Raw genomic sequence first — 131,788 nt, 5'->3', positions numbered from 1 at the left:
ATTTTCATTTTAACTTTCTTACTTTTTTTAATAAAAATCATGTTTGTATCACTACACTTCTAAGGCACAACATGGGTAAAAAATTATCCGTATTATTTCCTATGTTATTCTTTCACACACACATACGGGTTTTGGGCCGAGGGCGACACCGTACTTCCGGTATCCACCATTTCACACGAGGTGCAAGCAGAATATCATAGTCTATTGCCTTAATCAATATCTAGTCAACTCTAAAATACCACATATATGCATTGGCATGATAATATTATTGTGACAAGTGGGGTATTCACCTGGTGTTTCCAGAAGATAGACGTAGATGCTGCCAAAATCGACCGAAGGCCACTTTCGAGAGTCGTTTTTCCATACATCTGCAGGCAGTCTGTAAGGGCAATCGGACAACCCACACAGCTCTAGTTTACGCTGGTAACGACCTAGAGCACACCCCTCAAGTCCAGAGACGTAATCCGAAGACATGCAGCGATTTCTTCGGTCGTTAATTCAGAAAAAAAACCTAGTGCGCTCTGCCTGGCTACTTTACTTAGCTGTTTATATTAGCACCTCCAGGATATTAGCACCTCCAGGAAAATGGCGTATTTATATATATATGGCGTGCGTTGCATTGTGGGTAGCTCGTGACGTCACTGTGTGTGAAAGAATTCCTAGTGTTTCTTTAAATACATTGTTTTTGATTACCACAAATCATTATTTTTTAATTCTCCAGTTCTAATTGATTAACTAAAAAATAGTGTATGCCAAGTGTGATACAAATGCAAAAAAATAAAGATACTTTAATGATAATTTTGTTAAAAATAATAATTTTAGCAGAGATTTGGACCAAGCATGTATGATGTAGTAATACAACAACTATTTTTAGTTCACAGTGTGACATTAGCTAGTCATGTTAGCTTGTAATATATAGAGCAGAGCTAACTAGCAAGTTAGCCAAACGTTAGTGGTTAGCAGTTTATGCTATGATAGCTGTTGGCTACTGAACATTAACAAACTGGATTCCATAGTAAAAAAGCTGTGAAACTTTACAATAAGATTGGCGACAACACTGTGACACCCTGCTGCACGTTTATGTGTAATCGTCCCGCGTTGGAGACGAGAGGATGGCGGCAGTAGTGATGTGTCGGTCGCGAACGAGCCGGCTCAAAGAGCCGGCTCTTTTAAGTGAACGACGGGAGCCGGCTCTCGCCCGCGAACGAGCCATTTTTGCGGAGGGATCTAGATCGGCATGAAGGCACATTATGCAATGTGCAATGTGCACATTATCCCGCTTATTACATGGCCACATTCTCAACAAAGTAACGACATGACTCCCAATATTAATGGAAATGCTTTTATGGATTTAGAAAATGATTTTAGTGATTTAAAAAATAGTTTTATGTATTGATTTAAATTGACATGCATCCGCTAAGAAAATTAGTCCGTTGTTACTGTTTGAACTAACGTAGCAACGGCAGGAACTGCTTCGATAGTGTTTTTGAGGAGCTTTTTGATTACAGATTTGAAAACATCGTTGCTTGCTTTAAAAGTAGCACAATTCATTATGGCAAACCTTGGAAAGTATCTAGATATCCCTGCCCTAATGCCAAAGTAACTGGCAACTAAATATGTGTCGCCGTTTGATGTCTATGTCTGGACCGCTGCGTAAAAAGGAGGGTTTCTGCCCCATTACTTCTCTTCTTACTTCTATAAAAATAAAACACGGAGGACGGAGATTCTCCCCCTCTTCTGACCGCCCAGCAGCTGATCTCAGAGCATGCTCCCCTCTCCTGCAGGGGGGCGTGGTCAGCTGCAGCTCACAGAATCAGCCCTCTGCAAAAACAGCTCTGGAAAGAGCAAATGGAGCGAAATGAGGCATGGCTAAAATGCAGGATCTTTTTGGTATTTTGAAAAAATATATATATTTATATACTTTATATAGGTCGATACAGTAGCCCCTTTTTAAAAATAGTTTTATAGGTGTTGCTATCTGTTTTGTGTAGCGTGGTTCTACAAGCAAGTCAATGCATTCATTGGGTGGTATCAGAGAGTTGCACGTGTCTGTAAATGCAATGAAAACAATTGGCCACAGCAAATCATTTATATTAAACATGTATTTTTACTTTTGAATACTTCAGTACAAAGGATGTATTGAATAATTTAAGTGATATATGTGTACACATATAAATCATTAGTCAAAACAGGGCTACATTTGATTTAATTAAAAGGTATAATAAGTGGTAAACTGAAGAGCCGTTTGGGAGCCTTTTTTTTGGGAGCTCTTCTTGGTGAGCCGAGCCAAATGATCCGGCTCACCAAGAAGAGCCGGAATTCCCATCACTAGGCGGCAGCACTGCAATAAGCTGTAAGCTAACGTTAGCAGCCACATTGTTAACCTGTATAGCCCGATTGTCCCGCCGGTGGGACATCTTGCAAGAAACAGCATCTCAGGACTTCTTAAAATGTAACAACCTATTAATGATGCTTACCCACTTAATGGGAAGAAACTCAGCTAACTGACGATATTAACCATTTTTAACTAAACAAAACACAAGTCTAACAGCTAACGGGGCTAACGCTACTTTAGCACATAACTGGCAAAAGCGATCTTTTTTGCTTCATGCTATCTGCACAAACGTATCATATGAAAGCTAAGATTCCACAGATTCCCTTAAAATATATGTCTCATCACTCAAAACTCACTGAACTAGAAGAAGAAACGTAACCTTAAATACACAATTAAAACATTCACAAACTAAGGATTATCTAAATACATGTTTAACTCCATTACAGTTGCAGGACTCACCAGATCTCAAGTCTTCTGTTCTCTGTTGACGTCCCGATGCTCATATTTAACGTGTAGATGTAAAACTATCCCGATATTAGTCCATAAACTCGTGAGCAGACATACAGACAGCTGTAGCTCCGCAGGAGAGCCGCTCAAACTGACGTGGAAGTTTCAAATTGGATTGAAAGGCGCCGACAGTGCCATTGGCAGGTTTTTTCGATGACGTTTATATCAACCAATCAGGAGTGTTGTGGACTCATTCCAATCCTGCTTGTCTTGTCTGCCGTTGTATGGCTGGATTCCATTTCAAGTGCCGTAGATTTTTACATACATTTTACGTTTTTTTTATTTGACACTTTTTTTTTTTACTATTTTAGTATACTATGAAAACTACTTTATTTACACAAAATCATTTTTGGGTATTTCTGCAATATATTACCTTTTTTGTGAAGATGAATACATTTATTTAACATTTTAGAGATGTTTTATAATAAGATTTATTTTTATTCTACAACAGTACAGAATACAGTTATTTTTATTTTTTTTACATTTTGTTACATTCAATTTAAGGTTTTACTGCAACAAAAAAAAGAAAGTTGCCTTCATTTTACATGCAGTAACATTATGTGTATTTTATGTGTTTTTACATAGAATTCAATGTAATTTAACATTCAAGACAATTAAACAATGGAATTATCCTGTAAAAAAACGATAATTTCTCATAAAACCAATTTACAGAATAAAACCTTTATTTATTTTTAAATAAAAGTAATTTACTGTATTTTTATGGTATTTACACGTAATATAGAAAAACAAGAAAGGTCTGTAATATAATACAGTACATTTCTGTGAATTTTTTTTTTACAGTGCACGCTTATTATTAGATGAAGATTTTATTAAGTATACTTCCACGCACATCGATACCTTTCTTGAAATAAACCGTCAACCAGAGATGAGTATAGGCACTGTATGGGAGGCCATGAAGGCTTATCTTCGTGGGCAAATAATATCATATTCAATCAGTATTAGCAGGAAAAATACAAAGCGAATGACAGAACTTGCTAATCGGATCAGAGACATTGATAGAATACACTCAACAAAGCCCTCTGCTGAACTGTATAAGGAACGCATTACAGTGCAGGTGGAATATGACTCTCTGGCATCCACCTACATAGAGGACCTTCATCTGAGATCTAGGCAGACCCATTATGAACATGGGGAGCGGGTCAGTAAACTACTCTCCCATCAACTAAGGCAGTCGGCTGCAGACAGTTTCATTGCGGAAATTGGAATGGTAAATGGAGACACCATTTCAGATCAAAGGGGCATTAATGATCAATTTAAGAGTTTCTATGAAGATCTTTATTCATCAGAAGTCTCGGATGACTCTCTGACAACTAACTTTCTAATGGACCTTAAGCTTCCAACACTAGATCCTAACGGTGCCTCTGCTTTGGAGGGGGACATTTCTAATGAGGAGATAAATTGCGCTATTAAAAGTATGAAAAGTGGAAAAGCCCCCGGACTGGACCGCTACCCTATTGAATTCTATAAAAAATGTGCCGGCAAACTGATGCCTGTGCTGCGCGAAGTATATGCAGAGGCACTCCAGCAGGGTTCACTGCCCCCCACATTAGCCCAGGCGGTGATAACAGTCATCCTTAAAAAGGGCAAAGATCCAGCGAAATGCGACTCCTATAGACCAGTAAGTCTAGTCTGTTGTGATAACAAAATTCTCTCCAAAGCTTTAGCTCTGCGCCTTGAGACTGTTCTGCAATCATCCACCCGGACCAAACAGGGTTTGTAAAAGGCCGACAATCTTTTGGGAATCTTCGGCGCCTATATAATATAATTTACTCAAATCCAGGACTCTCTCCAGAGGCCCTCATCTGTCTAGACGCACACAAAGCCTTTGATCGCATTGAATTTGACTACCTATTTGCAACTCTTGCTAAATTTGGCTTTGGCCCATGCTTTATCTCCTGGATAAAGGTCCTCTACTCTGCACCTCAGGCAGCAGTTCGCACTAATAATATAATTTCGAAATACTTCCGGCTTCAATGGGGCACAAGGCAGGGATGCCCCCTGTCCCCCCTCTTGTTTGATATAGCCATATAACCGTTAGCAGCTGCTCTCAGGAATAGGTCAAATTTTACAGGCATTCAGCGGGAGGCTATACGCATAAGCTGTCTTTGTATGCAGACGATGTTTTACTGTACTGCTCCGATCCGCTTAGATCCATTCCGGCTGCACTCGATGTAATCACCTCTTTCGGCAAGGCTTCTGGGTATAAGATCAACATGACCAAGAGTATACTCTTCCCCATCAATGAGGCTGCGGCCAAGCTTTCATTTAGCGAACTCCCCTTTAAAGTGGTCATTGACTCTTTCACCTACCTGGGAGTGTGTGTGACACAGGACTTTAAAACCCTGTTTAAAAAGAACCTGCAGCCAGCTCTGGACAAGGTTAAGGAGGACCTGAAGCGCTGGGTGTCGCTCCCTATTTCGTTGGCGGGCAGGGTGAACACCATTAAAATGGTTATTATGCCACGTATGCTGTATTATTTTCAGTCAATTCCTGTTTTTCTCCCTAAAAGGTTTTTTAAAGACCTGGACAAATATATTTCCACTTTTATCTGGAATAAGAAAATTCCCCGTCTGCGTAAGGCATTTGGTCTAGCATGGAACAACACTCATGTGAACCACTGGCCCCTGCCTCCCTGATGTGTGCTCCTTTACCACTTAGTAGAAAATAGCACTCGAACAACCCTGTGGTCAATAGCTCTCTTAGGATATGGTCACAGTTCAGAAGGCATTTTGGATATAGACAAACTATCTCCTCCATCCCCATAGTTCGCAATCCGGCTTTCAAACCAGCCCTGATAGACTCCGCTTTCCACCTGTGATCCCGGAAGGAACTTAAGTGTGTTGCTGATCTGTTCTACGAAGGGGTATTCACATCCTTTGAACATTTAGTCAAATAATATGACATCCCAAGGAATCATTATTTTAGATATTTACAAATTCGTGATTATACAAGAAAACAATTTCCCTCCTTCCCGGCCGCCCCACCTGGTGGATGGATGGAAGACTGCCTTGGCCTCAAACCTTGTCAGGGAGGCTATATCTCAAAGCTATATAATATTATTCAAGAAATCTCTAGCCCTTCCCTAAAACACCTTAAGGGTGCCTGGGAAGAAGAAATGGGCATAGAACTAACCGATGAGACCTGGCGGTCTGCCACTGAGAACATACATAAATCCTCCATCTGTGTGAGACATGGAGTACTTCAATTTAAAGTGTTCCATCGATTACATCTGTGCAGGAGCAGGCTTGCCAGGCTGTACCCTGAGGTGGATCCCACATGCCAGAGGTGTCATTGTGCCACGGCTACCCTATATTGCACATGTTTTTCTCCTGTCAGTCCATTGCCCCATTTTGGTCTTCTATATTTGAAACGTTTTCATTTATGTATGGCCAGAACATACAACCAAATCCCATAATAGCTGTGTATGGAGTAGCCCCTGAGGGGGTCTCCCTCTCTAATTGCCAGTCACACTCACTTGCGTTTGCAACCCTTCTTGCCCGCCGTCTAATCCTCCTCAAATGGAAAGACCGGACTCCACCATCTCACGCCCACCGGGTGAGGGATGTGATGGCACATTTGCAGCTGGAGGAGCTGAGGTATCGTAGCCAGGGATGTGTTAACAAATACTACAAGCTCTGGCAGCCTTTCCTTGACTATTTTAACAAACTCCCCTGTGCAAATCTGACCCCCCCCCCCCCCCCCAACCTTCCTTTTTAATTTACTGTTTATTTTAGTGGATTGTATTATTTATTTTGTTTATTTTATTATTTTATTTCTTTAAGTGCATCTGTGGGTGTGTATGAATATGTGTATGTGCGTGTATATATATATATATATATATATATATATTAATGCTGTCAAAATTATACGCCCCATACATCCCACCAGTGGCAGCGCCAGGGTATGACTGGGGTAGGCTACACCATGGATGTATAATAAGAACTGGATACAGCGTGGGAGGCGGGGCCTCATTCATTCCTATGAGAGTTGCTCAATGGCGCATTATGACAAAATGGCCCAACTTTTGAGAGAGCGAAACGTCACAGATTACCCGGCATGCCTGAGAAGTACCCGTATGTGCACTCATAGAGCATGCGCAACTTTAACCACGCCGCCCAAAAGGCTCGTTCACATTAAGCACGTGAATTTGCGTACACGTAACAGCACCGCGCGTTCATGACAGCATGGTACTGGATTTATATTAACGAGGCGGCAGTTAGCAGCTAGCGGCTAGCTAGTCAATTATGCTAAGTTAACATCAATCATCATGTACTTTTATATTACGCTGACATCAGGATCTAGTGATATCCAAGCAACAAAGCTTCATTTAGCATACTTGTGTGGGTTGTATGAAACCACTTGGTAATATATACAAATGTATATGTTGAAGCCTGTTATGATCAATTGTGAGTTAAAACTGTATCTAAAAAGTAAAGCTGATGATGGATTACTGTGGTGGAGTTAAAATAACAATAGCCTATTTCTTTTTGAAATGTGATGGAGTAAAAGGATAGTAACTGTGATTATTCATGTTAAGTAGCCCACAAGTAACTAAAACAATTCCAAGTGCAATAAGAAGCTACAGGAACGTTAATCTACGTCGGTAATATTAACTTTATTTAATACAACATTTACGGTACAAGATTTACATCATACAGCCCATGTAGTATAATATTTTACAAATGATTAATAACAGCAAACATGTGCAATATATCCATTATTATAGCTCCGTGGGATGGCAGTAAGGCGATATGGTCCGTTGTTATTGTGCATACATGGGTAAAGAGAAACTCATGTAGTACTGAACACGTAACATGAACGTGCCGGGCGGCGCGGTCCCGTGGGTTAGATGCGCGTTCATAATGCAGAGGGAAATAACTCTCAGAATAACGTTATTAGCACATTTTTACAACTTGAGGAACGAATGTTTTTAATAAGGGCTATACAAACGTTCATACTGGGTAGTTTATTTAGTTTAAAAACAATTATCCAACGAGTTACAGACCACTCTTTCCCCATGTAAGTCAATGGGAAAAAGTGTTTCCGGGCCCAGCAACCTAAAGGAAGTGTAGTACCGCCGTTTGACCAGCACGAATATTCTCCATGGATGTATAATAAGAACTGGATACAGCGTGGGAGGCGGGGCCTCATTCATTCCTATGAGAGTTGCTCAATGGCGCATTATGACAAAATGGCCCAACTTTTGAGAGAGCGAAACGTCACAGATTACCCGGCATGCCTGAGAAGTACCCGTATGTGCACTCATAGAGCATGCGCAACTTTAACCACGCCGCCCAAAAGGCTCGTTCACATTAAGCACGTGAATTTGCGTACACGTAACAGCACCGCGCGTTCATGACAGCATGGTACTGGATTTATATTAACGAGGCGGCAGTTAGCAGCTAGCGGCTAGCTAGTCAATTATGCTAAGTTAACATCAATCATCATGTACTTTTATATTACGTTGCAACACATCCTCACTCCCAGGTCGGCCAATGTTGACGTTATGTCAAGTCCTGTGTCGGCTTTTTCCAACGCAAGGGGGGGGGGCCTTAGCGTCCATTTACAACGCAAGGGGGGGGGCCCTTAGCGTCCATTTTCAGCTTTCCGGGATGTCCATATGCTTCTATGGACGCTCATGGAAGCACGGCATTCGTTTGTGTCGGCTGCCCTTAAAGGCAATGTGAGCGTCCATTCTCATTGGATAACGGAGAATTGTATACCCGGAAGTAAGTATTCCCCTTACTGTCGATTAATTTTACAGTGATATCTGCACTACTCATCGACTAAAAAACACCAGATTATCCTTGTTAATTACACAACATTGATTGGTTTAAATTGTGTGCAATGCTTTTGTATTTTTCCCAAGCGGCAAACTGTGGGGTTGAGCCGGGAAGCCAATACGGAAGTGCCACACACACTGCAGTTCATATATTGGCCGATAGGCGATGGCTGCAGAAAGGAGCAATTTCCATAGACCCCCATGTTAAAATGCCCAACTTTACAGCAGAAAAAAACATGTTTCTACCCCTGGCTCCATACATTTTATTATCGATATAGTTAGATTCCACCTGCATGATTATGGATCTGTGAGTGAATTGTTTTCTAACGCGACCATTTTATTTATATTAGGTCTTAAAGTTTGTGCATAAATTAGGGCGTGGTCACATTGAGTGACGGCTCTGTCAAGTGCCTGCCGCTGTTAGCTTCTTGTCTCTCTGCTAGCTGCTCCGTGAAGCTAGCTACAGGGACTCTGCCTGCTCAGCTCATCCAGGAAACACAACTTGTAGCCGGCCGTGGTTGTTTGTTCTTCATGCTTATATATCGGACTATTGTGACTCGCTCTGCGGTTAAAACAGACGGTGCATGAATGCGGTTTTGCGGTAAGTGAAATTCTAGTGCTTTATTTATGTGTTAATGATTTTAATCAGCTACGTAATGAATGGTAAGGCTTGGGTTAGCATGTAAGCTAGTGGTAGCTACATCGGTGCTAACGATTGTAATCGTAGCCTCCAAGTTAAAATCATAGACTGTATATATAAAGGTTACAACTAAATAGACAAGTGTTAAGTGGGATAATACTGTTGAACAAACGGCTTCTGTTTGAGGTTGATAAAATAAGGTTACATCCTTGTAACTTAGAGATATTTTATTATGTAGGTAGAACTGTATGCATCTAAGGTTAATTTAAATTGGCTATGCTCAAGTATGTAGACAAGCTAATGTCGAAGTAGTGTATGTGAAATCAACCTCACGATAAGATGTGTGTATATTACAATTATTAATGTCATATTTCAAGATGATTACTTAGATATTACAATATGGTTGGTTGAGCTGGAGTTCATTATCGAGCTTACACGTTAACGTCACAGTCATCTAAAGAACGAACCCAAACCTTGTTGTTTTTATTAATTGCATTACCAAATGGGTATCAAATAAACAGTAAGCATTGGTAACACAACTTCCAAAGTTACAGTAAAATAAAAAGGACCCTGACTGATGGTACCATAGCACCTCCAAGGCGCTAAAAATAAAACTTCAAACATCGCAAAATAAACTGGTCAGACTACTGCTTGACCTTTCATCTAGAACCCACCTCACCTCTGCCCACTTTGACAACCTAGGATGGCTTAGAGTAGACGACAGAGTACAGCTACTTGCAATGGGCCTGGTCTACAAGATCCACTACACCTTTATGGTACCCATGTACATGTCAAAATTCTTCCCAAAGGTCAAGGAATACCATGATCATAACACCAGAGGGAGCTCCACAAATCATGTGAAACCCAGATTTGGCACAAAAAAGGGGGAATACACGTTTCGCAATTATGCCACATCAAGGTGGAACGCTCTTCCCACAACTGTAAAGGAAAGTAAAACTATACTTACCTTCAAAACCTCTCTTAAAGAGCACCTTCGGGGGAGAGCATTGCAAAACTGGCCCCGGTAATGGTACAAATCTCAACCTGTCGTACAATGGACAGCTTCCCCCCCCCCCCCCATCTATGTATATACTCGCATTTTAGACTCTGTTACTAACTGTACATCTGTAGACTTGGTATGTCTTAAATGTCCGGTTAGGATGTATTAGAACGAAATCTAAAATGAAAATTGTAAATAAGCAATCTGTATGTAAAAAACCACCTGTATGTAAATTGTTTAAATAAGCCATCTGTATGTCTTATATGTCTTATATGTCTTAAATTATATGATGAATTGGAAACGGGGGACCCTGATGTATACAAGACGAAAGTCTTTCTCTGGTCTGCATCCCCTTAACAATTGTATATTTTGAGCTGTACTGTACTGTACCCAATATACAAGCTGTTAATAAACTTTTCAATCAATCAATCAAAACTCGGACAATACACAATCCAACATGTTCAACAGAAGAGAATCAGTTATATTGTTTGTACACATGGTACTTTACATATATATATATATATATATATATATATATATATATCTGTTTGTTTAAGGTGTCCAGGTGATGCAGACAGGCTGGACCAGAGAGTGAGAGACAGAACTGGACTCCTCACAGCAGTGAACTTCAGCACAGGTACAAAGACTCTTTTTTCATACTGTACAAAGAATCAAGAAAGATATTGGTTTAAATGAATGAAGTATTGACTTTAATACACTGACAGTGTGCGAAAAAGTACACGTCCCACCGTCCGGGACGTGCTATTTACAATATCGGACAAGTAGATCTTTCAATTGACTTGTCCGGCGGACAAGTGACGTTTTTCGGCCTGATTTATTGACAAATTATTGATACATTCAGTTTACAAAAGGCAGAACTCATTCGCAAATTGTACGTGTCCGCCATTGTTCGTTTAGAAGTGTTAGTTTCGGTTCTGCTTGTCGATTCCTAAGGAAATGCATATCGCCGCTTTCTGTACTGTTAGACGGGGGCGGGGCGGAGCGTGGTGAGAAGTGTAGCACTATGGCAAGGTTGGGAAGCAAAACTCGGTTCCGAGTAGGAAAAAATAACAATTGTCCAGTACAGGGATTAATAAGAGTTGTGAGGACAGGAGGCGAGGCCGAGCCCCGCGGACTGCAGCTCTCTCTATGCTCCGTATCAGCTGATCGCTGCATGGTGCAGCCGTGCAGCTCAGCGTCTCTCTCTCTCTCTCTCTCTCTCTCTTTCTACATACAGCGGATCCGCTGCCCGTTTAACAGCCTCATCTTTGTCAAACTTTCTTATGTTCTTTCTCTAACACATAATGAAGGTTATTAAGCGTTTTAACTCCTATGTTGTTAATATTGACCACCATTTCCTTTATGAAGTAAAGCAAGCGTCTTTGAGTTGTAGAAAAACGCTAGGCCTATAGGCTATACATCTAATGTGTCATTATTATTAGGCCTATGTGTTGGACATGTGTGGTTGGACTCTGTCTCACAGGCAGGTTGCAGTGTAACATCAGAGGAGACTGGGCCAATTGTACATTCTCAAACTGCACCACTTATGCCCCGGCCACACGAGGACGAAAACGGCCGTTTGCGTTACTGTTTAGTGTCATATAGACCATTCGGCCACACGAGGACGACCGCATACGGCACTAAACGACTGAGGAAACGACAACGGGTCCCAAGGTGGATAGAACGGCATACGCAACGCTCTGGGGGGTCAAACGGCTCTGTGTGTACGCCCTATACGAACATGTTCTGATAGTGATTGCGCAATAGCAATAGCCCCGCCTCTCCCCACCTCTGCTGCTCACCTCCGCGTACCCCGCGCCATTGCTGATGTGTTTCGCCACCAACAACAACAACAATGGCGGATCGCAGAGTTGCTATCGTGCTCCGGACGCTACTGACCATGCTACAGTTCTTTGTGCAACATCTACAGCAGACTTACACATCCGGGGGGATCTTACTCGCTGCTTTTGTGGATATGTACTGCAGCTTCAGCGATCATTTTCTGATAATGATTGCGCAATAGCCCCGCCTCTCCCCACCTCTGCTGCTCACCCCGCGTCAAAGTAAACTGCACACTGAATTCAGATTATTTATCTTTCTCTCCATATGGACATAAACGCGAGTGAAGTCTAATCTGACAGGACGGAGACACCTCTCAAACTACCTAGTTATAAATATGTTTATTTTTACTGTCGGCCGGGTCACTCATTACTGGATCAGCTGCTGCATGAAACAGACACTGACGCTGTCCAAAGAGAGGGTGGAAAAAGAGAGGCTCCGTGTATTTTTATTATTATATTATATAGAGTCGTTATTCATTTGTTTTAAAGCTCAATAAATAACAAAGAAGACCTTTGACCGGCACTTTTATAATTTTGTCGGAAGGTTTAAACTTTAATACACGTTGACTGGCGAAAAACTCTGCCCGGTTCCCTCGGCCCCCACCGCGGAGAATAAACAGAAGGGCAACCATGACAACCATGCTTCTTCGCTGCTTTTGTGGAGGAAGTTACAGCGCCACGTACAGGCTCCTGCATATGTACTGCAGCTTCTCCAGCGGTTGGAGCTAAACGGAGCGGTCTCGTGTGAGCAGACACTATCCGGATAACTATTGCGTGTGGACGGAAGCTTGTTTGCAATTGCGTTTGCGTTAATCCTATGCGTTTAGCCGTTTTCGTCCTCGTGTGGTCGTGTGGTCTTAGAACTAACTAAACAATGCAGAGATTATTTTTATATAATTGTATTCAATAACCGTAAGAAATTCAACAGTATGAAGTGATTTGTAAATAGGAATACAGATTTGACTTAATGTTTTCATAAATATATTTTTCTCCCAGTTTGTCATGGGACTTATTTTTACCCTCTCAAAGAACCGGAATCGAGAACCGAAAATAACCGGAATCGAAAAGCAGAACCGGAATCGTTAAAATCCAAATGATACCCAACCCTGTGTGATGCAGTAAAATCTTACCGCTCACTTACGTTAGCGGTGTCGTAAAAACCGTGGGAAAATGTAAAATATGATGACGAAGAAGAAGATTCCAGTGGCCCCACATTTTTGTCCATTCTGGACAAGTGAAAAATGTATTCGGACAAGTAAATTGCCAAACTCACTTGTCCATGGACAAGTACTCTCTAAAAACTTTTTCTCACACTGACTGATATACATTCCATTAAACAATACTAAATACTAGATCACCTACACATCAGTTAAGTTGAGGGTTTTTTCCATGCAAAAAGTTACATTTAGATGATAACAAGCAATATGACTTTGTCAGCTTTCTAATTTAATGTATTGAAGGCAAAGATATTTAACGCATAGTGAGAACTGCTACTATTTTTTACATTTTTACATTACATGTTACTTGTTAGACGCTTTTATCCAAAGCGACTTACATACTCCAATACTGTGCAATCCCCACAGGAGCAATTTGGGGTGAAGTGTCTCAGGGACACAACGACATGCTGACTGCAGTGGGGTTTGAACCTGTGCTCCCCTGATCCGAACACCAACGCTCAACCCACTGCACCACACGCCTATTTATCTCTCAATAGTGTCTGTAAAAAACGTGGTAAAAGTTATTCTTTCAGTGAGACAACAGAGCAAGCTTCTACAGTTGCACTACGTTTTGATAACAGTTAAATATTATTTTGATAATAACATATATTTCAATGTTGATGAACTTCATACTGTTCATTCATAATCTGATTGTCTTTGTAGCTTATTGTTGAAATAAAAAAAAAATATTACAATTACAAAATAATGATATCTACAGCCCCTAAACACACAAACACACCGCTTTCATAAATAACACACTTGTTCTGCAATAATATGTTTTATGTTTCTTGTCATTTTTGTTAGGAAAGGACATGCCTGAAAGACACGACATTGTCTCCTTCTCTGAGGGTCAAGAAGAACATCCAAGAGGAACATTAAAAGCTGATGTTATGAGATTTTAAGACCAGTACAGGACATTCACTAAGAAACTACTTTTATTGTAAAAACAGTCAGCTGATCGAATGCAGCTATTTCCACATCTACACTCCATCAGCTGATTATTTCTATTTGCCTCACTTTATGAGCTTCACAACATGTACCTTGTTTTGCAACGTCACAAATAAATGGGGCCAATCTTCAGTCAGATGTGAATGTGTAATCTAACATTTTCAGTAAGAATAATGGACAAAAGGAGTGCAAATACAAATACAATTTATTGAAATGTGAACCAAAAGTTAATCAAATGTTTTAAATAAAAAGCACATATGGACAGAAGGTGTAAACCTATTAAATGTATTAAACACATTTAGTCAAATAAAGTGACCGACTAGGCCTGTGCAGTTGGTATCAGCTTTGCCCAGCATGGGCTCCTTCATCAGCCCTGGTCCTCCTCGCAGAGGAAAGACCCTCAGTCCTCCTCGCTGATGAAAGACCCTCAGTCCTCTCCAAACCAACAGACAGGACGTCCATCACATGGAGGTTTCTCCCTGAAGTCTCTGCAGCTCTCTGGACACCATGCTGTCTCAATCCGTCCACACTGAATATGAGATTGGGAAAATGAAAATAATAAATGCTTTAGACAATAAGAAACATAAAGTTGACTGTTGAGTTGCTCAGTTTTTTTAGATTGTCAATACTATTACTGTATAACTAATATCTCAGGTTAAGAGGCACATTCAAATACAGATTGGTCTTTAAATACATTTTGTCTTTTGAATTGTTTGTCTAAAGTCAAGGATCTATAACTGGTACTTAGTTTTAATGATACAGTCTGGTTATTATGCTGTTTGGAGGAGGCCTCACAGGTAAGAGCGCTAACTAGCTACCATCACATGTAACTTAGCTTGACTTAAATGTATTAAACGTATAGTTAAGTGATATCAAAATATAAATAACTAATGTCATGCAAACATATTAATATTTGCTTGATTCCAGTGTTGAATTTAGCACAATTGCATACAAACGTTAAGGGGTTTTAAGATTCTGAAGTATTATGCTAAAAACTCAATAACTTAGATTATTATTTATAGTTTTGCTGAATAGTTTCATGTCCGCTTACCTTAGAAACGTAAAATGCGACGGCAGTGTGCAGATGGAGAGCATGTTAGCTTAGCTTGGTAGCTTCAGCTAGCTCTGGAGCTTCCAGCTCGGTGGCAGCAGGCGGCAGCAGGCTCCGCCTCGGCTCCGCCTCTTTGCCCTTATTTAGAGCAGGCTGGAGAAGGCGGGAGTTGAACTCTGGCGTCACTGTCGAGCCGTTAGTGGCCGACTCCGCCTACTAAGGGCTTCACGGCAACTCTGCAGAATCCTATGGGTGACGTCACGGACCCTACGTCCATTTATATATACAGTCTATGATTTTTCCCCTTCGATTCGGAGAAACAAATGTTTTTTCGGAGTAAAGGATGGCAGAAGCAGTGGCGTGCACAGACATTTATAGGGGCAGGTGCTCAAGAGAAAAAAAAGGGGCACCTTCTGAGTCGTTGTGGCGGTCGCGCCGAAATTGTGCGCTCCGAAATTGTGCGCAAAAATTTGCCGGATAATGGCGGATTTTGTTAAGTTTCTTTTTGGTTTTTGGTTACTTTATTTTGGGGTTAGGGTTAGGGTTATGTTATTTAATTCTTATTTTTGCCTGATTTTACTGATTTATTATCAATTTTTTTATTATTTTAACATTTATTTGTATTATTCTAAATGACTTAGGGGGGTCCAATCTGAAGCTAGGGGGGGATGAACCCCCCCCCGGGATTGACGCCCCTGGTGGAACCGCCGGCTGCCTTAGTAGTGTGAGATTTATTAAAGGCACATCTTGTATGTCGTAATTGCATATATATTTATTTCAATAACCATATGCTGTCTGATGCAGATGCCTATCTAAAACAAATCAAATAGTAGGCTTACTAGCTTCTACACGCTAAAGCAACTATAGTCAGGGATGCAAACTCATCAGGTATGAAAAAGGTGACAAGGATCCGAGCCCCCGACCCCACGTAATATCGGCTTTAAAATGAGGAATAACAGAGGATTTTAGCCAAAGAGTTACATCTAATAGAAATATATAAAAGCATTTATTTGAATTGTGTAGCAGTCAGTTTATAATTTTGGCAGCACTGTTGAGCATTTTGAAAATGTATTTTCATGCCTCTTAGTATTTTTATAATACTTTTCTACTTTCACTTGAGGAACATTTTGAATGCAGGACTTTTACTGTAACAGAGTATTCCTACACTCTGGTACTTCTACTTTTACTCAAGTACAATATCTGAGTACTTCTACTTTTATTAAGTACAAGATCTGAGTACTTCTACTAAAGTACAAGATCTGAGTACTTCTACTTTTACTCAAGTACAAGATCTGAGTACTTCTACTTTTACTCAAGTACAAGATCTGAGTACTTCTACTTTTATTAAGTACAAGATCTGAGTACTTCTACTAAAGTACAAGATCTGAGTACTTCTACTTTTACTCTAGTACAATCTCTATACTTATACCACCTCTGTTTATAGCCTATGAAAAAAACTATTAGAAAACGAAGGCTAAAGCTAACGTTAGCAGATAGTGACAATGATATTGCGACAGAAAAACTTTTCAGTTCACATCACGCTCTGTCGCTCTGCTCTGAACACCTGAACGGCCCGTTCTAACAGCTGTTCACCAGCGGTGCAGTCTGTGCCACAGTGACTCCGCACAGTTAACGAACGCACCGTAGCTAATATAGCTGACCCTCATCCCGGAGCAGCAGAGTTCAGCCGGCCCGACAGGCAAGAAGACTCGAGCACACAGCTCGCGCTTCATATATTAAAAAATAACACCATGCGCGTCATGATGGCACATAACAGCTCGCGACCGCAGATTATTTCGGCGATTAGATAGAATGTAAATTATATTTGACGCAATTTTAGTTACATTTCCATGACTTTTCCATAACTTTTCCAGGGCCTGGAATTTGCATTTTGAATTTCCATGACTTTTCCAGGTTTTCAATGACCGTACGGTACGAACCCTGTATAGTTTAGTTTGGCATCTGATTTAGGGGATTAAACAATACACTCGTTGTATTTGTTACCTGGTGGTTACTTACTTGGTCGTCACTAGGGCACTTTTAATCGTGTTGCTGCGTGCTGCTGCACCACACACCCGCCGTGGCCTGTCTGACTGAGTGACTGACTGTCAGCTCTGCGCGCTGCGCGTTCACGTTGAGAGCAGGGAAGGGAGGGGCTGCAGCCAGGGCACGTACGGGAGTGCCGCGGGGCACGCGTGGGGATGTCTGACAAAATTACAACGCGCATTTGGGGCATTGTTGTATATATTAGAAGCTTTTAATCCAGAATTGATCGATGTTACCATGAGCCACATACAGTACACTGTAATCTTTTTTTTTTTTTAAACTGTAAAAAACGAACTTTCAAAAGGGCACATTGCTGTCCAGAGGGCAAAACGGGCAGGTGCTCAAGCACTACCTAGAGTCTATGTGTGCACGTCTCTGGGAAAGAGTGGTCTGTAACTCGTTGGATAATTTTTTTTAAACTAAACTACCCAGTATGAACACTTGTATAGCCCTTATTAAAAACATTCGTTCCTCAAGTTGTAATAATGTGCTAATAACGTTATTCTGAGAGTTATTTCCCTCTGTATTATGAACGCGCATCTAGCCCACAGGACCGCGCCGCCCGGCACGTTCATGTTACGTGTCCCGACCAATCAGAGCACACTGTGCTCACAAGGAGGGTGGGGGCTGAAGCTATTGGAGCTACAACGAGCCGTTAAAGGCAGAGAGTGAAATTCAGTGAATACACGTAGTTTACAGAGATGCTGTATGAGAAACCAATGTGAGTTGCGTTTATCTTTACCCATGGATGTGTTACGCCCCTGATAAAAGGGAAGAATTTTGACAAGAGTCAAAGTTAGGTTTCATTCTCCGGTACTTTACTCGAGTGAGTCAACAAATGCAACACCTTTCAATAGCACATACAACTTGGCTATTAACACTGTATTTCAATCATGAAACTTCTTAATTACAACAATATCATTGATAAGATTATATGATTAACAACATATTACATATAACTGTGTGCATACACAATACACAAGATGGCGGCAAATGCGCGCTACGCAGTGTTTGTTCATATAACCATGTAGACGTTACTACACACATTATCGGCTATCACACACATCAGCCCAAGCTGATCAAACGTAATAACACACTCAATATTTCACACAACCGCTTTAAAACACTCCTTACACATGTTATGTTATAGTTTGGCCCAATTTGTTATGATTTTGTACTATCTACATACCTGATAAAAGGGAAGTATTTTGACAAGAGTCAAAGTTAGGTTTCATTCTCCGGTACCTTAGTCGAGTGAGGAAAGTACCGCGAAACCCCCAAGATATGTGGGCGGAGACAAGAGCAATCGATCTCCGTCTCCCAGATCAAGGCCATCTAGTCGATCACAGTTTAACAGATCACACGTCTCCAAAACAAACACAAACAAGCGCAGACAGAATACCTTCTCATCCTTTCCAAACATCCTACAATTAAACTACATTAACAAAGGTCAAAGGTAACAGTTAAAATACTGTCAATGTTACAAAAACAATCTATTACACACTCCCCTGCTAAATTTGATGTCGTCCCGACATCTCAAAATCTATAAACTAAAGGTTTTAAACCTGAAATGTTCAATTTGGTCTTGAGGTGTGTCAATAAAGTGATTAATTTTGGCATGAACACAATAAATCTACTGAACTACTGTTTCTGTTTGTGTCAAACGGTCTCAGTCCTACCATTCTCTATAATACACTGTCCATGTCTGTTTTATGCCTAGTATCCCTGCACATATAATGTTTGGGCAACTTGAAATGGATTTGTCCACATTGTCACTAGTTGACCTTCCCTAAATAAACTTGGTTGATACTGGCAAAGCATTCCATTAGCATGTGCTGCGCTATAGCATGTTGGAGTCCCAAGTTGATCATAAGTGAAGAATCTAGGGGCTCGCCTTTCCCTCCTTGGTAGATCATCTCTTTGCTCCCTTTCATCTCCACCTGAATCTGAGTATGGGGATGTTGGGTTCTCATTCTGTGCTTCCTCAACAGGTTGAACATCTCCACACTCACAATCTTCCTCTGGCAGCACATCTTCTTGTGCGTTTGTTATAGGCATCTCTTTAACCACAGGCTCATCTGTACTCAACACTGGTGTGTTCTGTTCAGCACCATCTTGTGTGTTAGACTGCTCCGTGGTTACAAAGGGCCTTTGAGAATGTTCTATTGGCTTGTAGTAGTACTCAAACTCCTCTTCGTCATCTTCCTGTTCCCGAGCTGTGTCTTCAGCAGCTGTCTCTGTCATCCTTCTTTCATTCTTTTGCTTGGACACTGTCTTTGGCTGAATTTCCAGCGGTAAGTGATCACAAGGTAGCAACAGATTGCGATGCATTATTCTCGATCTTCCTCTTCCCTGCTCAGGTCTGATTTCATAAACTGGAATGTCTTCTCCGACCTGGCGGATTACATAGTGGATGTTCTCTTCCCAATGGTTACGAAGCTTTCCAGTGCCTCCTCTCGGTGTCAGGTTTCGAACAAGGACACGATCACCGGGGTACAGCATGGAGCTTCTCACTTTTCCATCATAATGTATTTTACTGCTTTCTCTTGACTTCTTTGCATTCTCCTGCACTATTTCGTACGCGTCTTGCATCTCCCTTTTCCATTTCTCCATGTATGTTCGATGGTCTGTTGTTCCTGTTTCAGATGTTAGACCAAACAGTAGGTCAATGGGTAACCTTGGGGATCTTCCAAACAGAAGGTAAAAAGGGGAGAAGCCTGTTACCTCACAACGTGTGCAGTTGTATGCATAGATCAGCTTGTTTAACGATTCCTTCCAGTTTGTCTTCTGTTTATCAGTAAGTGTCTTTAACATCTGTAGCAGTGTTCGATTGAAACGCTCAACTTGCCCATTTCCTTGAGGATGATATGGTGTTGTTCGCGACCCAAGTACACCACAGTTCTTTTTCAGCTGGGCAAAAAGCTGGTTCTCAAATTTGCCGCCTTGGTCGTGATGTATACGTGTTGGTAGACCAAACTTGAGAGCATAATCATTAAATATGCGATCAACAACAGTTTTTCCAGACTTGGAAGTGGTGGCGTAAGCCTGGACGAAATGAGTGAAATGGTCAACGATTATCAAAATGTACTCATAGCCGCCGCTGCATTTGTCCAAATGAAGAAAGTCTATTGACACCAGTTCAAAGGGTTGAGTAGTGACAATGCTTGTGAGAGGTGCACGTGATTCTTTGCATGGTGTTTTTTGCTTAAGGCAAGTACAAGTCCTCGCTACATAGTGTTCAATTTCTTTTTGCATGTATGGCCAAAAGAATCTGTCTCTAATCAGTGATGTTGTACGATCAATGCCTTGATGGCCCATCTCATCATGCAACTCTTTCAGTACAGTGATTGTATGCCTCTCAGGTAATACAAGCTGTGTTCTGTTAACTGTCTTCCTGCGAAGAATGCCATCGTCATCGATATGGAGTCTTTCCCATTCGCGGAGAAGGCACTTGCTTTGTTTACTCAATGCATGAAATGCATGTCTATCTGGCTTGTTGTCCCTCAGTTTACACTGCATCACTGGACCAATGTTTTTGTCGTCTTCCTGTGCTTTTCTTATTTCAGGAACTGAAAATGATTTATACATTGCTTCACTCACTGATGAACATTGGAGAGTGATAAGTCCTGGGCAGACCAACGATGAGCTTGAGTCTTGAGTCTCGACTGCTTGAGCTGTAGCTGCCACACAGTCTGATGGGAGCTCTTCAGTACATTTGTTCAACATCTCTTCAACATTTACAGGCATCCTTGATAGACTGTCAGTGTAGGAGCCATTTTGTGGGTGATGTTGGTGTGTCAGTTTATTTAAGTTATATGTATAGTGCAATATTATTTATGAACACTGGGTGGCGGGGTTTAGCTGCACCGGGTGTATATAAGGAGGTCATAGGTGACAGGAGATGGGGGGACACAGTAGGAGAAGAGCATACCGATTCCACCAGCCCGGCAGATGCTCATAGAATCACTAGAACGCTAGATTAACCCTGGTATGTAAAGACGAATAAACATCATCATAAACCACAACTAAGGACCGGAAAATCATCTGTTTGTGTCTGCGTCTGGATCACTTTTCAACCCTTCTGTGAAAGTAACGGCAAAAATATATAGGACATAGGAAAAGGAAATTGCCATTACATTAAGTGGAATCGTACTTTTGAGTGAAACTGGACAATTGGATTCACTTCAAATTGGATTAAGGATCGTTTTCGGGGAAAACAAATAATTGGATTATTGCACCATCGACTTCTCATCACGGATCAGCTGCACACGCCACAATCAGCTGGAGATTGTTCCCACCTGCGAGGACCGAAGAGGCTGAGAGAGGACTGGGAAAGCGGCCGGGTATGTGCACCGTGCAGCGTGATAAGTAGATTGTAAAAGAGATATTAAGCTGTATTGGACAATGGCTTAGTAAATGGATGTGGTGCTGCAACATTGTCAGCTGTTTGAAACAGCGCGCTGTCAGCTAACGGACAATTCCTGAGAACGAAACTTAAAGGGAAAGTGAACATTAATCATGTCTGTGACATCTCACGTCACGTCACAAGATGGCGCTGTTGGACTGCAATCTGTGAGAGAAAAAAGGATTATCACTCACACTGCCAAAGGATTGGAATTGTTTATTGCAAACTGCCAAAAAGCAAGAAACTTCAGTTACAAACAAGTAAAGAAGTTAATGGAAGTACTGAAAGAGCTTATGAGCTCAGAAGACAATGCAAAGGAAATACAGTTGAAACTGGTTGAATTTAAGAAGTTGTGTGATGAACTAAAAGAAAATCACAAATCATTAACTGACCTTCAACTGCCTGAAGAAGAAATGGGAAAGCAAAGGCAGTGGCTGCAAGAAAAGATGCATATATTTGATGGATTTATACAAGATGCAAATGTGTGGTTATCTGAGAGTGGACAGGCAATTAGACTCTATTGTGGGAAGTGCCATAGAACAAAGTGTCAGCTCAGATGACATCGGACCTGATGACAGCATTTCAAAGGCATCACACCCTCAGTCAAAATACAAACCTGGTTCATCACACGCATCATCTACCTCTTCTGCTCGAATTAAAGCCCAGGCAGAAAGGGCGGCTTTAATCGAAAGGGCGGCAGCACTGAACAAACAACATGAGCTTGATGTAGAAGGGGAACAATTAAAACACCAGAAACAACAGTTGGAACAACAGAAACAACAACAGGAACAACAGTTGGAACAACAACAGAAACAACAGTTGGAACAACAGGAAGAACAGGTGAAACGGAAAAAGGAACAACTGGATATACAAACTAAGCTGGCAGAAGCCAATGCCAGGCTAAACGTGCTCAGCATGGGATCAAGACACACCTCTAGAGCATCAGATGGGATGAGCTCTTACTACAGAAACCCTACAGCAAGATTTAACCTACAGGCCACTGAATTCTTGCCTCATCAAGCCCAAACCTCTATTCCCAGACAAAGTATACAGACCAGAGTCCTGCATCGGGTCGGGTACCCGCGGGTACCCGACGGGTGACCCGCAAAAAAGGTGATTCGCGGGTGGTATTTTTTCAAACGCTTTTTTCCGGGTTCGGTTCTGGGTAAAACAAAGATGATGCGGGTCGGGTCGCGGGTATTGCATAATAAATATATTAAAATAATAATAAATTAGTTTAATGTTTAAAATCCTCAGACCTCTCCCCCGCGGGACCGCGCATAATCATAACCTCTGCAGCGCATCAATCTGCTGCTGTGCGCGCCACATTCGAAATGGCTGAGGTGAAGCTCTCTAGCGGAGAATACAGCATTTTCAATAAGACTTCCTCAAGAGCGAAATCCAACGTCTGGGAGGCTTTTGGTTTCATCCTAGATGGAGAAAATAACTAACATCCCACGCTTTCTGAGACAAATATGAAACTGCGTGTGTTAATAATTGCACGTTTTCACTGCTCATAGGCTATGCGGGTTCGGGTCGGTTTGCGGATCTTGTGCCGACGGGTCGGGTCGGGTTGCGGAACTAATTGGCAATATGTGCGGGTAGCGGGGCGGGTTCGGTATTGCACGTCGCGGGTGCGGGGCGGGGAGCGGGTCTTGAAAATCAGACCCGTGCAGGACTCTGATACAGACACATGTGCGGGGACATGTTGACATCACACCACCTGTAATCAACAATGGTAATCAAGGTGACATCTATAACCTAATCCAGAGGCAAAATGACAACACTGCTATGCTGGCTCAACAACATCTCACTTCTACTTTACCTCCAAGAGACATTCCTGTTTATGACGGTGACCCATTGCAGTTTGAAGCTTTCATCCGTGCATTTGAAAGAGGAGTAGAGCGGAAAACTAATGATGAAAGTGACTGCCTGCATTACCTAGAGCAATACACTAGAGGGCAACCACAGGACCTAGTGCGCAGCTGCCAACATCTGCCTCCAGCTCAAGGTTATCAAAGGGCAAAACAGCTGCTTAAAGAGCACTTTGGTAATGAACATAAGATCGCCACTGCATACATGAACAAAGCATTTACCTGGACAATGATCAAAGCCGAAGATGTGAAAGCACTGCAAGCCTTCTCTTTGTTCCTAAGAGGTTGTTGCAATGCAATGGAACATCTCACCTATATGGATGAAATGAATGTTGTTTCAAACATGAAACACATACTTCAGAAACTACCCTACAAATTCAGAGACAAGTGGAGGAATAGAGCATGTCAGCTACAGGAAGAGCGTGGGCATCGAGCTACATTTCCTGACCTTGTTAGCTTCATAGAGAGGCAAGTGAAGATACTGTCAGATCCTCTGTTTGGAAGCATCCAGGACGATAAACCAACTGCAGCTATCAAAACTGTTATCTCTACCTTTTCAAAGGGAAAACCAAGCCTAAGAGCAAGTAGTTTTGCAACAATTATTACCTGCCCAAGAACACCAGTGCTAGAACATGTAACAACGAATGGAATGAAAATACCTCCATCAAGCCACAACTCCCTACATTTGTGTTTGTTCTGCAGAAGAAGTGGTCACTCATTGGAGCAGTGTCCACACATCCTGAAGAAAACACACAGAGAAAAAATTGACTTTTTGAAAGGAAAAGGGGTGTGTTTTGGATGCCTAAAAATAGGACACATGAGCAAACACTGCCACAGTCGTTTGACATGTTATGTGTGCAATCAAAGTCATCCTGAAATACTCCACATTGAACAAAAAGGCAAAAGAGAGGAAGCAGAACACACAAAACAGAATGGGAAGCCAATGGAAAGTAATAGTGTCATCTCACCTCATACATGTGGTCACATTGGGGCCGGTGATGAAAACTCCATCTTCTCCATTGTACAAGTAAAGAGCCACAAAGGGGACAAAGTGTTACAAACTTATGCATTTCTGGACCATGGAAGTTCATCCACCTTTTGCACAGAAAGTTTAATGAGGAGGCTAAACCTTACAGGACAAAGGACTAACATTCTCCTAAAGACAATGAATCAGAGAAAGATTGTGTCTAGTCATCATATCTCAGGTTTGGAAATATCCAGTCTGGACGAAAACAATTTCCTTCAACTATCCGATGTGTTTACACATAAAACCATGCCTGTTTCCAAGCACAATATTCCTCTACAAGAAGTTCTGAAAAAATGGCCTTACTTTAAGGACATCAAAATTAATGAAATTGCTTCTGGCATAGACCTACTCATTGGGACAAATTCTCCTAAGGTATTGGAACCTTGGGAGCTGATCAATAGCCAAGGAGAAGGACCGTACGCTGTAAAGACCCTACTGGGGTGGGTCTTCTATGGTCCCCTAAAAGGAAGCAACGACAGCAGAGATGCTAATGGCCACCCTGTTGCTACTGTCAATCGGATATCCATTGTACACCTAGAGGAGCTATTGGTCAAACAATACAATCATGACTTCAATGAAAATACAAGTAAGGAAACAGAGGAAATGTCCAGAGAAGACAAACAATTCCTGAACATTATGAATCACTCTGCAAAAACCACAGATTGACACTACTGCCTAGACTTACCATTTAGACAAGAAAATCCTAGCATGCCAAATAACCGATGCGTCGCTGAGCAGCGTATCCAAGGCCTGAAACGCAAGTCTGGAAAAAATGAGAAATTTCACAATGAATACACTTCCTTTCTGACGGAAATGATCAACAACGATTATGCTGAAATGGTACCGGTAAACCAGCTAAAGCCAAGTGATAACAAGCGTTGGTATATACCTCACCATGGGGTATATCACTCGAAGAAAGGAACATTAAGGGTGGTCTTTGACTGTGGTGCTGTCTTCAAAGGAACATCACTTAACTGCCAACTGCTTCAGGGTCCACATCTAACAAACTCACTCATTGGAGTCCTTATCAGATTTAGACAAGAACCAGTTGCCTTAATGGCTGACATCAAAGAAATGTTTCATCAGGTTAAGGTGTCAAAGGGGCATATTGACTATCTGCGATTCCTGTGGTGGCCCAACGGTGATGTGCAACGGGATCTTGCTGAATACCGGATGAAGGTACATCTTTTTGGAGCAGTATCATCACCCAGTTGTGCAAACTTCACATTGAGAAAGACTGCTGAGGACAACAAAGATAACTTTACAGCAGATGTGGTAGACACAGTTAAAAATAACTTCTACGTGGACGATTGCCTAAAATCCATGCCCTCTGAGTCAGAAGCAGTAAAAATGGTAGGAGACCTGATTGCTCTCTGTCGAAAGGGAGGATTTATGCTGTCAAAGTGGATCAGCAACAGCCGTGCAGTATTAGCATCCATTCCACAACAAAGCAGAACCAAAGAGACCAAGGACTTGGACTTGGATAGGGACAAGCTACCAATGGAAAGAGCACTGGGATTGCACTGGTGTGTTGAAACGGATGTGTTCAAGTTCAAAATTGCTGCACAAGAACGACCATATACAAGACGTGGCATCTTGTCTGTTGTCGGCTCTATATACGACCCCTTGGGATTTCTGGCACCATTCACCCTACCAGCCAAACTGATCATGCAGGAGCTTTGTAGGAAGAAACTTGGATGGGATGAAAACATACCACAAGCTTTAGTTCAGCAATGGTCAGGATGGCTAGCAGACATCAATAAGATGGCAGAGTTTCAAGTGGACCGGTGCATGAAGCCAACAAGCTTTGGTCATGTCAGACATGCACAACTGCACCACTTTTCTGATGCTAGTGAAAGCGGCTACGGCACTGTTTCATATCTAAGACTGGAGAATGATAACAAAGAAGTGCATGTTTCATTCATAACAGGAAAATCCAGAGTGTCACCATTGAAACAAGTTACAATTCCCAGAATGGAACTTACAGCAGCAGTCCTGGCTGTCAAAATCGACACAATGCTGAAGAACGAATTACAGCTGCAACTGGACCAATCCGTCTTCTGGACTGATAGCACTACCGTGCTAAAATACATAAAAAACGAAAACAAACGCTTTCAAACATTTGTAGCAAACAGGAGCTCTCTTATAAGGGATGCCACGGATGTATCACAATGGAGGTATATTGGAACAAAGGAAAATCCTTCAGATGAAGCCTCTAGAGGACTAAAGGCAGACAATTCTTAAACTGTAGGAGATGGATCAAGGGACCTGAGTTTCTCTCCAAGCCAGACAGAGAATGGACAAACTCTCATGTGGATTCAGATATCCCTGGCAATGATCCAGAAATCAAGCAGGACATCACAATGAACGTCATTGTCAAAGATTCATTGAGCCCCACAAACTCTCTGATAAACCACTTCTCATCATGGAGAAAACTGAAGACTGCTGTAGCCTGGCTTCTTAAAGTAAAAACGACACTCTTGAAGCTGATTCAAAGGAGAAAGGAGATTCAGACTACTGTGAATGGCTCTGAAAAGGATCCTAGAAGATTAAAGGAAAAGGTCGAAAGGAAGATACAGGCCTTTAAAGGAACACTCCGCAGACAATGTTTATGTCCTGAAGATCTTGTTCAAGCAGAAAAGGCAGTCATTTATTTTAGTCAAAGGCAACGGTTCAAAGAAGAACTATCTTTACTAGAAGCTGGTAAACATAATGTGAAAGGAAGCAGTTGCTTGTACAAACTGGATCCAATATTAGATCATGGACTCCTGAGACTGGGTGGTCGCTTGAAACGACTAGCAATGCCTGAAGAGCCCAAACATCCGATCATTCTCTCAAAGGATCTTCACATATCCACACTATTGTTACGAGATATTCATGAAGACCTTGGACATGGAGGAAGGAATCAGATGCTGTCTCGACTCCGTAAAAAGTACTGGATAATCAAAGCTAACTCTGCGGCAAGAAAGATTATATCAAACTGTACTGTGTGTAAACGGCATCGTGGAAAACTTGGAGAACAAAAAATGGCAGACTTGCCCTTGGAAAGGATTCTACCAGATACACCTCCCTTCACAAATACAGGAGTAGACTACTTTGGTCCTATTGAGATCAAGAGAGGACGAAGTCTTGTCAAAAGATATGGCGTAATCTTCACTTGCATGGCAAGCAGAGCAGTACATCTTGAAGTTGCATACGCACTTGACACAGACTCCTGCATCCATGCACTACGACGATTTATTTGTCGACGAGGTCAAGTTTCCTCTTTAAGGTCAGACAATGGCACAAATTTTGTCGGCGCAAATAGAGAGCTAAAGGAATCACTCAATGGTTTGAATCAAGACAGAATTCAGAGTGCTATGCTTCAGCGAGGGATAAGGTGGTATTTTAACCCCCCAGCAGGAAGCCATCACGGCGGTGTTTGGGAACGATTGATCCGTATGGTTCGAAATGTGCTGTGTTCTGTTCTAAAGCAACAAGTTCTGGACGACGAAGGATTGCAAACCTTTCTTTGTGAAGTCGAAGCGATTCTGAATGATCGACCAATTACAAAATCTTCTGACGATCCGATGGACCTAGAGGCCCTCACGCCTAACCATCTTCTTCTGATGAAAACCAAGCCAAAACTACCACCTGGACTCTTTGTAAAGGAAGACTTGTACATCAAACGCAGATGGAGACAAGTGCAATATATGGCAGATCTCTTTTGGAAAAGGTGGACACAGGAATACCTGCCTCTAATCCAAAATAGACAACGGTGGTTAAAGGAAAAAAGAAGCTTTGCTCCAGGTGACATTGTTGTAGTGGCTGATTCCACTGCTCCACGTGGCTCCTGGTTAATGGGCAGAATACTGGAGACAAAACCAGACGCACAAGGTATTGTGCGCACAGTTCGACTTCAAACCAAGAGCAACATCTTAGTGAGACCAATAACAAAGATATGTCTGCTCCAGGAAGCTGAGACATAAAGAACAGCAAAGACCGATGACCCTTAAAATAAGGGAGAAGAAGAGAAGAAAATAAACTACAAATACTTTAAGAATTACATGCTAACACATACACACCTTTTGTATAGCTCCTTTATTATTTATTGGTAATTGTCTTTTTTCCCATACTAAAGCCAATTAGGGGCCGGTGTGTTGGAGCCATTTTGTGGGTGATGTTGGTGTGTCAGTTTATTTAAGTTATATGTATAGTGCAATATTATTTATGAACACTGGATGGCAGGGTTTAGCTGCACCGGGTGTATATAAGGAGGTCATAGGTGACAGGAGATGGGGGGACACAGTAGGAGAAGAGCATACCGATTCCACCAGCCCGGCAGATGCTCATAGAATCACTAGAACGCTAAATTAACCCTGGTATGTAAAGACGAATAAACATCATCATAAACCACAACTAAGGACCGGAAAATCATCTGTTTGTGTCTGCGTCTGGATCACTTTTCAACCCTTCTGTGAAAGTAACGGCAAAAATATATAGGACATAGGAAAAGGAAATTGCCATTACAGTCAGCATCCACATTCTTTTTCCCTGGACGGTATCGAATGGTAAAGTGAAAGTCGGCAAGCTCTGCTACCCATCTATATCCAGTTGCATTAAGCTTGGCACTCGACAGGACATAGGTAAGTGGATTATTATCACTGTATACAGTAAATGTAGGCGCATAGTACAGATAGTCTCTGAATTTTTCTGTTACTGCCCACTTTAATGCAAGAAATTCCAATTTTCCTGAGTGGAGATGGTAATTTCGTTCAGAGGCTGTCAGTGTCCGGGAACCGTATAGGCGATCAAACGGAGTTTACCATCCTGTTGTTGGTATAGGACTGCGCCAAGGCCTTGGTTTGACGCATCTATATGGAGGGCAAAGGGCAGTGAGAAGTCAGGGAACCCGAGGACTGGGGGCTCAACCAGACAGTCTATTAGCCGTTCCAGGATGCATTGATGTTCTTCAGTCCACACCATTGGTTTGTGTGACGGCACTCCTTTCTTTTTTTCTGTGACTCGTCTTGTTTTTCTCCTGCTTTCTGTTACATTGTTGTCTTCTGCTGTACCTTTCAACAAGTCATAAAGTGGTCCAGCAATTCGGGAAAAGTTCTGTATATATTGTCTGTAGTAGCTTAGCAAGCCCATGATAGCTCGAAGCTCTCCCACATTTTTCGGTCTCTTATCTTTCAATGCTCTCACAGCGATGGTGTCAGCTGGATAAATTTTGCCACCTTCGGCAGAAACAACTCTTCCCAAATATCGAACCTCACGCTTGAAAATCTATTACAGATGCACAATAAGAACGGATCCATATCGTCTTACTGCCATCCCACGGAGCTGTAATAATGGATATATTGCACATGTTTGCTGTAATTCATTATCATACTACATGGGCTGTATGATTAAATCTTGTACCGTAAATGTTGTATTAAATAAAGTTAATATTACCGACATTATTAACGTCCCTGTAGCTTCGTATTGCACTAAGAAGCTTATTGCACTGTAGGCCTATATAAATATATATATACAGTGCAATAATTATTTCATGCTAAATGAAGCTCTGTTGGATATCACTAGATCCTGTTACAGCGTAATATAAGTACATAACGATTGATGTGTACATTAGCATCATTACTAGCTAGCCGCTAGCTGCTAACTGCCGCCTCGTTCATATCAAATCCATGATAACAACAATCCATTACCATGCTGTCATGAACGCGCGGTGCTGTTACGTGTACGCAAATTGACGTGCTTGATGTGAACGAGCATTTTGGTTAAAGTTGCGCATGCTCTATGAGCGCACATACGGGTACTTCTCAGGCATGCTGGGTAATCTGTGACGTTTCACTCTCTCAAAAGGTGGGCCATTTTATCATCATGCGCTAATGAGCAGCTCTCATAGGAATGAATGAGGCCCCGCCTCCCACGCTGTATCCAGTTCTTATTATACATGCTTCTATCATCCCTAAATAACAGGAACATTTCAGGATATATAATTAAACAGTTAACATTTATTAGATCTGTTTAAACATTAACCTGTTAAGCAACATTTTCACAAAACTGTGTCTCAGGGCTTCTTAACATTTGACAACCTATTAATGTACCCACTTAACGGGAAGAAACTCAGCTAACTGACGATATGAACCATTTATACCGAAACAAAACACAACTCTAACACCAAGCGTATGAATTAGCACTAAGCGAAAGAGTGCTAACGCACTTAACTCACGGTAGAAATATGTTATACTTCATTGAATCTGCACAAACATATCATAAACTGAGATTCCAATGGTATAAGTATCATCACTGTGTATGAGAGCTTCCGGTTTTGGACAAGCTGGCTGCGCATCACTCTCATTCACCAATGGTAATGTTTAGATGGATTTAGGAACTTCCTCTCGATTCTATTGGCTCTAACGGTTCAAAAGAGGTGTCAATCACCAACATCGACCAATGGGTTCCAGAGATATGGCAAATACACCCAAATGACCCCATACTGTAGGTGGGTTTTCTTTTTCTAAAACTCTCTAAAAAGGTCACATTTCACTTGTTTTGCATCAATCTTGATACAGGGTACTTATTATATGTTATAGTCTGGATTCCTAAAGCTTTTTGTCTTCAATCCCATAATTCAAGGGTGGTTTTCACCCCCTTCTACCTCACACAATTACTGCAACTTCGCACACCCCCGAAGCACAACACCCGGTCAGCTACAAGCATCCTGTTAAAGATCCCCAAAGCCCATACATCCTTTGGCCGCTCCACCTTTCAATTTGCAGCAGCAGATAGCTGGAATGTCATTCAAAAAACGTTGAAAATGAAAACCTTTGTCTCCCCCCGCCCCGCACCTTCAATGTCACTATTATTGACACCCTGGTACACACATGTAGCTGCTTTGCCTGATGCTGATTTTAATGACTGATTGAACCACAGCAATATTGTTTTAGAATTTTTATATGTTTAACTGCTATGCCTGTCATCTTTGCTCTATGTCTTTGTGTTGTCTCCTGTGTTCTGTAGTGCCCGGAGTCTGTCTTTTTATTTGTTTTCCTCCCAAACCCCATCCCCTCAGGAAGCCTTTGCCTCCTGTCAGGTCATCATTGTAAATAAGAATGTGTTCTTAATTGATTTTCCTGGATAAATAAAGGTTCTACTACTACTACTAATGACGGAAACTATAATTTACTTTTGTTTTTACTATGTTCAATCTGAATTTACTTTAAAATAAAAACATCTATATTGATTATGACTTTTCTACATCAAACTCACAGGTTTACCATTGCTTTGAGAACAAAGATATTAATGTACCCCTTTTAGAAGTGAAGATATAGTCATTTGTTCTGGGCATGTCATTTTCGAGCCTGAGATCTGAAAAACAGGCTTGGGGCTTAACAATTAACAGCTTGTTGTTACCAAACCTGAATCCTGATCTTGTAAGCACGAATACAACTGTCTACTGCACACAATATGTGTCATGTGTAACAAACAACTTATCCTTTAAATGTAATAATAGTTCACATATGACAACCTATAATCGATAGATGTGCCATTAAGTTTGTGATTTTCTTTTAGCAACTATCTCACCCCGTCTGATCTCATAGAGTATTTCCTCCATTAATAATTACTGATCCTAAAGCTTTTAAAGTCTAGACAAAGACAACACATTATCTACACCGCGCTGCCCTCTTTGAATTAAGGTAAAGAGGTGAGGCAAGATAGTTTGATATTACTGCAGCTTTAATTGAATGCCCTTTAATTGTTCTCGCTATTATGAAGCTGATCCTACAATCTTAACATTACAAGGTTCATGTATAGATTCATTTCGTACAAAAAACACGTTCCATTTAAAAATGCTTTTCCTTGGACCCACAAAGAAAACACTCTTTGTCTTTATTAGGATCCCCATTAGCACTAGCATGAGCATTGGCTATTCTTCTATGAACTCTTAATTTCTGTATAAGACTATGGCAATGTGATTAACATGTATGCAACTTTATCATTACTTCCTGACACTACATTCTGCATTTCACACTGCAGAACGTTAAAAAAAAATACCTACCCTCACAATTTATTTTAACAATCTTATCACTTGGAGCAGATAACTGCCCGTGTTGCTGTTTAATGTCAATACATTGTTAGGTAAACTATTTATATCTCCAGCCTTTTATCCTTTCACACCAGCAAATGCAGTACTAGATCTTCTCATTGAATTCTTTTAAAAGTCCCTAGGGTGTGCTCTGAGCGGTAAGACTACTTTGTCTTTTCATGCTGCCTGGGCATGGACTGAGTTGCAAAATATCATTACCTTAAGAGCACTGCCTTCTTTAAATACCTCTAAACTTTTACAAAATGCCTTAAACAATCTCCTAAAAGCTGTTGAGTTCTGCTATATGAAGGACAAACAGCCTGACTACATCGTTTGTGATTGTTACAAACACAGTTTAGTTATGCCTGTAAGCAGTGGCGTTTTTATATGTACAAAAGTGGTGGGGCACAAAAAACTTAGATGTCTATATATAAGCTTCTGAGGTTCATGGCTGGTGAGGCTCTGACTCTTCAGGTTTACAAATATTATATTTTGACCTAAATCAAAATATAATATTATTTTCAAAAGCTTTTTTTGTCTGATGCTTCAATTAATTTTAAACAGACAGTTCAACAAAAGGATACCCAAAAAATGTAATTTTATCATTTAAATATTGAATTGTTCTCTCTTAGTAAGATCCCATTTTCAATACAATTGCAGTCTTACCTTGACATGAAGATGAAGTCCATTTGCCTATCCTTCTGGACAAAAATCTCTATTACTTTTTTGTAAAAGTCCTCCTTATATTCTTGTAGTTTCAAAAGTCTATCATAAATCTGATCTAATCAATAGATTTATGATTCGAAAATTATAAAAGTAGGGTAGACATGTGGATATTATCCGGCTGAACAAAACGTGCATTTATCTAACAGGTTTGTTTCCCACAGATCTTATTTGGAGCTATTTTCTAAAATTCTATGGAGAAATATCATTGCTTTTTTGTGGAGGGAAGCCATGCGCAGCTTACTTCCGGGTTTTAGGATGCGTCACTGCAGCTCTCTCTCCTCCCCTTCACACACCACACTTTTCGCGGCACACGTACTTACAGCCAATCAGCTCTGAATTATGTGAGATGACGTATGGTGGGGATGGCAGCACTATGCCCCTATGGTCATTATTTTTTTGCCACACATATTAAATAGGACAATACTCTGAGCATGCGCAGTGTAGTTTTTACAGTCACCATTGACTTAAACAGGGAGAGGGAGGGGCAGGATCGGGTTTTGTCCCACATGGCTCTAAACAGCTCAATAGGCACACACTGTAGACACTAATTAGAAGAACACAGACTAAAACAGCAATGTACAGACAAATCAGATGATTAAACATGATCTTAAAATATATTTTATATAATTTTTAATTTAATTTTTGCATTTTTTTGTAATCATTACTTTTAATACTTTCTGCTGACACTAGGTGGGGCTGTGCCCCACCTGCCCCTAATGACCAGTCACCACTGCCTGTAAGTTACTCAGCAAATGTTAATATATTCATCATGCTACTAATATTAACTACGGGGGTCCCTCAGGGCTCTGTTCTTGGTCCCCTCCTCTTCTCCTTGTACACAAACTCGCTCGGATCAGTCATTAGCCCGCATGGTTTTTCTTACCACTGCTACGCTGATGACACCCAATTAATTCTGTCCTTTCCCCGCTCAGAGACCCAGGTCGTCGCACGCATCTCTGCTTGTCTAGCTGACATCTCTCAGTGGATGTCTGCTCACCACCTCAAGCTCAACCTTGACAAGACTGAGCTGCTCTTCCTCCCGGGAAAAGATTGTCCAACTCTTGACCTGACAATCAACATCGGCACCTCAGTTGTTTCCCCGACTCAGACTGCAAGGAATCTGGGTGTGACCCTAGATAACAACCTGTCCTTCACTGCAAACATCGCTGCTACAACCCGCTGCTGCAGATACACGCTTTACAACATCAGGAAGATACGTCCCCAGCTGACTCAGAAAGCGACTCAGGTTCTGGTCCAGGCTCTCGTCATCTCACGCCTAGACTACTGCAACTCCCTCCTGGCTGGTCTACCTGCATGTGCCATCCGACCTCTGCAGCTCATCCAGAATGCAGCGGCTCGTCTGGTTTTCAACCTTCCTAAATTCTCCCACACCACTCCGCTCCTCCGCTCCCTTCACTGGCTTCCGGTAACTGCTAGAATCCACTTCAAGACACTGGTACTTGCTTACCGTGCTGCGAATGGATCTGGCCCTTCCTACATCCAGGACATGGTTAAACCGTACACCCCAGCGCGTGCACTACGCTCTGCATCAGCCAAACGACTCGTTGCGCCCTCGCTGCGAGGGGGACCCAAGTTCCCATCGGCGAAAACACGTGGGTTTGCTATCCTGGCTCCAAGATGGTGGAATGAGCTCCCCATTGACATCAGGACGGCAGATAGCTTGCACATCTTCCGGCGCAAACTGAAAACTCATCTCTTTCGACTCCACTTCGAGCGTTAGAACGATTAACGAAGCACTTTTATACCAATAAAGGACTGGATTACCTAAAGCCAGTTGAGTAGCACTTGAAATGTTTGGCTCTATGAAACCTGATATACTTATATGATTCTGTTTTCTTCAAGGTTGTGTCTTCCTGGTCGAATGTACTTATTGTAAGTCGCTTTGGATAAAAGCGTCAGCTAAATGCAATGTAATGTAATGTAATGTAATATATGTTAAAACGAAAAATAAAAAGTGTGAGGTACTGTCCTGTGGCAGCTAATGGACAAACATCAATTTCCAGGTCACGAAAAGAGGAGTACATGTATAGTGAAATAAAAGAGATGGAGCAGGATGCATCCAATTATAACCTCTGTTTAAATGAGACAAGCAGTTCCAATTATGTATTGCTCTCAAACTGACAACGCTGAAGTTGGCTTCCGATTCAGAGCATCCGATTCGGCAGTTAAGGGGACAGTTAAGGGACATTTAATTTACAGCGCTGAGCGAACAATCCTCCGTGTTTGAACCTCTTAAATCGCTGCATAGCCGATTTATTTGGACTGGATTATCCCAGAAAGTCTAAAGATTCTTTATGACCCAGTTTGAGATTTGTGAAACCTTTATTCTATTTGTGAAAATTAAAAAAAGGGAGATTTCAGTGCTTTTTTCGCATCTTCACCACATTAGACCAGGTCCTGATCTAAAACCACTAGACCTACACTCATCAAATCCTGACTGGATTATCCCAGAGGGTCTAAAGATTCTTTATAACACAGTTTCAGATTTGTGAAACCTTAATTCTATTTGTGAAAATACAAAAAAGGGAGATTTCAGTGCTTTTTTTTTTACATGTAGACCACATTAGACCAGGTCCTGATCTAAAACCACTAGACCTACACTCATCAAATCTGGACTGGATTATCCCAGAGGGTCTAAAGATTCTTTATAACACAGTTCCAGATTTGTGAAACCTTAATTCTATTTGTGAAAATACAAAAAAGGGAGATTTCAGTGCTTTTTTACATGTAGACCACATTAGACCAGGTCCTGATCTAAAACCACTAGACCTACACTCATCAAATCTGGACTGGATTATCCCAGAGGGTCTAAAGATTCTTTATAACACAGTTTGAGATTTGTGAAACCTTTATTCTATTTGTGAAAATACAAACAAGGGAGATTTCAGTGCTTTTTTAAAATCTAGACCACATTAGACCAGGTCCTGATCTAAAACCACTATACCTAGACTCATCAAATCTGGACTGGATTATTCCAGAGGGTCTAAAGATTCTTTATAACACAGTTTCAGATTTGTGAAATCTTTATTCTATTTGTGAAAATACAAACACAGGTGGAAGGCTGAGGTTGCTGCAGCAGGCCAGGATCAGGATCAGAAAGTGAACCTCCCAGCTGGGCAAGCCTTTATGCCTTCTTGAGGCTCCGCCTCTAGATGGACGGGCACAAACAGGACAACACTCCCAGTACCTGCCAGAGGACTATGGAGGACGGAACATGACTTAAGTATAAATAAATAAATGTATGAAGAAATACAGGAATAAATAAATAAATACGTAAATTAATAAATAAATACAGGAATAAATAAATACAGGAATAAATAAATGACGAAATAAATACAGAAATAAATAAATGTTGAAATGAATACACAAATAAATAAATAAAAGAATAAATGCATACATAAATGCATAAATAAATATGGAAATAAATACATCAATGTATAAATAAATAAATAAAAGTCGAAAATAAAACAGAACACACGTTATTATATATCTTTCATTTATTTCTACATTTACGCAACATACATTTATTTATTTATGTATTTATGTGTCCGTATGCTAATGAGGTGGGCGGTCCTAACCTCAGTCTGAAGCAGGATTGGTTACAGGAGTGTGTGATCATTTCTGGCAGAGGGCTCTACTACTAACGCCTGGATAACCGCGCTGATTCGAATGCAGGAGCTTTACTGTTTAGCCCTTATCTTTATACATCCATGGTTTATCCACAGTTGTAAGGTTTATTTATGGATATTGATTTAAGAGCCATTGGAGATCATTTACGATCATTAGCGGACCATTTAGAGAACGGAGAACCAAAAGACTATGTCCAGTTTCGTGTGGAACGATGTATAGAGGACTTGGCTCAGCTCGACATGATGTGACTTGCCACAAATCTATTGCTTCTGCCTGGCTCCAACAATTGGCGAATCCTGCTTCAGACTGAGGTTAGGACCGCCCACCTCATTAGCATACGGACACATAAATACATAAATAAATAAATGTATGTCGCGTAAATGTAGAAATAAATGAAAGATATATAATAATAACGTGTGTTCTGTTTTATTTTCGACATTTATTTATTTATACATTGATGTATTTATTTCCATATTTATTTATGCATTTATTCTTTTATTTATTTATTTGTGTATTCATTTCAACATTTATTTATTTCTGTATTTATTTCGTCATTTATTTATTCCTGTATTTATTTATTTATTTATTTACGTATTTATTTATTTATTCCTGTATTTATGTACGTAATTTATTTATTCCTGTATTTCTTCATACATTTATTTATTTATACTTAAGTCATGTTCCGTCCTCCATAGAGGACAGCAAGGCAGGGAGCACAGACAGGCAGAAGGGGGGAGGGGTCGTCACAACATGTTCTTTTGTTTTGTTTTATTGTTCTGTCTTTTTATTTATTTAAGTATTCCAGTAATGTATGTTGCATGTTTTAATTTGATTGTATTTACTTGTTTAAATGAAATTTGTTTTAGGTTCACTTATAAAATCTGTCCAGGGACAACAGATGAAAAATAGCCTCTTGGCTAACTCTGGCACATTTACAGGAATGTTAATTAATCTGCACTGTCCCTGTTAAACAAATGAATAAATAAATAAAAATAAGTGTACATATTCTTTGTGAAAGGTTGAGTTCCCGTGGGGGGAGGGGGCCAGAGGGATGGGAGACAAGGTGCATGTTGCGAAAAAATTATTGTTACAGTGGATGAGGGGGGGGGGGGGGGGGGGGGGGGGGGGGGGTGGGGTATCTAAAGTCAAAGACGAATCTTGATATGGGCCAAATATGACCCCGAGTCACCCAATGGAAAATGCTGCAGAGCTGAGTTTGAAAAATGATTGGATGAGGCAGAAAGGAATGTTACATGTCAGGACAAATCCCAGAGCAAATAACTGCACAGATTAATGAATCTCCAACCATTTAAAATGAAATGACTCAGTGACTGTTTAGTTGCAAAAACTTTATTGTCCGTTTGATGTTTTCTTTGACATTTTCACCCATAGTTCTAGAAAAGTGGGAGTCTTGCAGATTTGGACCCATTCCTTTGATATCATACTGTGACTGGTGCCAGAGAACGGCTTCATCTACACATTCGATCTGTGATCACATGACTGGTTGCAACTTGGATATACTAATGCAGTCCTTCTGACCTACCAGTCCGGGTCGAGGGAATAGGGCTCCTGAAACCGATAACACTGCAGAGGGATATGGTCCGGCTTTATGTGTGTGCAGTGATCCATCATCCAGTTTTCTATATGGGTGCAGGCGGACCTAGACTAACATGCTTACTCTACTATCGCCTCATGCACCGCAAAGTGTGTTGTCTAGGAAACAGATAATAGTGCATTAAATGTTGATATTGTCCATTTTTCAGTTATTTGTTATGCGAGTGTGTAAACGTTAACACATTTTCACATGTTTTCATCCACATTCTAGTAAACGACAGTGTTTTGCAACAAATTAAAATTACGGGAACGGAGAACATCGACAACTTGTGAGCTATACATTAAAGTTTTACAAAACAAACAACTAAAGGCTTCACAAACGAGGAGAAAGGGGCTCGTAGAGATTATGTTAATATGAACAAAATGCCAGCTAACAGTGTGGCCTAAATCTCACGTTTAGGTTCTCAAATTCACCGTATCATGTTTTCCTCACAATAAATCCCTTCCCAATGGCAAAAAAAAAGATTAAACATAGAATTAAACACATTGAAATGTCTGGATTTGAATGCAACGGGCCAGTTTGAACTGCACATGAGATGCAGCTCCGGCATCGGTATTGCTTGGTGGTTCTTGTTGGATTCCAGTTGCACTACGATAATACTGACATGCTTAGAGGGAGCTGAAGAAAGAGAGTTTGGCGCGGTTGGTGTGTTTGTGTTAATAGAACCAGCTCAGGGGTTCAAAGTTCACGTTGAATTCCAGTTGAGATGACAATTTAAATGTCATGTACTTTCCCCTTCTAAGAGATCAACGTTCATCGTCTTACATTCTGTGTTTTTTTCCTTTATTTTCAGTCCATTTCTGTTCATTTTGGCCGCCATTTCCTGGCTCCTCTGCCGCCTTACAAGTCCAAGGCTGTTTGGAAAATAATGGCGGGAAAAGAGAAACATCTGCAGAGGTTGCATGCGAAGCCGAGACGGGCGCTCCCTGATCCGAAGAGACGAGTCAGCACGTTTTAGTTTGCCAAGGTGTCCGGTGTGAGCTGATTATAAAGTAGTGTACAAACACTTGTTCAACATACAGTTTATAAGAGAGAAGAAGAAGTACATCAGTAATAAATCAGATTGCCGATCACAGTAGCCCCTGACTGTTTGTCTGGTAAGAGAGGAGAGGAAAGGAGAGGAGAGGAGCAGCATGTATTTTTTAGAGATAGTGTCACAATACAAAGCTCTCATTGGTTAGACCTACAGGTAATAAATAATAACATAGCAATGGGCTAAACACAACAAAAACGAAACAATAATGTTGAGCTAAAAGTGCACAGACGACATGTTTTGCCCTTCTGTTCCTCTTTCCTCCTCTTTCTGCTCGGGAGGAGTTTAAGTGCCAGCAGCGACAATCAAGACAGTTGGTATAGTGGGGTGGGGGGGTTCCCTGCAGGACAATATCCAGCAATGCAGCACTATGGCAGGGTAAGCTGAGACTGGACGGAGAAGTCTGTGTTTCCGTCTGTGTTAGAGTGTGTTACACAATGAGTGGTCCGCGGCGGGGATGTTTGGGACTCTGGCCGTCCCGGTTCTCAGCCCCCTGCTCCTCCATGTTGATGTTGCTGGTGGAGGTGTGGTGGGCGGGGGGCTCCAAAACAGGCCTGTAGCCTCCGAGGTACATCAGACCTGAAGGAGACGAAGAGACAGAGGAGGGTTATGTTGCAAAATTTAAAACACACTGACAGGAATGTAATCCCCACCTTTATTGATCAATTAATACTTAAAGTAATGTCCCATACCAAACTGGCATAACATGCTGCTTTCAGCCTCTTAAATATGGAGATGTCCTGCTTTTATATGTTTTATATCATATTAAACATAATATATAACCTTGGACAAGAAGGACATCTTTCACTATTGATTGGTTGATCCTAAATATAATGGGCAGATTCATTGTTAACAAAATTATTGTTTGATGCAGCCTTGCATAGCAGAGTACTGTCTCACTATAGGCTATTGTTTACTAATTTGGTTTATTATCATGCAAATACATTTTCATCCAATTTCTTTCATCTGCATTTTCAGGTTGAATTAAAAAACCTACCTTCCTTTTTTTAGAAATAGTGACACAGTCAAGCAAACTTAATCTGACTGAAGTAGATGTAGGCTAAAGCCTTACTTTAATAGCCTTATTACACAGAGAAAATGCACTAAAACACACAACATTTACATACTATGAATCCCTTTTCAACACCACCGTGTCACACTGCAGTCCTCCTGGCCTGCAACTGCAGTTAGAGGCATCTCAAAGGCTCACCGACCAACAAGAACTGAATAACAGTGAATATCAGCCAGGGGATCAAATTAATTATTGATAGTTGTATGTCTCGACCACGGAGGATATGAATAATGAATAGCATCGGCAATGAAAGCTGCCTCAGCTCAACTATTACTGTGCAAATTGAAAGTATGAGAAAATATCATATAAGGTCTAGGCTGTGATTGAGGAGAGATACATGCTGGACTAATAGAGAGAGACTGCATCAGAAGATATTTGATTACTGATTAAAACGGTATTGTGATGAACTGGTAAACACACAACAAGAGGATGATTGTTATGGTGCATGCAATCTACGACGTATCACCCTGGTGTCTGTTCTAGCATCTAGCCATAACTCCATACCTAGTCCTCAATGTGCACTGGGCACGACTCCTCATCTGTCCATCCAAAAGAAGGCGAAAGAAGGAAGAGAAAGACAAGGAGAGGAGAGAGATGGGGAAGAAAATGTCCAGGACAGCAAAAGATGTGAAGAATGAGAGAGGGAAAAGGAAGAGAAACAAAGAGATAACAACACACTTTTACGACACAGAAAGAGAAAACATGTCACACCATCCACCATAAAGGACCAAAGAGGGGTGTTAGGTTCAATGGGGTGAAGGTAAATCAGGGTTTTGGAGTCTCAGCACTACCAGAAGGATGCAGAGCTAAAGGCTGTGAAGCAAGTTTGACCTCAACTGTTTAGAAAATAGTAAATCAACAAGAAAATTGGCACCTTTAGCTCTCATCGCAGTAACCTGCCGAGTGTTACAAAGCAGGGTGGAGGATAAAGAGAGGATGGAGGGAAGATGGAGGGAAGATGGAGGGCTGTGAGAATGAGTTGCAGATGTTTGGCGAAGCGGCTCGGAAGCTGGCAGACGCTGACATGACCTTCAAACTCTGGGATGGACCAGACTCTTAACTCTCTCACACTCAAACAGACCGTAAACACAGCATGCAGAAAGCTTTGTTCAGACACATAATAAGATACACGCACACACACACAAACACAAGGGCTCTGGCTAAAGCAGGGGAAGAGTGCTCAGCTAACCGGAAAAGCAATGAAGCAACACAACACCAAATAGCGTAGGGATGAAGAGAAGAAGGAAGGCTCCAGATCTTCATGCTAAGCAGAGATGCTAGTCTTGGTCGCTAACTGCTGCTAATTAAAAGACAATTTTCTTGTTTCTATGTAGTTTTTTAAAGCATTAGCATGTTAACAAAGCAAGCTAATGTGTCAAAAAGCATTGCTTTTTACTCATGCACTCTTTCTCTCTTATTACCCTCCCCCTCATCTTCCTCACTCCCATGCCTAGTCCTCAGCTCTCATTGGTCCATGTTCGAGAGGTTGCCACTCACCGGCGAATCGGCTGTCGGGAGCCTGCTCATTATCCAATCCCAAAGAGGGCGTGTCACAGAGGGCGACGCCCTGATTGTTATTGGCCAACTCTGGACACCTGCTCCGCCCACCTGCAAGCGAGGGCAAAGGTCAAACAAGAGCAGCCAGGCACAGCAGGGGGGGGAGTGGGGCAGGCAGGGTGAGGAAGGGGGGGGGAGGGTGTCAAGAGTTGGAGGGGTGGAGGGGTGAGTTTGGCCATGCTGGAACGGCATGAAGAAAATAATAAATTATAGAATATCTCTGCATTTTACCACCAGTTATCTGACCTAAAGGTGAGGTCAAGCTTTTGGTGGTTTCAAATCGCATTGGCTCTGATCCTCAGTGTCTTTAGAATCATTTTGAAGAATTTCTGCTTCATAAATTCTATGGGTGTTTCTCATGCGAGTAAAGCTGCTCCAGAGCCACTATTTCAAGCATACTACGTCATCGAGGGCCGCCGTACTGTTCCAATGTCCAGCATACTTGGAATTCTACCGAGCCCGGCGTACTTCGTTTGGAGAAATTTCGAGGCTGCAAATGTGTAGACTCCGCGGTCTTAAAATCCCCACAATGCTTTGCGCACGGACCAATTTCCCCAAATCTGTGGCGGAAAATGTAAGGCGGGGCCTCTCATGTGACGCACACCTGCACACTTGCTCGCCTGTTCCACTCTTCGTTTTCCGAGGCTAGGAAGTATTCTTGCCTCGCTTCTGAAGCAAGACGCTCGGAAGACATGTGCTACCAAGCAAGCGTACTCGACATTGAGAAACACCTTATGTGTGTGATCAGATACTTGCAAAGGGTGGTTTTTGGACAGAAAGACACATACAAAATGGAGAGGTTGTTGAAAAAAAAATGAACTCATTTAGTAGAAGAGACTTGTGTCAGTTTTGTCTAAATGTGTTAAGGGCTGTTCTCCGGTTGGTTGTACAGTAATTTATTGGTTAATTACTCGTTTTTTTCGGTGTGGCAGGATGTTTGAAAACATTTGCATAGTACCATGAAATTAAGTATTGTTTAAATGGATCTTCATAATAAAGAAATATATATCATGATTGAGGTTTTCATCCGAATTGCTCACTTTTTGTAAAGAGATTTTGATTTATACTGATATCCACTTTAATTTACTGCACTCAAATGTAACTTTGATCGCCCACAATGTTCACTTGGTTGAACTAAAAACTAGCCACACTGACGGTGAAGTGAAGGGGAATCATTTAAAGAAATGAACAGACATTTTGGTATATATTCCATGTCTCGTTATAATTTAAAATAGTTGATTGAAAGCCCCCAACATGTGGTCATATTCTCAACTTCTTTTGATTTTCTAATGAATGAGGTAAGCCGACAAAATGAGCTAGAAATATCCATATTAGTTAGATTAGCATTTTTAAGATTAGCATGTTACTGCCGTTCCCAGCATGGCCAGATAACAGATACTGACATGTTTCATCAAGTGCGTCATGCCTGCAGCAAGCCAGTGTGTGTACGTGTGCATGTGCGTGTTTGTGTGTGCGCGCTAATGAGGAAGAAGATGAACTGGATGATTGGCAGCTCAGCACAGAGACACAGGCAGGGCATTCAGAGGCTGTCTGGCAGCGATGGTGCGAGATGCAAACATACACCCTACAGCGCGTGTGCACATTCACAGTCTGTCAGGCAGCTCAGGTCCGCTCGCCTCCTAAAGAACTCAAAGGTCATTCTGTATTTTACAGGAAGAGCGTTTCACGCTGGCCCCAGGAGTCACACGTACACACACACACACACACACACACACACACACACACACACACACACACACACACACACACACACACACACACACACACACACACACCACACACCACACACACACACACACACACACACACACACACACACACACACACACACACACACACCACACACACCACACACACACACACACACACACACCACCCACACACACCACACACACACACACACACACACACCACACACACACACACACACACACACACACACACACACACACCACACACACACACACACACACACAAGCTTGTAAATACACACACACACACACACACCTACAAGCTTGTAAATACACACGTTTCAAACGGTTTCAAAATGAAGGTGACCACGTCGTTTCTCTTCAAGTCTTACAGGTCAGGGTTTCACACTCTGTACACCACAACACTGACTTTAGCACTCCATCAAGCTCTCTTTCTTACACACAGACACCCATACACAGATGGAGCAAGAAGAAGCTTTGACATCATGATGCAGCGGCTTAAAAAAGCAAACGATGCAGAGCTTTTGAAGGGCAAACACGTAAATGATGGCCTTTATACAGTAAATCCTCAAGCACACATGTAAGCTTTTTATACTGGATAATAAAGAGGTGCAAACCATGCAATAGCAAGCCAGTAGCCTAGTGTGCAGCAGAACCTCATCTATGGTACACAGGAGGCCTGTAGGTGCTCATTTCCTTTTATGAATGAAAGAATGCTCCGATCGATGGGAATCAGTCGATATTTATTGCTAATAACCTGATTACAGGTCATTAAATTCAGCAGTAAGAAAACAGTGCCTGTAAACCGGAGGAGAACGCTGGCATTTCTCCTCCTACTTGAAAGACTACGGAGGGATAGGGTCTGCAAAATTAGTTTATTTTGGGGATGGGCCGGATGCTCTGACCGTTCCACTTCCTGCCCGGCGTCGAAAATAGACTTGCATCCTATTTTGAGCGGAGCCCAGCGCCGAGACGCTTCTGGGACGCTTCTGGGACACTTCTGAGCCGTAACGCGGCGCGTCTGGTGGAATAGCACCCATTGACTAGAGTGGCTGCGATGTTTGCGAACGCACGCAGACGGACCCGGTGGAATCTAGGGGTGAGGTTAAGATGAAATAAATGGCATGAAAAGGACTCATTTCTGTTTCCTGATCTCTGCCACTCATTTCAAAGTACTTTTCCAATTTATACAGGATTTTTTGTGGATGGAAAAGCTTTCGTTCTTGCCGCCTTCACTGTGAAGTAGACCGAGGTTCTATTGCACACGAACTGTATGAGAAGCCATTCACCTCAGCTCAGATAATGCATGTTTTGGTGTTTTCAGCCAATGTGCATTATAAAAGGGACTTCCCCAGTGCCCCATCTAGAGGACACAATCTGACATTGGATTCCTTTGTTTTGAAGTTGTTTTCATTTCTCAGCCATGATTCATAATTATTCAGAGATAGCAACAATATATAAGTTGAACCACTCAGTTCCGTATATGTAGTTTGCATGAACAGTTTCTTATTTACTTAGCATGAGAGCAACAAAATGCAAAGGGAGGTGAGAGGGCAGGGGTGAAAGGTGAGGGATGGTCTCCATAGTTACCTTTCCCATTGGACGGGGAGGAGCAGTCCTCTTCAGTGACATCGTTCCCCTGGAGAAAACAGAGAGAGCTCAGTATTAGTATATATGTAATGTTGATATTCAAAATATAAATCAACATTATACGCTTCAGGTCTTTCTTTTTTTTATAAATTAGGCTACATGAATATTTTTGTTAATATACTTTTTGTAAAATTGGGTTTTAGCAGTAATTGCATTTGATCGTTTCTGACTCTTCTTCAAAGTGCAAATGTCAAGATTTATTGAAAAAAGATAAATGTTATAATTTCCAAAATTCAAAACATGTTTTTTATAAAACAAAATATTGCGCTTCAATCCATATTTGTTGGTGTTAAAGATTTTAAAAACAAAAAAAGTGTCTTCTTGAACAAATCTTGCAATTAAGACTTTTTTTAATCAAACGTAACATTAAGTGCACTGTAGAGGACGTCAAGACCATTTTAGTGTGAAAAAACAGAATTAACCGATGAACTATGTAACATATTATGCTTATAGAGTGATATAAATACAATAATAAATTCAGCTTCGTTTAAAAAATAAATAAGTAATTGATCTGAACATTGCTTTAAATGTAGCCACTAAAGAACTCGTTGGTTTTTTTATGAAAGCTGCCACATCTTCAAAGACTTTGTAGTCAATGTACTAGGAAAAGTACTGAATGGGACTCCAGTCTGCACGGGTTGTTGGGTCATCTGACTAGTTTTATGGAATCTCCAGTTGACCATACTCATAGGAACAAAGTTTGCATTCCTGAGGCAATTCGTATTTTTCATGACACCACTTAAAATAAAAATAAAAAGCAAAAACATACGTGCTACTCTTGGCTCACAGAGAGCCACGTCTTTCCTGCACATCCCTATCTGTCTCAGAGTCTGTATCTGAACCTCCTGCATCTGTTTATCCTCTTCTTCTTCTATACCAGGTGTAACATCATCATCTCTCTCTTCATCCAAGAGCTCCAAATCTGAATATCCCTTAACTAAAGAGCTGTTATTTCAAAACACAAATTATTTAACTACTTACAGAACTAATTATATTATTCATAACATGTTAAAAAAACAAGCACAATGGCCCACCAGGTCTCACTCACCTCTGAGTCCTGCTCCTCCACAGCCACTGAGTAGTTTTGTTCCTTTGGCTCCTGGGAAAACTCCTGAATGAAAGACACAAAGGAAACCAAAGTGTGAAGGTCCCCTATTATACCGTTTTTCATCAATATATTATAGGTCTCAGATATATACAAAACATGTCTCTGAAGTGTTTGGCTCGAAATAGAGAACCGCAGTGACGCATCCTAAAACCCGGAAGTAAGTTAGCATTTTTACCACGTCCGGTTCCTTCGATAAAAAGCAATGCAATTTCTCCATAGGATTTTGGAAAATAGCTCCAAACAAGGTCTGTGTTTGACACAAATTGAAGAGACAGATCACATTTTGTTCCACGACATTACTGTAAATACATCAGCAGTGACGCCACTGGTGATTTTGGAAGAGTTTACGTGTCTGAAAAAACGATGGTTGTTAACATGGGGCTTAATAGGACTACAGAAGTTGTCCAGGCCGTTTTACGTCATTACACTGAACACGTAAACACTCCCGCTAAGTTTGTTTGCCCTGTTCTGCTTGAAAGCAAGTACCTGCCTCCTGCAAATTGTTCAAACAAACGCTTCAACTTGTACAATTTAGAATCTGTATTTTTGAATATGGATCTTAAGTTAGCATGACGTTGAAGCAGCGACCCTGCTGTAGTTCCTTTATAGCATAACGTTAGCATTTTGCGACTAGATTTATGCTTCGAAGATTATAAAAGTAGGGTAGACATGTGGATATTATCCGGCTGAACAAAACGTGATCCGTCTGTGTGTCAACCACAGACCTTATTTCGAGCTATTTTCCAAAATCCTATGGAGAAATTGCATTGCATTTTTGACGAAGGAACCGGAAGGAGTTTACATCCGGGTTTTAGGATGCGTCACTGCGGTTCTCTATACCAAACAGATCATTGTAGCATCGCATAATCCCCTCTGTTTCAAAAGTACTTACTTAGATATTTGGTTAAAAAGAACACAATGGTGCTCTAGGAGGAGATTCGGGTGATAAGGTGGGGGGGGGTTTTCCTTGGTTGGTGATTGGCTAATGGTTACCCAAGCCAAAACATCGTAATGACATCATAAAGTGGCCAAAATCTGATCAGCTCATTTTCAGACAGGTTATTATATAAATGGATCAGGACAAAAAGTGAGAGAATCTTTTTTCCTGAAACTCTCAGAGTCTCTTCACACAGAGGGGACACATGTTTATGTATAAAAGACATGAAAAATGGATTTTGCATAATAGGTCCCCTTTAAATAGATGTCGGGATGGAGCAGCGTATTCTCTTCCCTCCCTGGATTCTCACCCCGTCCTGCTGCGACGGTCCTCGGCTCTCCATGGGGGCGTCCTGGTTCTCGTCCCCCTCAGCGTCTCCGCCCTCGTCCCCCCCGGGCTCGCCTTCTGCCCCCGCCAGGTAGGACCCTGACATGGAGGACATGGTGTCAGTGCTGATGTGGGAGTGCTGCGAGTGGGACGAGGCCATGGACATCACTGACTGGACCAGGCTGGTGCTCACTGGGTCTGACAGACAGACGGACACACACATCACGGTCGGGCTCCGGCTCCGAGGACTTGTTTCCTCTGGTTGCCGGGTAACATTCCCACCATAACAATTACAAAAAGTAATAATCTTACCTTCAGACCCTATTGGATGTTCTGGTCATCTGTTTTTTTAAGTGAGCACCTTGAACAACCATCTTATTGTGCTTCCCTCTGTATTTTGTTTCATTACATTTTTCATGAAGTAGTGAATATTTGAAACCAGAGTATTCCAATTTATTCGACAGCTCTGTCAGAGACATGGGATGGACTACACTGGGATTCACCATGTTGGTCACTTTATGGAACCTTTTGTTCCAGCTGGAATAACACTCCTCTTCCTGTTTTGTGCCAAAAAGCCATTTAGCAGAATTCCCATAAAAGCAGATCCAGTTGCACAGACGTTAAGTGCTGAGGTGGTACAAGCTTATTATTTATTTATGTTAAAATGCTTGATGCAGCGCCTGGAGGGTTGGTTTTTTCCTCCTCAGCCTCGGTCGCAACATGAAGGGGGAAATGTTTATAGACTACTCTGACAGCATTAAATGCCTTGTTGATGTTGACACAATAATGTTACTAGGTCCAAGCAGGTGATTGCAGTTAAGGCTTTTACACAAACGTGAAGACATGAGTCTTACATGTAAAATCACATTTATGTAATATGATGAATGTTTGAAAGAGGCTGAAATACAGAATGAGCTCATGAGCCCCGAGAGACTTTTATATATTTTTTTGTTGTCGTTTCTGTTTGTCTCACTGAATATCTGATGATTTTCTTTTCTTTTTATCAGCGTGTGTCTTTGTATTTAAACATTGCTGTGATTTTTTGGTAAGACTACTATATCAGACTCATTATTCTTTAACATTAAGAAGGATTATTTATTTGATTTTAATGTTTACATGTACAGTACAAGGAGCATAAAGCAATTCCACATACTACAGCATTATTATATTGCTGCATGTTTAAAAGGCCAGTTGGTTTATGTTCATGATGCCACCAAGCCTATATCAGTTTTAATGTTGGTGTCATTATCTAAATCAGGGATGGGCAACTTGGATGGTGGTGGGGGCCACATCATTTATGAACTGGCCACCAGGGGGCCACAGATTCACTTGGAACACACACAAATGCCATGTATTGTATGTAATTATTAACAAATATACTAAGTCTGACATCTTCATTGACATTTTACAATCTTTCAGGGAACATGCTCTAATAAGCTCACTAAACAAATATCAGTTCACAGAAATGTTATTGGCATGTTAAGTGTCATGTTTGTATTGAACAGGTTATTTAACAGTGGAATAAATATGTACGCAGCTCGCTACGTAACTAGGAGTCTAGTGGACGGTATCAGTACTACAAGTAAAAAAAAATGTTATGCCCCCGGGCTGTGTCTATCGTTTTTCCAACCCAGTTTAGATTTAACCACGCCCACTTCCGCTTTACGCAAGGATCGACGTAGCTCTACGCGATAGCGTCATAGACGCGGCACACCCGCAAAATCTGAATCTGACAAGTGAAATACCGTCCTTTTAAACGCCGCATATTAATATACAATATACAATATAATAGTGCTTCTTTGTCAATATGACTGACGACCACACTTATGCTGTGCTGAGGTAATGTTAATTAATCATTTAATATGAATTCCTGATGGATATAAGAGGGATACATTAGCAAACATCTGTATATATAGCCTTCCTTTTCTTTTCCCTTCACTATATCTGTAAAGCGTCTTTGAGCACCTGTAAAAGCGCTAAGAAATTAAATCTATTATTATTATTATTATATAATGTTTCGTTTTTTTGTTTGTCATGTAACATATTAAGGTTTTTACCTTCTGTTTGGGATGTAAAGGTATCTATTTAATATTTTATTTAAAGATAGACATTTATAATATGTTATAAATGTCTATTTTGTTATATAATTCAACATATAACATTTGACATTAATAACAGGCATGATTATTACACAGTCAACCCTTATTCACAGTGCCTAATAAATGTATATATTTTTTTACAGTGCAGATTTTGGCTTTTTTGGGACCATCGCACATGTGTGTAAGTAACAAGTATGCTGTATAATCTGTAACAACTGTCAGGTGGTGTTATTGATTATCTTTGCAAAAGAGCCCCCACCAATATTGATTTTGAAAAATATCTTTTAATTGAAATGGAGCAAAAACAAAAGGGTAGAATTGATCATACCATATTATGTTATTATTGCAACTGTTTTTATTATATTGTGTTGTTTATATATATATATATGTGTGTGTGTACAAATTAATTAATATAAAGTGTATATATGTGAGTGTGTGTATAAATGAATGAATACATCTGTGTGTATAAATGAATAAATACATGTGTGAGTACATTTATGTGTGTGTTTATATATATATATGTTTATAAATGAATAAATGTGTGTGTATATATATATATATATAAAATAGTATCATTAAATAATGCTGTCAGATAAATGAAGTACACAGTAATAGTCAAGGTTATATTCGATATTCTGCACTTACACCAGCTGATAAGATATTTAAAACGTATTTTGTTTGTCCTGAAAACGACATTTGAGGATACACACAGGCTATTTATAGATGATAAAACACCAGTAATACAATCTCAGGACTCTTCGATATGGCTTTGATTACAGGATCGTTTACTTTCAGTTAACAAATCCTTTGGAAAGACACAAAACAACTATTCAATATCCTGCTTTACCGCAACCGCTATAACTGCAGAAGAAGAAGTCTATGACGCTATCGCGTAGAGCTACGTCGATCCTTGTGTAATGCGGAAGTGGGCGTGGTTAAATCTAAACTGGGTTGGAAAAACGATAGACGCCCCCGGGCCGCCATTTGCCCATCCCTGATCTAAATGATCTAATTCTGGGTCTGCATTGTGTGACAAAAAGTGTGTTATGATTTATATTGTTGTATTACATGTATGCATCAAATTAATGCTGTTGTTTGTCTTTTAGCAATATACCTGGGCCCTGGTCTGCTGGTCTATGGTTATGTTAGGTAAGGAAAATATAAAATATACAGAGTGTGTGTGTGTGTGTGTGTGTGTGTGTGTGTGTGTGTGTGTGTGTGTGTGTGTGTGTGTGTGTGTGTGTGTGTGTGTGTGTGTGTGTGTGTGTGTGTGTGTGTGTGTGTGTGTACCTTCAGGGGAGGTGATGGTGGAGGATAGGGGGGTTCCGGTGCAGGACGACTGGTCGATGGCTCCAGAGGACGAGAGAGTCAGGTTCTCGCTGTCTGGAGTCAATCCGTTCTGTAACAACGGGAGGAGATGTTAGAGAGGAGCTCACAACAACAACATAAAGCTTTTAGAAGTATCTGACCAATGTGTTTTCTATTTGTCTCTGTTTCACACACTCATACAAACACACACACCTCCTGCTGGTCTATGGCAAGTTTGTGGCGACAGGCCTCGGATTCACTGCAAGACTTCTCGTCCTCCTCCTCAGGAAGCACAGATGAATTCTGGGAAAGTGACCTGAAATAGACAGAAATAACAGTGAGAGGATTTTAACATAATGACGGGGATTGTTTCCATAAAATAATAGAACAAAACATACGTCTATTGTTAACTAGATTATTGTTTTAATGTTCATAATAGGATATTAAAATAATAATACAAACCACTCAGATTAAATTAAACTAATACAAATATAAATTGGAGTGCAAACATAGGCATATATTTGTTAATCATACTCAACATGAGCAGCAGGATATCTTTCTGGGAATAAATAATAAACTAACAAACACATATATTCGTAGTACACATTTTTTGGTACCACTTTACTATAAGACTACCCTTATAAAGGATTCATAAAGCGTTTATAATTAGGTTATAATTCTATAACATTCTAACATACTTTTCATACATCAACACAGGCTCACTATTTGGCAAGATGACTAAGCCTTATATTGGAGTAAGCTAAGTAGCCAATATAAGACTTAGCAGTACAGATAAATGTGGGCTCACTATTTGGCAAGCAACCGGTCACAGTCGCCCTGTTTATCTCATGTCTTATAAAAGCTCATTAATGATTTATAAAGTGTTCATAACCTTATTAATTAATTAATTACAAACTATTCGTAAACCCTTTATAAGGGTAGTCTTATTGTAAAGTGGTACCCATTTTTGTCTGAATGCAAAGAAAAATAGAGCCAATACCATTTTTAATAGATTATTGCGATGTAATGCTTATGTGCTAGCATTAGCTGTCGCTTATACTCACTTTGAACCACTCTTCTTGAGTTTGAGTCCCTGACTGGAGTTGGAGTGGTCGAGCGGGGAGAGGGAGCGGGCCGGCGCTGGGTGAGGCTCACTGCTGTACGGAGGCAGCGTTCCGGCAACATTGCTGGGACCGGAGTTGAGAGGAGGGTTCACCACGGTGCTGCTGAGGGGGCCGTTCAAAGCCTCCAGGAGAGACACCACTTCGTAGCCTGGAGGGATGTGCTCTGACGCCTGAAACCAGGAGGGGACACTGGTGAGTTCACTGGGACTGGGAATGTTATGTTTATTCAGGTTTTCTGTGTCAACGACTTCTCACCGAGTGTTCCTCAGAGTCAGAGGTCTGTGAAGTGATGACGGGGTTAAAGCTGGAGGGTGACAGAGGACTCAGTTTCTTCCTCATGGCTCGGATCTGCAGCAGAGCTCTGAATGCTGAATAAAAATGAAGATGACAAAACATTTTCAATATTTGTTCAAGTATTAATTATGATCCATTGCTTGTCCTGATGTATAGGCAGTACAACACATTACAAGCTGGTTAGAAGTCACTATGTGTGTTCATTGTTTGCTTCAAGTAAAGTGAAAAATATATATAATCAAATCTGTGATTTAAGTGAAGAAAGTTTTAGAAGTAATTGAACTATTTCAATTATGAAGTATTTTAATATTGTCCCTTAAAAATCATTATTAAATTATGTATAATGTGAATTAGGGCTTATACCTAGTTATTCAGCAGGCTATAACACAGTATAAATAGTTTATGAAACATTATGGATGGATTCATAGAAGGAATTATTGTAATAAAAACAAGTTAAGATAGCATTTACGTTGGGAAGCAGCTTTTATCAAAATGAATTCCCTTTTTAGGCCTTTTTCCTCTAATTTGAAAATAAATTCTTCCATTGCTCATGGGAACTCACGCAGCCTGCAGATGGGGCAGCAGTTGGCCTGGTAACGCAGAGTGTCTGCGCAGGCGTTGCAGAGACACAGGTGTCTGCATGGCAGGATCAGTGTGTCTCGCACATCCGACAAACACACCACACACTCAGCACTGTTGTCACTGATCTCATCGTCAGCAACCTGGAGAGGAAAAAAGGATTGTAAAGTCGAGCTGCAGAACGATTTATTTTAACTAATAACTATCATGTCACTCCTGACGCACTCAGAGAAGATAGTGCTGTCTGATATTTACCTTTGATTCTTGGCTGTTGTATTTGTTCTCGATCCCATAGATCTCCTGCAGTAGATAACTCACTCCATCCACCTGGGATAGGAAAAAAGTGAAGAGTAAAAGATGGTTCCGACGAGGGAAATAAAGCTTTGGTTTATCTTTGTCTTTGAAAAGTATAAAGAAAGTTACACAAAAGGAGCAGGAAGGGGAGAGAATAAAAGTATTCACCACTTGTTTCTGCTTTAGAGGCTTCACACAGTAGCTCCCGTCCATGTGCTGCCAAAGAAAGCAACAAATGTTCATTCATTTGTAAAATTCTGTCAAAAGAATCCCCTAGTTTTTCTATTCTTGCGTTCAGAACTTGCAAGAGAATCGTCAAAAGTAATCTTCATTGTAGGTATTGTGATTATGTCTAAACATCTAGCAGTGCTTTTCCAGCAGTAACCACAAATAGCAAATTCAGCATATTTGTGAATGATTTCCCCAAAATGTAAAAATGCATAAGATTCAAACAAAAGAGTACTGTCAGTGTGTGAAGATTCTATAGTTATGGTTATTATATCAGTTATTATTATACATTTTATAATTTTGTGGGTCAAAAGTCTAAAAGGTCATTTCTGAGCTATTTCAATTGAATGCTGAATCATCTCTCCTTAGTTGCGGACAACACAGTTCAAATAATATTTATGGTTTCTCATTGATTCTTAAATAAACTTATTTCATCACCACACATCAGGACATGATGCTATTATCAGCATCAAGTCCTGCTATCCGGTTTTTCTGAAGCGAGCAGTCATAAAAAACTTAAAACAACAAATACCTACCATCACATGTGACTCAAACAATTAACCATAATGAAAAAAGTTACTGAAAAGGGACCTGTCAATAAATGGTTCTTGCTCTGCTGCAATTTCTCTGATAAAAAAAAGTGTCTTTCTTACCTTTTCAAATGTAGCCAGCAGTATGTGAGAGTGGCCCAGATGTTCTGCAAGGATTCAAAAAACAGTGCAGATGCCTTAGCTTAAGATTCTGCAGTTCTACTTTCACATCAGACCATCAGTGTGATAAACACAGTCACTCACCATCCCCCTCGTCTACAACAGCTTGCACCACCATGGGGAAAACCTCTTTGTCCACATCAAAGAGCAGCTGAGGAGAGAAAGACAGTACATTTGTATCTGCCCTTATGTATGTGGATTTTTACAGCCTCATACAGGCCTGTGTTTCAGTGGCTCACCTCCTCGTCGGCCCACTCGCTGAGGTTGACGGTGTGTGAGGGCAGGCAGAACTGCTGGCACACTCCCCTCTTAAAATGCACCGTCTCAGACTGCAGAGAGCTGTCCTGAGGCAAGTACCTGCAGGGAACACACACACAGTCAGAGCACAAAATATATGATTCCTTATGCCTGCTGCAGCCTGACATGTGGAGTACTTAATGGTTGATTTCAAGTGCATTCTGTTTAAACTAAAACAGGTGTTGTTGTATATATAAATGTGGCATTCACTCATGTTGAAGGCATTTTCTTCATCTAGTCTGAACAGAAATACAATCAAAGACAGCTCTGCAACATAAGTAAGCATATATTTGTATAAGATGTGTAAAACTGCGCTGTCATTAGGGCTGAACGATTAATCGATTTTAAATCAAATTCCGTTTGGTGAAGCAAACCATCTGAGTCAGGTTAGTAATGCTCCATCACATGTTTTACATCTATTACAGGGTGAATCTTAAACTGAAGCTTGACTTTAAAGTGGACCTATCATGCTATATTTGAAAAATATATTGTAGGGCCGTACCTATATAAAACATTTCTGTGAAGTTTTTTTTTCAAAATACCAAACAGATCAGCCATTGTAGCCATGCCTCATACTGCTCAAACCCCTCTTTTGAAGCCCTGTTAGAGAAACGCAGATTTTGGGTCCTTAGCTTGAAAAAAAAGAAAGAAGAGGAGGCGGAGCTAATGCCTGATCAGAATTCTACCGGAGATAAAGTTAAATTCTGCTGTGATAAAACGCCATCCTGTTCTAAACCACGTCAAGGATTATTTCTGAAACAGTATGGAGCTCAAATGCTCTTGCGCTTTACCACAAGGTGAGTCCCTTTTTTTATTTCCTGCTTTTTAAACACGTGCTCTACAGTACAGGTTAGCTCTGAGTGTTAGCGAGGCTTGCTAATTTAAACAAAGACGTCCAAAACACGTCAGGCATTGTTTCTGATAGCAATTTTCTGTGGGTCTGCCGCCGATTTGACGTCAGATCGGATGGACACGTCACAGCGGATGGAAATCTGGATCAGCTTCGTTGTAGCTCCGTTTTTAGAGATTTGGGTACGGAGGAAAAGAGAGAGGGTTTTATTTTCTGACGCTGCGTGAGTTTCCTGACACACCGGGGACACATATGTATGTATAAAAGACATCACAAAGTGCATTTTGCATGATAGGCCCTTTAAAGCAACCTGACAGAAGTTTCATGTAAGTTTAGTTCTTTCACTCGTAGCTCGGGCTGCGGGGTTGCTAGAGACGGGAGCACGTTGATGCGACCTTCCTAGCCGGAGATATGGCCGCATTTTACAATAAACCTCCGTTGGGTCGCTTAAAAACAAATATCGCATATGGAATCGCAATCGCAATATTTGTCAGAAAAATCGTCATAATTGAGAATGTCTGCATGAATATTCATTCAAACATTTCTCTGTTCTATACTAGCCTGTCTTTTTTTTTATATACGGAGAGCAATGTAAATCATGCAACAAAGCTGAGAATATTTTTTTTCTAAATTTGAATAACTTTGTACATTTGATGATATGTAAGGTGTGCATATAAGAGCAATGCAAAATATTAAAAGGGAGACTTGATAATACAAAAATCTATGAGTTTTGCCAAACCAAAACCAAATATTGATCGCAAAATCTGTTTCCACTTACACTGGCACTCCATTGTGAAACTCCTCCATGGCCTGGTAGTAGATGGTTATGGCCACCTGTGTGTCAGCGTCGAAGGTGAACTCTACGTTGTAGCAGGCCCTGTTCTTCCCCTCCGCCTCGTCACCCGGCAGCTTCAGGTCCTCGCTGCACCTACGGGTGGGGGAGGAGGAGATAAGGACAAAGGGGAATGTTTTCAAGTAGAGAACAGGAATATGAGCAGGCTCAAACTCCATTTAATGTTTGAGTAAATGATTCATGGAGTGTATATTTATCACACAGGCATTATCCCAGCTAAAGAGTGCTTTGAGCCTTAATAGTCAATCATACAGAAATTATCTGTCAAAGTTGGATTCAGTTATAGTTTGATGACATTCAATTATCATATTTAAAGGAAATCATTTAGATATACGTTTCTATAATCTCTTTTCATAAGTATCATGCTTATTTTCTTGGGATAAGGGACATTTTTAGCTTTTAGGATAGCCTTAAATATTGTTATTTGATGTTATTTTGCTACATTTATATGTGTTTTTTTTACTTTACTGAGTACTGCTGAAGAATATTTGACAAGACAAGAAAGGTGCGTACCGTACGAGCCGCAGAGTGTCCTTACGGATGTTTATAAGGCTTCGTAACGTCTTAACTGGTTCCTGAGGCGGAGGGGCTGCGTAGGGGAACTGAAAGGAAACAAATTATAAATGTAAAATACTTGTTATGAGAGAGAAGAGTAGCAGCATTCATCTCCCCTCAATCCGCCCGACATTCCTCTCTTGACCACAGGAAAGTCAGGGTTACACAATGGCCCCGGCTGCTTCTGGTTTAACCTTAACACGAGCGTTTCGGTTGGTCAGCACCCGCCAGATCCGTGCTGACAAGTGCTGAGCCACAGCGAAAAAATCTGCTCAGATTGGGTCTTTCCAGGGACGAGGCTGACACTTCAGACAGTGTATAGGCACATTTCTGCAAACGCAGACAAGACAAAGATGTGAAATACCTTCCTTGCATTATTTTCTCTAGTGACTGCTACCGATAAAACCCTGGTGTAAAATTGTCACACACACCCTTTGAATTTAACCCACTCTGTGGTTCACTTCTCAGCACTCTTTTGTTATGTGTTTGAAGCCAGAAGTTGTTGACTGAGCGAAGAAGAAGAAGAAGAAGAAGAAGAAGAAGAAGAAGAAGAAGAAGAAGAAGAAGAAGAAGAAGAAGAAGAAGAAGAAGAAGAAGAAGAAGAAGAAGAAGAAGAAGAAGAAGAAGAAGAAGAACAAGTAATAGAAGAAGAATACGCCATCATAATAGCCGAAATAATCAAACTCCTCTCCTCCGCAATCATCCTAATCGCATCCTATCTCCAGCACTCATAATCCACACTCCTCCTCATCCCCTCCTCCTCCTCCCCATCCTCAGCTCTCCGAGTACATCCTCCACCAAAAGAATAAAAGAAAGAAAGAAGAAGAAGAAGAAGAATAAGAAGAAGAAGAAGAAGCTTTATTAATCCCCTGAGGGGGAAATTCAGTTTCCACTCTGTCCTACACACAAACACGTTTTTATACAGGTAATACAGTACACACTTTTTACAACATGCACATACATATACAAATACACACAGTTATATGCACACATGTACATGCAGTTGAGAGGTCAGAGCGGAGGCAGCCAGTCTAGCCGGCGCCAGTGAGCAGTTGGGGGTTAGGTGCCTTGCTCAAGGGCACTTCGGCAGTGGCCCAGGAGGTGAACTGGCTCCTCTCCACACTCCGTATTTTTTTTGGAGAACCAAAGGAGAGTTGGTTTGAGGAGAAACATGCAGGATGTGGTCAGATACCTCCATACACACCCTCATCTGTCCGTGTGTATATATATATATATATATATATATATATATATATATATATATATATATATATATATATACATACATATTACTTTGAGTGTCTGTGAATGGCACCATATTCAGTACTTTTACACATCTGGGCTCAGCGGGAGTCACGCCTGTAAACTACACAAACAAACACACGGGGTAACAGATGCTGAAAATAAGCATTCATTAGGAAACTCACAGGAAACTTCACAGCAACACACTGTATTTTCTCATACATGCTCAGACTAAATATAAAATATAGGTGATTGTTTCCTTAAGAATTAAAAGGTCATTTTTAAATAATGTTGTACTACAGGTCGAGTGCCATGGTAGCAGCTCTGTGGGACTGTTTTATTATTAGCAATCTTCTTTTTCTCTTTTTTTAAGTTGTGAAGCATTTCTATGCTTTAAGACTTTTTTGTAGTTTTGTAGAGCGCTATCTTAAAAAACAAGTATTAAGTATGTTTGTAACCTTTCCTGTAGTGTAAAACTACAGAATAAATGTATTTTGTGTAGAAAATGTATTTTCCAGTTTTCATTGGACTCGCATAAACAAGCTGTAACTTGAATACTAATTACAAAAAAATGTTAGCCACAAACGTCTTCACCTCAAAGAAGCGATGCACATCAGGCCTGCACACATTTCTGTATTACCCTTTGCTCACAGCCCTAGATGTGAAGTGAGGCCTAACTAGCATTAAACACTAAGTTTAGCTCAGAAGATCTCACATGAAAAGCACCAATCAAAGTTAGTATAATTAATCTGTACGGGAACATTGATGTGTCTGACAAATCGCATGGCAATCAATCCAATATTTGTTGGGACACTTTACCAAAACCCAAAGAGGCCCACCTCATTACGGTGCTATTTGAAAAGACAGGTTATCACCAAAGACAGTATAGAGTTATCATGAGTGATTCATTAATATCTGTATACATCGAATCCATCCAAGAGTTGATTCGATATTTGAGTCCCAAACACAGTGGTGAGCGACTTATTGATTCTAGAAAGGGTAAACGTCCATTTTGTAAATCTGTGTGCTTCGGGCAGGCGTTTCTGAAAACCCTAAATATAGCCTGCCCTAACCATTATCATATTTGTAGAGCGGTGCAGGAGGAGATCGGGAACACAACAACTGCGGTTGGTTTTATTCCACGGCACCATCTGCTTAGAAACAACCAAACATTATATAATGAAAGAAAATCACCAGCTGCATCCTGTGCCAACAGTAGGATTATAAACACCCACATAAATCGGGAGAAAAACTGCACTCCTAATTTTAGGAGCCCAGTCTAGACTGAGATTAGCACACACTGTGATAGAGCTCTCCATATTAGCTCAAGCCTGTGACCGTTACTCGTCTGTGACAAATTCTCTATCTTCTCTCTAGATGTGAGCTCTTTTTGATCCGCGGCTCTCAATTGTTTAACCTTCACGTTCATTATTTGGTTGAAGGAACCCTCCGGAGGAACCGTGGCTCTTTGGGCTCTCTGAACGAGGGAGACGGCAGACATACATTTCACTTTTAATTAGGTTGAGGATGAGACGTTGAAATACATTTCCATCAGTGACAGTCTGGAAGCTTGTTAATTGCCAATGTGCGACTGGTGAAATGTACCAGCTGTTCAATGACAAGAGACGGCTTCACATCTTAACTGATTGTTGAAGGAGCCGTTTGACGCAAGATTATTGACTTTAAATCATCTTTCAAGGCAAAGTGGCAAAAATGGCCATTTCGCTGTCTTTTTTTCACTTCTAAGACATCATGCTGAGCTGTTTTTTTTATAACATTTTCTGACACAAAAACAATGAATGGATAATGAAGATACTTGAGATCTCTTTATTTTAATTCCTTGCTTTGTTTAAATACTTAAAGCATTTTCATCAAATGTTTAATTTGAGGATTTAATGTTCATTTTCGGCCTGAATGTTGACAAAAACTTCTACTTGTCAGGGAATAATTCTGTATACATGTTTACCTTTTGCCCTCTGATGCAGATGCTCAACATTAAGCAGCCGCTATCTCCCTTAAGGAGGGGCTGCCCAAGCATGTTGTTGTTACCAGTTTATGACCAGGCAACTTTCGGTCAGTGATAGTTATTGTTGTGGGACACCTAGAACACATCCTTCTCGGGTGTAGATGACCTCGAGCCATAAGCAACAACAAATGTGATTCAGTGTCCCTCAGCTGTTTAGTCTACCTATTGAAGAATGTTGATTATTACACTCTGAACTAGTTAAAACCTGGAGCTACAGGAGGGTTCTTCAGAATTGATTGTGGCATCTCAACCGTGTGGTCAAACCGTGGCCCGTGACATGTCTTGTGAATTCTCCGGCCGAAGCTCCAAATAAACCGTCAGTGTTTGCCATCAAAGCTCCAGCTCTCCTCGTGTCTCTTTGAGTTCTAACTCTCCATTGATACAGAAGTTTCCCCCACACTACTCAATTTCAATTTATAAGTCGGATGTGCCAAAATTATTTTTGGAAAATGCTACAGCTCCTTGACATCTCTATCAGGGTCAGACTTTTGGTGAGATTATTTGAGTTTTAAACATTTAAAGGGGACATATTATATTTATTTTTTACTTGTATTTTGGGTTTCTAAGAGAACATGTTACACTGATTTAATGCTCAATATACACATTGTGTTTGAACATTTCTGTCTGAAACACTCCATTTTAGCACCGGTCTCCTTAAGATCCTTACTGAAAAAGCCAAGTCTGCTATGATTGGCATGCTAGAAAAGCAGTTCTCACCCCGTGGGGGTGGATACTCAAATGTCGGGCTGTATATTCTAATCTGCATGTGTCATAGGAAGTGGAGACAAATACTATATGAATAGCTTGAATCTTGTGTTTTCGAAACAAGAAAACCCCTAACAGTCTTATTATATCAGTTTGTGGTTTGGTAGGCACTCACGGTACACAAATGAAGCACTGAAAACTTGAGTTTCCCTTTAAAACAGCTGATAGTTACACACGGCATCTATTGCACGTCTGTCCGTCCTGGGAGAGGGATCCCTCCTCTGTTGCTCTCCCTGAGGTTTCTCCCATTTTTTCCCCTTAAACTGTGGGTTTTCTCTGGAAGTTTTTCCTTGTACGATGTGAGGGTCTAAGGACAGAGGGTGTCGTATTGTCATACTGATATTCTGAACAATCTGTGCTGTTGTATTTGCTGTAAAGTGTTTCTACTGTAGGCTATTTTTATTTTATGTACAGCACTTTGGCTCGACCAAAAATCGTTTATAAATGTGCTATATAAATAAAACTTGATTTGATATGATTAGTGTGAGAACACCTACCGCCACAGGTCTCGTCCCCAGGAAGTTAAGGTCAGTGTTTTCTCCAAACAGGTAACCCTCCGGATGGGTGGAGTCAAACTTCTCTCCCCCCATGATGAAATGGCTGGCGAAGTAACTTCCTGCACACAGAGAAGTACAACATATTAATGACAGAGTGAGCGCCATGTGACAGGGTGAGCGCCATGTGGCTGTGTCTTTCAATTCTCATGCATACAGTTACTTTTGTTTTTCAAACAAGTTACTGATCTACGGAGCACCGGAGGGTTCATAGAGAGAAAAATAAATAAAACGAGGCCACGTTTTATTAATTCGTGCGCACAAGATGTAATTTGTGGACTTAATTTAAATAAAACGAGGCCACAAGATACTTTCTTATGGTTAGACCCTATGGGTTAGACACATCGAACTGCCCGATTATTACGCCATATTATTAGTTTTATGAAGAAGATGTCTGGTCGCCAGGGCGTGTATGTTTGTGTGTGTCTGTGTGTGTGGGCATTTGTTTTCAGAAGATATTATGATAGTGGTGTTCGTTCCGGTGCACTCCGACAGCACTTAGCACTAGCCTACATCGAGATTAAGATTAAACGAACTTCTTTCACTTGGGAATACACATATGGAGTTAGCCATGTGTAAATTACTGTTCGTGGTCATTTGAAAACAAATGCCGGTGTCGGACACACACATACCGAACACACACACCCACACACACACACATCTTGTAGCATATCACGTTTCCATAGCAACAAGAACTTCCTGAAAACAGCGTAAACTCGCCTTCAAAATAAAAGCATCTAAATAAAACAGGACATTTAAGACATATACAACTGCAACGAAAGTAACAAAAACAATGTCATATCCTTTTCAGTTTTACAGAACACAAATTGGATTATTTACACATCATGCGCCCTGGTGACCGGACATCTCCTTCATAAAACAAGTAATAGGGGGAATAATCGGGCAGTTTGATATGTGTGTGTGTGTGTGTGTGTGTGTGTGTGTGTGTGTGTGTGTGTGTGTGTGTGTGTGTGTGTGTGTGTGTGTGTGTGTGTGTGTGGCTAACACCTAGCAGCCTCGATCTCTATTCAGCTTTTCTAATGAAGGTAAACACAGTGAAGGCGCTGCGTAAAAGACACAGCTCTCTGAGTGCAGATAGCAGATACTGTGAGAGTCACGGACATGAATTCATAGATCAAGGCAGACTGGTTCACAAACTCTCCTGTTTTGCGAATCCGGTGCTTAAACAAATAGCTCTACACCTCTGGCCGAAATGTCCCTAAAATGAAGTCCGAGATTGAAATATATCTCAAATAATGTATGCACTGCCATTTCCCCCACTTAAACATAACAGTCTGCAATGAAACGGTTGTCTCCTGTGCGCTCCACTTCCTACTTGGCGCACCGGTAACTCGTATCTTGTGCGAACGAGAAAGTATATCGTGCGCACAAATTAATAAAACGTGGCCTCGTTTTATTTATTTTTCTCTCTATGAACCCTCCAGGGCTCCGTACTGATGATCTGTGAGGGCATTCTCACAGAAGCTGAGTTGCTATTGGGTCTATTGCAGCTTTTCCACCTGTTTACCAAGACTTTGGGTCGTGGACAACAAAACTAAATAGACGTTTTACCTTTTAATCACAGGGTGAGCTAATATCATAAGACTTTAATGGTGGTTCGCAGTCTTTAAATACATGCTGGAGAGGCAAGTCATGTATCTGCTGCTGGGAGGACCTACATACTGGCATCTTTCACTCTTATTAAAGGTGACAATTAACTCGAAAATAAAATGTGCCCCTTAACTGTATAGCTATTTATGAATCAAGATTGTTTTTGCGTGAGTAGTGGAGATATTGGTCTCAGAGATGTCTTACTTCCCTGGAATATAATGGAACTGGCTGATCCGCTCAAAGCGCCAAAATTACATTTGAAAAACTGTACAGTCATTGTCTATTTCCATAAATGATGAACCAGTAACTCAAGATTATCCACAGACCTACATAGTTCCTACATGACTCTGATAACAACAAGGTCTGTTGATATTAACTTTAACACTATAGGCAGCTCACACCAAAACAATCTAGTCTGATAAAATAGCGATATACTACATATGACATTTGGATTTTATGTTGAACTGTCTCTTTAATGCTATGAGGAGGGTGGGTTTGGATGCTTTGACATTGAAACCATTCACACTGTAGAAAAAAAATCCATAACACGGCAACTCATCAACTAAAAAAAAGCCACAATGGGCTCTGGCTCTCACTCTTCATCACCTTATTATTATTATTATTATTATTATTATTATTAACAGTAGGTGGGAGAAGCGAGTTTGGCTGAGGATTTGTCACCAGATCCCAGAAACAGGAACTGTGGCTGACAGATCGGTTTCACCAGCAGCCATCGCCACCAGCTTCTTTCCTTCCCTTCCACCATCATTACCACCACACGGCTGCAACTAGGATTGTTACATCACACAATCAAAGAGCCTGTGACAAATCAGCTAAATTATGTGACAAAAGAGGCTTTAATGGTAGCCACAAGACAACAATTTTCCTTCCCTTCCCTCCTTTCTCCAGCACATAATATCACTATAGATCTAAGATATTATTGTGATGTCAAAGCCCAACACATCACAATTTCTGTTCCCTAATTTGGTTCCAGGTCGAAATGTGTGAGAGATTTTCATTTACTTTATGTCTTTGCTTACAATAGAGTGGGAAAGCAATAACATTATTTCTTCACAATGAGATTTTATGGCGGTAATATTGGATTACTGCTAAACCCTGGTGGGGAGCAGAACAGGGCGCTGCAATCAGAAAATGTCACATCGAGGAACAATAACAAGACAGATTGAAAACACAAGAGGTCAGTTTAGGGTCGAGAGGACAGCTTGTGAGTCAGGTGAACCGGGTAGATAAGGGTCATGTTTGGTATAGTTTGAAATGTTTTGATACATGTGCCAAAACCTAAAAATGTTGCTTCCACATTAACCTTTGAAGCGCTTTAAAAAGTCTCATCTCAACATCTAAAACAGTTATTGTAACAAAGACTCTTGTAGATGTTGAGATGATGAGTCGAGCTCATCATCAACTGACAGAAAATGTAAATTCCAAAACGTGTCCAGCTTCCTTTCTGATTTCCAAATGAGAAGCCTATAATGATCACACTGAACATAGACAAAACAAACAATTGGAGTATGTCTTCATGGTCGAATTTTTCCATTATTTTCTAAAGTTTTACTGACTAAAAATTAAGTTATTTATTCAAGGAATGTGCTGAAATGTAACAAAAATGATGACAGTTGATACCTGGTTTAAGGATCTACTACAATGTGGGTTTAAATAAGTACTGAATTCGCTACAATAGTCAATCTTTAAGTCAAACAATTAATTTATCAATCTACATACTTAAAATCTAATCTTTTTTATTCATTATTAAATATATAAATCTAAAATTCCAAATCTCAATTGTTTTTTGCTTTTTCTCGGTTTTATAAAAATAAACATTACATATCTTGGGCTTTGTTACTCTTTTGGACCACTGTGAAAACTCAACAACAGTTTTCTCTAGTTTGACATCATTATATTTTGTAAAAAGGATGACGTGCACATTAAAGTACACAGAAAGAAAAACATTGGTTGTAGCCCTTTCTTGTAAACTAAAAGTTCTGCTGCTAATGATGATGTAGGTATTTTTCATGTTCCTCCTCTTGGGGTCCATCATTAATGATTCATTTTAACAGACAGACTGAGATAGGCATGATCAGAGGTCCAGCTCATAAATGCACCACAATAAGAGCCAATGGCTATTTAAATGAGTTGCTCCATGGACAATTTAGCAATGCTGCAGTGCCAGAAATACATTAAATTACATGATAAAACGTTATGAATAAACATGAGACAAAGGCAGTGTGCAATTTGAATATGTAAAGAGAGAAATTAAGTTGAAAGAAAGCTCAGAAAAATTCGTTATTGGTCCTCTCTCCTCTCCACAGGTAGCTCCTCAGGCTTGAATGCTCTGCAGGCCTGCAGCTATAGGTAAGAGGGTGATGGTTCTGATGTTGATCCCTACTTTCATCTCCCTTCCATGCGTTTGAAACACGAAATTGAGCTTTAAAGCATGTTACAGTGACCCGCAGTCAGTGTGACCTGCTCGGTGACTTACCAGATTTCGGTGGATAACGGTACACCGAACTGGACGGAATGTCCAGTTCTTCCACGCCTATGTTTTGTCTGCTTATTAAAGCTCCCATTTCCAGTCAAATAAAGACCACACGGATTAACTGGCATAACACTTCTTCGGGTACGCTTTGTTCGCGGCGTCTCTTTTATTCCCTATCGTTTAATCCAGTCCGTGCTACCCTGCATGCATGTCCATTTCTATCGGGTCCAAACACCGTCGTGAATGTGACCGTCCTGGGGGATTAGTTATCCAGCTGCTTATCCTTCCCCGGTCACCAGCTCGTTTTTGAGGCAGAAAACAGCCGTAGTTGTCCCTTTAACAGCGGAGAGGCACTCTCATGGTGAGCCGCAATCAAAGCGATAATTCTCCGTGACTGGTTTTTACTCTACGGGCGAGTGTGTGGCTCAAAACAGCCGTGTGCTGCTCGTCGACATCTCCCGGCCCGCTGTTTGTTGGTCACACACTATACAGTCTATGGTCACACATCATCCCCGGTGCCTCTCATTGTTGGATCCTGTCAGAGAGGTCCGAGGCTTCCTATGACGTAAGGCAGGCACAAATCCGGGCCGTGGTTTTTTGCGCAGTCCTCCTCTCTCCAGCAGCAGCAGCAGATAGTGCCGACCCACTTTGTAACGTGACCTTCCTACGCCAAATGTGCGAGTAGTGCTGACTGCAGTGCAGAGAGGACGGGACTATGGTATACACACCGAGCAAAAACCACATTACCCTCTAAACATGGGTGGAAATTGGCAGTAGAAAACTCAGTTCAGCGTACAAAACGGGAAAGGTTGTTGCTGTGCTTTTTTTGTACCGCAACAAGTAGTGCCACAGGAACCAAACTCTAAGCGACCCTGGATTCACAGCAACACTGTCCGGCCTTGATAAACAAAATAAAAAACTTAACTCATGACAACTAGCTTATATGAATGAAACTAAAGAGAACAAAGGCAGCAGTTTGTCCAATATTATCGTTTAAAGCTACTCCCTGTCGACAGAGGGCAGTGCTGTGGCAGAAGTCGAGCAGCCAATCAGAAGAGGCCAACACGGGCGCAAGAATGAAAGAGGAAAAGGAAGCTTTATTGCCGCCATTTCAGGTGAAACCAGTGCCGCAGAGACGACAGCCAGTGTCATAATATCCCAAAATCTGCAATAATTACACAAATTGGAGATTAACAGACAAGCATAACGGTTGGGCCTAACGGGTTGGACTGGGCTGCTGTGTTGACTGGAGACAGACACAATGAGCTACGGAAGGGCGCCGCCAGACGTTGAGGGGATGACCTCCCTGAAAGTGGACAACCTGACGTACCGTACTTCACCGGAGACTCTGCGCCGAGTTTTTGAGAAGTACGGCCGTGTGGGAGATGTTTACATCCCCCGGGACAGGTACACTAAGGAGAGCCGCGGGTTCGCCTTCGTGCGATTCCTTGACAAGCGCGACGCCGAGGACGCAATGGATGCTATGGACGGCGCGCTGCTGGACGGGCGGGAGCTCCGGGTGCAGATGGCCCGCTACGGGAGACCCCCGGACTCCATGTACAGCCGGAGAGGGGCTCCGCCGCGCAGATCCGGAGGGGGGTACGGCGGACGCAGGAGGTAAATACTGTTGTGGATACTAAGTTTAGCTGTGGCGTATTGTTGCTATAGGAGGGGGTCAAAATTGTGCAAAACATAACTAACCTTGTCATCTTCAGCTTGTTTTCCATGTATGTTAGTGTTTCTTAAGTTGAAGCAACCCTTTCAGTTTAACAGGACAGTTCATTTATCATTATGTAGTTACTATTCTTTGTTGTAGCTTTACTTACATATAGTTGCTGTGGATATAATATAGTAAGTCTGCATCTAACCATTGTTTTAATATCTAGTAATCTGCAAGTATTAGGAGTCATTCATCATCAATCCTTGATTTTGTAGGCATGGGACAATATTATACTGACTAAGATTCTGCCATTGACGAAATTATTCAGATTATCTTCAAAATAGACTTTAAAACCTAAAAATGGAATCCAAATACTAAGCATTGCATTACAGATAGGAGCACCTGCATAACTAAAATACACTTTAAAACAGCAAAATTGTCTAAGACTTGGTGTGAGGATATTCCTGATTATCCTGATTGTGAGTGTTCTTTTTCTCTGACAATAAGTCTTGTCAGTTTCCATCTTATTTTGGTTTGTTCTTCTCTCTGTATTCCCAGTCGTTCAGCCAGCCCTCGACATCGCAGACGCAGCCGCTCCAGGAGCAGGAGCCGCTCCCGCTCCAGGAGCCGCCACCACTACAGCCGCTCCAGGTCTCACTCCGACTCCAGGTCCAAGTCCAAGTCCAGGACCCCAAGACGAAGCAAGACAAAATCTCCCTCAAAGTCCCGGTTTTCTAGGTCAAGGAGTCGAACCCCGCCTTCAAACAGAGGGTCCAAATCGAGGTCCCGCTCCAAATCCAAGAGTAGGCCAAAATCTCCAGAGGACAACGGAGCAGAGACTTAATCCAGTCTTGGACACAGCATGACGGTATTAAGGGGGAAGGGTGTAATATATTATTTGCTTCAAATAGTATTCCTAAAATGGCTATTTGTCATCAGTTGGGTTATTATTCTGCAGTCTTGGTGTTACATGTCATGCATTTGCACAAAAGTAACAAACATTTTTTTTGAAATGGTAAAAATAAGATTGGGACTGATGTTGTCTACAGTCCTAGTTCTGTGTGTGCTGTACTTTGCATTGCCAATCTATGCACCCACAGACAACAGGAGATTTGGGTTGATTGGACCTAGTGTAACCTATATTTCAAAATGGGCTGTATGGGAGGGACGTGGGGTGCTTCACTCAAAAACGTTCACCTAAATGTGGAATTCTTTCCTCCAAGCTGCGGAGTCCTGTTTGCAAAGAGAGGAGGAGGAGATGGGGGTGTGGCAGTGTGAGAGCAGTTAGTGTGTGACCCGCCCTTGTGACCTGCCTGATTGCTGAGAGCTATGGCAGTTGCTAAGGAGCAGGTCACCAAGGCAACGGTGGTTGCTATGGAGCAGGTCGTCATGGCAGTGGTTCGGGCTGTCAGTTGGTGTGTGAGGTGGTGTGGTGAGGTACGTTGGCGGGGATTACAGGCAGATGCACTGAGCAGTCAGTGCCCACCTGTTCCTGTGGGCTCCTCTGCCTCACAAAGGGAACGGACCCCCGAGGTTTGTTTTTCCAATTCGCCCGGGTGTAAGACTTGTTAAAGCTAGTACTATTGTAAAGGGGGGCCGGGTAAGGTGTGTAAACAAATGTGAAAGTTACTAGAAATGTTGGGTATACATGAAGATGCCCAGGGGGAAAATGCACTATGATTAATGTTATTGTGAGCAGATCAGACAAGCACTGTGATTAAATGTCTAGGTCAGCTTCAGGAGTTTTTAGAAATAAAATATTTTTGGCATTTCCTAATTCTGTTTTGTCTTTCTTTGCAGATCTCAGATGACTGAGCCTTTGCTGAGGACATCAGGAAGAGTCTCACATTGAGCAAGTGGACTCCACTATTACCACTGAAAGCAGACTGAAAGGTTATTGGAGCTTGGTCTAAAATGTTTAGATTTGACTTTATTTACAAAAACAATTTTGTAACATTGATGTGATCATTGTTTGCGAAGTTGAGCAATTTGAAAGGGATTTAAAATAAGTTCTTCTCTTGCTGATTTAAATTGGGTTTATTGCATTTTAATTACCCTTGCACTTTTTTATGAACTTACATTTCCTTTAATTTAACCCCTTGTTTAATACTCTTTCTAAATGAATATGAACGTTTTATTTGCAGGGTGTAATGTTGAATGTTCAGAGCTTTTACATCTGTTTTACCACTCTTATGGAGAATATTTTTTTTCCTGTACAGTGAAAAAGGCAAAACATCAAAGGCACTTAATATTTTAATTTGCTTATCCCGCAGACTACATGTTTTTATTTTCTGTCAAATCTCTATTTTCTGTCTGGCTAAAGTTGCTTTCCTATGACTCTAACCCTCTTTCTTGTGTATCCTTTGTGCACTAGGCGCAGTTGTGTAGCAGTTGAGTAATGCTGGTTAGCTGTTAAGATGCGGTGCAGTGCGGTGGTGACATGGTGTGGCGTGTTGCGGTGCTGAGTGCCCGGCGCTGTTCCGGGGCTCGACCCTCCGCTGCTGTTTGCCGGTTTGTAAGCTCACAAGTGTGGCAGATCACCTATCCTCTCCTGTCTTGTGATCTCCCCCCCCCCCCCCCTCTCCCCTCCCCATGTGCTGTACAGATTCTCTCCTTCCTTTTCTCTCTATTCCCACTCTCCACCCCTCCTCTGTGGTTTATCCACTGTTAATAACTGGTTTTGCTTGGTTTTTTGTTTTAATTGAATCCAGTGTGACTCCTAGTGAAGGGTTTAATGGGCAGTCCAGGCTGCTTAAAGAAATTATTTGTGTATTTCATTCCTCTGAACCTCAAACGTCTTGTAATTGCTTTAGGTGAATGTCAATAAACATCTGTCGTTCCAAATCAAGTTTCAAGTATTTATTTGTCATACGCACAACTATCAGAATGGTTTGCATTGACAATGAAATGATTGTTCTCTGTTAAACTTTGCATTAATGTGACTTTTCCAATTGTGCCACTGTCACACTATATAATAACATTTATCATTGTCTCATAGTTCTAATACGGCCACGGTGACTACTGTTTGGGAAAAAGTGTTTTTTCACATACATTACATTTTTCATAGGAGTAGATTACATTTTATAAATTATTTAAGAAGAAAGTATATAGATTTAATAATTAACTAATTATTCCAAGCACATTTTTTGGATGTAAAGATATTTAAACTGAACTTGATTGTTGAAGCCGTGTATTTCAACAAGAATTGAGCACCAGGATAAGTTAATGTGGGATATGTTTACTGTTGTTTAATGAGTTCAATAAAAGAAACATGCACAATAAATTGTTTTAAAATACAAATCGGAATATGCAATATTATATTGGGTTCAACCATTATGACTGTAGATTACTCTGGGGGTAATGTAGTTTGAAGGTGTCGATTAATCCCTGGTGCAGACTGTAAACCGAGCCTGACTCCATCAGCCTGGTGCTGTCACAAACCATCACCATCTCCCAGTGTGCGCTACTCTCACCTCTGAGGCGATTACCAGCAGAAGGGAGCCGGGCACGTTGCACCTGGACGTGGTGGGTGGGGGCGGAGCGGGGTAATAAAGCTGGGGCACTCTGCTGACGTGGGGGCGGGGCCGGAGGATGTGACGTCCTGCTCCGAGAGGAGATTGTAGCATATCCCGTAAACGCTGCTCGTTAACGTTGATGTCTGGGGAGGATTAATACAAGCAGCGGGATGGCCGACTGTAATTGAATGCGGCCGACTCAGGTGAACAGAAAGCGGGGTAGACGGTCACAACACAGGCCTGTTAACACCACCATCCACCAGGCTCCACAGAAATGGATCTAACTTTTGTAATATCCGCTGTTATCTTCACGCTGCTCGCTATTGTGGTCGCTACGTCTTTATTTAGCGGCTCATCGCCTTGCGCCGACTTTGCAAGTTATTTCGGACACAGTGCAGCCAGAGGATTAGATGAAGCGGGGCCGCAGCAGAACGGCCATCTGCCGGACAAGAAGAAGAAGGCGGCGGACGACTGGTGTGAGATCAGCGCAAACTCGCATGATCACTGGGATGTAGTGAAGTCTGTGCTTTCAGTAAGTAATCTGTAGTCCAATACCGTTATGAGAGAGCTGTGATTGTTTGTTTTATATTGCATAATCTGTTTTACTGACTTCACCTCCCACTCAAGTACAGTGTGCATGTCCAGTCAGAGGTGGACGAAGCAGCAATGCTACCAAACACTCCTTAGCTGCATTATAAATTGAATTCACTAAAGTGTAACGTAATAATGTATCACCTATAAAAGTAAAAGGCAAGATGGGAGACATGAAATACGTTTAGTTTAAAGGATTATTTTTTTTAATATGTTGCATTTAGTGGAGTAAAAAGTACACGGAAATATACAAGTGATGTATATGTAGCTGTTCCTTTGAAATGTTACTTCAGGTGGGGTAAACATTAGAAAAATGAATAGAGATACATTTGCTTTATTATTATTATTGGATTATTATTACTGATTCATTAATATGTTAGAAACATCTTAACATTGTAGCAAGTCTATGAGGCTAATTTCTTATATAGACTGGTGGTAGTTTAGTATGTAACTTTTCTTTACATTTTATTAGCCGATGATATTTTTCTGAAATTCTACCGCAAAAATAAAGTTAGTTAACTAAATAAAGAAGACATTTGAAGAGCTCACATTTCGTTAAGAGAAACTGTGTAATTTAATTATAATTTAGACTAAATATTGTTTTATCAATCAGGGAAATAATCAACGTATTATTCAATAATAGAACAAATGGGCTTTTAAACGGAAGCATAACAATGTTAATTAAAATATAATGGAAAACTCAAGTAAATATTAAAAATTGTACCAAAGCAAAGTACTTTAAAAGTAGTTGATTTCCAACTATTGGGATATTTCTAGTAGGAAACATCCCACAAAATAAACGTGGGATGTTGAGGGCAACACGGACTGACCATGACAGTACTTTTGTGTCTTTTAGCATACATTGGTATCAATAATAAGAAAAGGGCAACACAACTTTAGTCTTCTTTTGATATATGTTGGTTTCACTAATAGAAATATGGCAATAGAGCCTCCTCCACACATATCAGCAATGTTCAAGACCCTCACTGGCCTGTTTTTTTAAACTGGATGTCTGCATGTAAAGAGGTCAAATCAGCACCCAAGGGAGAAAGGTATGAAAAGCTAACCTGACACCTGCGCCAAGTGTAGGCCAGATCAGCATCCAGGAGAGGTGAGAAATACAGGTAACACAAGGGGGTATTTGTTTGGAGTTCAATATCTGTAAACCAGTTTCTAATCCGGGGCTACCTAAGAAAACATGAATTGATAAAGTTTAAGGGAGAAAAAAATGCCCCTCTTTTCACCCCTTAATTCTTTGACAGGAGGAGGCACATCCTCACCCTCTCACAAAAGAAGTGGCAACACCAGTTAAGCACCACTCGACAACCAGCCTGTCCGTGCCCAGTTCTGGGTGTAGACACGAGAGCTTAGAGGTGGACTGGTCGTCCGAGGCCTCGTCGTGTCGTAGGTCATACATTGGGCTCTCTGAAAAGCAACTTCTAAAGTGTGCTTTCTCAATCCCTCAGACTGAAGGAGCCACAGAGAGCCCGGGGATAGATGGTGAGATACATTTTCAAATATATGCAACTATTTATTTCAAAATAAATGTTTGGTGTAAGATTTCTTATCAAGGATGATCTGCTTCATCAGATAAAGAGGAGATAAACGATTCCTTGAAGTACGTCCCTGGAAAGGCGCGATCCCATCACTTGGAGAAGATGATGTCGTCAGAGGAGCTGGAAGAGGAGCAGAGGTCAGTGAAAAGGATCAATATGAGTACCGGTTTTCCGGTAATGGTTCTCTTTATATGAGTTTAAGAACAATTAATTGGGGAGCATCCCTGATGAATTAAAGCAGGATTTTCCACAACCTGGCAACCCAAAACTTCTTCTTACTTATGGCTTGTAACAGATATAATGCCCTGCTTCGCTATGTTTACTTTTTTTTTTACGAATTGCCCCTGTTAAAACCCTCTTATAAATTTCATGAAAATGGGTTCACTAATTTTTCCCTAATTCTACCATCAGACAGAAAACATATCCTACTTGGCCTCGTTATAACACAGTAAAATAATACCAAAACAAATCCAGCTTTTTTATTCAAACCCTAAACCTATTGGCGCAGTTAGCAATGTATTAACCAGGAATAAACATTAATTGCAGTTTAAGGAAACAGAGCCATATAAATTGCCCATCCTGTTCAGTGTTGACTCCTTATCTTTCTTCCTCTAATCTCCCTACGCTGTCTGTGTGTTGTTGCTGTTCGCTCCCTGTTTAGCTGCTGTGTCAGTTTTCCTGTTCAGGCTAGACTGAGTAAGGCGAGATTGAGTCTCTGCCAGGCATTAGCTGAAGGATGAATGACACAAGACTGTGAAGAAAGCACAACAAAACAAGGACACATAGGATACAAGATGTTGCTCTTATCATTACAGGATACACTCCACCACAGTCTGTAACTGTCTGTAGGCCTGAAAAAGGAGCAGTTATGTGGTAAAGTATTATTATTTTCACCCGTTTATCTCAGAGGAGTCACTTTCTGGCCATTATTTGAAAACTACTCCAAAACCATTTTGCATTTCTTAACCTCAGAAGTGATTTTGGCCTCATCAGCTCTTTACTTCAGATGGCCATGAAGCGACCGATACACACCCCTACCCCCACTGCCCCGTTGTGCCACATTAGACATGTGATTCTCAGCTGTGACAGCAGGTGTTGATTGTGTCTCCAGTCGTCCACTCACAGAGAAGTGTTAGTTAATCCTCTCAGGACTCTCCTCTGTTCTGCCACAAGGAGGACTCGGTGTAACGCAGCACTGGGACTCGGGCTGACACGGAAACCACCTCTAAAGTGATTGTGTCACACTGGAATAGTGAGGGTGAGGGGGACATTTGAGGGATAGGCTTTGATAAAGTTGGTTTATTAAATGTTAAAGACCACAAAATATCTCACAAAAAGAGAAAAAAAGCTTTTTTCTAGATGTACCTAACACCTAGTTTCCACCTGTTATCCCATTACATGTACTTTCTACATCTAACTTTATTACAAGAGTTCAATGTAAAGGCTCCTATTTAATACAATGTGCTTCATCATGTTGAGTAAGTGACAATAAATGAGATAACTTCTGATAAAGAAAAGATAAAAGGACATTTTATTTGATAATGTGACGTCAAGATAACAGACAGCTGGGGGAATTCTGTTGTAGCAGCAGTACTGTAAATTGAATTTAAAATATAAACTATACAAAATAATATAAAATAAGTTGCATTTGTTTGATATGAGTGATTACCTATAATATGATTTGCGTTCAGCTGTGTAAATATGTACATTCATAGAAACATAACTTAGTATATCATGTAATAAAACAGTAACACCGTTATAACTATTATTTTCTATAAAACAGGATATAAAAATGGCATGTCATAATATAATAAATACTTTGCATATTCAGCTTGACAGTTGGTCAAATGTAATGACTACAATCCGCAGGTGAAAGTTGACAATGCTTATTACTGTGTTAGATCTTGTAGCAGGCCACCTGCCAGCGGGGGGCGCACTGGTGCCAAAAGGAAATCTGATTGTCTGAAGAAAATTACCCTAGCTCTCAATTTAATGTCTAACTCAAGGTTTCAAAACTTTAACAAACATTGGATGAGGTCACGATGGCTTCCTCTACTTGGCAAACAGCAGATAGCAGGGTTTCTGATGCAACTTCTACCAGTATTCACCCTTTGGCATGTCTGTTCCCGTTGTGTTTCCCTTGTCTTTCCGTAGTATTGTGACAGTAAAGAGGATGATTCATGCAACTCTTTTGATTCATTTCATAAAAAATGTTTTGGTCTGTAAAACGTCCATCAGTTAACAAATACGCTGCGTTGCTCTGCAATATAATCCTTTAAATTCTCTACTGTGTTATGTATTTATTTGGTTTTTCCTTGTATATGTGTCTTTATAGTTTATCTCTTGACATTTAACATATTTTTCGTCTTTACAGTATTTATTAGCATGAGTGCTGCAGGGAAGAAATATTTGTATATGTCACCCCGAAAGTTTGCATTGATTGCCCTTCCCTCCGAAAAAGTCCAAGGTTATTTTCCATTGGATTTTGCATTATTTCAGAAAATAAAAAGTTAATGATACTTGATACATATTTTATTAAAAAAGGTAATCTTCACAAATAATTTTTTAATGCAATAGCAATGAGTTTGGGGACTGGTGTGCGGCCAGATGACGTTTAATGTCCCCAATGACTCATTTACTCAGTTGCTCACAACCATATTTTTTATGACAAGAAATAGCACTAAAAACAACATGAGTACGGTATTTTCTTACATTACAAGAGCGTATTTACTTTTATCAATATTGACACTTGGCAGAAGTGGTTTCAGTGTTCTTTCGCTGCTTTCTTAATGTACATTTACAGAATGGGTTTTGTTTGTCATTATGAATTCCACCTGATAAAAGTTCCACAGTTTGTAGACTTTTTTTCTTGGTTCTTTCCCAACTATATATTATTCTCTGATACACTTCAGGGTACAACGAGAGCAGCTGGCCGCCATCTTCAAGCTGCTGAAAGACAACCAGGAGACGTTTGGGGAGGTTTCAGATGTGGACATGGAGGAGCAGATCAGACTCTACTCCATCTGAGACTTCTTAACCTTTTGGGATCCACCATATGATTGCCTCTTTACTTTCAGGACTACTGCAGTGCACCACATACTTTAATAAACATGTTCACAGTGTTGGGGAAATATTTTCCAAGGTCCATAACTTATACTGTCCTGACTGAGCACACGCACCTGTAACCTTGGCTGCTGTGCTCTCAGTGTTTTGTTTCCCTGTTCCTGCCTGTTGGCGTCAGCTGATAGAGGTGTTATGACTCTATCTTGTTATGCACAATGTTGATTATTCTCTCTGAACTAGCTAAATACATGGGTGTGGGGTAGAGTTCTTCAGAATTTACGTGGCAACCCTACCGTGAAGTCAGAACCTCTGGCTCTTGGATTTGTGATGTGAATTCTCCGGCCGAAGCTCCAAATAAACCATCAGTGTTTGACATCAAAGCTCCAACTCTCCTCGTGTCTCTCTGAGTCCTGAATCTCCATTGCTACAGAAGTTTCCCTTACACACAGTATTCAACACAAGCTGTACAATCCACAGAACAACCTCTCTCTTTGTGTGTTAATATGACATACTTTGTGTTCTTTGAATACTGTCCCACCACCTGTCATCCACACGCCCCATGATAGAAATGCTAAATATAATTAGCTGGATAAATCAAATCCTATTGTTTGTATTAGTTTTATATTATGATTTTTAATGATAGGTACATTTTTTACATAACCTTTTTATCCTTAAATATGTAACCAATTATGTTAAGTTAGAAGTGCATAACTTCCCCTCTGTTGTGTAAGAAACAAGATCATATCCAACTGTGAAAAAGTGGGTGTGAGAGCCTGCGTGAGTGTGTGCTGCAAGAGAGAGGGAGAGCGCTGTATTCCTGTGTGTCTCTCGAAGTAAACTTGTATGTAGCCCCTCCCAATATAGTTGGTGACAGGTATCTCAGCGGTTAGTGTTTGATTGAGCCTTAAAGCCTCCAGTTCTCAGTGTCAGGGATGGCAGACAAACACTTCCAGATTTGTTGTGTGCTGCTTCTGCTCTCAGTTTGCAGTGTACTTTTGTTTTTACCATGGGAACATTCATTGAGCAGAATCAGGTAAGTTATTTTGAGATTATTAAGAAGGAATTTATATGGACTGGTCAATTTTTTTCCTGATCATTCATATATATGTCCATCATCTGATTTCCAGGTACAACATTTTAATTAAAGTTACTACAAAAATGTATTCTGATAATGCTTGTATTTTTGCGTCAATGGCTCCTTTTGTTACATTTCGACATCAGATGGCCATCTTTGTCAGGAAAAGTAAGACACGGAGCTCACAAGTTGTTTTTCGACTTGGGAATGGAAAAAGGAAACTCCACTCCAGCTGATGTGTTAGCACATATACGAGGCGTTGTGGCTGAGACTCCCATGCCCGTCCTCATCAAAAGCTCCTTCAAGAAGCTTCCTGAGTGGGATTTTGAGGATATTTATAACCAGGATGCTCCACCCAGACAGACAGTAAGCATGTCAGGAGAAGACACAAACAATATAAAATCATCACATTTGTGGGATAGGGTGTTCAGGTGTCTGTCTGTGTGATCTGGATTTCTGTTGGCTTTTCTCTTGAAGGGACTACTGCAGTTTCTTACATTTTATTTATAATATTTCTACCTGCTTGGCTTCTTGCCTGCCGTTTCTTGAGCTGTAAGGGGGCATTTAGAGAGACAATACATTTTTGTAACAATCAAAATGAGTATATTATGCTTTATTCTCAGACGTGTGCCAATTCTCTGCGAAACTCTGAGGATGAGAGCTTTAAGAAAAATTTCCTTCCCAACATACGGCTGTATATGCACAAAGACAACGTCAACATGAGCGAGTGGAATCGGCTGTCGCATTTTAACAATCCCTTTGGTTTTATGGGGTTTAATCATGATGGTAGGTGTTTTTCTATCTGACCATAGGAGACTCAGTGTCAACAATGTGTTTCAATTACTAAGGTGTAATGTTGCTCGGCAAGGGACTGTTGGATACTTACTATTTCTCCTGGGTATAAGGAAACTTCTGTGCTAAGGGTGATAAACATTATAATAATATGAATCTTCTGATATGAACAGTGGAGTAAATAAGGCAAATACCTGCTGTCTCCTCTTAATTAAATGCTATTAAGAAGTCCCAAAAGTGAGAATTGAGTAAAATAATTGAAAAATAATAATGTTGCTATAGGCTGACCTCACTTTATTAACTGTGACACCGCAGTATATAAGTACAATATATTTTCCACCCTGGTATAAAGCACATCCAGTGATAAGGAACAATATAACTATATCATTAGATTATTATTACCAATTCATTCAAAAGCAGGATTTTGCAGTTTCAGTTGGTTGAGGGGAAGCTCATGTTGAACTATTTGACTGATGATTAATTTTATTAAGCAGATTATGTATAATTAAAAGGGAAAAGCACCAAATACTCATATTTTAGAAGCTGGAACCATCACTATTATCAAAATAGTTGCCAGTTAATTCTGTCAATTAATTTACAAGTATGCATGTTTTTACAGCTGTATCCATATGTTTTGTGTACACAAATCTGAATCTGCAAAGTATAGTGACAAAAGACGTTAAATAAGTATAGTGGAGTAAAAAGTTCAAGATTTCCCTCTTAAGAGAAATGCAGTAGAAGTAGAACGTGGTACTTAGGTACAGTACATTCCTCCACTGATCTGATCTCACATTATTTATTTCATGTGTTTTTTTAGATGTAATGACTTCAGTGAAGTTAATCCCAAAGCCAAAGGAGCCACTTCTCCTTCCAAAGCCAGGCGGTGGGTGTGTGACCTGTGCTGTGGTTGCTGGTGCGGGAATACTCAATGGCTCAAAAAATGGAAAAGAGATCGATGCTCGCGATTACGTTTTCCGGTAAGGAAGAAAACATGTGGATGTTGTTGTCAGGCCCAAAATGGTGGCAAATGACGTGTTAGAAAAATTTGGCAGTTCATTCATGAAGAAGATCATACATCCCTGTGTCAACAACAATGTTCTTTCTTTAAACGTTCCCTTTTTACCAGACATCAGGATCACCATTTTTTAACAATATGAGACTGTATTTGTCAATATTACAGGAATATTTGTAGACCGACTCTAAACTGTCATGAAGCCAAATAAGTTAGTTATTTACAACACTGGAAAGCAAAGTGAATGTCATACTATTATTGGCTTTAATCTTCAGACAGAAACTCTCAAGAGGCAAAAAACGATATCAGTCACAATGTGGATGGATGGCAGTGTTGAGTTTGTTCGGCGTGTGTCAACGTGTGTGAACGATTTCTTGATGATTATGTTGACTGTACCATATTGACTTACCTGGGTGGGCTCTCTTTGAAAGGTGGCCAGGACATATGTAGTACATGACACATTTCAGCAGTTTTTGTCCTGCTTCACTACGCACATCCCATTATGGTGCACGGACCACTAAACAAGATGCACTGCATGAAGGGAGTTCCTATGCAGCCTGGTTGCTGCGTTTCCCACTTGTTGGGAAAAGCCCCTGTTTTTGCGTATAATAAAAGTAAGCTTTTAAGCTAATAAAAGTCATTTTATCAAGACCCCTTTCACATGTGTATCTGTTTGTGCGACAGGATGAACGGTGCGATCACCAAAGGCTACGAGGAAGACGTGGGAGGCAGAACATCAGTGTACGTTCACACAGCCCACTCCATCACTAGTTCACCATATATGTTAAGGGATTATGGATACAAAAATGTCCCTAATGATGAGGTACGAATGTCATGTTTAACATTGTAATGTGTAACTCACACTCCACACACATACATACAACATTTTCATTCCTACTCATCACTCATCCTCTTTTTGGCAGGGCATAAAATATGTGATGATTCCTGAAGGAATGAAGGATTTCATTTGGCTCAAGGGACTTCTCAAAGGAGAAAGGATCGGTGAAGGCCAATATAAAAACAGGAGGTAAACACCAACTTTGTATAAAATAATAAAAGTAAAAGGTAACACAAATGCAGTAATGCCAGGGCTGGGCTATCTTGGATTGGGGCTGAAAATGTGTCACCAGGTCACCCTGTTCAAGGAAACCTTTTAATTTCCGATGATTCCTTATCAAAATAATCAAAATGTTTAATTTTTTGGATTATGAAAAGCACCTATAAACTTACACAAAGGTGGCGCCTTATTCAACCAAAACATGGAACAATTTATAAATAGCCCAACAGTGTTACTAGGAATTATAAAAGACAGCATCCTTACCCATAATACTTCTGTGATTCTTCCTCATTTCAAGCACTAAAATCGAATGAAAAGTGTCGCTTATCGTTTGAATTCAATATTTTGCTCAGGGCTTAACTTGAATTAATTATCCAAAGTACTTACGTAGGAGTTACATATTACAATCAGAGTGAGCTTTCACGTATAATTAATAAATAATATACAATCTATGATCTCCATACAGCTGAACCGTCCACTGACCTGACTTCCCTTATAATATATCCGTCAGGGTCAGAGCTCCAATAATCTCCTGACTCGTTATACTTCCTGTTGCAGGTTTTTCAGGAATGTTCCCAGCACAACTAAAAACCTGAACTCTGTGAAACTAGATGGTTGATATTTGTCATTGTGTCAAATGTGTAGCAGTGGCCAAAGCGATTAGCATTTAGCAAGAGATTTGCGTAGGCTAGCAACTAGCATTAGCTAATTGATATAGTAACGTTTAGTATTCACTAATATTCCTTTCCTGTTGGCAGCATGGATGCCGGTACTTGGGAGACGTTGGTTTTAGATGTGGGGTGTCACTATGCAAATGTATTTATCAAACTAATACAATGTTTAAAAGCTGAAGTGACTCTTAAAATTGAAATATACCAACAAAAAAGCCTTAAACATTGATCATTTCAGTTGCACTTAAACGATAAATCTAGAAACGTTATCAGAAATAATGAAAATACAAAAAAAAAATGTGTATACTTAAATGACACTTGTGTGCCTATTAAACATTATCTCAGAAGTCATTTGGCAGTTTTCCATCAGGAGCTGTTAGGTGTTATTTCTAGTTTATTTATTAAACTCATAAATTGACTTTGTAATAATTCAAAATATAAAGAAAGCGTTATTCAGAATGGGTGTTGTTTCACAAATGTTGTCAAAAGTCTGTTTTTAGGAGACTGATGAGGCCGACATGCGTGTCTATTTTGCATTTGCAGGCCACGGACGTACTATGCAGGGCAGTACAACGAGACGCGCTTCTATGTTCTTCACCAGGATTTCCTCAGATACGTGCGAAACAGGTAAACCACAGCCCATAAACCTTTCCATCCTGAGCTACTTATTTTTAGCTTAGTTAGATTTAGATTTACCATCTGACACACATTTTAAAACAACACAGACAACAGGCAAACCATTTCAAATGTACCCTGTGCTCCATCAACTTTAAAAACATAAAACAAACATTAATACAACAGGAACAATCCAGCAAGGCTGCAAGTAAATTAATAGATAGGCATTGCTTCATAGCATCTACAAAAAAAGAGAAACAAACAAACTTTTAGCGATTATTTTTACTTTATATGATTCATTACTTTATATGATTCTAAAAACAATGGCAATAACTTGAAAATGACAATGTGAAGCGCAGCAGCAATAAGTCAAATGTTTTCTTACAATACAAGCCAAACATTTACCAACCAATAAAAATGGATAGTCGACACTTTTTTAAAAGCCTGTGGAGGCTGTAATTTGTCTTATCTTTTGGATGAAATAAGTGTAATGGTTGTTTATCTGACACTGTTCATTGCCCACAGGTTCATAAAGTCTCGTGGTCTGCTTTCTCCACGCTGGGCGATAGTCAGACCCACCAATGGGGCATTCACTCTCTTCCTAGCTCTGCACACCTGTGACACTGTAAGTTCATATTTCCTCAACGTGTACACTTGCCATCTATCCTTTAGGTATCCAAGCCTATATGAATATGAAGAATGGAGTAAAAAAAACTCTATACAGGTCAGCCCGGGACATTAAGTAGTTCTCTTGGTTCTCATGGAAATCACCAAACACGTGTATTGATAAGAGAAATTAAGAGCGGGAGTATTGCAGCCAGATGTATGCAATTTAGATTAGATTAGATTACTTACATCAACTAAATGTATGGTTGAAGCTTACAATCTTTAGCTAAAGCCTAGCATTGATACGGCTTATATAATGGTGGACCATATGACCTAACAATTGTTTACAGACTAACACAATTAAAAGTTTTACTTGACTCAAACATGATTCTACCATGTTTCACCCAATAGCATTCTAGGGGGAAATATATGAAAGAAAAGCATATAAAAAATAATAAAATCAGGTAGATGTAATAACAGCTATATATGCTTAAAGTTCTTATGAACTGAAACTGTATTGCTGAGCAACCTGGATCTAACAAAAAATTAAAATATGAATTGTCAACACACTCTCACTCCATAATCGTCCAGGAGCGTCCACGTCCGTGGCGTGCAGTTGTGACGCTCCTAGGCTCCTTCAGCTTCATAAAGGGACGCAAATAGCTTCCAGGGTTATCCCGGTGGAAGTCCCGTATCAGAGATGCGCCCACGATGTCTCGCCGGGGAACCCAACACCTCTCCTCTAAACCATAGCCCTCCCAATCCACCAGATATTGGAATCCCCTTCCACGGCGACGAACGTCCAACAATCGCCTGACGGTGTAGGTTGGATGATTATTGATGATGCGGGGGGGTGGGGGAACACTCACTGGAGGAGACAAAGGACTGCTGGCAACAGGTTTCAACAGAGATACATGAAATGTTGGATGAACCTTCATGTGTGAGGGAAGTTTGAGTTTGACTGCAGATGGATTAATAATGGAGTCGATGATGAAGGGGCCGACATACCGTGGGGTAAGTTTCTTTGACTCTGTCTTGAGTGGGAGATCTTTGGACGAAAGCCAAACACTCTGACCTGGTAAGTAGTTGGGGGCCTGGGTCCTGTGGCGGTCTGCGATGAGGCGGTTGCGGGCAGCGGAGCGGAGCAGGGCTGCTCGGGTGTCCCTCCACACCTTACGACAGCGACGAAGGTGGGCCTGAACGGAGGGAACAGCAACTTCCTCTTCCTGGGCTGGAAACAGAGGTGGTTGGAAACCCATGGCACAATGAAAAGGTGAAATACCTGTGGCTGCACTTGGCAGGGAGTTGTGGGCATACTCGATCCATGGCAGATGTGGGACCCATGACGAAGGGTTCTTGAAAGCCACACAACGAAGGGCCGACCCCAGATCCTGGTTGGCCCGTTCTGTTTGCCCGTTCGTCTGAGGATGATAGCCAGATGACAGGCTCACCGATGCTCCCAGAGCCTGACAGAAGGCCTTCCAAACGTGGGAAATGAACTGGGGGCCCCGGTCAGAGACGATGTCGGTGGGGATCCCATGAAGTCGAACTACATGGTTGACCAGAAGATCTGCAGTCTCTCGGGCAGTGGGAAGTTTGGAAAGAGCCACAAAGTGTACCATCTTTGAGAATCTGTCCACAATAGTTAGGATGATGGTATTTCCTTGTGAAAGTGGAAGTCCAGTAACAAAATCCAATGCCACATGCGACCAAGGGCGACTAGGTACTGGCAGTGGGCGAAGCAGGCCAGCGGGAGGCTGGTGGGAGGACTTGGCGCGGGCACACACTGTACAGGCAGCAACAAAGGCCCTGGTGTCTTGAGCCATGGAAGGCCACCAGAAGCGTTGTTTGAGAATGAACAGTGTGCGATGGACACCAGGATGACATGAGAAACGAGAGGTGTGTGCCCACTGCAGGACCTTGGAGCGAACAGGGAAAGGCACAAAAAGACAATTAGCTGGGCAGTTACCTGGGCTAGGCTGCGCTCGCTGGGCCTCCCTGACCAATGACTCAATCTCCAAGGTAACAGCCCCCACCACGCAGGAGACAGGCAGGATAGTGTCTGGACTGGCAGCTGGTCCATCGGAAGCGAACTGGCGAGAGAGGGCGTCAGGCTTGAGGTTCCGTGACCCTGGACGGTAGGTGAGGGTGAATGAGAAGCGGCCGAAATACAGGGCCCATCGAGCCTGACGGGAGTTAAGGCGCTTGGCAGATTGGATGTACGCCAGGTTCTTGTGGTCCGTCCATACAATAAAAGGGAGTTCAGCTCCCTCCAGCCAGTGCCTCCACTCCTCTAGGGCAAGTTTGACAGCCAGCAGCTCTCTGTTACCTACGTCATAGTTCTTCTCAGCTGGGGTGAGGCGGCGAGAGAAAAATGCACAAGGATGCAATTTTTGGTCTCGTTCCGAGCGCTGGGAAAGAACTGCTCCTACCCCGGTGTTGGAGGCATCGACCTCCACAACGAACTGGCGAGAGGAATCAGGGTGGATGAGCACAGGGGCAGTGGTGAAGAGTCTCTTTAGCTCTGAAAAGGCTGCATCGCACTCTGGGGTCCAGGAAAAGCCAGTTGTGGGGGAAGTGAGTCTGGTTAAAGGACCCGCCACTCTGCTGTAGTCCCTGATGAAGCGCCGATAGAAATTGGCGAAACCAAGAAACTGTTGAAGCAGTTTGACTGAGGTTGGTTTGGGCCACCCCACCACCGCTTGGATCTTCTCAGGGTCGGACCTAAGCTTTCCTTCCTCAACGATGTAGCCCAGGAATGAGACTGTGTTGACATGGAATTCGCATTTCTCCGCCTTTACAAAGAGTCTGTTCTCCAGGAGTCTCTGCAGCACCTGCCTGACATGGATAATGTGCTCCTCCTTGTTACGAGAGAATATGAGGATGTCATCCAGGTAGACAAAGACTGACCGGTTGAGGAGGTCACGGAGCACATCGTTCACCATTGACTGAAAGACTGCAGGGGCATTCGTCAGTCCAAAAGGCATCACCAGATACTCGAAGTGACCGAGTGGTGTGTTAAAGGCCGTCTTCCACTCGTCCCCTTCTCGGATTCTGACGAGGTGGTAGGCATTGCGGAGGTCCAGTTTGGAAAAAATGGTGGCTTCCTGGAGGGGTTCAAAGGCGGAGTTAATGAGGGGTAGTGGGTATTTGTTTTTTACAGTAATGGCATTGAGACCCCTGTAATCAATGCAGGGCCGCAGTGAGCGGTCCTTCTTGGAGACGAAGAAAAACCCAGCACCGACCGGGGAGGAGGATGGCCGAATGACACCAGCAGCCAGGGAGTCATGGATGTAATTTTCAATGGATTTTCTCTCAGGGCGAGATAGGTTGAACAGACGTGAGGAAGGCAGAGGGGCCCCGGGAAGGAGGTCAATGGGACAGTCGTAGGGTCGATGAGGAGGAAGAGAAAGAGCTCGCTGTTTACTGAACACCTCTCCTAGGTTATGATATTCAGTGGGAACAGATGACAGGTCAGGCGGCTCGATCTTGAGTGGTGGAGAGGCGGCCTCTGCTGGCGGTAGGGCAGACTGCAGGCATGAGGATAAGCAAAAAGAACTCCAACTAATGATTTTGCCAGTTACCCAATCAATCTGGGGGTTGTGAGTTCTTAACCAGGGATGGCCCAACACTATGGGGGCCTGAGGTGAGGAAATTAGGTGAAACTGAATAAACTCACGATGGTTTCCAGACAGAATGAGGTTTACTGGCTTGGTGCGGTGAGTGACTTGGGCCAGGAATTTTCCATTTAGAGCATTAGCACTAAGAGGTGAATCTAACACTTCGCAGGAAATTCCTGCCTGAGCTGCAATGTCAATGTCCAAAAAATTCTCATCCGCCCCCGAGTCCACTAAGGCGAGCAGGGGTAGGGACTGTTGGTTGCAGCAAAGCATGGCTTCTAGCTGTGTTCTGGGTCGGGGGTTGAGAGAGGAGGAAGGGCTCGCCAGAATCCCCACAGCTACTGACGAGCCTGACCTTTTGGCAGACTAGGACAGGAGGAAACGAGATGACTGGTTTGGCTGCAATAAACACATTCCCCAGCATGGATCCTTCTAGCACGCTCAGATGGTGAGAGGCGGGCCCTTCCCACTTGCATGGGCTCCTCTGCATGGGATGAGGCTGAGTAAGGAGTCGGGAAAGATCGGGGAATAGGGGTAGTGGCAGTTCCAATTTGGGGATCAAGTGAGAAGTCGCTGGGATTGGAGTGACGGCTAGTCCTATCCCTACGTCTCTCTCTGAGGCGATTATCAATCTTAATGGCTGTGGCAATTAAATTATCCAAGCTACCTGGATCATCCCTAGCCGCTAGCTCGTCTTTAATTGCTTCGTTCAGCCCCTGAAGAAAAGCATCCTGTAGTGACTCGTTATTCCAGCGTGAGTCGGAAGCCACGTTTCTTTGACACCTCATCAGAAGCATTATGCTGGATTCTCTGCAACACCTGTAAGCACCCCTTGGTGTCCATCTTTTAACCATTTCCTAGTTGTTAACTTTCCCAGATAAAACTTTTCAACAGCTAGGCCTACCTCTTTCAGAACAGGAACTGGAAGCCCTTCCACACGTCTAGAATTATCGGTATCATTCTCGATAGTGTGCTGATGCAAGCTTTACTGCCACCAGACAAGCTGTCGCGCATCAGAACAGCCATAATTACAATTCATGTTATTTATTTAGCGCCTTTCCAAATGTTCAAAGTGCTCTACGTTATACTACATATTAGACTTGTAATACATTCAATACTGATTACTGCCTTCAATTATGGTCTTCTACTGGTAGTCTCTCTAAAAGAGATGTTTTATATTTATAAGGAACAAGCGCTAGCCTTTCTGTTCAAACCTTAAGGCACCATAGTCTTAGGTCACGTTCACACCTGCTTGGTTAGTACTATTGAATTGGTCCCTGTAGCGTTAACCCCTTGATGCGGTTCGTTGGATTGGTGTGGAAGCAGTCCGATACCTCTGCTCTGCCTAAAAGAGGTGGTCTCGGGTCGCTCGCTAGTAAACTCTGGAGAGGTTCATTGCTGGTGTGACGTAGTCCGCATCAAAACATGGGAAACAACTATTTGCGCGTCATCGCTTGTTTTGCTATCTATGCTGTGTGCAACATCCAGTAACCTATAGGGTCATGCATTAATTCTGGTGACTGCTTACCTCACTGGTCCCCTGTGTACAGAGAAAAGGCAGTGGTACAATCTCATCAGAGCCACCTGTCATCGGTGAAACCTCCTCACTGCATAACGTCTCATTATGTGTTATAATGTTTTAATGCACGTTGTCCGATTTATAATCCTATGCGCCGGCCGCAGAGTCTGTTGATGTACTCTCCAGATTAACAGCAGTATGAAAATAACCTGCCAATGCTCCATGATGCAGGCTACTGTAGAAATGGCTGGGATCTGCATTTTATCTGCTTAATGTCCTGCCAATTGTTGAAAAAGCATCTCCGTACAATACTTTAGTTTACAGTTCATAGTCTGTTTGAGGTTGCCTGGGTGAACGCAAACCCAACCTTCTGCAAATGAAACGATGTAATACACTTGCGTCTGGTGTAAAGACGCGGACTATTCAGCATGAATGCAATCTTAGAGATGGCTATTGCTCAGATCTTTGGTCCTTTGCCCCTCTGCGACGAGTGGAAGGTTATGTTCCTTCTTTTATAATGACCTTGCGGTGTCCTCAGATCCTCTCTAGTTACTTACAGATGCTGCGCCTTCTGCTGGTTCGGGGGATTTCACAATGAGTGGTTTGCCCCACCAGCTTGCCATGCCCTTCGTTCAACCAAATGACTGGATCTACACGTCAAGCCCTCAAGGATTTCCCATATTCTGCCTCCAACCAAGAGCATGATTCAAAGCATACAATTCAGCTTGGTACTTTATCTTCTTCTGTCCCAACCTCCTCTGTGTACTTATGCAATAGATATAATAGTTGTTCATGCATTAATTGTATTTTCATTTGAATCCTGCAATCTTCAAGTGCTAAGTATTAAGCCACGCTAGAGTTCATTAATTTGCTCCTCAAGGGCCTTAAGAAGGCACGTCCTCCACGCAATGAAAAAGACTGCCTCTTAACTTTGCACCCGTGCAAAGGTTAATGTATAAGTTCAGGCAAAGGGGTTTCACTATACATTGATAAACGTCAGATGCAGTTGTTACAGCTTTCTATTGGTTTCTCAGGTGGCGAATATACACAGACCTCTCACCTTTTAATCCTCAGCATAATCTCTCCCTTACTGAATTAACTTTGGAGATCAAATATACACACTTTTTTTGAAACATTCAATGTCTGACATTTCTGTTTGGGGAGTCAAGGAACCCCGAATAATCATTGCTAAAACTAACACTGTTTTCTTTGTTCTTTATTACATTACATTGCATTTAGCTGACGCTTTTATCCAAAGCGACTTACAATAAGTGCGTTCGACCAACAAATACAACTTGAAGAAAACAGAATCATATAAGTACATCAGGCTTCATAGAGCAAAAACATTTCAAGTGCTACTCAACTGGCTTTAGATAAGCCGAGTCGTTTGGCTGATGCAGAGCGTAGTGCACGCACTGGGGTGTACGGTTTTAACCATGTCCTGGATGTACGAAGGGCCAGATCCATTCGCAGCATGGTAAGCAAGGACCAATGTCTTGAAGTGGATTCTAGCAGTTTCCGGAAGCCAGTGAAGGGAGCGGAGGAGCAGAGTAGTGTGGGAAAATGTAGGAAGGTTGAAGACCAGACGAGCCGCTGCATTCTGGATGAGCTGCAGAGGTCGGATGGCACATGCAGGTAGACCAGCCAGGAGGGAGTTGCAGTAGTCTAGGCGTGAGATGACGAGAGCCTGGACCAGAACCTGAGTCGCTTTCTGTGTCAGCTGGGGACGTATATTCCTGATGTTGTAAAGCGTGTATCTGCAGCAACGGGTTGTAGCAGCGATGTTTGCAGTGAAGGACAGGTTGTTATCTAGGGTCACACCCAGATTCCTTGCAGTCTGAGTCGGGGAAACAACTGAGGTGCCGATGTTGATTGTTAGGTCAAGAGTGGGACAATCTTTTCCCGGAAGGAAGAGCAGCTCAGTCTTGTCAAGGTTGAGCTTGAGGTGATGAGCAGACATCCACTGAGAGATGTCAGACAAGCAGAGATGCGTGCGACGACCTGGGTCTCTGAGCGGGGAAAGGACAGAATTAATTGGGTGTCGTCAGCGTAGCAGTGGTAAGAAAAACCATGCGGGCTAATGACTGATCCGAGCGAGTTTGTGTACAGGGAGAAGAGGAGGGGACCAAGAACAGAGCCCTGAGTGACCCCTGTAGTTAATTGACAAGGGTCGGACTCAGACCCTCTCCAAGTCACCCTGTAGGTACGGTCTTTCAGGTATGAGGTGAGGAGGGAAAGTGCTGAGCCTGAAACTCCAAGTTTTTGGAGAGTGCGAAGGAGGATCTGATGATTCACCGTGTCGAATGCAGCAGACAGGTCCAACAGGATGATGACAGAGGAGAGGGATGCAGTATTGGCAGTGTGCAGTTCTTCCGTGACAGCAATGAGAGCAGTTTCTGTGGAGTGACCTGCCTTGAAACCAGACTGGTGCGGATCCAGAAGGTTGTTCTGATTGAGATAACAGGAGAGTTGTTTAAAGACAGCGCGTTCAAGTGATTTAGACAGGAACGGGAGGAGAGAGACAGGCCTGTAGTTTATAACATCAGACGGGTTGAGAGTGGGTTTCTTTAGGAGAGGGTTTACTCTTGCCTCCTTGAGACTGTTTGGAAAGTGACCAGAAGTTAGAGAAGTGTTGATGAAGTGGGTGAGAAACGGTAGAATATCAGGAGCGATAGTCTGAAGGAGGTTTGAAGGGATAGGGTCCAGAAGACAGGTGGTAGGGCGGGCAGAGGTAATGAGGGTAAGAACCTCACTTGGAGAGAGAGGGGAAAAGGAGGTTAGTGTGTTGGTGGAAGGAGGGTCTGGTGACCCAGCGGTGAGTAAAGGTGAGTCAGAAAAAGAAGAGCGAATATCATCAACCTTTTTTTCAAAGTGGGTAACAAAGTCGCTTGACAGAAGTGAGGAGGGGGGGAGGGGCTTTTGGAGGGTCCAAGAGGGTGGAGAAGATGGAGAATAGTTTTTTAGGATTGGAATAGGAAGATTGGATCTTATCTTGAAAGAAAGTGCTTTTTTCCTGAGAGATCGAAGCAGAGAAAGAGGAGAGGAGAGCTTGATAGGTTAGGAGGTCGTCACGGTGTTTGGATTTCCACCGTTTCCGCTCTGCTGCCCTAAGGACGGTTCTATTAGCACGCAGTGCATCATTTAGCCAGGGAGCAGGAGGGGACTGACGAGCCTGCCGAGATGTGAGAGGACAGAGCGAGTCCAGAGTGGATGAGAGAGTAGAGAGGAGAGTTTCTGCAGCAGAGTTTGGAGGCAGGAGTTGGAACGAGTCAGAGGAAGGGAGGGCTGAGAGCACCGACGAGGCAAAGGTAGAGGGGGAGAGGGAGCGAAGGTTACGGCGGACAAGTGCAGGATGAGAAGAGATTAGTTTGTTATGTTTGGAAAGGGGTAGAGAGAATGAAATGAAGAAGTGATTGGATGTGTGGAGCGGGTTTACAGAGAGGTTAGAAGTAGCGCAGTTCCTTGAGAATATGAGATCAAGGACATTGCCAGCTTTATGAGTCGGTGGGGACGGAGACAGTGAGAAAGCAAAGGCGGTTAACAGAGATGTTAGTTTGTCTATCTTCCCCGTCTGGAGGTTGAAGTCTCCGAGAAGTACAGCGGGAGGGCCAGTTTCAGGGATGTGTGAGAGGAGATTATCTAATTCCTCCAAGAAATCCCCCAAGGCGCCTGGTGGACGGTAGAGAACAACAATGGTTAACTGTATAGAATGGGTTACTGTGACGGCATGGAATTCAAAGGTGGAAGGAGTGAAGTTAGGTAGCTTGAAGAGGGAAAAGCTCCATTTGGGAGAGAGCAGGAGACCAGTGCCACCTCCTCTGCCAGTTGGTCTGGGTGTATGGGAGAAGGAATATGCAGTGGAGAGAGCTGCTGGGGTGGATGTGTTGGATGGAGTAATCCAGGTCTCAGTGAGAGCAAGGAAATCCAGAGACTGCAGGGAGGCGTAGCCAGAGATGAAGTCAGCCTTAGGAACAGCTGACTGGCAATTCCACAGGCCACCTGAAACTAGATGTTGGATCTCAGTGGAGCATGTGGGATAGACGAGAGCAGGTCGGTTATATCGATTACGAGATACACGGGGCCAGTGATAATTGCGAGAAGACACATGAACAGGAATGGAGAAAATACACATGATTATAGCATGAGGGGCTAAACAACCAAATAAAATAAAACAAAATAAAAACACCAGCGATACTTAGCTCAATCAAAGTAGGATTTGCCTCCTCTTTGCCTCCCTCGTGACTCCTGTAGGACTCTAATGTCTTTGCCAGTCTTACTCCTGTAGGACTCTAATGTCTTTGCCAGTCTTAGCCTGTCTGACGCTCCAGGAAAGTGCTACCTAAAATGGACACCTGATTGCTGAGTTCTCACAGCTGTGGGGCAACGTCCTTTTAATTAGTTAACTCTGCAGCTGGTGGCCCTCAAAAGTAAATCTAGACTGGCTTCCTCCTGATTTCTTATTGTCTTTTAAGTCAATTACATTAAACCCTAAGTTATAAAGTTATGAGTTTCACCCTTAATACAGTTACACCTACTCAATAAAGCTCTTAGTATTCTACAAATGTTTAAATCAAAGTTAACCCTAGCAGTCAGTTAGTTCACTTTTAAGGTTTCAGTCAAATGACTTTTCCCAAGTTTCTGTCTGACCGATACTGTAGCGGTTTTGAGTTTTAAAAACACAATTCCAGTCAGATCAACTACAGAGCATTGATACAGAGTACACACACTGAAACAGAGAAGTCTAAAAACACAATGTTACTCACACAATTCTAGAAGTCTCCAGTAGCTTTCTTATCAAAATCGACTTGCACACTGCACACTCTTCCATGCTGAACTTCTCGCATCATTGCCCTCTGACACATGGGTCGGCACCCATGTTTATTCGATGGCTGCAAACCCAACGACGAGGGTTCTCCTCCAAGCTGCGTGATCTCTGCCTAAGCTGCGACCTGCCCCCAGATCGCTATTCCCACTGTTTAAGAATCTGCACAGCCACAACCGCAGCTCTATATCCGCCTACCTCAACCCTGAGTATCCTGGGCCGTCGGTCATCTTCTGCCCACCAGCGCTATATCATGCCTCACATGAATGAGATCCTTGCAGCACAAACAACCATGAGCTTGCACTACTCGATGATGAGTAATGTTCAAAGATGTATATCTGTAGAATTCTGTTATTGCATACCAGGTGGTTGCTGGGTTAGATTATATTTATTTCATTATAGTATATTCCCCTCATAGCTGCATGCTTGGGGGGGAAAGCACATTGTCGCTGCCTCAAAGACCTAGACACAGCAGTCTTGATAGGTAGTATATTCTCCTCAAAGCCACGGTGCTGGGGGGGGGGGGTCGGCACTGGTCACTTCCAGGCCTACACATAGCAGATTCTCTAGGTAGTATATTCCCCTCAAAGCCGCGGTGCTTAAGGGGAATGGCTTTTCGGGCTGTTCCCGGGCCTTCACATAGCAGTCACTAGGTAGTATATTCCCCTCAAAGCCGCGGTGCTTAAGGGGGATGGCTTTTCGGGCTGTTCCCGGGCCTTCACATAGCAGTTTCATTAGGTAGCATATATAGGTAGTATATTCCTCTCAAAGCCGCTGTGCTCAGGGAAGAATCGGCTCTGGGCTATTCCTCAGGCCTACACATAGCAGTCTCAATTAGTAGTATATTCCCCTTAAAGCCGCTGTGCTTAGGGGGAATGGCCACATGGCAGCTCGCCAGGCCCTCTACTTATCAGTCTTACATCACCAGTGTCAGGCTCGGGCTACGCAGTTTTGGGGGATAGTATCTAATCTCCATGCAGTTTTGGGGGTTAGTTATTTAATCATCACTCATCGTGCTATGTATATCTATGGAGTGATGATGCCCGAGCCTAGTCGCCAAACTCAACTATATGCTGCTTCTAATAAACATGTTAAAGGAACACGTGAGTTGTCTGACTGAAATGGGGCGAAGCCTGCGAGCTAGTTCAGGCAGTCAACTCGAGCACTTATGCTGCATTCATACATAACGCCCCCTTGCCACTCTACAACCAACCAAACAGAGTCTCCTTAATATGCCGCTCTATTTAACCTGCCAGATCTCTCTCCATGCATTGCTTGCTGCTGCTATTGCTGCAGCTACCTCTACGTCGCTGCTGCTTGCCTGCCCCACCACCACCCCAGCTTCCACCTGTAGGATCGGGGGTTAGTTCTTTAATCATCACTCATCGTGCTATGTATATCTATGGAGTGATGATGCCCGAGCCTAGTCGCCAAACTCAACTATATGCTGCTTCTAATAAACATGTTAAAGGAACACGTGAGTTGTCTGACTGAAATGAACTTTATAGGGATCCTATTAATATCTAATAATAAAAATAATGAAATTCAATAACATGCTTTAACCACTAGATGTACTTTCATATCAGCTGTGCACCTTTATGGTGTAAATACAGCCTATCTACCAATTGGATCAAATATAAAAGTCAGCCGAATTAGTGTTGATACTGCAAGGAGACGTATTGTGTGAAAATAAATGTAAGATGTTGTTTAACTACTGATATATTTATGATCCACGTCACGTATTCAGTGTTGGCGGCAGTTCCTCATGTTTGTCTAGAAGTCTTCTCATCAGGGCTCTATAAATAGAGAACTACGGCAGATATGTAATATTTAATGCAGCCGAACCGTGTATTACAATGCCGTTATGTGATGACTTTCAAAGAGAAAAGTAAGCACACTCGGAATAAAGTATTTATTTATTTTTTTTAAATGTTTTCGGTCTGTTTCTGGTATTTGTTAATAACGATGTGCTGTGAGATGTGAGACTGGAATTGCACAGGGGAAAATAACGTATCTTTAGATGCGGATTTTGTTAAACTAATACGTTTGCGCTGTGGACCAACACTATACATTGACGGGGAAGGGGGTAGCAATAAAGATAACACCATTAAACAGTTACACAACATAACATAAATGTGACCAGGGGCCTACACTACGAAGCTGGTTCAACCTAACCTGGATATGTTTGAGTTAGCCGGTTGGCCTAATCCAAAACATACGCGCTCTCGCTAAACTGTACTACGACGCTGGTTATCAAGTGGATCGCTCAAGCCAGCCGTTTCCTATCTAGTTAGGTGCGCGTTCACATGAAAGGGGTGGTATTTGGAGCATTCGACCAATCACAAACATGGAGAAGCTACTGACAGCGCAGCGTCATACTTCCTGAATGAAAAGTGAACTGTAATACTAGTCAAAAATGAAGAAGTTAAACTTTAAACATCCATGACTTAAACACTTTATTCAGGATAAAAGCCACATAGTTGCACCTGCAAGGTGAATACAGCTGGCAAAAGAAAAAGTGTTTGAATGCGTACATTAACAGGTTTATGATATCACTGCCCCGTCTAAGACACGATCTGACTTTAATTACATTTGTCTCGAGTGTTTCGTCAACTTAATGTGTTGCTTAAAATAATACTTCTGCATACAGTAGGCCTATGTGACACTGTGAGTGTTGCAGCTGACTCAGATAAGAAAATATATGATAGGCTACATTAAGTGATATGCCGCGGACTGTACTTAATGTTACTCTGATCCGGTTACTTATGTTGTGGTAGATATGTGGTAAGTGTTCTTAACGCTAATGTTATAATAGTCAGATTGCTCTGAAGATGGGAGGTGATATTCTATTAATGTTCACGTTCACACAGTCGGTGATTTTTGCCGGCCGTCTTTCCTGCGACGGCAGCTTTTCTGTATTTCCTTTCTCCTGTAATATGACTTGATCGCTTTAAACTCCGCACACTGAGCTCTGATTGGTCAGCAGGCAGTGCTTTCACTGAGTTGAGCTCAGCCTGCAACCTAACCTGGGGGGTATACTACGAAGCAGGATTTTGGCTTAGCCGGCTAAATTCAGGGAAAACTCCGGCTTTCCGGTCCTACGAAGCTGGTTCTCTTTTTAGCAGGCTAGATCTCCATGGTAACTTATGCTTAGCGGCTAACCTGGTCGGGAGCAGGTTAGGTTGCAGGCTAAGAGCTCAACTCAGTGAAAGCACTGCCTGCTGACCAATCAGAGCTCAGTGTGCGGAGTTTAAAGCGATCAAGTCATATTACAGGAGAAAGGAAATACAGAAAAGCTACAGTCGCAGGAAAGACGGCCGGCAAAAATCACCGACTTTGTGAACGTGAACATCAATAGAATATCACCTCCCATCTTCAGAGCAATCTGACTATTATAACATTAGCGTTAAGAAAGCTTACTTAAATATCTGCCACAACATAAGTAACCGGATCAGAGTAATATTAAGTACAGTCCGCGGCATATCACTTCATAATGTATCATATATTTTCTTATCTGAGTCAGTTGAGCCGTATCTGGCCGTGCAACACTCACAGTGTCACATACTGTATGCAGAAGTATTATTTTAAGCAACACATTAAGTTGACGAAACACTCGAGTCAAATGTAATTAAAGTCAGATCGTGTCTTGGACGGGGCAGTGATATCATAAACCTGTTAATGTACGCATTCAAACACTTTTTCTTTTACCAGCTGTATTCACCTTGCAGGTGCAGCTCTGTGGCTTTTATCCTGGATAAAGTGTTTAAGTCATGGATGTTTAAAGTTTAACTTCTTCATTTTTGACTAGTATTAAAGTTCACTTTTCATTCAGGAAGTATGACGCTGCGCTGTCAGTACGCTTCTCCATGTTTGTGATTGGTCGAATGCTCCAAATGCCACCCCTTTCATGTGAACGCGCACCTAACTAGATAGGACACGGCTGGCTTGAGCGATCCACTTGATAACCAGCGTCGTAGTACAGTTTAGCGAGAGCGCGTATGTTTTGGATTAGGCCAACCGGCTAACTCAAACATATCCAGGTTAGGTTGAACCAGCTTCGTAGTATAGGCCCAGGGCCGCCCCTGGCCAACTTGGGGCCCCAAGCGACATTGTGAGATGAGGCCCCCCCCCCCCAACCGACAGGAGTGAACTTTTTTTTTTTGGAAACAAAGTAGGCTACTTTGCAAATATAATTCCTGTTTATTATTATTATCAACGGTTACTTTTTTATACAGTGAGGTAAATGGTAAATGTGCATGTATGTCGCTCAGTATGCGTTTACAGGTGAATTTTGCATTTTCTGCCAAATACTAGCCTCAAAAAGATAAAAACATAATTAATGCAAATAAACTACTTCTACTAATAATAATAATCATAATCAATTCAATAATAAAAATACTATATTGTTTTATTATAATATAGTTGTAATATAGTCAAGACAAAACATGCTTATGACATGCTCAAAAACTGATATTTCTTAAATCTGTATTCTAGTTCCCTCTGTCAGCAATGTATCAACAACTACACACACATTTCTATCAGTGTTTCTCTGTGTTGTGGTTGACATGATGATGACTGTTAGGAGTTAAGGGCAGAGGCTGAGCATCACCATGAAATGTGCAAATTGACATAAAAATGAATAAAAGGAGAACAAATGCTCCATGTTTTTTAGGCTGTAAACTTTAACTGTTATGTAAGCCAAGTAGACAGACAGTATCACTCTTCCTCCTGTACATTAGCAGATAAAAGGCATAACATACTTGAATGAATGGTAAATAAAGAATACTGGAAATAACTGCATCTCCATTAGCCTATATCAGGGGTACTCAAATACAAATCTTAAAGGTCCAAAATAAATGTTTCAATAAGACAAAGGTCCGTTTATTACGGTCATTCAAACTTTTAAACAATTGCAACAAGAATCTTAACACGAGGTTGCAAAAACAAAAATAATCTGTATGCAGCAGTTTTCATTGTTATTGTGTCAGTGCTTGACGCCTCAGAGTCGCAGTGTAAGAGCTGCACAGTTATGAATAAAGACAGCTGCACCCTCTTTCATTCAGCATTCCCATTATTGCTTTATAAATGTATTCCCCCTTGTGCGTCCACTGAGGTTCGTCAGGCCCAACACATCTTCAACAAACTCCCCCTTTGCCTCATCATAACAACTCACAAACAGCAGCAACTGAGCATTGTCAGTGGTGTCAGTGGACTCACCCACAGCTAAGGAAATGCACTGTGCATTTTTTATTCCATCACAAAGCTGATTAATCAAATCACCAGCCAGTATTTATGTTCTTCTGGTTGCTGTGGAATCTGAGAGGGGGATTTGCTTGATTTGACCTGTTATTTCCTCTTTTTGTTTGGCTTCAACATGGTCTCCATCACTTCAGTCATGCATTCTTTTATACTGCAGTTATTATCCAGTGGAAAGTCCTTACCTACTGGCCTAGTTAAATCAAAGTGGTTACTTTTTTTTGGCTGGGCAGTGTAGTTTTACACAACGTCTGATTTGACTTTCTCAGGACTTAAAACAGTTTTTTGGGGGCAGACCCCCTCAAAGAAAAAAATATATTTACACACGTAAGGTCATCATCTTAATAGTTGTGTATGCTCATCCGTGAGCAGAGCATCAAGTTGGCATGTCTATTACAGCTGAATGCGGCGATTACCATTTTGTTCAGCAAAACGCCTCACAAACGTATTAAGATCAACAGCTTTAGTGCGTTTTGATTCAATGCTGAGTACAGCCAAACTGACAGTCTCTTCTCTGTCATTGTAGACCGCAAATACCTCATTCCTTCAGCGCTTGGGTCCGAATGCTTCTCGTTTTGCGCCGTTCAAAATGAAATCGCCGCCAATCATATGTCCACGCTCGCGCCAGGACCGGGGGAGGGGTTACATGACGTGCATCTTGTGCTGCATTCACTTGCACTCGGACATTAGAGACTTTCTCTCATAAATGTCCGATGAGCCACAACTTTTCTTTCAAAACAAAGCTGCCAACTGGGGTGGCAGCTGGGGTGGCAAGGCCTATTTGTAGGGTGTCAGTTGCCACCCCGGTAGGTGAAACTAGGCTACTAGCTACAGTACAGATGGAACTAGATGAGCTGTTAACTCTCGCTCTGAATTTTTTTTTTTAATTCTCGCTCTGACTCAGACAGGTTGAAAGAGACACACACATTTTTCCCACCCGCAGTCCGCGAAGACCCGCCCTACTGTGCCTCTGATTCGCAGATTGTTTGGGGGAAAAAAACGCTGACTGGATGCTGAATGTGATTGGACCAAAGCGTTGACACACACCGGTGGAACATAGTGGAACAGTCAGACATGCAGAGCGCTGTTTGCAGTGGACATAGCGGATAATTTTTGACTCGTTGCGAATGCGATGTGGCGATGTCTCACATATAATACAGAGAGATAATACATATTAAAAGTATAATTTGCTCAGAGTCCGGAGACAGTGGTGGTTCGGTCCGGATCCGGACCGGAGTCCGTAGTTTGAGGATGCCTGGCCTATATGCTCTGCAGAGACTGCCTTCTTCATGTCGTGAATTGCAGCTGATGTTTTAAGATGGCAATTGGCAATTTGACTTATACAACATACGTAAGTTGTACATTTGACTCATACAATAACCCACCTTCGAGTGATGCGCTAGTTTCTTCATGTTTTGTTTTTTGCGCCGGACTGAAACTGTCTTTTCACCGACATCTCTTCACCTGCACTAGTGGCCGTATCAAAGCCATGATTGGTCAGATGTCGATTCATTGCAACGGTGTCGGGTTACAGACGTGCTCCTCTTATCACCTCTCACTCTCACTCTCGCGGGGGGTGCGCGGAGAACTGAGCGGAGAACTGCGCACAGCAGCTGAGGCCCCCTGCGCAAGGCGGGGCCCCCTGTGCAAGGCGGGGCCCCATGCAGCCTGCGTGATTGGCCTGTAGGGAGGAGCGGCCCTGTATAGGCCCCTGGTCCCGACCAGGTTAGCCGCTAAGCATAAGTTACCATGGAGATCTAGCCTGCTAAAAAGAGAACCAGCTTCGTAGGACCGGAAAGCCGGAGTTTTCCCTGAATTTAGCCGGCTAAGCCAAAATCCTGCTTCGTAGTATACCCCCCTGCTCTATCGAAATCAGTCGCATTGACCCGAAGACACATTTTGAGTTGTATACACTGTTGGAAAGAGGAGATTCCTAGCTTTCTAATGATATCAGGATAGTTTTTGTACTCCAAATATTAAGCAAAATATGTCACATTAAATAATGACTATATCCGAGTCATCATTTTGAGAAAAAGGCCTTCAAAGTTTTCTCTTCTCTGGAATCCATCGATCTGATTGATTATTTAGCGGAGCAAATGATCAAAATACTACGGAGGGAAGATATTTTCGTTTGGATTACTGGTCTGGGGGAAGCTCGCGAGTGTGTGTGTATATGTGTGTGTGTTTGTGTAATTTTGCGTTTGTGTGTATTGCGTTTGTTTCCCGGGGAAAACCCTCACGAGAAACACCGGCTGTTGTTATGCCTGCTGTGACGTAAAGTTACTCCGTTCTCCGCTTGTAATTATGCCGTTACAAGCTTCAAAGCTGTATTTATCTTTGACTTTGTTTAATTGAAATCAGATGAAAACAAACTGTAACGGACCCTGCCGTGTTATCTATGATTACTATACACGTACATTCATAATGTCAGCCGGAGGGAGGGGGGGTGGCGCTGCGGAAGAGCAGATTGCGAGTGAGAGGTGCCTGTCTTCATCCCTTTACAAGCTTCAAAAATGTATTTATCGTGTGATTTTGGAAATAAAAGTTTCATATTCTGAAAGCCAAGACTTTGTTTGTTTAAAATCAAACAAAACACCCGAACCCCGAAAAAATTGTTTTTTACGCAAATCCACGTTTATTTTGAAATGAGCCGTTGCGACTTCCGACTGATTTCGATAGAGCGGGTCACAAATAATATCGATAGCAGCGTCCCTAGCAACCACCTTGGTAACAATGAAAACGTTCTATGGACGTAATTTCCTGAAGTAATCTTCGTAATAACTAGCAAACTAAAGATCATGTACATCCACTGCACACATAATCTGAAATAACAACTCATATTTCTCGCATCAAATGACATCGAAACGCATTTTAATGGCCAAACTAACTTTAAAATAGGCCTTTTCCACCGAGAATAAAACGAAGTTCGGCCATGTTTTTTTTTTCTACAGGGAGAAATTTGAAGATCACGTGACATAGACGCCAGCCATTGAAAAAAAACGGGGTTTCTCAAACAGAGCACATGGTGTAGTCCTAAACGATAGCTGGGAATTCTGGGTAGTGTAGTGTCTTCTGCCATCCTTTACTCCGAAAAAATATTTGTTTCTCCGAATCGAAGGGTGCCCCCACAAATAGAATCAAATTCTGTGGGAAACACTGTATCTCAAAAGGAATCTAGTTATAGTCTTCGAAATAGTGAACCCGCCAGTCTGTGACAAAAATTATTGGAATGATGACACATTTTCTTTATGTGAGAGGGCGTCAGACTCTAGTCTTGTAAAAGTCATGTGCTGTATGTTAGATAAGCAGAACTCTTACATCTAAAATGAGCATGGTATATTGTTCGTTTGATCTCAAACTGGAGTTTTAAAAGTTTGAACTTTACTTTATAGGACTATTTTTGCAGTGATGTATTTATTAGTCCCAAATAAAGACATGACCTTTGAATGGAGCCAAGCTTCTTTCCTCTGTTTGCAGTCTTGATGCTTAAGCTTAGCCATCTGATGTCTGTAGCTTGTAATTCTGGACTGACATGAAAACGTAATGGAAATTCCAGTCTTATTCACAGTAATAAATGTTAACAGATCCTGTTGTTATTCATAATCGTCCCTGTTCTCTGTTTGTCATTCTCAGGTGAGTGCATATGGATTCATGACTGAAGACTACAGTAAATACTCCAACTACTACTATGAGAAGATCAAGAAACGTGTTGTTTTCTACGCCAACCACGACTATCTCATGGAGAAAGATTTGTGGAAAAGCCTACACAACACGAAAATCCTTAAGCTATATCAAAGAACAAATTCAGAACAGGAGCCAGAAAAGGAAAATAAACTGATACAGTGAGAATGGCGTTAATGGCATCTATTATTTTATAGACATTTTATATTTGTATTATTATATATGTGTTTACAGAAAGACAATGTACAAGCTCTTTCAAATTCAGTCTCATGTCGCAAAGGCTCATTTCTAGATAAATGTCAACACATTGGGTAATGGTTGCCAAATTCAAAAGATAATACATGTGCTGTGTGTGTTTGTTTCCTAGAAATTAGGGATCCTCCGATCGCCAATTTTGGGGCCGATCGCCGATCCGATCCAGTGGGTGGGGCCTGTGGGGATCTTCCATTTAAAGTGATGTTTAAAACTCAGTTAATATGGCTCATTCACTGGCGCTTCCACAAACAACAACCAACATAATTATTACATTCAAATGCAGTACGTTATTCAAGTTTACATTAACTTTGGATAATAACATGAGTGGAAGCCAGGCCCGGTTCTACGGGGGTGCATAAGGGTGCATTGCACCCTCAGTTGAGTCGTTATGCACCCTCATTTGAAAAATGAAAAGTGAAAAAATATATATATTACATATATAATAATAATAATAAGAAGAAGAAGAATTTAGTTGAAATAAAATAAATTGGAATTGTGGTTAAATAAGATTGCTGCATTTATTTGGTCAATTTAAACAGTAAGTAACGTTATTATGTCAGGTGCGTGTGACCTGTGCCGCTGCGCGTTCGTCATCTGCAAGGTTCTTACAAAGCTATCAGTGTCAGTGATGGACATCAGAAAATGGTTAAAACAACCAGCCCTTATCGCCAGCAGTAACACTGCATCTACTGCAGGTAATAACAGTTCAGATCATGGGGACATTACGTTACTGTCGTGGACAATAACGCCCGACTCGCCGGCCTCGCCCGCCTCGCCCACAGAGGCGGAGCAGCCGCAGCCGTCTTTGTTGCCCCAAACACCGCCACCCCTCAGCGGCCCGCAAGTGCCAGAGGACCTCGGCAAAACAGAGCCTGCCCAGGTATATTTAAAAAAGTGCCCAACTCGCCTGTAGGCTACTCATTTTGCAGCTCATGGTTTCAAAACAGAGATTGGCTGGAATATTCATGTAAAAAAGATGTCATCTTCTGCTATGCATGTAGACATTTCGGTTCAAGTAAGTCAGATGCCTTCACCACAACTGGCTACAACAACTGGCGCCATGCTCTTATAGGGTACGTGATAAGGGACTGGGAAGGCATGAATTAAGCAAAGAGCACATAGATCCATAGATCTCTTAATTTTGCTCTCAAAGTGCACCAGATTGATGCTTTTAACTTCAATATTAAAAAAAAAATCTTCCCGGGGGAGCATGCCCCCGGACCCCCCTAGAGGAGGTGAGGACCCTCAGAGGAGATGAGGACCCCCTAGAGCAGGGGTGGCCAACCCGCGGCTCTCGAGCCGCATGCGGCTCTTTGCCTAGTTTCATGCGGCTCTTCAGTTCATATCGAATTGTATATGTGTGAATTTGGGGGAGAGACACTGACTCCTGACTAGTGTTGCACGGTGTACCGATACTTGAAAGGTACCGCGATACCCTGCCGTTAAAAACGTTACGATTCCTCCGTTTCATTAGTATCGGTACTTTAAGAATGACGGGGGAAAGTACTCCGGTGAGAAAGCGCCGTTTTAATAAGAGCCGTGTGTGTTCAACGCTCTGCTTCCACTCCCTGCACTGCAGCCGTGCCTGCAGTCCCGCCCCTCTCAAGCACGCTCTAAGTCCCTCCCCTCTCAAGCACGCTCTAAGTGCCTCCCCTCTCTCGTGCATGCGCTAGCTGCCAGAGCATGTGAGAAAACGAGAAGCATGGTTGCAAGTGGGAGTGCAACTGCCGCTGCGCCTCGGCTTGTTGACAAAAAAGACGCCAGAAGCGAAATTTGGAAGTATTTGAGCTATATCTCTGACAGTGAGGGCAAGCCTACGGACACCACGAGGCCTGTCTGTAAGACATTTATTAATTTGATTTAATACGAATTCTTGTCATTTATTTTATTTATTGTTTTCATTGTTTAAAAGGTTGTGTTATGGTTATGGTTCTGGTGTGAAATAAAGCACAATAATTACATTTAAGACTGTTTCCCTTTTTTTAAGAAAAGTATCGAAAAAGAATCGGAATCGCAATTCTTGACTTGGTATCGAAACCAAAATGTTGGGATCGTGACAACACTACTCCTGACAGTTAAACCTGATATTTAGTAGGTCTGTTAAGTATTGAATGCTGATAATTCTGACGTAATTTGGCCGGTCAAAGTTGTTTAGGCTCGGATAAAATCGCTCCGTTACTTTCGTCCCGTGTTATGTATGTTGTGTATGTGTGGTGTCAGTATGAGAGGATGACAGCGCGTATCATTTTGATGTGGCCCAAGAGCCAATCACAATAATACCTGCGATGCAGTGAACCAATCACCTTTGAGGGGGGGGAAACCTATCGTTGATTAAACATTATCCAGTGTTTCCCCTACCATTGTCTTGGAGGGGCGCTGCGCCCCGCCAATGGAGCCCCGCCTCCCCCCCTGATATTCAAGGTGTTTAAAAAAAAAAATATATATAATTTTATTTTTAAATATATATATAGCACCAAATTGCAAATAATCTATAACTACTGTCACTTTTCACATTGAACATGTGCTCTTTTATTAAATAAACTAAACGCTTTCATTTTAAGTTGTGAGTTTAGTGTTTTTGACCCTAAGAAACACTGATGCATTAATCAATAACAATAATCCACAGCTCCTCTCTCTGCTCCAGAGGATTTAAAAAATATATATCCCAATGCCACAAAAACGCATCAGTGACGTGGTTGAAATCTTGTCTCCAGAAAACAAAAAACGGAAACAAGCGGTATCAGTGACTGTGTGTTTGATGTGGCTCTTTGCAGTAACATAGAAAAAAATGTGGCTCTTAACCTCTGACTGGTTGGCCACCCCTGCCCTAGAGGGTGTTAGGTCCACTCCCCACTTGTAAAAATAGCACTTTACCACTGCACCCTCTCTAATCTCAGATGCACCCTGAGTCATTTTGTTCTGGAACCGGGCCTGGTGGAAGCGCTCTCTTTTCCTCTCTCCCCCTCTCTCCCTCTCCTGACAGCCTGTCAGTATCTCATGCAGCTCACTGACCCGACAGTGAAGAATACATATATTTATAACTAGTTTAGCTTGTTCAAGAGGTAGATAAAATAGCTAAGTGTGTTAGGTCTAACTCTTAGTGTGTGTTGCTCCGCTCGCCAGTCCGTCACAGCGGGTGGAGCTGCAGGATTTCTGCTTCACACACGTTGCATACCGCTATTTTATTGTCTTTTTCGGACACCTTAAAATACTGCCAGACTGGTGAAGCCATTTTGGCGAGATTGTTTTGCCGCACACAGAGAAAAGTGTCATGTATTTTACGTCATGTGATCGGCTCTCCCTATCGGCATTTATAGAGAGCACCGAATCGATCGATCGGCAGAGTGAATATCGGCCGATATCGATCCCTACTAGAAATACACAGACTACGAGCAAAAATTTAAAAAAACCTAGACCTCTACGCAACTGGTTGCGAAAAAAGTGAGCCTTATTCTTTCACACACAGTGACGTCACGAGCTACCCACAATGCCACACGCGCCATATAAATATATATAAATGCGCCATTTTCCTGGAGGTGCTAATATCCTGGAAGTGCAAATATAAACAGCTAGGTAATGTAGCCAGGCAGAGCGCAGTAGTTTTTTTTTCTGAATTAACGACCGAAGAAATCGCTGCATGTCTTCGGATTACATCTCTGGACTTGAGGGGTGTGCTTTAGGTCGTTACCAGCGTAAACTAGAGCTGTGTGTGTTGTTACAGACTGCCTGCAGATGTATGGAAAAACGACAGTGGCCTTCGTCGATTTTGGCTGCATCTACGTCTAATTTCTGGAAACACCAGGTGAATACCCCACTTGTCACAATAATATTATCATGCCATTGCATATATGTGGTATTTTAGAGTTGACTAGATATTGATTAAGGCAATAGACTATGATATTCAGTACAGGAAGCATAGCAATACCTAGACGGTGTACGGCTGCTTGCACCTCGCGTAAAACGGCGCAGACCGGAAGTACGGTGTCGCGCTCGGCCCAATACCCGTATGTGTGTGTGAAAGAATCCATTTCATCGATCTGTGAAAAATAAGCTGTTGAAGTTGAATGTTATGAGAAAAACAGCCTGAGGAGCTTTGTTATTGACTAACAAAGATTTCGGACCGGGACATGAATCATAGCTTAGCCAATGGTTGTAACTCATAAATCATATGTGTCTAGCCTGGGCCTGGACTGCCTTGGTTGTTTTAAATATGAAGAGAAAGGCAGATAAAATACATAGTTGCTATACTAAGATGTTATTTCTGCTATTTCGATTATGTATTTTTGTTTGCATCTGCATGGTAAATGGTAAATGGACTGTACTTAGCCTATATAACGCTTTATCCAGTCTTTACGACCCTTCAAAGCACTTTAAATTCTACAAGTCATTCACCCTTTCACACCTCATCCATACAGAGCAATACTATTTGCTCTAGGAAGCTAACATTCACACACACTCACACACCGTTGGCCATGTGACTGGGAGCAACTCAGGGTTAAGTATCTTGCAAAAGGATACATCGACATGTTGACTGCATGGGCTGGGTTTGAACAACAACCTTCTTGTTGAAAGACGACCGCACAACCTTGTAGCCACAGTCTTTCATATGCAGCATATTTATCTAAATGAACTTGTATTTATTTAAAACATGAAGCTATGTCGATAATCACGGATATGTGTTTAAATTGTCTGTTGATGAGCATGCACGTGGGAAAAGGCGTGCACAAGTTATTGATGTAGCCTAGTTGTTTGTATGGACACATCTGTTTCATGATTACACTAAATAGGAAATGGGATGTCCTTAAAAAAAAAATCATCCCACGGTTTAATATCACTGATTTCTCCATCTCCAAACCGTCAGTCCATTTCATACCTTTGAAATGCGTATAGAAGTGCTTTTTCCTATTAAATAGTGTTATAATAGCTATATGACGATTGAGGTCAACTTTTAAAATTGTATTCGGTTTAAAAAGCGATGTTTGTGAGACAAGAAACTAATATCTATTCTCTAGGATTAAAGTGGAAACAATTTGAGGTGCGGCCCTAATTTTTCAAAAAATAACAGCCTCAAAATATTGTCTTTGCTACTGTGACTATGTTTTGTGTTCATTGTGATCATGAATGCACAGTTATGGAGCAGTTTGAGAGGTGTTTAATAAAGGCCACAGAAGGCTTTAAGTAGGATTTTGAACTGGATCATATTATATAAGTAGAAAATATGATCTTGTTTTTCCTCCAGCTGCTCTGCCTGGACTCTCATTGCTTGATAAACGTTGCTGATGGACACTAACTTACTTGTTGCTAATGTAATGCTATCCACCATCAGAGATATAATTTTACACAATGCAGTAAAGCAGACATGTTTTAAATGGTAGGACGGTTCGTTGATCGTTTTTGGACAAGCTGTGCAACAATGCTTTCATTGTGATGGAATGCAGGTGCTGTATTTCTGGTCTGTTTAAGGTTCATGAGACGGCACAATGTGAAAAATACGCCTGTGTTAATATTTGATCATTTGATTGGAGTACGATTTAAAAATCTGCTTTATCTTTAGAGAAATCCTTAAATTATACAACTAGCTGTAAGAGTTGTGGAACATTTTCCCACATAAAGAAAATAAATGTATTTTGATAGATATCTGTCTGGGAAGTCTCCATCTACAAGTTAATTCCTAATTGTAATACTTTGGGATTTTGGACTTTAAGATCAGCAACAGTGGGGGTAATTTAGAAAAGTACATTCACCTTAACGATATTGAAACAAATGGCACCACCTGCTGACTAGAAGTAGGAATACAAAGTGAGAGTGCAGTAAAAAATTTGTTCAGAATAAGTAGGGGAAGCAATGGATAGATGTTTTAAAAGAGACGTGTTGATTCAGCTGCTGGTATCTGTCAAAATACTTGTTTCACCCCGCGTGAGAATGATCTGAGGATTTCGCTGACCTTAAAGGGTCAAAATAATTCTCGCTCTAGGTTAAAAAGGAGTGATTTGAGTGCTACACTCTAAAAACGAATTCAGTCGACCTTTCACCTCCACTTAATTAAACGCATGGTTGCAAGATAAAAATGTGAGTTTTCAAGTCCACTCCCACTTAACATGCCGGGACATGTTCCGACAGTTAAGACAAATAGAAATATACAAAGGACATTTTAAGGTGAGTGTCATCTTTTGTCATTCAAATACAGTAGAGCCTTGTAGTTGCACTGTATAGGCAAATTGCTGTTTGACCAAAATTAGCAGCCTTTGAACTGTGACTAGTTCTGTGAGAGGATACAAAGTAGTAGAGGCTACTGTGAGAGTACAAATACCTTGGTTACTTTGTGATATCGCTTTTTATTCAAAATGAATCTCGGTGAAGCAGATCAAGGATCAAGGACATGCTTCTTGAGGTAGGATCGTTATTTAGAGTTGTCATTGAAATGCAAGTTGTTGGCAGTCACCCATTCAGAATATATTCATTAAGGTTATTTCTCTTTTTTTCCTTTTTCAAAAATTGCACAATACAATTGAAGTACGAACTATAGCCATCCACTGCCTTGTCGTGTACCTTGGAGAAAAGGAAGAGGACCTTTTCAAGGAGTTTAGCGACGTAATTAAAAATCTTGAAATAAAATAAAATCCACGGGCACAGTGTAAAAACACAGGACACTTTGAAGCATATTGCACTTTTGGCCACACCCCAATCAATAATATCTTAGCAACGTTCAGCATGGATAGGTGTTGACAGCAATGGCATGGGAAAAGGATTGTGTAACATTTGAAAAGTGGCTTCTGCTCTTCTGCTCCAGTTCAAGTATTGTATGGAACCTGCAAAAAAGATGAGAAGATACACTAAAACTTGCACGGTTGTGATTAACAAAATCTGTCCACATGCTTTTAAACACTAGGCAAAGTACTCAAAAGCACCTCTGTGTGTCTTCAGGACCACATTGCCATGACGACACACACATGCAGACTCAATAGGGGAATACAATACAAGCGTTGCTTTAGCAGCTGTTAATAAGGGCTCTGAATTCACTAAGAGTGACAGTTTAAAAAGTATGCAATTACCTAATTCATGATCTCTTATGCGCTAACCTATTATTTAATGTGCTTCAAAAGGACATGAATATCGCCTTCAACAGTGACCGGTCCACCCCAGGGTCTGTCCATACGATGGCAACCATCGTGGTCGAGGGAAACAAATGAATGAGCAAGCATTCTGCGTTAAATGTGTTCGTACTGTTTGAAATAATGACTGTCGGCAGTGTAAACATCTTTGTTACATCTTTTGTCAAATGGATGTGTGTGATCTGCAGATTGGTGGCCATTGAGAGTTTGTTTCTGTAGTTTTACAAATACTTTACAGATTTTACATATTTGGCACTGGTTTTAAATATGCAAAGGCCTCTAACTTCGATGTGATGGCAGCATTTATTTGCTGTGTCCCCATTTCCCATGGTAATATGGCTAATGTGTTTATTTATTATTTGTGGGGCAATTTAAATTTGTGTTATTTATCTTTTTTTTTAAGATTTAAATGAAGCTCAGCGCAAGTTCTTTCAGGAAGACTGGGTGTATATACATTCACTCAGCAGCTGCATATAATCAGCTCATCACAGGCGTTCTCTTTAACCTATTACATTTCACCTCATTCTCCAGCAGCCAATCAACGTGCTGCAGTCAAACTATAACATGGTTCTCCTCTCTCCTGCAGTCAGCTGTGATTTCAGGTGTTCATGCACCTTATCATATGGCATGTGTCAATAAATGTTCAAACTAAATGAATTATCTCCAGATTGAAACATCATGTGTTGAAATAAACAACTGCAGTTCAAGATAAAAAGTGAATTGCCTAATATTTTTGTTGTGGAATCAATTAATTTCTTTCTTTAAAGGCAAAAACATGAAAAAGCTAAGAAAAAAAACTATTGAATACAATATATTTGGAGCAACTTAATTTATAAATGGTTGTCAACTTAAAAACGTGTGTTCACAATGATGGTAATTTAGTACATACAACTTAAAATCCCTTTTAAATCATACGGTAAAACTAGTCGGAACAACTTAATCTTTTGAGTAATCAACTTCAAAACTTGTGTTTATGCTACCAATTATTAAGTAAGTGGTAATTAAAAACACCTCTGATTGTAGAGGAAAATACTTCTCCCCTAGCTCAAATAACTTTGTTGCTTTAAGACAATTTCATTAGAAGTTGTCTTAACTCAATAAACATCGATGCAAACTGTTGCGGTGATTTTCTTTGTTGAGCCAAGGCATTTGTTTTTAGCGCGTACACTCTAAAAACGAATTCAGGCGACCTTTCACCTCCACTTAATTAAATGCATGGTTGCAAGTAAAAAATGTGAGATAATTGATTTTGATAAACATTTTAAGTTGCAAACATTAATTTATAAGTTGTGTTGACGTAATAATGTTGGTAATTACATCAACTTAATATTGTGTGTAATTTGAACTCTGATTTCTGCGTTGATTGACTTAAAACTAAATTCAAGTTGTAGTAAGTAATGCAATTGGCTTGATAACTTAATTGTTCCACACCTTGAGTTAAGGATTTCAAGTCCACTCCCACTTAACATGCCTGGACATGTTCCGACAGTTAAGACAAATAGAAATATACAAAGGACATTTTAAGGTGAGTGTCATCTTTCGTCATTCAAATAGATAGCCTTGTAGTTGCACTGTATAGGCAAATTGCTGTTTGACCAAAATTAGCAGCCTTTGAACTGTGAATAGTTCTGTGAGAGGATACAAAGTAGTAGAGGCTACTGTGAGAGTAAAAATACTTTGGTTACTATTGTGATATCGCTTTTTATTCTAAATTAATCTCGGTGAAGCAGATCAAGGACATGCTTCTTGAGGTAGGATCGTTATTTAGAGTTGTCATTGAAATGCAAGTTGTTGGCAGTCTCCCATTCAGAATTTAGGTAATTTCTCTTTTTTTCCTTTTTCAAAAATAGCACAATACAATTGAAGTACGAACTATAGCCATCCACTGCCTTGTCGTGTACCTTGGAGAAAAGGAAGAGGACCTTTTCAAGGAGTTTAGCGACGTAATTAAACATCTTGAAATAAAGTAAAATCCACGGGCACAGTGTAAAAACAGTGTCAGTTACACTTTGAAGCATATTGCACTTTTGGCCACACCCCAATCAATAATATCTTAGCAACGTTCAGCATGTATAGGTGTTGACAGCAATGGCATGGGAAAAGGATTGTGTAACATTTGAAAAGTGGCTTCTGCTCTTCTGCTCCAGTTCAAATATTGTATGGAACCTGCAAAAAAGATGAGAAGGTACACTAAAACTTGCACGGTTGTGATTAACAAAATCTGTCCACATGCATTTAACTTAAACACTAGGCAAAGTACTCAAAACCACCTCTGTGTGTCTTCAGGACCACATTGCCATGACGACACACACATGCAGACTCAATAGGTGAAAACAATACCAGCGTTGCTTTAGCAGCTGTTAATAATGGCTCTGTATTCGCTAAGAGTGACAGTTTAAAAAGTATGCAATTACCTAATTCATTATCTCTTATGCGCTAACCTATTATTTAATGTGCTTCAAAAGGACATGAATATCGCCTTCATCAGTGACCGGTCCACCCCAGGATCTGACCATACGATGGCAACCATCGTGGTCGAGGCAAACAAATGAATGAGCATTCTGCGTTAAATGTGTTCATACTGTTTGAAATAATGACTGTCGGCAGTGTAAACATCTTTGTTACATCTTTTGTCAAATGGATGTGTGTGATCTGCAGATTGGTGGACATTGAGAGTTTGTTTCTGTAGTTTTACAAAAGGTTTACAGATTTGACATATTTGGCACTGGTTTTAAATATGGAAAGGCCTCTAACTTCGATGTGATGGCAGCATGTGTTTGCTGTGTCCCCATTTCCCATGGTAATATGGCTAATGTGTTTATTTATTATTTGTGGGGCAATTTAAATTTGTGTTATTTATCTTTTTTTTTAAGATTGAAATGAAGCTCAGCGCAAGTTCAAACCGGAGAGACGTGATGTAAGAATTACATATTTATTGTTTACACGTCATATGAATGAAATGATTGCCATGATAATACAACAGGAGAATGTAATGGTGTTTGGCGATTAGGCCCCGGTTTGCAAGATAATCATTCAGGAGGGAAAGCACCGCTCCGATGAAATCCCCGGGGTCTAGACACTGGTGGTGGTGCTGAGTAGGTGAGACCGGTCTGAAGAAGGAAGGTTTAGCTTTGTCCTGGAGGAGACTGGAGGCGAGAGGGGTGGAGGCGGGTTGCGGTCATCTGCAAATTACAACTGACAGGGAGGAAGAGCAGGCATTTAAGGCATTTAGCATGTGCAGCTATTGGCTGCTGAGGGGTGACGCCCTCATATTTAATGAGGGGGGAAGGGAGCCATAGAGTGACGTGTAAGAGACTCGTGTTAGGTCTTCCTTATTGAACTTGCGCTAAAGCTTTCATTTCAAACCGGAGAGACGTGATGTAAGAATTACATATTTATTGTTTACACGTCATATGAATGAAATGATTGCCATGATAATACAACAGGAGAATGTAATGGTGTTTGGCGATTAGGCCCCGGTTTGCAAGATAATCATTCAGGAGGGAAAGCACCGCTCCGATGAAATCCCCAAAACCAGTGAAGTATGAATACTGAGATGAACTGAGTTGCTTACCTTGTGGGGTGACTGGTGATCTGGGAAGGAAAGATAATAGATTAACACGTATATGAGCGACATAGTGCCGGAATCACTGCCGGAGCTTACGGGTCATGCTGAGACTCTGACTGCCGAAATCAGTGCCGGTCTTACCTGAAAACGACCTGCGGGTCGCATGCCTGGCCAGCAGGGCTTGACTACGCCGAGGAGCGAGCGGTTTCGTTTTGTAACGGTGGCCCAACGTCCACGACACCAAAGTGTACGGTAGCCCGAAGCTACGACACCGAAGTGTACGGTGGCCTTCCGCCACGCCTGACTTCGCAGGCTATATATATATATATATATATATATCTTTTTCTTTACTCTTTATTTCTTTTTCCTTTGTTTTGTAACTGACACCGAAGTGTACGGTGGCCTTCCGCCACGCCTGACTTCGCAGGCTATATATATATATCTTTTTCTTTACTCTTTCTTTCTCTTTCCTTTGTTTTGTAACTGACACCGAAGTGTACGGTGGCCTTCCACCACGCCTGACTTCGCAGGCTATATATATATATTTTTTTTCTTTACTCTTTTCTCTTTCTTTCTTTTCCTTTGTTTTGTAACTGACACCGGAGTGTACGGTGGCCTTCCGCCACGCCTGACTTCGCAGGCTATATATATATTTTTTTTTTTTTTTCTTTACTCTTTTCTCTTTCTTTATTTTCCTTTGTTTTGTAACTGACACCGGAGTGTACGGTGGCCCGAGTCCACGCAGACTGCAGGAAATACATTTTACACTGATACGTTTGAGCAAGGCCTGGGAATGAAATACCTGTGTGCCGGAGATGAAGCCCGTTACATGTAGTTGCAGCGTGAGATGAGACATTATTCCCTGTGGGCGGGGCCCGCGGAATTAGGACAGGAATGCAGTTTTGAATATCGGGAACCTTAGTGAGACATGTATACTTGTGAATGTGTTTATGAACCACCACCAGTTATATGCATAGATACCATAGTTAGGGTCTGAGAGATCTTTGGGAAGCCCGTACGGCGCTGATGTCCGGACGAATGAAGGTTGTGAAGGCGGAGGAGGACCACCGTCCTAGTTGTTGTAGGGATGAGGTAGAGAGACCTTGATTAGCAGCAGAGGTGGCTGCACCTATCCTGAAGGAATGCCCCGGGTATGATATGGGTGATAGGTCGGATTTAATGAGAACTTGCTTGAGGTAGAAATTGACGGGGCCATGACCCTGCGAACCACTCTCCCTGGAAGAAACCCCCAAAACCCATGGATGGGCGGCATCCGTGAAGAACCTCATTGAGTCAGAGGAACGCACAAGGCCATCGTAAAAGAAAGTAACTCCGTTCCAGTGGGCGAGCAGGAGGGACCAGAACCGTAGGTCTGAGCGGCAGCCTTCGTCTAAGAAAACGCAGTCATGGAGGTTGTCGACCGCTGATGCTGCGTCCAGGAGGCGGGAGATGAACGAGCGCCCCTGGGGGATGACGTGCATGGCGAAGTTGAGGTGTCCGAGAAGGGAGAGCAACTGTTGTTTTGTGATAACTTGTTGCTCGCAGTATGACTTGGTGATGTCCCGGATGCGCTGCAATTTGTCGGAGGGGAGAGACGCCTTCATGTCTATGGAGTCGAGGATGATGCCTAAGAACTCTAAGCGTGTGTCGGGACTGTTAGAGATTTGGAGGGATAACTGGTCCGCTTTTCAAATCTCCGCGCGTTCCTATGAAGCTGGTTATAATACAGGAAGGAATCCATATCTACAAAGTAACCGTTAACAATAATCTACTTTAATGGCAATATGACAATGCAATACAATCATTACAATACAACATGATATATTACAGTTATATTGTAATGCTTAAGGAGTAATGCCGGCTTACTCCTGCCCTAGTCCGCATACTGCAGAGCTACTTTCACCCGAGGGCAGCATGTGAAGAAGAGGCCGAACGCCAGGGATCCACCGGAGATATACCAGAGTAAGAAGGAGGGGTTTGGTGTTAGGTCAGCTGGTCATCTTTTCAGGTCATCTCATTGGGAGACGCAACTCTGGCCAGCAGGAAACCAAACAGGCTCACTTTCCAACAAAAGGTCTCAAGGCCTGCATACCTACACCTCCCCCACAGAGCAACAAAACCCTGTTTACTCCAACCAGCCCAGAATGTTTATAGCCATTTGTAGTCCTTACATTTATGAAAGGATAAAACAGAGAAATCAATATAAAACACAAACACAGGTATTGTTTGAACAGTATTCACTTAACTGCTACTATTGATAAGCACCAGAGAAACCCAAGGGACCTCTCTTAATATCACAACCACTGTAGCTAGATCTAAGTTGAATGCAAATCAGGACATGCTCTCACCTTCCCCCATCTTCCTTTGTCCTCAAAAACACATGTCAACAGGCCCCAAATGCAGCTCACAGTTTTACCCAAATTATTCTCATTTTAAGCTTATCCATAGTTTGCTAACATGAATAAATACAAATATAACTCTACAAATCCCCCTTTTTATCTCCTTCTCCAGAGATAAACTTAGACAAGGCATTTTGAAATATACCCACTGTCATTATTTTCTACTGTGTCCGTAAATCCATCCGAAGCTGGTATTTAGAGTACTTGAAACCTTCATGGCGACAGAACACCACTTTCCATGGCAGTGAAGGAACCATGAGGGGGTAGCTGAGTGCTAGAATCATCAGCCCCCCCCCCCTCCCTCGGAGGAATAGCCCACAAGGACAGCTAATAGGGAGGGGGAGATGCAGCTTTCCCTTCACGGGTAGAACTGATCAGAGCGAAGTAGACTCCTCTGCTGCGTCGACAAGTCCCCTGTGCCGTCCTGGCTTGCCGTGTCTTTGTCCCCCCAATCCGCTGACAGCAGCTTCTGGGCTGCCTGCTAGAGAGATGTCTTCCTCCTCCTCGTCCTCCGGCCCGCTGATGGCGGCTTCCGGGTCGATGCTGTAGAGATGTCTTCCCGATCCTCCTTCTCCGGCCCGCTGATGATGCCTCCCGGGTCGTCTGCTGTAAGGATGTCTCCAGGGTCCTGCTCCTCCAGTCTGCTGCTTCCGAGTAGTCCACGTCTGCCAGGGCCACGTCCGTCCTGATGTCGTCCCCTGGTCCTAGTAGGTGGTTTCCCCGCCGCACACTGGCTCCCGTGGTACGAGCTGTCCCCCTTTTCTCCCAGGCAGACGGCATAAGAGGTCCGCTGGGTCACTCGGTCGGGGTCGGAGAGCCTGGGGTTGAGCCACTTTGTCCTCGTGCTTCTCGGGTCCCCCTTTTGGCGCCAGTGACCTGTGTGGAGAAATCTGATACAACTCCCTCAAGCCTACGCTCAGCTGTTTTGCCCCACTTGGAGCCTCTTGGTGGGGTGTCTTGAAACAACAGCCGTCTGTGAACAGGTTTTCCAAATTAATTGTAGACCTCCTATCTGCCAGTGCAGCTTCAGAATCTTAATACTTGGACTGTGCCAACTAAATAAGAACCTCAACATCTTTAGGTAAACTAAATAACATATTTCAATAGCTCTGAATTTCTGACAAGCATCCGTGTTTATTTTTAAATGAAATCCTATTTAAAATCCAAATATAATATGAACTGCTAATGTTTCTGGCAAAGAAACACACTAATGTTATGGATTCAAAAACAACCAAAATCACGATGCTAACAAAGTGAATGATTTCCTGGTGATACTGCTTCTACCTGTCAGTGCTTAGATATTATCACGCTGAAAAAATGAATACAGAATTCCAACAAACTGTCATCAAATGTCTTTCTATTCTAAATTTAGATGAAATGTATATCCCCATAATGACCTAAACAATAAAGTCTATGGCTTTTACTCCTTTACCAGGCTAGTTACATGATGTTGTCTAAATTAAATTCTGTCTCAATACACTACTATGTTTTAGCTTTAACTGTAATATGTTCTTTCTACATTTCAAACCTCAGTTACTCTAATGTCTGTTAAAATATTACAAAATTGTTTCATTATCACAGGTCAACTTCTTCGGTTTCACAGTAGCCCCTTGGCCACTGCTTCTTTGTTACCTGTTATAATTCAAATCAATATTTAGAAACATCTCAACCTTCATCAAACAGTATCTTATCCCCAGATATGGAGCAGGTTAATTACATTCAATGCTCAATCCTTAAAAGAAAAATGTAAATTGTGAATTTTACAGCCATGTTGACATTTATACATTATACTCACTCCCCCCTTTTACACATGAAATCATGTGTAACAAAAGCCTGTAATGGGAGGGGAACAAAAACTGTCAGGTAATTGGTTAGGGACATAACGAACATTATTATCATTATTTCCACAGTGAACACTTCAGTGAAAAGAAGTGTTCCTCTCCGTCCTTCAGGCCTAAAAGAAACAGAATGTTCAGCTTTTACATTTGCAAACCGCCAACTCATGTGAGAGGAAAATATCACATGTGCGGTTTCCCCTTTTTGTGGAATTTTTAGGAAACCTCTCGTTTCCCTTGGAGCTCCAAAATAATATGTTAGTCCAAAAACATGCTTGGTTAGTTATTGTTTTAGAATCATGCAGTTACACTGATCACATGCCGGCATACATTCACACTCACACTGTCTGGTTGTCATGTCAAGTTTGGTCAGGTTCACCCCAGAGTCAGTCATCCACAGTGCCTTGTCAAGTTACACTGTCGGTCAGGGTCAAAGGTCAGTTGGTCTCCGTCTTTTTTGGCCATGTGTCGTGCTCTGCAGAGACTTTGACATTTCAGCATAGGCCAGTATCCTTTGTCTACAAAAATATGTCACGATTTCAACTATAATTTTCAAGATGATTCTCACTTGTCATTGGGACTTCCGCCTCCCACTTTTCCTGAAACTTGGTACAAAACTCACTTCCTTCGAGTACCACTACTAATTAAAATGTCTAATGATCTATTTCAGAAACTTTTGTACAATAACTATTATCTTGAGTCAAAACATTACTAGGATCCGTGTCGCTCTGCATTTCATAGCTCATTATAATTCTGGTCTACTTAAAAAACAATGTTAAAGTCTTTTAGCAGTGTGTGGAACCTTGGGTGTCCGAACATGCAACAATTACTCCCTCCTTTATCAAGGATTTAAAACCGAAGTCTGGTAATAACTATGCCACAATGGTGAAATCAACACTTTAGATTGGAATTTAATATGTGGCTTGGCACTAGCCATTAATACAAACAAAGATTTGTCCTATAGAGTGGTTCCTAAAACTATCCTTTTAATGGTGATCAATATTGTAACCAATGAGATCACTACTTTATTCACACGTGAATAAAAATCTCTTAAAGAATGATTTGTTAACATGATGAAAATATTGAAGAATATGGTTCTACTCTGTCAGTGTGTTTTAGGATGATTATCATTTTACTTTAATAGTTTCCTCTTTACTGCTATTTTTAATTTACCAAATGATTAATAAATCTTTCTGTCTTTACGTATTTATGAAGTTAATTCAAGTTATTTAAATGTGCGTTTCGTGAATAAGTGTGTTTATGTGTAACTCACTCATTCCCGTTCTCCTTTCCTCCTCCCCTGGTTTTCTCAAGCCGTGACCCCGGCCTCCTCACTTCTAATCGACCATGCCAACTCCTCTGATTCTGTCTTCTCTTCAGTCCATCAGCTGTTGAATCCATCCGCTGTAACTTTTGTAGGCAGCCATTGGCCCAGTCACATCTGCAGCCCCATCATGCCACTGTTGTTGCACTCCTCCTTTACAGTCTCTCTGCTGTTTTTATGGAGGGCGGATTCTGCTCTCATGTCTATTGTGCCAAATCTCGCGGCGCAGTTTGGAACTTCATGTCCTGTTTGAGGGACCGATGAGAGTATCTCTCTGTATGTCAGCATGCTGGTTTGGTTCTGGATGCCACAGGTGGAGATAGTTCTGGCTGCAGTCTTGATGTAGTCTTGTTGTTGTTGTTGGTTCAGCTCTGGTTCTCTGTCTGTACGATGGAGAAGGAGGAGTCTCCTGTTGGGTTAGGTCTCGTTGTCTGCTTGGAGGGTCGGGATCAAAGCCTTTCTAACTCAGAGGGGGAGTCCAGGTCCCGGTACACATTACCTATAAGAAGTCTAGCACACTGATGTTAAATAAATCCAACCCTTTCCACTCTGTCTCTTTCTAATCATACTATCTGTCTTAGTTGTTAAATGCCATCTAAACAACATAATTAATGTCTACTTATGATATTACAAAAACTAACTCCAAAAATTGTTTCATCCATTGTTACATATTTACCCAACACAACTCTGAAATACTTACATGTTTCCAGCATCACATATTCCACACACTATGAAAGAACATCTCCATATCTTCTCTCATTTTAAATCCCACTGTTACTTCGAACAATAGTAAACCTGCAGAGCACACCAATCGGATCACAGTAATGAAATTTGAATCAAGTGTAGGCCTATGTCTTCTTTCTGAACATTTATTTATATTGTCTACATTTGCAAACAGTTCGAGTGTAAAATGTGTTTTGCACAATGTATTTACACTCTACAGATTCTTGAGTTTACTCATCTCCTGGTGCTGTCGTTGTAAAAAAATGTTCAATCCCTTATTGTTTTGTACCAGTTTACCAAACAATACCGGCCAGCAATGTAATGATTAAACTCTAAGCTCGCATAAGTTTCAAGGGTGTGATACCCCCTTTCAGCCACTAGATGGCAGCAGCAGAAGTTTCAAGGGTGTGATACCCCCTTTCAGCCACTAGATGGCAGCAGCAGAAGTTTCCAGACAAAGGGAAACGCTCTACCTTGGTTTAATATATAACAGACCTCTGGCTTTAAGCTTTTAGCATTGGTCTGTTATTTAAACCCCAGTTTTAAACGGCGACTCGATCTGATTTATCGAGTTTCCAGGTTTTGTCGTGCAGGAATCAAACCTCGCATAACAAACTGCACCATTTCTACGCCACTCAGGAATATTCTACCTGCAGATCCGCGCCAAACTGCTCTATTTTACGTCACGCAGGACTTTCGTCTACCTGTCGATCAACGTTTACGTTTTGTATATAACTTTCCTAACATAGTAAAATATGCATTGTATATTCCATTTAAACTATAAAAACACTGTGAAACGCCTACAGACAATCCTAAAGTTTTAGCGTATCCAATTACAGACAGGCGACTTTCATCGTCTGCTTACCTTATTTGCAAAGTTGCAGAGTCCTGCTGATTGTCTGAGATGTTTGAAAGCGTCTGAATTCTTCCTCAGCTTCGTTATCTCTAGACGTCGGGGTCACCATTTTGTTAGAGATTTGGAGGGATAACTGGTCCGCTTTTCAAATCTCCGCGCGTTCCTATGAAGCTGGTTATAATACAGGAAGGAATCCATATCTACAAAGTAACCGTTAACAATAATCTACTTTAATGGCAATATGACAATGCAATACAATCATTACAATACAACATGATATATTACAGTTATATTGTAATGCTTAAGGAGTAATGCCGGCTTACTCCTGCCCTAGTCCGCATACTGCAGAGCTACTTTCACCCGAGGGCAGCATGTGAAGAAGAGGCCGAACGCCAGGGATCCACCGGAGATATACCAGAGTAAGAAGGAGGGGTTTGGTGTTAGGTCAGCTGGTCATCTTTTCAGGTCATCTCATTGGGAGACGCAACTCTGGCCAGCAGGAAACCAAACAGGCTCACTTTCCAACAAAAGGTCTCAAGGCCTGCATACCTACACCTCCCCCACAGAGCAACACAACCCTGTTTACTCCAACCAGCCCAGAATGTTTATAGCCATTTGTAGTCCTTACATTTATGAAAGGATAAAACAGAGAAATCAATATAAAACACAAACACAGGTATTGTTTGAACAGTATTCACTTAACTGCTACTATTGATAAGCACCAGAGAAACCCAAGGGACCTCTCTTAATATCACAACCACTGTAGCTTGTTCTAAGTTGAATGCAAATCAGGACATGCTCTCACCTTCCCCCATCTTCCTTTGTCCTCAAAAACACATGTCAACAGGCCCCAAATGCAGCTCACAGTTTTACCCAAATTATTCTCATTTTAAGCTTATCCATAGTTTGCTAACATGAATAAATACAAATATAACTCTACAGGACCTAACGTTTTCTCTTTGGAGAGAGGGACACCTCACTCCTGAAGCAGGGTTTAAGCTTGGCCAGTGAGATCCCTGAGCTGTCCTGTGGCGGGTTTATGGGGAGGAAGTCGTCCGGTGGGTGAAGGACGGAGGGGATTCTGACGATGTTCAGCAGGATCCAATAGAGCGCTTCCGAGAAGGAATTGAAGATGCGGGGGCTGCTTCTGCACCCGAAGGTCAGGCGAACGGCGAAGATAGAGTTTGGACTCCCACTTAATACCGAACAAGTTCCACTGAGACGGATGAATGGGGATGATTTGAAGGCATCGGTAATGTCCGCTTTGGAGAGCCGAGCTCCGTGCCCTGTGAACTTGATCATCTTTATTGCATTATCCACTGAGGCATGGTGAAGGGAGAACTGATCTGGAGGGAGGATGCTATTGACGCTGCAGAATGGGCCGGAGCAGGGAGCGGACAGATCGAAAATCAGCCTTTTATTTACGTGTGGCTATTTCGATGGGATTGGAACGGAACACTGAGAAGGGGGAGGAGCTAAAAGGACCGATTATATATCCTTTGAGAAGTTCTTTGTCGATGAGCTGGGAAACTATGTTGGGTTCTTTAGCGGCTGACTGTAAGTTTCTTGCTACGAAAGTCACTGTGGGAGATGGGAGGACCCCTACCCTGAAGCCTTGGGAGAGCCCTGACAGGAGATAGTCAACAAACACGGAATCTGGGTGAGTAGATAGCGCAGCTGCTAGCTGAGGGATGTTAATGGGAGTGGAGGGGTGATATTCCAGAATGTTTTTAGTTTTTTTTTTTTTTTTTGATGTTTCTGGCGTAGAGCCACTGTGACGGCCCGTCCACACGATGGTGTGCGTTACAGCTTCCAAACGCTTCTGCCCATTCACTTTGAATGGGGTGACGTCACTTTTAGCAGAACTGTAGTTTGGGAAGCGACGTGGAGCGTTTGCTGGCGTTGCTCGCTTCAAAAAGTTGAGCAATGTTCAACTTTTGGCGCCTCGGCAGGAGCGTCAGCCAATGAAATCCCGTTTATGCAAATCTGCCAGTACAAGCGCTAGCCAATCAGACCGTGTGTATGCTGGGAGAGACTACGCAGGTAATTCCTCATATTCCAAAGATTTGAGGGAAAATTCATTATAGCGGTAGTGAATCACCCGGTGCTGTATGATCAGTCTCTGTTGATTTACCGGGATACAAACCAGAGGAGCGAGGCATGGAGGGAGGAGGCAGAGACAGGGTGAAACTGGTAGGTTTTCGCCTGTTGGGGATTTTTTTTTTTTTTTCTTCCAGTTTACTTAGTTTTAACATTGCTATTGCTTTGTGTGTCGGGGGCAAGAGATTCATGTGATTGGTTGTTGCTGCTGTGCGGACCAGTAGCGTAGGCAGAAATGTACTTTAGGGTGGGCCTGTAAAAATATAGGGTGGGCCAGATTTTTCTTCTGCGCATCAGAAACTAACCACAATCCCGCCGGTACCGGTGGCAGATTACTTTTAGAATACTTCCTTTTCTTTTTTTCTTCTTTCCTCTTCTTTTGATCTTTTTTCCTCTTCTTTCCTCCTCTTCTTTTTATCTTTTCTTTTTTATCTTTTCTTTTTCTTTAGAATACTTTATTTTCCATAACAGATGGGTATGTTTTGGTGAACGGGAGACACGTATTTTACTGTTTTAATGGCTTATGAAGAGCACAAACACAACATTTTAGTGTCATTCTGGACAGCTCTCTCATCTGCACCGCACATAAAAAGAAAAACTCACCCAGACTGCATTCTTTGTACTGTCTTAAAACCTTTCCTTGGAAAAGTTTATGCATTGTAAGGTGTCCTTGGGTGCTTTGAAAGGCGCCCCTAAATAGAATGCATTATCATTATTATTTATTATCTGAAACGATGTAATAACTTTTAAAACTTTTCCCAGTTACTTGCCCCATGCATTCGGCAGCAGCAGGCCATTCAGTTAGATTTGATCCCGTTATAAATGTCATCATTTCGACAATAAACAAATGCTATATAAACGTTATCTTCCACGTTTTATCTAAACATCTCCGTTTCTACCTTCCAATATGTTTTGAAAGAGAACTCTCTCTCTCTCATCTGCGTGCGGGGCGGGGCCTCACGGACACGCTGCATCTCTCGCTCGCAGATACGCTGCAGCGCTGTGCAGTGTGCACACGGTTCTGCCGGTAATGAATATTACATATTGTGAAGAAACTTTCCATCAATAATTCCAATAAGTATTCACTTCAGGTTTACGAAAGTATCTGCACTCAGATTACTCGTTTTCAAATGTAACACCAGCTGAATATACTGATTTTTTTTTTCTGATTACGTAACACCGTTACATGTATTCCGTTACAACCCAACCCTGTGTAAGGGTGAGTGCAAACATTTTCGTTAAAACTAGTACCTGAGTGCAACGGAAGTTGAAGCTCCTGTGGCGGAGTCTTCCAGAGCCTGGAGGCGAGCATCGATAGCTATCATGGAGCTAGCCAGGGATTGCAGGGAGCCGGCCGCGCTACTCTCCTAAGGGGTGTGACACTCCCTGCCTGGCGAGCCTGAGAAGGGGTGGATTTTTGGAGGGGGACGGGATCCTGGAGGGCTCGACTTCCTGCCCTTTTTTACCTCCGCGGCTGCGGCCTCGTCCTGCTCTCTGGGGAGCTGACTGGAGCTGCTGCCCCGGACTGGGGAGCTACGCTGGAGACCTGGTCCGAGAGCTCTCGCAGCTGAGAGAGAGTGAGGCCTGGGGCTGTGGGAAAGCCCTGCTGCAGGAGCCGAGCGATGAGGAAGTCTGCCTCTGTTGATAAGCCGCTGTGGGGAGCCGAACCGGGATCGGAGACTTCCAGAGAAGGTTCGTGTTCCGAATTGTCCGAGTTGGACATCTTGAGCTAGTTGTTTCTTACGGTTTTTCTCACGAGAAGGAGTATTGTATTGCAACTACCATTGCTTGCGGTCATCTGCAAATGACAACTGACAGGGAGGAAGAGCAGGCATTTAAGGCATTTAGCATGTGCAGCTATTGGCTGCTGAGGGGTGACGCCCTCATATTTAATGAGGGGGGAAGGGAGCCATAGAGTGACATGTAAGAGACTCGTGTTAGGTCTTCCTTATTGAACTTGCGCTAAAGCTTTCATTTCTTTCAGGAAGACTGGGTGTATATACATTCACTCCGCAGCTGCATATAATCAGCTCATCACAGGCGTTCTCTTTAACCTATTACATTTCACCTCATTCTCCAGCAGCCAATCAACGTGCTGCAGTCAAACTATAACATGGTTCTCTTCTCTCCTGCAGTCAGCTGTGATTTCAGGTGTTCATGCACCTTATCATATGGCATGTGTCAATAAATGTTCAAACAAAATGAATTCTCTCCTCATTGAAACATCATGTGTTGAAATAAACAACTGCAGTTCAAAATAAAAAGTGAATTGCCTAATATTTTTGTTGTGGAATCAATTAATTTCTTTCTTTAAAGGCAAAAACATGAAAAAGCTAAGAAAAAAAACTATTGAATACAATATATTTGAAGCAACTTAATTTATAAATGGTTGTCTACTTAAAAACGTGTGTTCACAATGATGGTAATTTAGTACATACAACTTAAAATCCCTTTTAAAACTAGTCGGAACAACTTAATTTTGTGAGTAATCAACTTAAAAACTTGTGTTTATGCTACCAATTATTAAGTAAGTGGTAATTAAAAACACCTCTGATTGTAGAGGGAAAGCCTTCTCCCCTAACTCAAATAAGTTTGTTGGTTTAACACAATTTCATTAGAAGTTGTCATAACTCAATAAACATTAATGCAAACTGTTGCGTTGATTTTCTGTGTTGAGCCAAGGCATTTGTTTTTAGAGTGATATGACCATAAATACCGCAACACAAAGAATTCAGCAACTTTAGTTTGCCCATTAATGGCTATACAAGTGCAACATTGTCAATTGGATGTCAATATCATTTTAAAAAACTGGCATTTTAAACCACAGGGAGATTGTCCTCTAAGGAGGCTCGGTTGGCGATAATCTTTACCATATTCATATTGTCCTTGTGTGGGATTTCTCCATGGTTACTTTGGTTGAATACAAATCTGATAGAGGTCTTAGCTGTCATTGTCTATTGAGTCAGAATGCAATCTTTAAGTTGTGTATGTGTGAGTTGGTACCAATCCAGGAGACTGGCAATATCCTACCACAAAGCAGATAGTTCATCCAGTTGTTCTAGCGGCAATGTGGATCTGGGTTACCTGAAATCAAACCGGGAGTCCTGCCATCTCCTGGGATCTTTACGTCTTCTTCACTGGATCTACTCACTCAATATAAGCCTCAACCTGCATTAAAAAAAAAACAGCGTTGAAGTCTCTGTTTGTTTTCCTTCATATTTCAACTCAAGCTTCCCTCCCTTATGTCATGTTACAGAACATCATATCACATAATAAAATCAAAGGAAGTGCTGCTGACTGAATGTTAACTTAAAGGTCCATATACCCATAGATTCTGAATAGACAATAGTGAATGAATGATTTTAGACACAGCCTAATATCAGTTAAAATGATAACTATACGCGGTAACACTTTATATTAAGGTACACAAATTAACCATCAACTAGTTGTTAATTAACATGCATATTAGCAGTATATTGGCTCTTTATTAGTCATTATAAAACACTTATTAATGCCTTATTCTACATGACCATATTCTACAAGTAATAAGCCATTAGTTGAGAGTTTTTCCGCATTAACCCTCTAATTAGTGCTTATTTGTTGCAAGTAAGGAACTTATTGTACATGAGTTTTGGTCTTAATATGCGCTGCCCAATATGGGCCTAATAAGGCAGTAGTACCACAAGAATAGTAATTCTCCCATAATAACACTTAACAAATATGATCTATTCTTATGGAACAAGACATGAAACTACAAGTGTTAATTAAGTTTAAATAACTCAAAATTAGGTATTTATATCTAAGAATATTTTCCCTATTTTAAAGTGAAGTATTGCTCATAACCAATAAGCTAGTAATTTGACTCTAATTGACCAGAACAGGTTCCCTATTCTAAAGTTGCCTCCTCTTCACACTTTGTAAATACATTATAGCACACAACTACTGAAATTAACCTCAACAGTACATGAACAAAGTAGGCACACGTTGAAATATCTGTTATATTATTGAACCACTGAAGAGAGGTTCAGACACATACATGTACCAAAACATGTCAAGTTTCTCCAAGGCTGAGAACACACATGCAGCCTGTACTTTTTAATAAAAACTGATTTTTAACAGAGTTTATGTATTTGTGATCATACTGTGTGACCTGCTTGTATGTTCTTACACAATAGGTGTACTGTTCTCTCTCTGTGTTGTCTCAGTGTGAACATAGATTAAAAAACCAGCCAAACTCTTTTGAGAGCCAGGGAATGAGCAGCCATGCTCCTTTATTGACTTATTTGCAGTCCACTGACATTCAAACGGAGTGAAACTATAAAAAAAGAAGTTACAAGGCACTTAATGATCTCATACATGCAAGTGTAACATACACAGATGAACACATTAGGACCGCTTAGTGTAAACAAGGTAAATATAGCTAATGCTAGCTGTACAATAAGCATGTATACAGGCTAGTATGGCTAACGCTAGCATGTATGCTAACACTACCGTGTATGCTAACACTAGCGCGAATGCTAACGCATTTTCTCATTGAGTTTAAACATCTCCACATGTCATCACATAAACACAATACATGTTACTAATCCTTACAGTGTAAGTGTAAGGCTCACACTTACACTTACAGTCATTGCTTTCTGACGGACTTGACCCTTTTACTCTTCAGGTTGCAAAGGGAAAATTAGTAGCAGTGTAGTTCACGTTCTCCTACTTCCTGTACCCGGGTCTAACCTTCAGTACACATTTTACACAAATATAAATGGGCAAATATGAAACATACAGGTCAATATCATCTTGCTATTGGTAGCTGAACTGTCAATACCCCAAAACATATTATAAAATATAAATACCTAATTTTGAGTTATTTAGACACAATTAACACTTATAGTTTCATGTCTTGTTCCATAAGAATAGATCATATTTGTTAAGTGTTATTATGGGAGAATTACTATTCTTGTGCTACTACTGCCTTATTAGGCCCATATTAAGCAGCGCATATTAAGACCAAAACTCATGGACAACAACTTCCTTACTTGCAATAAATAAGCACTAATTAGAGGGTTATTGAGGAAAAACTCTCAACTAATGGCTTATTACTTGTAGAATATGGTCATGTAGAATAAGGCATTAATAAGTGTTTTATAATGACTAATAAAGAGCCAATATACTGCTAATATGCATGTTAATTAACAACTAGTTGATGGTTAATTTGTGTACCTTAATATAAAGTGTTACCGCGTATAGTTATCATTTTAACTGATATTAGGCTGTGTCTAAAATCATTCATTCACTATTGTCTATTCAGAATCTATGGGTATATGGACCTTTAAGTTAACATTCAGTCAGCAGCACCTCCTTTGATTTTATTATGTGATATGATGTTCTGTAACATGACATAAGGGAGGGAAGCTTGAGTTGAAATATGAAGGAAAACAAACAGAGACTTCAACGCTGTTTTTTTTTTTAATGCAGGTTGAGGCTTATATTGAGTGAGTAGATCCAGTGAAGAAGACGCAAAGATCCCAGGAGATGGCAGGACTCCCGGTTTGATTTCAGGTAACCCAGATCCACATTGCCGCTAGAACAACTGGATGAACTATCTGCTTTGTGGTAGGATATTGCCAGTCTCCTGGATTGGTACCAACTCACACATACACAACTTAAAGATTGCATTCTGACTCAATAGACAATGACAGCTAAGACCTCTATCAGATTTGTATTCAACCAAAGTAACCATGGAGAAATCCCACACAAGGACAATATGAATATGGTAAAGATTATCGCCAACCGAGCCTCCTTAGAGCCATTATACTGCTAATATGCATGCTAATAACAACTAGTTGATGGTTAATTTGTGTACCTTATTATAAAGTGTTACCCTATACGCATTTATTGACATACAACTATCAGATGTGAACACACGTTAAAGCTTTGCCAATGTTTGAGCAAGAAGTCAAACACACTTTCTACATTTAACCTGCAGAGCATAACGTCTCAAAAACCTTTTTAGAAATAAAATATATTTACCTGTTTAACCATTTGAATAAACACAATCATTTAAGAAATACTCTTAGCAGTAACAGTAGAACAGTAGAAGTACTCTGTTATTGCACTTAAGTAAAAATAGAAGTACAGAGTGTAGGGATACTCTGTTACAAGTAAAATTCATGTAGCCTATATAAAATGTTACTCAAGTAAAAGTAGAAATTGGTATTAGCATCCAAATATACTTAAAGTACCACAAGTAGAAATACTCATTATGCAGTTTGGCACATTTCATAATAATATGATTGATTCTAATTATTGATGCATTTATTTGTTTATCAAATCTGGTAAAGGTGCAGTTACTTTGGATTACTTTGTATACTGCAGGGTAGCTTTTGAATTGTCTCCAGGTGTAACTAAAGTCTTATTTAAGTGTTGTTTATATTTCAAAGGTATTAAACGGTGTAGTGGAGTAAAAGTACACGATTTACTTCTGAATTGTAGAACAAAGTAGAAAAACATTGAAATATTCAAGTAAAGCTGAAGTTCCTCTTTAAATATGTACTAAAGTACAGTACGAGTATCTACTAAGTTACTTTACACCACTGCTAGCAACATAAGGAGTAAGTGATTGATAAGTAGTAGCCTACACATTTCAAACCGGAGAGACGTGATGTATGGAATACATATTTATTGTTACACGTCATATGAATGAAAATATTCTCATGATAATACAACAGGAGAATGGAATGGTGTTTGGCGATTAGGCCCCAGTTTGCAGGATAATCATTCAGGAGGGAAAGAACTGCTCTGGTGAGATTCAAATCCATGTTAATGCCAGAAGCCATTTATTGTTTTTAACTTTTTAAATATGATTTTTTTGGGGCATTTCAGTTTTATTGGAAAGAGGCAGCAGAGATCTACTGGAAACAGTGGAGAGGGAGGAGATGATATGCAGCAAAAGGCCCAGTCGGATGGTTGCTGCTCCGTGTGGAACGTGTTCTATCAGGTAAAGCAATTTGGTACCCAGTTATTTTTGAGTTTGAATCTAGCCTTTGGAAGGTAATTGTAAATTGTAATTGTAATTGTGCATTGTAAAGACTGAAAGATTTAAAGCTTGACATGATTTGGTCTTTTACTTAAGAGTATGTTTGTCTCTGAACTTCTTTAATGCTTATTTTTTGTATTGATGATATTGTTTTGTTCTTTATTTTTGTAGTGAGAATCACTTTGCAATTGTGTAAGTGCTATATAAATAGTTATACTAATATTATTGTTGTTACCATCATTGCTATTATTAATAATGTTTTCTTTGTTTGGCTGCAGAAACGATCATGCCAGCCCACATCAAACACCTGATCAAGAACTTGTGAATCTTCAGGCAGAACAGATGAAAACACCTGTTCAAAGTTTCAGTTCCCTGTACATGGAACCAAGCCTGTCTGGGACTCTGTTCCACATGTCTTCAGTCAGTCCTGGACCCTATGACTAGGACACTAGTTCTACCAAGGCTTATTAGAGGTAAGCAGTGGTAGGAGAGGAGTGGAGTTATCTTTGTATTTGAGCTGCAAGTAGACAAAGGTGATCAAATGCTGATGCTAATAACGATCCGAGTCATTTGATATTGATTGTCTGCCAATACCGAATCCTTACCCGATTCTTCTATTTCCTAGATAATACAGCTGCACAATTACAACAGGAACTCATCTTTAGACGGTTAATACAGAAGGTACATTTAATGTTTGTGTTTTTACCAGTCATAGGGTAACAACAGATTTGACTGGTGGTAGGCTAAAAGGCTGTTTTGTTGATCATTTTATTTTTCATTACATTATAAAGATCTGCTACATTGGAGGATTCCAAAGCTGAGCTGGAAGGGGAAGTCACCACCTACAGGACAGCAAATCTAAACATTAATTTGGATAAACTATTAAACCAGGTATTTTCACAAAGTAAGTACATTTGTTTTTAAATTGCAAGCAAATAATAATGACAGTCTTGGATCGATTTTGCATTTTAACTTTCATCAGCAACTACAATAAAAGAAACAGACAAGATGGCAGTGAAATGTGTAAACAATCAGCCCATCAAGATATACACATATTAATTTATACTATTGATGAAATGTTTTTGTCCTTTCTTTGTCTTATTCACATTCTGTAGAAGAACAATCTGAGATACCTGAACAGTGTGAGCCGGCACCCTGGACACCCACACACCCCAATAATTCCCCTTCAAAGAGCGAGCCACATGGGAAGGTATATATTATTTCCATAGTGGAGCCTTTTCATTTTTGCTCCTCAGTCTCATATTGGTGTCTAGCTTGTATGTATAGGCTACTGTACACATTTGATGTTTCAGATTGTTGTCATTCACTTGAAAGGGGAGATTCCAGTGCGTCCAGAGGTCTGGGCAAAAATAAAAAACAACACAAGGGACTCCATGTTCGTGAAGGAGTTGGCTGTGGCGTTTTGGGACACCGACACCTTAGGGCAGGGGTGCCCAACCAGTCGATCCCCAGGAATCTCCCCGCGATCGACCGGTCGATCGCGGGGAGATTCCCAGTCGATCGCGAGATGTGTCTAAAAATAGAACAACAACATTCTGTTGTATCGTTAATGTCCTGTAACATAATCTTCCTGTGCCAGAATAATGCACTTGCACGCATCAAAGCTTTGTGATTGGCCGGCGAGACCCCATGTGTCGGGGCGTGACTGGTGGGCATTGGGCAGTATTTCGCTGACTTTGTCCGTGTCAACAGGAGTGCCAGTCCGCACACACAAAAGACCGCAATTATGGCAGAAGCAAAAAAAAACAAAATATATAATTTTCACTCCGAGTGGGAGGATGATTATTTTTGTATCTATTCCAATTCAAAGTCCATCTGTCTCATCTTCAATGCGAGCGTAGCTTTATCGAAGAAGGGTAATTTAGGAGCGGCATTTCAAAACAGTGCACAAACGCTACGAGACGGAATTCCATCCTAATTCTGCCCTACGCTCCCAAAAGGGGAGGGGCCTGAGAGCACAGCTAAATGCACAGCAGTCCATTTTCACCAGGCCCAACAACAAGAGCAAGGCTGCTACCATAGGCATAGCATCTTAACGTGTCAGTCACGTTCTTGCGTAACACATGAAGTCTTTCAAAGACGGCGAAGTTGTGAAAGAAGCATTCCTGGAGGCTGCGACGCGCTTTTGGGGGACAGTAAAAATAACAGTAACATTTCAACAGGTTTTTGATATGATGAAAACTCAAGTTAGATACCGTTATTAATCAGCTGTAAGTTTTAGTTTGTTTGAACTTATTCATTATAATTATTGTACAAAATGGTATAAGAATGCAAACATTCAGATCTGTTCTGTTTAAATTGATTATAGTCTATTATCAATTCAGGTTAAGAAACTAGTGTTGCTTGCATCCTATTTTAAAAGGCATTTATTTTTATACTCTACTAAAATGCATAAAAAAGGGTTTGATTCTATTAATTTTGTCTTTTTTATTGCACTTTGGCAGCAGATTCCTGTGCAGCTTCAGATCTGAGTTGTCTTATTAGTAAGCCTAATTTATACTTTTGTAGCAACACTATTTTATATAATGGCAAAGAAAGGGTTCAGAGTCTTTTCTTTTTTCCCTGTGTCATATGTGGCAGCACTGTTCAATGTTTCTTGAAAACATAACTGTAGTATGTGACGTGTGAATAAACTCCAACTCTGTATCAACAACACTGTTGTGTAACTTCAGTTAAATACTTGTATGTGTGTAGATTAGAAAGAGGTAAGATAAAGGATCTGCAGTATTTTATGAAGTATTAATCGTACAAAGGTCAGTTGTATACAAGTAGAAGTGTGTATTTACCTGGTAGTAGGCTGTCAGTAATGGCTACGCCTCTCTATTTGGACTGGTAGATCTCGGCAGACTGGCAACTTTAAAAGTAGCTCTCGGTTAAAAAAAGGTTGGGCACCCCTGCCTTAGGGGAAAGGAGCCTGACTGGAAAGGAATGCCCCACCACCAAGACCACCAGGCAGCCTCTAACCCCACAGAAGCTATCAGTTTTGAAAGGTATGTTCTTAGCAGCACTAGCCACTTGCTCTTTGTGAGATACCAAGTTCTTGGTTATTTGAAATGTAATATTGATGATGTAATAATTAAAACTAGGGATGGGTACCGAGCCCCGGTATTAACGGGCCCCCGGGGCTGAATTATTAAAGACTGTGGTACCGTTAAGGTCCAACGTTAACAATCTTTTTATTGGTAGACGTTAAAAAAATAGATGTCATATGTATTATTGCTACATAAACATTATATCGCAGTCTTACTGTCGCCAACTCCGTTTCTAATATGCAAAAAGACTACAAAATGCGTCTGATTTATTTTCGATCTTTCAGGAGACGAGAGATCTCTCTCCCCTGTCTGTGTGCGAGGGGGTGAGGCAGTTTACACACACACAACACGCACGCGAT

General features: G+C 41.4%; 4 protein-coding genes and 1 long non-coding RNA gene across 15 annotated transcripts; 4 read left to right on the top strand and 1 right to left on the bottom strand.

The window, feature by feature from the left end:
- Positions 1-38,477: 38,477 nt before the first annotated feature.
- Positions 38,478-66,701, bottom strand: rnf157 (ring finger protein 157). 6 transcript variants are annotated; one of them, XM_034213483.1, is made up of 20 exons: positions 66,064-66,700; positions 61,899-62,017; positions 57,327-57,415; positions 56,739-56,888; positions 55,053-55,170; positions 54,898-54,964; positions 54,757-54,800; positions 54,044-54,091; positions 53,837-53,908; positions 53,565-53,724; positions 52,964-53,076; positions 52,649-52,878; positions 51,798-51,900; positions 51,567-51,675; positions 48,161-48,435; positions 46,854-46,916; positions 45,746-45,794; positions 42,363-42,473; positions 41,370-41,404; positions 38,478-40,372 (listed from the first exon to the last, which is right to left on the bottom strand). In XM_034213483.1, exons 1-19 carry the CDS (start codon positions 66,149-66,151, stop codon positions 41,370-41,372), a joined length of 2,043 nt encoding a protein of 680 aa, XP_034069374.1. In that variant the 5' UTR covers positions 66,152-66,700; the 3' UTR covers positions 38,478-40,372. The 6 variants fall into 6 exon arrangements, with proteins under 6 accessions (XP_034069374.1, XP_034069392.1, XP_034069349.1 ...); XM_034213501.1 differs by lacking the exon at positions 42,363-42,473; XM_034213458.1 differs by lacking the exon at positions 41,370-41,404 and having other exon boundaries at positions 66,064-66,698.
- A 336-nt stretch (positions 66,702-67,037) lies between these two features.
- Positions 67,038-70,564, top strand: srsf2a (serine and arginine rich splicing factor 2a). Of its 5 annotated transcripts, none has more exons than XR_004568695.1 (4): positions 67,038-67,677; positions 68,279-68,588; positions 69,521-69,613; positions 70,095-70,564. XR_004568695.1 is itself a non-coding variant. In XM_034213530.1 (3 exons), exons 1-2 carry the CDS (start codon positions 67,322-67,324, stop codon positions 68,562-68,564), a joined length of 642 nt encoding a protein of 213 aa, XP_034069421.1. In that variant the 5' UTR covers positions 67,038-67,321; the 3' UTR covers positions 68,565-68,588; positions 69,521-70,564. The 5 variants fall into 5 exon arrangements, 2 of the variants coding, with proteins under 2 accessions (XP_034069421.1, XP_034069404.1); XR_004568693.1 differs by having other exon boundaries at positions 68,279-69,157; XR_004568692.1 differs by having other exon boundaries at positions 68,279-69,157; positions 69,521-70,564.
- A 747-nt stretch (positions 70,565-71,311) lies between these two features.
- LOC117544739 lies at positions 71,312-76,713 on the top strand. Of its 2 annotated transcripts, XM_034214121.1 has the most exons (5): positions 71,312-71,767; positions 73,089-73,326; positions 73,417-73,519; positions 74,198-74,255; positions 76,295-76,713. In XM_034214121.1, the coding sequence occupies exons 1-4, from the start codon at positions 71,510-71,512 to the stop codon at positions 74,229-74,231; spliced, it is 633 nt and encodes a 210-aa protein (XP_034070012.1). In that variant the 5' UTR covers positions 71,312-71,509; the 3' UTR covers positions 74,232-74,255; positions 76,295-76,713. The 2 variants fall into 2 exon arrangements, with proteins under 2 accessions (XP_034070012.1, XP_034070003.1); XM_034214112.1 differs by lacking the exon at positions 74,198-74,255 and having other exon boundaries at positions 76,295-76,711.
- A 525-nt stretch (positions 76,714-77,238) lies between these two features.
- On the top strand, positions 77,239-101,578 carry LOC117544679 (alpha-N-acetylgalactosaminide alpha-2,6-sialyltransferase 1-like). The gene is made up of 9 exons (XM_034213960.1): positions 77,239-77,478; positions 77,667-77,886; positions 78,144-78,306; positions 79,130-79,289; positions 80,009-80,147; positions 80,248-80,351; positions 81,596-81,679; positions 82,193-82,292; positions 101,124-101,578. Exons 1-9 carry the CDS (start codon positions 77,378-77,380, stop codon positions 101,334-101,336), a joined length of 1,284 nt encoding a protein of 427 aa, XP_034069851.1. The 5' UTR covers positions 77,239-77,377; the 3' UTR covers positions 101,337-101,578.
- Positions 101,579-128,241: 26,663 nt separating this feature from the next.
- On the top strand, positions 128,242-129,587 carry LOC117544636. The gene is made up of 4 exons (XR_004568713.1): positions 128,242-128,337; positions 128,655-128,849; positions 129,168-129,280; positions 129,492-129,587. It is a non-coding gene; the product is annotated as an uncharacterized LOC117544636 (long non-coding RNA).
- Positions 129,588-131,788: the final 2,201 nt, after the last annotated feature.

The sequence above is a fragment of the Gymnodraco acuticeps genome, unplaced genomic scaffold, assembly GCF_902827175.1.
Source record: "Gymnodraco acuticeps unplaced genomic scaffold, fGymAcu1.1, whole genome shotgun sequence".
In the NCBI taxonomy this organism is placed as follows: Eukaryota; Metazoa; Chordata; class Actinopteri; order Perciformes; family Bathydraconidae; genus Gymnodraco; species Gymnodraco acuticeps.
The sequence above is the reverse complement of the archived record's forward strand: the minus strand, read 5'-3'. Positions and strand labels throughout refer to the sequence as shown.

Coding starts and splice junctions, on each gene's coding strand:
- rnf157 (XM_034213458.1), bottom strand. CDS start 66,151: ATGGGAGCTTTAATAAGCAGACAAAACATAGGCGTGGAAGAACTGGAC. Junction 45,795..46,853: donor TGGAGGAGCAGGACTCAGAG/GTGAGTGAGACC, acceptor TGTTTTCTCCAG/GGGAACGATGTCACTGAAGA. Junction 40,373..42,362: donor TCCCGACAGCCGATTCGCCG/GTGAGTGGCAAC, acceptor CGTCTCCTTCAG/GTCTGATGTACCTCGGAGGC.
- srsf2a (XM_034213530.1), top strand. CDS start 67,322: ATGAGCTACGGAAGGGCGCCGCCAGACGTTGAGGGGATGACCTCCCTG. Junction 67,678..68,278: donor GGGTACGGCGGACGCAGGAG/GTAAATACTGTT, acceptor CTGTATTCCCAG/TCGTTCAGCCAGCCCTCGAC.
- LOC117544739 (XM_034214112.1), top strand. CDS start 71,510: ATGGATCTAACTTTTGTAATATCCGCTGTTATCTTCACGCTGCTCGCT. Junction 71,768..73,088: donor TAGTGAAGTCTGTGCTTTCA/GTAAGTAATCTG, acceptor ATTCTTTGACAG/GAGGAGGCACATCCTCACCC. Junction 73,520..76,294: donor GAGCTGGAAGAGGAGCAGAG/GTCAGTGAAAAG, acceptor GATACACTTCAG/GGTACAACGAGAGCAGCTGG.
- LOC117544679 (XM_034213960.1), top strand. CDS start 77,378: ATGGCAGACAAACACTTCCAGATTTGTTGTGTGCTGCTTCTGCTCTCA. Junction 80,352..81,595: donor GGCCAATATAAAAACAGGAG/GTAAACACCAAC, acceptor TTGCATTTGCAG/GCCACGGACGTACTATGCAG. Junction 81,680..82,192: donor CTCAGATACGTGCGAAACAG/GTAAACCACAGC, acceptor CATTGCCCACAG/GTTCATAAAGTCTCGTGGTC.